The 142,191-nt window shown below is 52.2% G+C and overlaps 2 protein-coding genes and 1 pseudogene across 3 annotated transcripts in view; 1 reads left to right on the top strand and 2 right to left on the bottom strand.

Moving 5' to 3' along the window:
* NCS1 (neuronal calcium sensor 1) overlaps positions 1-46,349 on the bottom strand; it is a 50,827-nt gene extending 4,478 nt beyond the window's left edge. The window contains exons 1-7 of one of the 2 annotated variants that reach the window (XM_045082598.1): positions 46,136-46,345; positions 21,663-21,687; positions 10,868-11,006; positions 9,615-9,693; positions 8,346-8,434; positions 7,929-8,006; positions 5,669-5,786 (exon numbers count right to left, since the gene is read on the bottom strand). In XM_045082598.1, coding sequence (XP_044938533.1) covers positions 5,688-5,786; positions 7,929-8,006; positions 8,346-8,434; positions 9,615-9,693; positions 10,868-11,006; positions 21,663-21,687; positions 46,136-46,199 — 573 coding nt within the window. In that variant the 5' untranslated portion in view covers positions 46,200-46,345 and the 3' untranslated portion in view covers positions 5,669-5,687. Of the gene's footprint in view, positions 1-5,668; positions 5,787-7,928; positions 8,007-8,345; positions 8,435-9,614; positions 9,694-10,867; positions 11,007-21,662; positions 21,688-46,135 lie in introns of both variants that reach the window. The other variant, XM_045082597.1, reaches the window with a different exon arrangement.
* An 18,076-nt stretch (positions 46,350-64,425) lies between these two features.
* Positions 64,426-141,885, bottom strand: GPR107 (G protein-coupled receptor 107). The gene is made up of 18 exons (XM_013058637.2): positions 141,531-141,885; positions 117,292-117,414; positions 116,921-116,971; positions 116,620-116,699; positions 115,243-115,397; positions 113,579-113,616; positions 111,960-112,016; positions 107,321-107,431; positions 106,866-106,999; positions 102,268-102,343; positions 100,856-100,929; positions 100,331-100,448; positions 98,074-98,204; positions 95,472-95,515; positions 79,213-79,262; positions 78,023-78,106; positions 77,074-77,192; positions 64,426-69,861 (listed from the first exon to the last, which is right to left on the bottom strand). Exons 1-18 carry the CDS (start codon positions 141,669-141,671, stop codon positions 69,765-69,767), a joined length of 1,683 nt encoding a protein of 560 aa, XP_012914091.1. The 5' UTR covers positions 141,672-141,885; the 3' UTR covers positions 64,426-69,764.
* Positions 85,450-92,321, top strand: LOC106006252 (annotated as a pseudogene).
* Positions 141,886-142,191: the final 306 nt, after the last annotated feature.

Here is a 142,191-nt window from a genome sequence, read left to right as displayed (position 1 = left end):
ATACAGGTGTTTTGAAACTAGACAGAGGGGATGGTTGCATGTCATCGTGAATGTACGAAATGCCACTGAATGGTTCATTTGAAAATGGTTCATTGGAACCCACACTTCCCCTCTGAGATGGGGCGTCCTGCTGGCTCCATCACTAGAGTATATGACTCTTGATCTCAGGGTTCTGCGTTCAAGCCTCACATTTGGTGTGGAGCCTCCTTAAAATAAATTAATATTTTAAAATGGTTAAATGGTTCATTTTAAGTTAGGTGAATTTCGCCTTGATCTATTTTTGAAAAAAGGCACGGAGGGCCATCCTGTCTGTCAGCGTCTCCGCCATCCACAGATCCTTTCCGTCACCTGCTCCACTTAAATCGCACGTCTCTGCTCTCTTGACTGCACGGGCGTAGGTGTCTGATCCAAAAGGGGCCACTTCCCAGATCTGTGTGACATGACCTGAAAGCATCATCTGGGTCAGTCGGAAACTAGGGGGCGGGGCCGTGGGGGAACAGCAAGGCCCCATGGGACCAGAATCAGGGGCCACCGTGGTAGAGGAAGGAGTCGTCACTCAGGGAAAAGCCTGCGTCCTCTCAACCTTCCCTTCCCGTGCCAACCCTGGGGCACTTGGCTGAGTGTCCAATCACAAGCTTTGCCTTCTGTGGCAATCTGCGAACCCTTGTGATCTGCAGTGTTGTGTTAAAACTGCAAACGTGGTGAGACTCATGAAATGCATTTAAATCCATGAATTCATGATTGTATATTAAAAAAAAAAAAGTCACCGGTCACCTCAAAATGACGTTGGGAAACCGACTCCTTTTGAACACTGAAAAGGAGGAAGAATCGAGTATCTATCCTGCCTTTCCAGATAAAAAGTAGGCTTTGGAGTAACCAGATAGTTGATGAGGGGAAGGTTTCCTGCATAGAAGCAACGAAGCCACCGACAACGGACAGGCTGCTTTAGGACGTCAGCTACAGAATGAATGAATGAAGTGGTCCTCACCAGTGCCTGCTGGTGTCACCAGACCTCACGAGCTACCTGGTGGACATACACAGCCCCACTTGGGAGGTGTTCTCAACAAACAACAACCAGACTGAGGGCCAGACAAGCCTGCAGATCCAGGAAGTACAGGGAACCGAAGAACATGTGAGAACCACCATGGGGGCACCATCCGTAAACCCCAGACGGACAACTCTACAGAAAATGTTTCTCAACATGTTCAGCAAGCCAAAGAATGAAGGGGAAACACAGACTAAAATAAATTTGAGAGACCTATCGACCAATTGCTACGGATGGCATTTACTCAGATTCTGATTCCAATAAACAAAACCCGTGAGGTAACAGGAAATGGGAATGCCAGCTACAGGCCGGGGTGCGGGGGTAGTAAGGCATTAGTATTGATTTTTCTACTATTATGGATTTTGGAAAGGATCGATATCTTTCAGGAATACATTTTGAAATTTTTACGTATGAAATGACAGAATGTCTTGAATTTGCTTCAGAGTAACTGCAAAATGCATAGGGAGGGTATGGACCGTACAAGACTGGTGGCAAATAGGTGATTCTTTTTTTTTTTTTTTTTAAGATTTTATTTATTTATTTGACAGAGAGAAATCACAAGTAGATGGAGAGGCAGGCAGAGAGAGAGAGAGAGGGAAGCAGGCTCCCTGCCGAGCAGAGAGCCCAATGCGGGACTCGATCCCAGGACCCCGAGATCATGACCTGAGCCGAAGGCAGCGGCTTAACCACTGAGCCACCCAGGCGCCCCAAATAGGTGATTCTGAAGGAGGGTGGTCAGGAATGAGATTACACCATTCGCTCCACCACTGCTTGGGAATATGAAGTTTTTTTAAAAATCCACTTCAAGATTTCAAGTGTCCCGCAGCACAGGACTCTATAAATTATGGCCCAGCTATACAACAGAATACTATGCAACTATTAAAAACAATTGTCTCAAACCACCTTTTTACTGATATAGAAAACAGGATCACCGTTTTGGGGTGTCTCCGAGAATTATGTAACAGTAACTTATCTAACAATTAGGATACATTAGGAATCTGAGAAGGCAAATCCATTACCAAAATGATGGAACACATGTTGGATATAATTACGACACAGTAGGTTCTAGGACAAGCCTGAGAAAAGAAAGAGGGCTATTTTGGGGACGAGCTATAGAAAGGCTGTCTGAAAAGCTTGTCATGGAAATAAAGTCACATCTCCTTGTCCACCATGTTGCTGTTGACACTCAGATGGATGTCTCCATACATGGTGTTAAGGAAAGCCCATGCAGACACAGCGTGACATGAACTTTGTGCCAAGTTGGGTAAAAGGCACTACAGATTTCTTTTCTTGGAGCACCTGGGTGGCTCAGTTGGTTAAGCATCTGACTTCTGACTTTGGCTCAGGTCATGATCACAGCAGGGTCATGAGATCGAGCCCTGCATCAGGGTCCACACTGGGCTGGAGCCTGCCTGAGATTCTCTCTCTCTCCCTTTCCCTCTGCTCCTTCCCCCAACTCCTGTGTGCTCTCTCTCTCTCTTAAAAAAAAAAAAAAAATATTTTCTAAGTGTTGAGTCTCCAAAAGAAAACATAAATGTTTCCTATAAGTTGTTCATAAAAAAAAGAAAAAAAAACAGCCAACAACATATGGTTATGAATTCATTGTGGCTGAGGAATACAAACACATATGTGTTCATAAAAAACCGTAAGGCAGAAACAATTAGGGTGATTGAAAAACAATCGTGTACCATAAAGAAATTAGTGACACTGTGTGAGTTTTTCTGGGGGGTGGATATATCAAGAACCTATGTTTGTACCACTTTTTCCATGGCCTGCGGGAGACAAAGCAGCATGTCACAGGACAGCTGCCAAGGAGGCCATTGGTGGTAATACACAAAAGAAGCTTCTGGGAAATGAGACAATGGATCATACACACCGTGGGGCTCAGAGCCACATACCGAGTGCTTCTAAGATCAGAGAAACAACTAGGATGATTCCTTTAGAAATTGGTTTGATTACATATCCCCAAGTGACCCAGTTACTGAGTATTAAGTTTTTGTGAGTGTTCCATTCCTTTTGAATCACTCTAGACCCAAAATGCTCACAGTGGTTATATCTGGGTTATACATGAAGGTTTTTAAAAATAAACTTTTTGTGTTCTATTTCAACATGTTGTCTAAGGTCTCTTCAATGGAAAAGGATTTCTTGTGTAAATTCATCAACAGCAGCAGCTGCCTCATAGAAGCCTCAGAACAGCAGAAGCCCCTGAAATAAAGCATCAGCAAATCAAACCTGATGATACGTAAAAAGGCTAACACATCATAGTGGAAGTGGAGTTTATTCTAAGAATGCAAGGGAGGCTCAGCATTCAGAAACCAATCAGTGCTATTCATTAGGTTAACACCCAAAAAGGGAGAAGAGGCATATGAACATTTTGATAGTTGCAGAAATTTTCTTCTATAAAACTCAACACTCTCCATGGTTATTTAAAAAAAAAAAAAGAAAGAAAACTCCTAGGAGGAGTCCCTGGCTGGCTCAGTTGGAAGAGCATGGGACTCTTGATCTCAGGGTTGTGAGTTCAAGCCCCACGCGGGGTGTAGTAATTGCTTAAAACAAATGAACATAAATAAAAACAACTCCTGGTGAACTAGAAAAGGAAACTTTCTAAATCTGATAAAACCTATCAACAGAAGACCTATACCAGACATTCTAATGATAGTTATTGGACTAACTGTAACTTAACTAATCTAACTAATAGTGAATTATTGAAAGCTATCCTGCAAGACCAGGAGTAAGACAAGAATGCTCACCATCCCTACTCCTAGGTGACACTGCACTGGAAGGCCCAGCCAGTGCAAGGAAGCAGGACAAAGAAAAAGATGGCAGAAGGACAAGAGAGGAAGAAATAAGGCATAGACAGTCCCAAAGAATTGAAGGTAGGTTCTTAGATTTGATAAGTGATGTTAGCAGGACCATTAGATCTATCATTAATAAACAAAAACCAAATGAATTTCTAGAAACCAGAAATAAACGGGAAATACAATTTTAAAAAAAACATTGACTATCTAGTGATAAATCTATCATAAGATGTGAAAGACCTTCTAGCTGAAATCAATAAAATGTCCTAGAGGAAAAATATTTAAGACCTAAATGAATGGATATACCATGTTCATGGATTGGAACACTCCACACAACAAAGATGCCAATTCTCCCCCAAACTGAACTGTTGATTCAACTCAATCCCAATCTGTGTGCATATGTGTGTATAGAGATGGATACATTGATCCTAAAAATCTATATAGAAATGCACATAGCTTAATGTATCCCAGGCACTCCTGAAAAAAAAACCAATGAGGGGTCACTTCCAAGATCAGATTATGAAAAGATGGATGCCTGCAATTCGGGTTCTCACTCTCCTTCCCTCCTGGGAAGCTCACCCTGTTGGAAGCCAGCAGCCCCATGCAGAAGTCCCCACAGTGACCAAGGCTGCCGATCCAAATGAGTGAGCTTGGAAGTGGGTGTCCCCCACCAAGACTTCAGATGACACTGCAGCCCTGGCCAGCAGCTGAGGCTGATCTAGGTTACTTGAGGCTGAGGAGTTTCCCAGAAGTTGAGTCTCTTGGTGCTAAACCTGGGACAGTCCCGGGGAAACGGGGATGGCTGGTCACCTGGCTGACAGCTCGACTATGTCCTCATGACTGACCTCAAGCCAAAGGCCCCCAGCTAAGCTGTGCCCAAATTCCTAATGTCCGATCTTTTCAGTGCCTATTTTGAGGTAACCTAGCATTCAGCAACAGATAACTAAGATGGTACTTCCTAAAAGGGTTTGGTCCCCGACGTCCATGCTCACCAGAGAAAGGCAAGCTAAAATTACAAGCCATCATGACACACACCCCAAAATGTGTGAAATGTCAAAGACAGGGAATATCCAGCATTGGCTGGGCTGCGGAGGAACTGGAACTCTGAGACGGTGCTAGCAGGGTCCAAAACGGGGGCCACACGGGAACACTCGAGTGGCCTCTAGTGGAGCCAATGCACACATAACCTATGTCCCACAATCCTCCTCAGATGCACACTGAGGGAACACCTTGTCCACCCAGCAGAAGGCCCATTCAAGAATGACCTTGTGGGGGTAGTCAACGCCCCCATTCCTCGCCCACAGCACGGAGGACAGAACAGAGAGAAAGCAGACAAAAGAGGTAGGGGAGAATCAAGAAGACAAAGGGAGACAGTCCTCTTGTGGCCACAGAGGCCTCTCCAGCCGCTACAACTCAGCACGTCCAGCAAACTTGACTGGATGAAACAGAAACCATATCTGAGCTACAGAGCAAGAGACCCGGCGGGGCTCACTCAGGGCTTCCACGGGCCACACACGGAGGGTGCACACGGCCCTCACTCCTCACCCTGCCGCCTCCCAACAACTGTGCTTTTCAAAGCGCTTCCGATCCAGGGACATTTCTACTTAAGCAAACTCTCGGGCCGAATTGGGGCATATAAAAATGACAAAGACAGAGGGGCTGTAGCTGATTGGAACTCCAGCTCCAGGCCACCTCCTACCAGCTCAGCTCCGACTGGACAGGCCCCAAGGACCCCCAGGAGACCCAGTGAATCCCAAGTGTCCTGTGGCTGGCTTCCCACCCACCTTCACCCCTAACTCCAAGCCCCAGTTCCCCCTCCACTCACCCCGGCTCTGGGCCCCGGACTATACCAGCCCATCATAGAGGGACAGTGCCTGCACGATGGAAGGGTCCGCCTTCGATCCTTCCTGAAACTCCTGCAGGGTCAGCTTCCCGTCGGCATTCTGCGAGCAGAGAGAGGGGGCTGAAGGTGAGGGACAACCAGCCTCCTAGGATAGGGACCTCAGGTCTGGACCCTGGAGCCCTGCTCCCCAAGTCCATCCCAGGACTGGCCCTGAGAGAGCTTCCAAAGTTAGGTCAGGAGGGAGGCAGTGTGGCTCACTTGGTAGGAGGAGTCAGGTATCAGAGAGACCCGGGCACTTCCTGGCAAGGTGACCTTGGGCACGTGACCCGGGGCCCCTAACGCCATACTTATCATTATCATTGCAATGAGTTCCCATAAATGGCAGTCAATCCCCAAGGGCTGAGAGTCCACTGCGTTTCTCTGGGGTTACTCCTGCAAGGGCGTTTAAACCACTCCCAGAGCAGCCCACACCAGATGCCAGGAGACCCAACAGAGCTCACAAAAAAGGACTTGAGTGGGTCCCTCGGGCTAACAGTGATTTGGACCAGAATCCCTGTCTTGGAGCATCTCTCAAGGAAACCCAGGAGAACCCGAAGAGACGGCTCACTGTGGGCCCTGAGCTGCACATCTCATGCATGGTCTCAGAGGCTCCTCGCGGCCGCCCTAAGAAGAGGCACGGCTCTTATTCCCATTTTGCTGGTAAGGAAACTGAGGCTCTGTCACCACCCCAGGATCCTATGGCTAGTCACTGGGGAAGGTAGAATTTACACCAGTCTGGGTGGGTGGTGGGCTCGGTTTCCCTACATAAAGGAGGTATGAGTCAGGGAGATTTAAGGAGCTTGTGGTCTTGCCATTAAACAGCATCGAACCATCCTGTACAATGTCAATATCCTTCACTCCACACGCTGTGGACGCATCTTTTGATCATCGCCAAGAGATCTGCACAGTCTGAACCTAGAGGTCTTCGCTGCCTCTCTGACATGTGCTGATCTCGGGCTCCAAGCTTTCCGGTCAGGCACCTGGACTCTGCCCACTGTCAGGGGAGCCTGGGTGGCTCTGTCGGTTAAGCATCTGCCTTTGGCTCAGGTCCTGATCCCAGGGTTCTGGGATTGAGCCCTCCATCGGGCTCCCTGCTTATTGGGGATGCCTTCTTCTCCCTCTCCCACTCCCCCTGCTTGTGCTCTCTCTGTCAAATAAATAAAATCTTTAAAAAAATAATAATAAATAAGCCCTCTGTCACTGCAATTTGTGTTCTTTGATTTAAAGCAAGCAATACTGGGTTGCCCTACTCTCACCATATCAAATTTCTAATAAAAACAAAGTTATTTCACTTGTTAAGAAGAGTTTGATATAAACAAGAATTTCTTAACCAGGGGGTCTGTGGCTAGAATGCAGCAGGTCTGTAAACTTAGATGGGAAAAAAAATGAGGTCTTTCTTTCTTTTTCTTTTTTTTTTTTTTTTTTTAGATTTTTATTTATTTGACAGAGAAAGAGAGAGCACAAGCAGGCAGAGCTGCCGGCAGAAGGGGAAGGAAAAGCAGACTCCCCACTGAGCAGGGAGCCCCATGCAGGACTCCATCCCAGGACCCTGGGATAATGACCTAAGCCAAAGGCAGACGCTTAACCAACTGAGCCACCCAGGCACCCCAAAATGAGGTCTTTCGAGTCACTAACTCGTAACTGAAATATAGCTTTTCCATCCACGATGCTAGTAGGTGACAATGCCCGAGAGAACCAGCCGCACCTGGGACCTGTGTCAACGGTGGGGGGTCACGGGCCATGTCACAGCGCATCACAGACACCTCGGGCATCACGAATGCCTGCCATCGCTTTGAAACTGGGGGGTGATAACACCCACCGTTACACCTTCTTAAATTTCATAAAGAAGCTTACAGAATGCTGTATCACAGAGTCTTTTAAAAGATATTTTGAAGGCTGTATTCCAAAATCATTGACTTCCTTTTTGATCCAATGGACATGACTGGATGCGCTGAAAACTGTTATTTGAGACGCCCAGAGACTTCTCCAGTACGCCCAAGGGGTCCAGGTCAAGAAGTAAAAACGGTTAAGAATCCTGGCTGCGGAAAGAAGTGCTGGCTTAACTTTCTTAAAACTCTGGCCTGCATGGACCGGCTCTGCATCTCCGAGGGTCTGCACGGCCCCCCCACCGCGGCCCAGGGCCTCCACCCCCGCCCCCACGCCTTACCTCCCCGGTCAAGGACCAGCCTCACCCGCAGCTCACCTTGTCCATCATGGCGAAGATCCGGTCCACCCTCTTCTCGGGGGTGTTCTCCTCCTCGGGGAGCTCCACGGTGTTCCCCTGCCAGAGAGAGACACGCTGGGCGCTGCGCTCCTGGCCATGCGGCTTTGGGGTCCCGGCCAAAACTATGCCCCCAGATCTGGGCGGGCTCCCCGTGTGGGCTGCTCTCCCCCGCCTCCACCCCTGCCCTCTCTGCCTCCTGCCCTGGAAAGCTCTGCCCCTCCCCCCTCAGCCCCACAGACACCCCAGCCGCCCGCCACCGCCACCGCCACCGCCACCGCACAGATGCGCAGCGACCCCTCTGCTGCGGGAGCGGACTCCCTCTAAGGGCCGACCAGGCCCTGTCCCTACACATGAGGCTCCTGCTGCCTCTCCTACCCCACAGGGCCCAGGCCTCACCACCATCTGGTAAATGGCGTCCACAATGTCCAGCATCTCGTTCCTGGTGATGTAGCCGTCGTTATCCAGATCGTAGAGCTTGAAGGCCCCTGCGATCGAGCAGCGGGGCGGAGTCACCCCCGCGGGGGGGCGGGGCCTGACAGGCTCTGTCCCGCCCCGGCCCCGCCCCCCAGCCCCCCATTCCCCCAGCATGCCGGGGAGCCCCACTACTCCTCCGCAAATAGGATTCACATCAGGACAAACAGGGACCGACAGACACACACACACACACACATCGACACAGGTACCATTTCAACTAGGGGTGTGTTTTTGTTCTTTTGTTAAAGGAACTAAAAGTAAAAAGAAGGGGGCTCTGGGCCTGCAGAGCTGGTCTCCCCACCAAGTGTCAGCCTCCTCCCCACCGAACCCACTCCCCTCCCGCAGTCACGGAGCTCCCTGCTAGGGGGTCAACTTAGAAAACAAAATAATATGCCCGGAATGGGGGTGAGGTGGGGGTAGATTTTACAAGAATAAAACCCTCCTTTATTCCTAAAAAAAAGAAGAAGAAGGAGAAAGAGGAAAGAGAAACCACTGTTTTCTTGTTGCCGGCGCCATGCAGCGTGAAGGCCCAAGAGAGCAGTGGATTCGGGCTCAGCTCTTTCCACCCTGGCTCCAGACTCCCTTTTGCCCCTGCCCGCTCTGCCCTGAGGCCTCGCACACGCTGTTCCCCTGTTCCACACACCTTCTCCCCTCCTCCCACCCACGCCAGCTGTCCCCCCGCCAGGCTCAGCTCCTGACCCCTCACAGCCCCGCGGGCTCCTGTCTGCTCACCCTCCCTTTCCTGCCTCCGTGGAGGTTTTATGGGATTTTTCAAAATCATGTCCCCAGGCTAGACTGACAACCACAGGAGCGGTCGCCTGCCTGTGTGCTTCTCTGGTGGCTCCCTGGCCTCCTTGCCAGCATTGACCGTGGCCGTGGCTGTGGCTGTGGCCGTGGATCTCTGCTGAGTGAGTGAGTAAGTGCATGAATGAGACCGGTCATCAAAACAGCGCCAGCGCCGGAACCGGGTCTTTTAACACAAAGGCTACACTACCTGCGGTCCTCGTGTACGCCTGTTGACAGCCCCATCTGTCCACCCTGCCTCGGTAAGCTGTGTTCCTCCTCCATGGTCACCCCCAGGGAAGCTCCTCTGACCCATAAAGGCAGGACATCTGTGCCATCTCTCAGCCCTGGACCAACAGCCAGGGCCCAGCCAGGGGCTGCCTAGCGGAACCCAGGGACAGGACTTACACCGAAGCTTCTCGTCCAGGGTTCCCCTTGAGGTCACCGACAGTGCCTGGATGAACTCGGAGAACTCAATCCGCCCATCCTGATGGGAGAGAGGGGCAGGGTGGCCCCGGTCAGTACTGGATCTCTGGTCAGGCCGGGCCCTGGGTGTGTGATGGGCGACGGGCAGGCACCAGATACCCACAACCGAAGGACAGACACCCAGGCAGAGAGGACAGGAGACAGGGGACAGGGACGGGGTGGGGGCTAGGATCACAGATGAATCAGGCCAGGCAGAAGGAACAGAAGAAAGAGTGAGGCCAAAGCCAGAGCCCAACTCCACATCTGATGGGAGAAAGAGCCGGAAGGTGCCGCCAATACACACACCCCCTCTCCGGGCAAGGGCCGCCTGGAGATCCCCTTTCCCCTTGGCCCAGAGCCCCAGGCTCCCAGACTTTGGAGGAGGGCAAGGCTCTAGATTGTTTAATCCCACCTGTTCGTTTTGCAAATAGGGAAACTGAGGCTGGGGGAGGGCAGAGCTCTTCCCAGGGCCAGGCAGTGTGACTGTCAGCCTGAGGGCACCTGGGGAGAAAGCCGGGGTGTGACAATCCAAGTCCGAGGGCCCAACAGGACAGAATGCGAAAACAAGTTACAGTAAATCCACCGTGAACACAAGGAAGCCTGGAAAAATACAGGCGTGGGACACGGTGCTGAGGACTGTGGGGGCCTGACAGTGGATCCGCCAAGATGAGACTCGAAAACACGATGCTCTGCGAAAGCAGCCGGGTGTGAATGACCGCCCCCCACCCTCAGTTCTGTCTGCTGCTCAGAGCCTCAGTTTCCCCATCTGCAAAACGGGGGTGTTCAAAGCACATACCCCGCAGGGAGCTGGTTGTAAATAGTCCACCTAGAAAGCTTTGCACACAGTCCAGGCTCGGTAGATGTCAGTGCGGATGATTCTAAATCTGGTTATTATCCCTGTAGGCATTTGCATTCTGTGCTTGTAAGAAAAAGGTCAAGGTATACATATGTGTGTGCGCGTGTACGTCTCCGTGGAGCAGGTGTTAAGTGTGTGCGTTGCATTTATGTGGGCACGAGTGTGCACACGCAGGCGTGTGTGCCTGTGTGTGCAAGTGCACACTGCGCGTGTGTGCGCGTGTGTGTGCCTTCTCCAGCAGGGAACGCTGGCAGAAAAGCGTGGGTGTGGAGGTGCGGCGGGCGCCTGCCGGAGGGAGGGGGCTCTGTACCGGGCGCGGGCCCGTCCATGCCCAGCTCACCTTGTTTTCATCAAACACGTTGAAAACAAACGTGGCAAACTTGGTAGGATCTCCAAATGGGAAGAACTGCTTGTAGATTTTCTGGAAGCCTGCAGCGTCCAGCTGCCCGCTGGGGCAGTCCTTGATGAAGCCTTTGTACCTAGAGGTAGCAGACCAGGCCAGAGAGGGGAAAGGAGACGCTGACATCACCCTCCTGCCAGCAGGAGGCTGTGAGCCCCGTGGGGGGTGTTGGGCTGCACTTCCTCTGCCTCTGGCCAGCTGGGTGACCTGGGACAGGTGACTGCATCTCTCAGAGCCTCAACCGTGCAAGGGGGATAAGAAGTACCATGAGAATGAACCCCCCTGCCTGTCCCCCAACCACGCGGCGGGGCTAAAACAAAACTCACCCGAACCAGCTCCCCAAAGGAGCGCTCTTACACCAACCACTCCCGCCTCCCCCACCTTCTCCACTGAGCCTCTCCTGACACCACAGAGTAGGCAGAGCCACCATATGGGGCCGGCAGCTGGCTCCTCCCACACGCCTGCGCCCCACAATATGCACACCCCCTCCCCCACCTTTGTTCCCAGGGATCTGCAGCTGAAGGACACGGGGAGCAGGGCAGCGAGCGCACAGGGTGCTCTGGTTTGTTCCAGCATCCTGCAGCCACAGAGCCCACGGACAGCGGCCTGGCTTTGTACTCCAAATCCCAGCTTTGCTCCTTGCTGGCTGTGCAACCCTGGGCAAGTGCCTTCCCGTCTCTGAGCCTCCATCCCCTCCTCCATAAACGGGGCCAGCTCCCACAGCTATCTTGTTGGGATCAGATGAGATGATCATGTAACATACTTATCCCAGGGCTGGGCATAAGAGATCAGCAGCAGCATGATCTTTAGTGTTATGAACTCAGAGGAGTTGTTGTAAAACAATTCATGAGTCGGCTCCTGTGTGTAGCTTAGCAACCCAGCTGGAGGAGGAGATTTCCCAGCATAAAGGGAAGGGAGCGAGCCACCAGCCATTATCTGCTCCCAGCCCTTCGCTCTCTGCGCCCTTCCCAGCAAACGCATTCTCCCGGGCCGCCCACGCAGCCGGTGAGCAGGGCTGCAGTTAAGCCCATTTAACAGATGGGAAAGCTGAGGCTCAGGAGAGGGACTTGCTCATCCTTGCAATCCAGACTGGAGCTGGGTGGAAGGCAGACACCGAAGAAACCAGATGCTCACAGACACCGGGTCGCTGAAATTCACCTGCCGCATTGTTCCAAGACCCTCCTGTCCAGGGAGGGGATTCCGGGCACCCGCTGTCCTCCTGCCCCCGGGGAACAATCTAACGGGCCTGGGGGGACACTTCACATGTAAGGACCTAAAGGGACACCTAGGAAACTCAGGGATCTACAGCCTCAGAACTGAGATCAGATGTGAACAAGAAAATAAGAGGGACTCCTGGTGGCTCCGTCAGTTAAGTGTCTGCCTTAGGTTCAGGTCATGAGCTTGAGTCTTGCATCGGGCTCCCTGGTCAGCACAGCGCCTGCTTCTCTCTCTCCCTCTGCTGCCTCTCCCTGCTTGTAAGCACACTGTCTCTGTCAAATAAATAAATAAAATCTTAAAAAGAAAAAAAAAGAAAAGATTCTTGCTAATGTATCAGCTGCTCCTCAGGCATGAGTGTTGTTGGGGTGCAGGGGAGGCTGGAAGATGGAATGTGGTGGGGGGCTTCATGCCTGGGGTGGGCTGAAGTGGGCGCCCATAGGCGGCCCTCCCATGGCGGCCCCAACCTCACCCTCCGCCTGGACCTTTGGCAACAGTCCCCAAGCCCTGGGTGCTGAGCTCAGTCTTCACAGCTGTTCCTCATGAGTCGCCTCTGCCCTGCGAAGTGGGCTCGCAGATGAGGCAAGAGGTCGGGCACCCTTCCCACCACCGGAACCAGGAAGGGACCCAGCCCGTGCAGTTCCCTCCCCTAAATTCTCCTTCCCAGCGGGGTGCTCTTGGTCCAAGCTTCATAGCCAGGCAGGACACACACACACACAGCCAGGGAGGAGCATTTCAAGGACAAGATCTGGTCCATGAGCCCAGGCTCCCTGGCCAAGACAGGTCCCTGGGCAGGAGGAGGGGAAGTGTCTGGTGCCAGGACTTGGGGGTCATGTGGGGGCCGGCTCCAACATCCCCAGATCCCTCTGGATGCCTGAGCTTCTCATTTCCCCCTGAGCTTCTCATTTCCCCCACAATGGGTATATGTTACTTAAATGATCCGCAGAGACTGTTAAAAACAATAAAGAGAAGACAAAAGCCTCCCTGGAGGGTCCCTGCGGGTGGCTCCTCAGGGGGCGGGCTCTTGGACTAGAAGGCGGTTAGCTCAGCGGCAGGAGCCCTCAGCAGGGAGAGCAGCTGCCTGAGCCCGCAGCGGAGGTCCTGCGGGGGTAACCCGGGACAGGCAGGGGCGCAGGAGGCCAGCCTCAGTGGGGAGCCTTCGGGGAGCCTGTCCAGTTCCCCCTGCAGAGGCCGTCATGGTGGGGCCCCAGGAAGCCCACCTGCAGGGGAGATGCCAATTAGAGGCTGCCCAATGGCCCGGCCTCCTCTTGCCGGGCACCTCCCCCTTCCACACTCAACCCCCAGGGCCTCGAAGGTTCCTCTGCTCCCTCAGCCCCCAGAGACCCCAGCACACCATGTCCTGTTTGTCTCCAGGTTGTGTCCCCGTCTGACTGTAATCTCCCTGACGCAGCAGTGCCCTGTGCCCAGGACAGGTGCTCGTGTACGATGGGGGTTCAGTAAATGTCTGTCCAAAGAGATGGATGGATGGACGGATGGATGGATGGACGGATGGGCATACAAACTGCCAGGCAAGGACAGAGGGAGGGCGAGCCCAGGCATCTGGTACCTCCCTGAGCCCCGAGGACCCTGGCCAGAACCGGAGAGCTTCCTTCAGATGGCTAAATAACCACGGATGTCCCCCTACCCTCTGCGACAGGGAACTGGGGGTCTCAGAGAGGGCGAGAGAGCGGCTCAAGGTTGCACAGATCATTAGCCGCAGGACCAGGGCTCAGACCCAGGTCTCCTGCCTGCCACCCACGCCTCCTCCAGCCGGTGGAAACACAAAGCACGTGCCCCCCAACCACTGTGCCACCCCGTCGTTCATCATTAGAAGGCGGGGGCACCCTGCCTCGCCGGAGCAGAGATGGGGGAGCTGTCCCAGACACCCTGGTTACCCCGACTCCTGATTCACCCTGTGAGTTGTCACAGCTCTGGGCAGGACTTCACAAAAGGGTCCAGTCCTGAGGCGCCGCCTACCCTCCAGCGGTGGGACACCCCACCCCGGCACATGCCCCCTCCCCACTGCCTGCAGGGCACCGGGGGTGGAGGGGGAGGGGCTGCTGCCTCGTGATGAAGTGCATGTCCAGGACTTCTGTCCCCAGGACGACTGAGCGCCGTGACCCCATCCCCCTCCCATGGCCAGGCCTCAGGTTCCAACAAGCCCAGGTCCCTTCCGCTCTCCTTTAGACACACAGCGGACGGGAAAGCTGTGCCAAGCCTGGCCCCATCCTGTCTCACTGGGAGAGGGACCTCGAGGGACCCCTTCCCTGCAATGCCCCTCAGTTTCCCTGCTGCTAAAATAAGTGACCCAGACCGGCTCTGGAGGCAGGGTTTCCCCACCACAGCACCTCTGACATTTGGGGTTGGAAGATTCTCGGGGGGGGGGGGTGTGGGCTGTCCTGTGGCCCTAGCCTCCATCTGCTAGCTATCCGTAGTACCTGCCTCCAAGTTGGGACAAAGGTGTCTCCAGACAGAGGCCAAATATCCCCCGGGTTCCTCTGGGAACCCCATGAGCTAGAGGGGGTCTGGCACCTGAGTCTTCTGTGCTCCTGAGTGACAGCTACTACCGGGGCCTACCGAGAGCCAGAAAAATGGCTACGTGCCTTCTAAGCCTAATTTCACCCCATGATCCCAATGAGCCCAGGAGGCAAGGACAATTATGCCCATTTTACAGATGGGGAAACTGAGGCTGGGGAAGGTTACGTCTTGCCCCGGCTCAGGGCCATCACTCAGCACCCCTTCTGTTCAGCCCTCACCTCCCCCCCTACCCTTCTGCCTCCCACCCACCTTTTCCTTCTCAGCTTCTATGTTTCCCTTAGAGACACGCCCCCTGGCCACTGCAGACAGTGTCACGCTCTGGGACCAACAGTCCCCGCAAGTCAAGTGTCATATGCGGTGGAAAGGAAGCAGGGAAGATCTTTTTATTTTGTTTATTATTACTAGCTCCATGCACTGAACATGCCCAAATTCCAAAATTTGTAAAAGAAGTTTACAATTTTTTTTTAGTTTACAATTTAGTTTACAATTTTCTTTATAAAAGAAGTTTTAATTTTTTTTAGAGTTTAAAGAACTGAAAAGGAAGGGCTCGGGCTTCCCTATTAGACGTGGCTCAATCCCAGGACCACCCTGGACCTGTGTGTGACCCTGGGCAGGTGACTTCCTCTTCCTGAGCCTCAGTTTACCGATCCATGATGTGGGAACCAACACAGCACCTACCCCCAGGCCCTGGGTGAGCTTCGGCAAATGGCAAGTGTGGTAGATGGCAAAGGACATCCTGGACATCTGCCGGACGTCAAGCTCCAGCCCCAACCTCTCCCACAGAGCAGAGCCCCAGATGTCACGGACACGGACCCCCCCCCCAGCCTGGCCACCCTGTCCTGCCAGGTGCCCCAAGGAGCAGGCTCCAGTGTACCAAGACCCCTGATGCCCTGTGCAGAGGCCACTCCCATAACAGCCTTAATGGTTAGGATAGTAAATTTCAGGTGATGTGTATTTCACCACATTAAAAAAAAGTAACTAAAATCATTACAGAATATTCTAGATCAGGTATAAAAATAACAAATACAGACACAGTTTGGTTTAAGACAGCATGCGATATAGAAAATCCTACATAATAAGAGTTGTTTATATCCACATAGATCCTTGAACCTCGAACACAATTGACCATCATCTGCTAAAAAATGAGCTACCTTTAAAAAGGGTGCTGGGGCGCCTGGGTGGCTCAGTGGGTTAAAGCCTCTGCCTTCGGCTCGGGTCATGATCCCAGGGTCCTGGGATCGAGCCCCACATTGGGCTCTCTGCTCGGCGGGGAGCCTGCTTCCTCCTCTCTTTCTCTCTCTCTTTCTCGCTCTCTCTCTCTGCCTACTTGTGATCTGTCACATAAATAAATAAATAAATCTTTTAAAAATAAATAAATAAATAAAAAGGGTGCTGCCAAAAAAAAAAAAAAAAAAAGCTACTGCAGAAAACGAAACCTTTGAAAAACCAAACCAAACTACAATCATGACGCTCCCTAGATTTGCCTTCTCTTTTGTAAACCGTCCTTAGTTACTAGGACTCATGGAAGCTAATTTTTTATATTAAGTCATCTTTTTATTGAGGCAAGAAGATGACATTTTGTTCAATCAGTTATCTTGGTACCTGTCGCCAGCCTTGAAATCTTGTGCGAGAATAAGGGTCTTAGCTCCCTGGGGGCCAGAGGCGCTGTCCGGCCACCTAAGCACAGGCATTTGATGGGGTTGGCTATGTTGGGGGGCCGGCAGTTCGAGACAGGGTGGGGATAAGAACAAAGTCGCAGACCTGACCAGTGCTCTCTTACACGTCTTTGAAAGGCAAAGGGCTAAAGAAACCTGTCGTTTCATAAAGCAGCAAAGGCTGAATGCCACTTCTGGAAGGGGCTTCCCCACCATGCCAGCCTGGGCTGTGCCTGTGTCCCCCTCCCCCAGGGGACTCCAGGCACCTGTCTCCACCTGCCCTCAGCCCCCCTGCACTGGCCTGGCACATAGCAGGTGCTCAGTAAAGACTTTCTGAGCGGACAACTGAATGGAGAGTGAATGAACGAATCCTCGCTGTGATACGGGGGTCCGACTCCATCTCTGCTTCCCATTCTCGGAGGACCCCGAGCAAGGCCCAAAGGCCCCAGCCTGCTAGGACTTTCTGGGATTCCGTGGTCTCAGTTCCCAGGGAACCCCGCCGCATGGGAGCCAGCCCGAGGCCAGGCCCGGAGCATGCCCCTCTCCCGCCAGGCCCAGGGTAAAACAGCCTTCTGCAGCGGGAAGGGTGAGGGATAGACGGATACACGGGAGCGCTTTGCCCCCACCCGCCACGCGCCACCCGCCGCCAGCGCGGGCCCAGCTGCCTCCGAGGTGCACCTGACGGATTCTTGTCCCATTCTCTCTCAAACAACCCCCTCCTGTGCTGCTCCCCTCGCCGCGCAGATCCTGGAGGAGGATCCCACGCACACCCATGAGGAAGAAGCCTCTTCCTTCCTGCCTTCCCTGCCTCCTCCAGCCCCCATGGTCTTCTGTCTGCTTTCTCTCTGTCCTCCGAGCGATGGCAATTTCACAATCATCCGCAAGGGCCTGGGACCTGCCGCAGCTTCTTAGCCCGCACTGCGGGTCCTCACCTTCCACGGCAACAAGCCGGGCTCAGCATGTGGACCCCGACACTGGCCTGACCTCTCAGCCTCCAGCCCCCTCCCTGCAAATACAGAGAACCACACAGCAGTGCGGGGCAGGGAGCCCCTGAGATGACCCCGAGGGGGCCGCCAGCAGGAGCCTGGTGTAGACTGAGCCCTGATGAGGCTGGCCTGGGCACCCACGGCTGCAGGCTGGCCTGTGCTCCGGACAACCTGGGGCCTGGGCTCTCCCGAAGACCTGCGCCCGACCAGCACCAAGGCCCAAGTGCAACTCCAGGCTCTGCTTCTGCTCCCTGGGCGGTCTATGACCAATCATAGAATCATGTAAGAGCCCTGGGCCTTGGGCTTAGCCGGAGGAACAAGGGGCTCTTAATCTTGAGGTTATGAGTCTGAGCTCCATGCTGGGTGCAGAGATGACTTAAAAATAAAATCTTAAAAAAAAAAAAAAAAGAAAAAAAGGAGGGTGCCAGGGTGGCTCAGTGGGTTAAAGCCTCTGCCTTCAGCTCGGGTCATGATCTCAGGGTCCTGGGATCGAGTCCCGCATCGGGTTCTCTGCTCGGTGGGGAGCCTGCTTCCTCCTCTCTCTCTACCTGCCTCTCTGCCTACTTGTGATCTCTGTCTGTCAAATAAATAAATAAAATCTTTAAAAAAAAAAAAAAAAAAGGGAAAAAGCCCTGGGCCTTGGTTCCCCGCTGCATTGTGGCTATTGAAAATCTACACAAAATAAGGGGATCCTAGAGCATGCTGGAGAAACAGAGACTGGGTGGTCAGGGCATGCCTGTCCGAAGAGAGGACCCTGGGCTGGCGATGCCAAGACCTGGGTGCAGAGGGAACAGCAAGGATGAGGGGTTCAGAGGTAGAAATGAGCATGGTGTGGGGGAGGGTCAGCAAGTGTGTGTTGGGGAGGTGCCCAGTGAGGCCATGGGAGAAGGGGAGGTGAGTGATCCTGGGAAGCCCACGCTTTCCCGGGAAGGCTGGCGTCAGCACTGCCCCCAGCTGTTGGGTGCCCCAAGAGCTGTCTGAGATGTGAAGGGGCTGCCTGGGGGCTGTGGTGGCAAAGTGTCCTCTGAGAACGGCCCAGGGCACTTGGGACACAGGAGCTCATCTTACCTGCTTCCTGTGCAAAAGACAGAGGGGACGGTGGGCCACCTACAGTGCCAGTGAACCAGTGACATTCGGGCCAGTTGAGGAAGAACAGAAGGGCTCATTTTGTTTGCCAGCAGCAATGGCTCTGGCCGCCCAGAGCCCTGGAGGAAACTGATCGAGTGCTATAATCTGTGATCCATTACCAATGTCTGCTGTGGGCACCAGCGGAGAGGGTGGAGGTATGAGTGTCCCTGTTTAACTATCCCCAGGCTAGCTTTGCCCTATGGGATTCTAGAACACCACAGTGAGGTGGGTCAGGGACTGACCCAGGAAGGCCAGTGGAAAGCACTGAGTCGGCTGTCTCCTAGGCTTGAAGGCACCACCAAAATGAACCAAAGGACATGTACTTGAGGCCCACAGAACTTTCTGGCAAAGAAAGATCAGTTCTTGTCTTTATAAGCTCTTCAGAGAGAGTCACCCTATGGCAAGGGCTGCATGTCACAAGGCCCAGGGCCCCGGCTCTGTTACGGCAGCCTCCACGACGGCTCTCCAGGGGCCAGCCTCTACGGCCTCCCTGCTGTTCCTTGAACACACCAAGTCTATTCCCCGTGCACCTGCCGATTGCTCTTCCCTGTGCCTGGAACTCCCCTCCACGGCCAAGTCCTTGTCCAGGTTGTAGCTGAAATAGCAGCTTGGCAAAGGAACCTAAGTCATTCCACCTGTCTGGGCCTCAGTTTCCCCATTGTCATAATGAGAAGGGGACTTGGAGAACTGCTCCATGGCTCGTACTGATGACGATACTGATATCATTATTATTAGCACCGCCGGCAGAGAGAATGTAACTAGGCTGTGCTCCAGACGGTTTATGTGAATTAGATCATTTGTTCTTTACAATATTCCTATAAAGGTTAACTCTCCAGATGGGAAAACCAAGGTACCGACATGTCCAATAACTTGCTCCAGATTGCTCACGCAGGTCCTGGGGTGTGGGTCCCCAAGCCCGGCGCCCTGGTTCCGAAGCCCGTCTGGCCGCTGTGCTCTGCCTTCCCCTGGTGGAAGCACACGTGTGAGCAAGGCAGGGCCCATCTAGGAAATGCCGCCATGTTGGGTCACTTCTCTGGGCGACAGCAGGGAGGAACTGAATGAGGCCACGTCTGAGAGCTCGCGAAGCACACGGCAGCACTGGGAAAGCATCCGCCAGCTCTCCAGGACAGATCGCAGCCCCGTCGGACCCCAGGGCAACTCCGGGGAGTCAACAGCAACGTACGTGAAGCACGGGACGTGCTTCCTGGGAGCGGAGCACCTGCCGTGGCCGGGCTCTGGGGGCACAGGGGCAAACAGTACAGGGCCTGCCCTCAGGGCCAGGAAAGGAGGCAGGGAGGCTCACAGATGAGTAACAGTTGCCAGTTGAGTCTGCAGCTGTGGTGGGTCCCCTAAGCTAACCTGAGGGCCCAGGCGGTCTCAGGAATGAAGCCCTGAGGGTAGGGAGATAGGAGCCAAGCAAAGAGGCGGAGGGGTGTCCCCAGGAGTGGGGGAGGCCAGGCCAAGGTTGGGAAGGCCCAGGGGGCAAAGTGAGTTCAGGAACAGCCAGCAATTCAGGCAGGTCAGGGGGCAGAAGGAGATGGTGGGGAGACTGGCAGGGTCAGACCACCCCCGTCCTCATCCCCATATAACCATGCCAAAGGAAGGTTTTAAGCAGAAGCCAGACACTGTCAGGTTTTTGTTCAACAATGACTCCTCTGGCTGTCAGGTGGGAAGGAGGGGGATTATGTACAGACGGGGAATCCCGGAAGGCTTCCTGGAGGAGGTGACTGGAGGAGGTGACGTGCAGGTTGAGCTTCGGGAAAGACGATTATCAGTTGGCCTAGGAAGGTCAGAAAGAAGGGTGGGTAGTTCCAGAGGGGAGATATGAGCAGACAAAGGCCCAGGAAGGAAGGGCGGGGAGTTCTGGAAGGCAGAGCCATGGGGATAAAGACCTAGAAGTAGGAACGTTTCTGGAACGCTCACCTGGGGAAGCGGAGAACTGAAAAGGAGGTCAGAGGCAGATCAGACCCACATGTTGGTCCTCGGATGTAGGGGCGGAAAAGGCGGCGGCTGCTGCTCCCTCCACATGCGCTCCTCCCCTGCTCCCGCCCCACCAACTCCTCAGGAGGAACCAGCTCACCATCTGGGTTCTGGCCACTGGGCTAGATGTCCAGCACGGGGTCAGCAGAGCTGGGCAGGGCGGCCATAGCTCTTGCCCTCCACAGCCTGGACTCAGGGACAGGGAGTTGTACGAAGTGGCCCCTAGGGCAGCCTGGCCCTGCACACCCCACCCCCGGAGCTGCCCCAGAGTCTCCGGGCATGGATCCATGCAGGCCTGCCACGCCCTGGCTGTGATGGGGGCCCTCTCTCGGCCTCAGTTCCCCATCCGAACGGCACACAGAAGACCACCCACCGTGGCTGTCATCTTTTGGGCACGGTGCTATGACCCTCACAGGGAATGTCTTCCCAGTACATCATCATTCCCATCACACGCATGGGGAAACTGAGGCTCAGAGAATCACTTGAGGTCTGGTCAGGATTCTAGATCCATTTCTCACCCACCCAACTTGCCTGGAAGTTCTCCAGGCTTGTCTCCTCCCCTCCGCAACCCCCCACCTCAAGTCTCCCTTTATGTGAGCCTCCCCTGCCAGCTCCACATTCTGCGACATTCCGCAGGGGACCAGGGGACAATCAGCATGCCGCTCCCTCTCCCCCAGCCCAGGCAGGCATCACTCCTCCATCCCAGCCCACGTCAACCGCTCACTGCTATACTTTCCCTCTACTCCATGACATACAGCCTCAGAAGCCTTCTTAACCCGGCCCTCTGGGCAGCCACTACAGACTGATGAGAGCCGGCATCCAAAAGAAAACCTGTTTGCCATCTTGGCCCAGTCTCACCAACCACTTTATAGAAAAGGTGACTGAACCCCAGAAATGGGAAGAGACTTCTCAAGGCCACTGGTGACTTAGTGACAAAGCCAGGCCTGGGACCCAGTCTCCAGACACGTTTCTGGTCCCAACCCCTCTCTTTGGTGAGCAGGGCCTGGTGGTCCCCAACACCCACCTCCACCCCAGTTCAACTGGCCCTACACCAGCCCTCTGGGGACAAAAGAATCTAAGCGAAGCCTGCCCGGTCTGGCTGGTACAGCAGCCACGCTCAGAAGTCCCTCCACATGGCCCTGTTCTGGGCAGCTGCACTGCTGTCCCCTCAGCCCAAAGCCGACAGCTGCCCAGGCCTCCCCGCCAATAGTTTGGGGGAAACGAGCTACTCACCACTGCTGGACTTCCTTCTCGGTAACTGCAAGAGAAAACAGAAGCAGACTTTTAGCTCTAGGGAGGTGCCTTAGGAGACGGGCAGACCCGGGGCACCTCCCTCCTGTCCTCCCCAGCCCGCCCCTGTGGCCTACCCACCCATGTCCCCCAGATGATCTGTCCCAGTCAGGAGCTGCGTGTCCAGCCACTCTGGCAGGGGACAGCACTGGCCTATCCTTCCTGAGGCCAACTGGGCTTCTAAAAGGACTGACAAGAACAGCCTCTTCCATGCGGGGTTGGCTCTCCCTGCCGTCCTGGGGGCTGGGGGGGGGGGCGCGCAGGAAAGAGCCTCACATCCAGGTCAGTGTTTGAGATACGCTGCCCCCCAAGTCTCAGCCCGGGGACAGCACCGTTGGAGAAGGCACCCGGGGGCCTGCCTGCATGTGGTGGGCCAGGGCAGGAAGGCTGAGCAGCCCCCCGGGACCTGGCTGCGCCCAGCCCCCTCCCCTCCTCGGCCTGGCCCTCCGGCCCCCCACAGCGGTCAGTTCCAGCTTTTTTACAGGCAAGACGAGAACAGAGCCGTGAACCAAAACCTGGGACAAGCCACATAATGTGGTCAAACATCCAGCCAAGTCCAAATAGTCATTCCTTATTGAACCGTGAAACGAATAAACAAATCCCCTTCTTTTTTTTCTGAAAAGTACTAAATTGGCTCAGGTTGGAACCAAACCAGGGTTCTCTCTAGGATCACAGAATGAGAACAGGTCACCACCTCCTAGGCCACACTTATTCTCTGCGGGGGTGACCCTGGGAAAGTGCCTCAGTTTCCCCATTTGTAAAGCAGGAGTCCTAGGACCCGCCACAGGAGCTGTGCTAGGAATTCGATCAGAACAGGTGCGAAGCGGGTGTGAACGCTCCTGAGCCCCTGGCCCGCCAACGGGCTCCGCGCAGGCTTGCGGAAGGAAGGAATGCAGGTACAGATGAACGGACGGACGGGAAGGTGGGTGTTGGGTGGGGGTGAGCTGCACAACGGAATGGCAACCTCTTCCCAGAGAAGTGGGAAGGGAGGCCCCACGGGCTATCCCTGAATTGCTGTGCCTGATGACTCGAGGAGGCTGCTTTTCTTTTTTTTTTTTTTTTTTTTTTTTTAAAGATTTTATTTATTTATTTGACAGACAGAGATTACAAGTAGGCAGAGAGGCAGGCAGAGAGAGAGGAGGAAGCAGGCTCACCGCTGAGCAGAGAGCCCGATGTGGGGCTCGATCCCAGGACCCTGGATCATGACCTGAACTGAAGGCAGAGGCTTAACCCACTGAGCCACCCAGGCGCCCCGAGGCTGCTTTTCAAATACCCACTCAAAGGAAGCCAGTCCCGACTGCCAGATACCAAGTGCCCACTGGCTCTGTGCCAGAGTGGGCCTCTGTGCTTTGGCTCAGCCACCCTGACAACAGCTTCGAGGGAAGACAGCCTTCCTCCACCCTGGCTCCAAATGGGGAAACTGAGGCACAAAGGGGGCCAGGACACGAAGTGAGAGGGTGAGGGTCTGCACTCCATGTGTGGCTTGGCCACCTGATCCACAGCCTGGAACCCGGTGGGCTGTGGATCAGGACCTGGGGGACCAACTGGAGGCCCCCCGCCAGGTTCCTCCTTGCACAGCCCAGATCTCAGGGGGAGGAAGAGGCTAGTTCTCGAGAGGGCAGCTGATAAACAGAGGGCACGGCTACGGTGGGAGGCGCTGGTTACTTGGATCAGCCAGACCTGCTGTAAAGAATGCAATTTTCCCAGAGAGTTCTGGCAGAGGGTAGAAGGTGGGAAGGGGGTCAGGCGTGGAGGTGGAGAGGGAAGGTGACCTTGGTCTAACCCAGGCTGAGCTGCCCTGGGCTCGCCACCCACACCTGGCAGTGAAGGGCTACAGGAGCACAGGTGATGCTCAAAGCCAGGACCTGGAGAAACACAGGACCCCCATCACGGCACGGGCAGGAGCTTCCGGGCGCAGCTTCCTGGCTGTGGCGCCAGACTAGGCTGGCTGGATTCAAACCCAGCCCCACAGCTTACTAGCTTGTGTCCTCAGGCAAAGTACTTCCCCTCTCTGAGCCTCAGTTCCCTCATCTGTGAAATGGGCTCGTGTGAAAACGACAATGCCTTGATGCTCTTCTGCATGAGAATCCACAGGTAGGGGCGCCTCGTGGCTCAGTGGTTGAAGAGTCTGCCTTATGCTCGGGTCATGATCCCAGGGTCCTGGGATCGAGCCCCATGTCGGGCGCCCTGCACAACAGGGAGTCTGCTTTTCCCTCTCCCTCTGCCCCTCCCCGCCTGCTCTGGCACTCTCTCAAACAAATAAATAAATAAAATCTTAAAAAAAAAAAAAAAAGAGTCCCGCAGGTTGGTGGCAGTCCCATTTCCCAATAGATTGAGGTTCAGACAAGTCCACTTGCTTGCAGCAACCCAAGATCACCTTGCCAGGAAATGTCAGGGCCAGGACCGCTTTTGGAACCCGGGATGGACACCCAACTGGGTGCCTCTTAATGACCTTGGGTGACCTTGGCATCACGTGACAGAAACAGCACGAGCTGGGTGGTAAGAGTTTGGACGACAGATCCACTGCTGACCTCTGGCCTCGTGGAGTCAGAGAAGGCTCCCCTGGAATTCCCCAGCTCAGAAATTTCCCCCAAGTCCCCAGGACGGAACAGCTGCATGGGGGGAGGGGACACAGTTGACTGCCCCTCCCCCACTAGAATGGTCCCCTGCACCAATCAGCAGGCAACCAAGTGGGGGGGGGGCGGCGGCGAAGGGAGCTGGGGTGGGGGGCGATGGGCCTACTGATGCTTTAAGGAGCTAATTAACCTTTAGGAAACAGATGAAGCCATCAGGGGTCTCCTGGCACCATGCCAGGGCCAGCAGGTCAACACTGCCTCCCTGCCTGGAGCCACAGAGGGTCCTGGGTGGGGCGGCAATCAGGCAGCCCTCTGGGGACCCAGCCACCTACATGAAGCTCCTCCACCAGGGTCAGGAGCCTGGAGGTGACCAGTGTGACTGTCAAGGAGGCAGCCGAGCCAGAGACCTGAGGAAGGGACCCAAGGCCACGGCCAGAAGGAGGTCATTGCCCAGGTCTGTCCAATGCCAGGACCTGCATCCTTACCATTCTCTCTGGGTTTCCAGGAACTCAGCCATCCCCACGCTACCTTCTCGATTCTCCCCTCACCACCTGTCCAATGGTTCACTCAGGACATTTCTTTATATCAGCTCATTTATTTCACTGACTTGCCTGATCTAGATTCAGTCTAAGCACCAACAGCCATAAAATCACCAATGATACGTGCTGCTCGTATCTTCTCTAACACACGACCATGAAGACGACTGTCCTTGATCTCCAATAGTGAAACATCCCAACATCGCGTGTCCCCGTCCCCCCCAACCAATCTGATACCGTGAGAGGACGGGACATCCACAGAGTCCTCCTGCCAGAAATATTCAACCTGAGTCTAATCACGGGGACATAACCAGACAAATCCAGAAGGCAGGACATTCTACAAGGCAACTGGCCAGGACACTTGAGTCAGTCAGTGGCATGAAAGGTAAAGCGAGGCAGGGGATCATTCTGGAAAAAGGGAAAAGGCCATCAAGCGCAACCCACAAAGCCTGGATTGGGTCCTCCATCTGGCATTAAAGACCAGCCGCGGAACACATGACTCGGACCTCGGAGGAAGCTGCGCCACAGGCCACAATTGGATGTCCCGATGACTCCGCTGATTTTCTTAGGGGTGGGAACGGCACAGAGGTGGTGTGGAAGAATGCCCCTTTTCATTGGAGATGTGCCCAGCAGTATTTAGGGGTGAGGGTCAGGATGCTGGCAGCTTCGTGCGGGAGGTTCAGAAATGCACACACACACACACACATTTAGAAAGAGAAGCAGCCAACCCCAGCAAAACACTGGCCGTGGGCGAATCTGGATGAAGGACATACAGGTGCTCCCACACTGTCATCTCAACGTTGCTCCTACTTTCAAAATAGAAGGTTGCAGGGACAAGTTTGTCCTCATCAGCCCACAAACCTGGGTGTGCCCCCACCCCACCCCCAGCGCCAGAAGGGCCGGGGGGTCCTGCAGCTCTGACCACCACCAGCACAGGGAGGGAGGGAGGGGTTGGGGGTGTCACGGGGTCCCTCTGCTCCACACTCCCCCTGGATACCAGAGTGACATTCCCATGCTCAGGCTTCCCAGCTCCTCCCCGGGGCGTCCATCCAAGTGTGAAATTAAACAGGCGTCCACCCACACCGCACTTGAACGAGGCGGGTCCAAGCTCAAGGCTCAGGGCTCAGGACAACAAAAGGCTGTCCTCAGGGCTACCGCAGGCCAGCACTGCCCCCTCCAAGCCCCTCGCTAGCCATCCCCCGCCTCCTGACCTCTGCACCTGCAGATCCTCTGCCCAGGACATACGTCCTCACCTTCTCCTGGGTAATTCCTATGCTCCTTTCCGATCCCCACTGGGATGTCCCTTTTCTGCAGAGCCCTCCTCCCCCACCACAACCCCCCACTGAAGCCCCCCCACCATGTGTGGGAATCACTGTTTCCTGCCTGGTCTGTCTTCCCATCAGCTCACAGCAGGGAGGGGGACCAGGTGCTGCCCGCCCGGGGCCAGCTCAGCAAGGGGCAAGGGGGTGAAACGGACTGGTCTGAGGAAGGGGCTCTGGGGCCAGCCCAGCCAGCACCCCAGGCCAGGGCTCTGGTTGTGGGGCCCTAAGCAATGACTCCACACCTCAGAGCCTCGGTTTACACATCTGAAAAGGAGACAGATGACAGCGTCTGCCTTAGAGGGAGGAGGGCATGGAAAGTGCGTGTCACGATGTCTGGCATCCAGCAGGCGCTCAACAGTGGCACTTTTTCTCCTCTTCTCAATTGGATGCTAAGTACCCAGAGGCCAAGGCACTTCTCCTGGCATGCCCCAGCATCACCTGGGCACCCGGCCCCGTGCCCTGCATACAGGGGGCAGAAAATAAACGCTCCTCCCTCGTCACCAAGCCACTTGGCTGCACTGGTGACACATCCTGCTGGGTTTCTCACACATGTTTACTTTCACAACTGCCATCGGCTTTGGCCAACGTTAAAAACGAGCTGTCATCCTCCAGCCCCCTTCTGCCTACAGGCCAGGGGCACCCAGGCTCATTAGGAAACCAGTATTTAAAACTGCATGGCTGAGGCGGAGGGAGGCTCTGGGTCCACATCCTGTCTCAGCCTTGTGTAGGCTGTGTGACTCTGAATAAGTTACTTAACCTCTCTGAGCCTGATTCCTCATTGAAGGATGGGGTATAAACTCCTACCAGACAGAGCCATGGTGAGGGCTTCTTGAGAGGGAGCTAGAAAATTCTGGTCTTAGAGCAGGCACAGAGCCAGGAGGAAAGGGGCCGGGCATCCCCCCCGCCCCCCCCCCACGAACCTCCCTGAGAGGCGGCGGGGGGGGGGGGGGGGGACCTGCCGGTGGCTGGGTGCGGGGAGGGGCCCGGCCCGGTGTGGCCGGCTCCCCAGCTGTGCAACCAGGCCTTTCCCCCCCCCCCCCCCCCCCCGTGGTGGGGGTGCCTGCCGAGCCCCTGCCCTTGCCCCTCCCACAGGAACAGCAGGAAGAGCAGGATCGTGCTCCTGGGCCTCCTCCCTCCTGCACAGTTCTCGTCTGCCAGGAACGAACGCGAGAGAGAGCCGGTCCCTGGAGCCCAGGATAAATGTTGAGTCTGATTCTGATTTCCCTAAAGCAAAATACCTCTCTCCTGATTGCAGCTCAGCTCAAACACGGCAGGAACAGAAAGCGGGGAGGCTGGCTGCCCCCACAGAGGCGCTGGCGGCTGCGGGAGGGATGGCGGGCCCGCCCTGCTCCTTCCCGCCTCTCCAGCCACTGTCCTGTGGCCAGTCCAGGCCCCGTCTCCGTCTCTAGGGACAGAGGCTGTGTCGAGGGCCTGTGTCACCCATGCCTCCCACCGCCCCACTGCAGCAAGAACACCTCTGGTTCGACGAACACAAAGAGAGAAGAGAAAGTGGGGCCCTTTGGGCCTACCCCCAGCCACCCCTTGTCACTAACCGCCGGGACAAAGAAGTGCTCAGAAGCGCAGAGAGAGCTTCTAGAGCTCAGCACCCCTCAAACAGCGCCTCGTCGGGCCCCGGGCCTCTCCTGTGCTCAACCTCCAAATACTGGGGTCACCTGAGCCCCTTTGTCACACGGCAGTCGGGGATGGGGGCAGCACAGTCACCCCACCCACCTCACCCCAAGCTCCCCGCCGGCTGGCTCCCTCTAGCTCAATCCCTGCCCACACTCCTCACGGTGGTCCAGGGGCCCCTCATGCTCCACGAGGCCCAAAGGGATTCCCCACCTCAGACTGAACCTCCCCTTCCTGGGGACACCCCTCTTCCTGCTCTACGAGGCAGAAAACCCAGGAACAGCCCCCTATTCCAGAGCCAGCCGGTGTCCCTCACCTGATCCCCCTCACCCGAGCACTGGCCAAGCACTGGCCGGCCTCTCACCACCCCCACCGGCAGCTGCCCTCATCCCTAATTCAGCATGTCCCTCCCCGGGGCACAGCTCAGAGAAGGGAGGGAAGCCGCAGCCGGGCCCCACAGCAGCCTGCCCCTCCCTCCATCCTGGGACAGGCCCACCCCACCCCCACTTCCAAGAGGGGCAGGCAGTTCCCTATAGGGAAGGCAGCGTAGCAGGATAGGCTTCTGGGCCCTGGATTCCGGGGGTCTGCTATGCCCCTGCCGCATGACCTGTCCCTTTTCCTGTCTAGGAAAGAGGACATGGACCCTCCCCTGCCCCCCCTGCACACAGCAGATGTTACCTACAGTGCTAAGGGCTGGGTGAGCAGACACCCACTCTTCCCCAGCCTCCAAGGGCCACACGCGTCCCAAACCGCAGACCATTACCCAACAGACCCGTGTATGGGAGGCTGAAATATGCTGGTTCCCATGGGGACTGGGGCCTAAGGGGGCCACCTTGGCCATAAAGCTCTCCACAGACTCTGGAGAGCTCCAGCTCCCAGCTCCCACACCCCAGGAAGTGACCTGCAGGCAGCCAGTGGATGGCCATGGACCAACACCCCGACTGCAGGCCCTGTGGCCCAAGGAGCAGCAGGCCACGGACACCCACCAGGGACAGCGTGGAAATAGGAGGGTGGGCACGGGCCCTGGGCCAGAGAACCAGGGCCAGGTGTTGTACTAAGGTGCTAGGAGCCCTTGACCTCGGGTGGAAGGGGGTGGTGGGGGGTGGCAGGCTCCTCGGAGAGGAGGAGCCCTTGGGGATGGTTGCCTCAGAGATCAGATACAACCAGAGAACAGACGCAGGAGCTGACTCTCGCTCTGGGCCTCCTCTAGGGTGGGGAGAGAGACAGGCCCCCCCCCGCCCCTCTCCTGTCTTCCATAAATGCCCAGTTGGAGGGAGCCAGCCTGAGCTCATCAGAAAGGCAGCTGGCTTCCCGCCCGGAATTCCAGGGTGCTCCAGGCTGAGCGGGGTGCTGCGGAAGCCCCTCTAGCTGACCCAGAAGCAGTGAGTTCCCCAGGGCCCTTGACCTCCACCCTCCCCCACGCCCCCAGCCCTGTCCTCTGGGCCCCTCCCCGCCCTCCCCACCGGTGGTTGACCCAGCCTCCTCTCCGTGCTTTCTCCACCCTCGCCAGCTGGACCCACAGCAGTCCGCAGGGACACACCGGGCAGGGCCTCGACTGCTGTGCTCATGCCGTACCTTCTGTGCGGGCTCACCTGCGGGGACTCGCGGGCATCAGGCTGCCATCTGCAGACAAGCCTGAACCAGATCTGCGAGTCGCTGCGAGTCTAGCCCTGTGCAGAGCCCTCTGCGCACAGCATTTTGTAAAGCCTCCCAGAGCCCCAGGGGTCATGGCTCCGGCCAGAGCTAGGCCAGCTGCCCACCCCTCACCCCTCTGCTCCAGGGACGGACCCGGGCTAACCGGCCTGCAGCCCTCGAAGCAGGCCTCTCTCCCACCTCAGGCTTTTGTGGGGACAGGCCCACCGGCTACCTAGCTCTGCTGTGTGACCTCAGGTTATATATGCCCCTCTCTGAGCCTTGAGCTCCCCTGCCTCTCATGGAGCTGCTGTTGGAGCCAACCAGGGGATGCAGGCCAAGATCGCTGAGCTCAGTATGTGACGAGTGACACGGAGACTCAGACTATCACCATGACAGCCACAGTATTAGGATAAGATGTCAGGGGTCTCACTGCCCCTGCAGCAGCTGCAGAGAGCTGGAGAAGACCCAGCCTGCTGGGGGGAGAAGGGGCGATGATGGGAAATGTCCTGGGGCAAAGGCAGGAGCCAAGCCGTCAAGGGGACCAAGCCGTGAGAGCTGCTCAGGGCTGCGCAGATCCCAAGTAAAATGCCCCTGCTCCTTCTTGACCCCTCAAGACCCTCCCAAGCCCTAGAATGGCACCAGCGCTGTTGGCTGTGCTCTTGGGTTGCTTCAAACCCTGTGTTGACAGCTGGGGGGGGGAGGGTCCCCGCCACCCACTCCCCCAGCTGTTGGAAGAAACTGAGCCTTCCCAGAGGGAAAGGCATTTGTCCAAGGTCACAGTCATTGGTGGAGGACTGGAGGTGGGCACCCAGCTCCTTCCAACGCTGACGCCCATCCTCAAGAAGGCTTTAGCCTGGAGATGGTTGTCCCCAGGGAGGGGGCCACCGCCGAGCCCCGCAGGCCATGGCAAGCCCTCGCTGAGCACCTACAGTGGGCCAGGCCCTGGGTGCCTGGGGTGTGAGGTCCCTGGTCCAGCAGGGAGCGGCGGCTCCTGCCCATCAAAGTGCCCCTTGCTGGTCCGCACCCCGAGAACCAGGCTCCAGGCTCCACCTTTCTTTCTCCTGGACGCTGAGACCTTCCCACATTTAGATCTGCCAGCAAAAGCATGACTGTGTCTTTCTGCTCGTGTCTCAGTTTTCTCATCTGACAAATGGGGTAAGAATCTTCACTCCCACTGGCTCATGGGGAGGAGAAAGGGCTTGGTCCCTGGAGCAGGGGCAGAGTCTCAGGAAGCCACGGGAAACGGGGTGTATTTCAAATCGTATGTTCCAGCTCAAATATTCCCCCGAGTTTTGCATTCTGCTCTGTCATTTATACGCATTTATTTTACCCTAAAAATAAAGTTATAAGATGCATTGACTTTAATTTCTAAATAGGTTAAATAACTTTCTCCCCTAAAATTCTCAAATGTGCAGAGAGATGTACTCTGTCTTGCAGCTTCCAGGGACGAAGAAGTCTCTGTTTACTTAGCATTGACTGTGTGCCCACCCACGCTAAGCACGCAGCATGCGTTAATCTCACTCAGAGCCCGAGCGACGCTGTGGGACAAGGACTTTGCATTCTTCCTGCTACAGATCAGGAGACGGAGGCTTCTAGAGGTGAAGCCACTTGCCCAAGGACCAACGTCAGTCTGCACAGAGGCTGGGACCAGAACCAGGGTCCATGCGAGTCCAGAACTTGCTGGCAAAGGACAGCACTTCTCATATCACACAAATGCATTCTGGCAGTTACCTTCCTGCCTGCCTCCCAAACGGCATCACCTGGAGCCCTCCAAGAGGCACCAAATCTTTGGCTTGCCTGACTCCCCGGCAAAGGGCCACTGGAGCTGGGAAGCAAAGATTCTCAGTATCTGCTCATCAATTAACAACTTGCTTTGGCCGAGCAACCCAGACCAAGGGACACTCCCAGGTTCCAACCCCAGCCCTCCCATGTTCCAGCTGTGGGACACTGGACAAGTCAGTTCACCTCTCTGAGGCCCAGTCTCCTCATCAGGAGATTGAGGATAAAATCAACCCGGGCTGCATACGCAGAGGAAAGCCTGGACAGCAGGAAGAGAGGTTCTGTTCCCATCTTTCTACCTGCCTGGATTCTCTAATTTGGTCTTTCCTCGGTGGCCGGGGCTCCATGGGGCAGGCTCTGTGTCTGCCTAGGTCACAACCATAAAACAACCTCCAGTATGCAGTAGGTGCTCAATGCGTATCTGTTCTTGGAGAATGCGTGTGTGTGTGTCCTGCTTGTTGGGGTGGGGAAGCAGACGCGCCTGCTTTTACTTTCTAGAACTCAAGGTTATGCCTCGTGGCTCATAAGTGGGCTTGTCCTGAGGCTGTACTCTTAGGCACTCCTTTTCTCTCTCTCTAAAAATAACTACTTAATTAATTAATTAATTAAAAGGGAAGGGAAGAGAGAAAAGAAGGACGGACGGATGGACGGACGGACACGGGGTATCTTGACCCCTTCATTCATCCAGTAATCGCCGAGCAGCCTATGGGCCAGGCCCCGAGCTGGGCTCAGGGGACACAGCACTGACCCAGACACAGGTCCTTGCGCTCCAAGTCTCCTATGAGGAGAGACGGACCCAAGCACACAACAGCCCCGCCGTCTAACCACGTGTGTGAAGTGAGATCCTGACCCAGTCAGGGGGTCGCGCTGCTCCCTGGGGAAAAGGGCACGGGGGACTGACACCGAAAGGATGGGCGGGCCTCAGCAGGTGAAGAGGAAGGGAGAGAGCTTTCCGGAGATGACCCACAGCGTGGTGAGCTCAGGGAACCACGGGAAGCCACAGCTCGCTGGGACAAAGGACTGGCCTGAAGAAGCAGGACATGGTCTAGGCAGATGAGGCACAGTGCGGGCCCCAAAAGGTTAGCAACTGCTACTATTACTAATAAAGGTGTCACAGCATCCAGAGACAAGATGAACAGAGCCACTAACTCGGGCACCTTGGATGGGGGAGGGGTGTGAGGAGCCCCATCCTGGGGCATGTGGCATCTGCCTACCCCAACATCCCCCCACTTCCCTGCCTCATCCCCAGACCCGGGAGCAGGTGGGGACATGCTGGGCTGGTCTCCATCCCAGCTCAGGCAGGAGCCAGCTCAGTCTCAGCCCTTAATAAGGTCACAAGTCCCAGAGCAAGGAAACTTCGGAACGCAAGTGGGGGAGGCGACCCGAGAGGCCCAGGGAAGGTGCAAGCCCCCCCCCCCAGACCGGGGAGCTGGAGGCAACACTGTTGGGGATACAGGGACCAAGCGGGGGCAGCACTGGGCATGGAAACTGGGCAGGCACGGGGTCAGCAGGACCCCGCCCCACCTCCACCGCCAGCACTCCTCCCTCCCCTTCCTGCCCAAGATGTGGCAAGGTCCCCACTGAGAGTGACCAGCCAGCGGCAGGCAGTGACGCCTGCACCTGAGGCCCACGAGGGTGGCCCTGCTCCCCACAGTGTCCCTAGGGGGATGCTGAGTGGGTTCTGGAGCCCGAGGCACCCTGGGTGGCCAGCAGCACTGCGGGCTCTGGCCCTTTAAGAACTGAGAACAGAGGGTGACTCCGATCTGGCCTCTGCATGGAAGTGATTTGTCCTGGTCCTTATCCTGGTCCTGGGCAGCAGGAGGACCCTAGCACTGGGGCTCCAAGCAGTAACGCGTCACAGAGAGGTACAGCCGCACACCATTCAGCCCTGCCGGAACCCATCGGAGGCCAGATGGAGGCTGTGACCCCTTGACGGGGCCTCCTCTGGTCAGGGTGGACACCCAACTCCCCTAGGGTCCGTGGGGCTTCACATGGCTCACCTGGTTCCCAAGACTGGCCCCCAGCAGGGCTCCCTCCCGTGGGCCCCCACCCTACTGAGGGACAGCCCCTTCCCGGGGCTAATTTACTGTTCCTCCTCCTTACCAGGTGTCTCCTCTCCATCGCAGCCAGTGCGCCTTCCCTGCGTCCTCAGTCCCTACGTCACCTACGTCCTAGATGCCTCCAGACCTGGAACATGCCGCTCCTTCTGCCTAAAACACTTCCAGCACCCCCCACAAATTACCCCCCCAAAACCTCTTTGTGCCTCCTCAGCTCCAGGTAGGGTCATCAGATTTAGCACATAAAGATACAGGATGCCTGGTTAAATCTGGATTTCAGATCAATAATGAATAACTGTTGATTATGGCTGGCAACCCTACCCTCAGGTTTCAACCGAAACATCACCTCTTCCGGAAAGCCCTCCCAGATGCACCTCGGACCCGGTAGCCTCCTGCAGCATTGTGGAATGCCCTGCCTTGATGCTTATCCTAGCCTCCTAGCCGTCGCCCCACCAAACTGCAAATGCCAGGAAGGCCAGAAATCCATCCATCCAGAAATCCTGGCACTCACAGGACCTGGCATGGGGCAGTGGATCCACAAAGACTCTCCGCATCTCTAAGTAAAGAGTGGCAAGGCCGCCCAGGGATACCCTTGGCCGAAGTCACCCGACACGGGCACCCGGGGCCTCCAGCCCTTCTCCCCCAGCCGGCTGGGCCTCCTTCTCACAACCACCCCCAGCTGCGCCGGGCCTGGGCCAAGGAAACACACATCAAGGTAAAAGGGACTAGCAGGTTCCTCTCCTTTATTTCGTGGGCTGCTATTAGTTTTAAATAAGATCATGCTCTGCTCAGGCCCAGTAAGGGCCTCATCACAGGCAGTCTGGAAATAATAATCACCCACCGGGACCGTGTGGGCTGCTGAGCCCGGGACGGGGGGCCGGACTCTGGGGGCCAGGGGGGTGAGGAGGGGAAGGTGGGCGGAAGCCCAGGCAGCAAGGGCTTTGAGCCCTGTCGAGCGCCTTGTCTGCCCAGCACACACACCGTATACTTTTGAACAGAAGGGAAGCATTCGCTTTTTCCCCCACAGTGCCAAAAATAGCCCATCTCCTGCCTTTGAACAGGAATCTCTTGGTTCCTACAAAGAGACAGGAGCAGCGGGGGGGGGGGGGGGGGGGGGGGGGGGGGCTGGAAGGAGGAGGGGCCATGCTGGTTGGCTGGACCCCTCCTCGTGTCCCCAGCCTCCGGGGAGGTGGGAAGGGCCCAGACCCTTCCTTGCCGGGGCCCAGCCTCCCTGTGCCTGGGTTCTCAGGACCACCCCCTAGACAGAGCAGGCCCCCCAGCCCGGGCCCAGGACGTAGGAGGGGGGACAGACAGGAACAGAAAGTGCAGACCGGAGACGGATAAGAAGCTCTGCTCTCTTGTTAGTTTCTTCCTTTCCGTAGCTGCTCGTTGGTTCCAACAGCTACGCGCCAGGCTCTGTTCTACGAGCCGGGGGAACAGCGGTGACCCCCACAATGAGACGAGTCTGTCTTCAGGGTGCTCACAGCTGAATGAGAAGGGGACAAGCTGAACGTGTCCTTGCCACCCGGTCTGGGGAGGCCACTGCCCAGTTCCTGGGCATCTCCCTCGGAGAAGCCACAGAGATGCTGGCAGAAGCGGGGGGCAGGGGGATCAGGTGAAGAGAGCCTCCGAGCTGCCCCTTGCCCAGCGCTCGGACTCTCATTCAACCCGGCAGCCAGCCTGCAGGAGGCCACCGGGGCTCCGAGGAGGGATGCAGGAGCTTGGGACCGGCCAGTCCCTCTGGCCAATATTTTCACACTCATTCCGGCCACAATCTGGGTAGGCCGGCAGGTAGGGAGATTACCGCTGTCTGCCCGTTGTACAGGTAAAGTAAGGAGGCTGGGGGAAGAACTTGGTCAAGTTCCCGGAGCTCAGGAGAGGAGCTGGGCTTCGCACCCAGGCCTGGCTGCTACCTGAGCAGGAGCGTCTGACACGGCTCCACAGACGAGCCCTCTCCACTCGCGTCACTGGCCCCTCTCCAGACTGGCCCCTCTCCAGTTCGACGACGGAAGACAGAGCAGAGACTGTCAGGGTGGGAAGCAGCCCCAGGGCTGGGAGGTGGAGACCGGGGGATCTGAACCCAGCTCCGCCTACCACCAAATCCAGGGCTTTCCTGGTTCCCACAGCAGCTTCTTATTTTTGGGGGGGGGGGGGGGGGAGAGGCCACCTTCTGTCCCCAAAAGGCCAGAGCAGTGGGGGAGCCAGGGGAGGCTGGGGAGAGAGAGAGAGGGAGAGAGAGGGAGCCCACTTCCTATCTAAAAACCCAAGCCTAAAATAAAAAAAAAGTGGAGTGCTATTTCTGCTTTGGGTTAAACATTCCTCAAAGCCACATTCCTCCCGCCCTCTTCCTTCTCCCCTGCCAGGGAATCTGGAGCACGGTGGCCTGGACGCCCCATCAGCTTCCTGGTGCCACCCTAGGAGACCAGGCGTGCCAGAGCCTGCAGCTGCCCTGCCCCCCTTCCCGGGCACCCCCAACACAGACTCACCAGTTGGGGAGCACTGCCCCCTGGGTGGCCCCATCAGGATACCCTCAAGCTAAGAAAAGGTGACACCCCATCACATAGACAGAGGGACATCAGAGAAACTGAGACCCTGAGGGGGCAGCTAAAAGCCATAGCAAGTGGGGCTGGAACCAGGACCCCAGACTCCAACCTGGAGATCCGTCCCCTCCCGGCCCACCCCATCTGATGGCAGGTCGGGAGCACAAGCACGTCCCACCCTGGTCAGCAGAGGACCAAAACAAGGCAACACACAGACAAACACTTTGGGAAACCCAGAGCCTTCTACAGAGGTGTTCGCAGTCCTGCCCTATTCGTGACTCCAGGTCGGGCACTGCAGAAAAAAAAAAAAACTTCCCACTACACATGTCCCAACCTTCAAGACTGCTACCAGGCCTCCGGGCCCTGAGGACCCCTCTGTTACTGGGTCCCTGAGCCTTGCACTGCACCTGTGGTCTCCTGCTTTGTCCAAGAGATGTTTCTCAAGGCACCCTGGCCATACCAGGCACTGGCAGGGCAGTAAGGCTGGGGGCGCTCCAGGCGTATACTGTTGGTCTCCAAGACCTTATCCTTGGGCTGCCTCCTGCTTCTCAGCTCCAGCCTGCGGGCTCCTCAGCAGCAGGGATGGTGCCAGCCCTGGACAGTGGGACACACCGCCTCTGAGCTCCCAGGCTGGGAGGACCCTGTGAGGTTAGCACAGCGCTGGCCACCCCACGAGCATCGGAGCCTCCCCGGAATGGGCAGAGGCTGAGAAAGCCTAAGAGGCCGAGGCAGGGCAGCCCCCCGTTGCCCCCTGGACTTCTCAAGACCATCGTCCTGCTGCCTTCCTGCAGGTCTCAGTTCTACCTACACCCAGAGGAAGCCAAGGCCGAGGCTGCCCCCAAATCCCTAGCAGGAGCCAAAACATCTAGAACCACTAGGGCCACCTGTAAAGCTATGAAGCTTGGAAGGATCCTACCCACTGTCCAACCTCACTTCCAGCCCAGGAATCTGGGACGCCCCGCCAGTATGTGATATCCAGCAGCTGCTTGAGTGCCTCCATTGATGGGGTGCTCACTACCTTACTCAGCAGCTCTAAGGTTATAAGGTTCACAGAGATTGTAGGAGGCAGGCACACAGAGGGAAGGGCAAGGTTTTGGCAGACAAAAGATTTGAGCCTGAGCCCCAACGTGGCCGCGGACTGTGTGGGAAGCCATGCGCACGTCTCTCAATCTGCTGGGGCCTCTTTTTCTTCACCTATAAAATGGGCACAGTCGTCGCTACTCCCAGGGTTGTGGCGAGACCAGAGGCTGGTGTATCTGTACTCAGTATTCACCGCCCAGTATACTCCCTTGGTAAGTGGGGGCTGTCACTTTTGTTCCTTCTCCCCAGCTCTCCCCCTGCCCCGGGACGGGACGGAAGGGCTCCCACAGAGGTCCGCGGTGAGGGGGGAAGGGTGGACAGCCGCAGCCCAGTCTCCTGGTCCCCGAGCAGGCAACTGCACCATCGTCTTCTGATTCAGGTCCCCGGGCCTGTCTCTGCCTCCTCCCCCCACAGCGCACCCCTCCTCCCGTCCCAGCGCCCCCCGCCCCCCAGGAGCATCTGCGTCTACAACCTGCGCAGAGCTGCCCGCACACCCAGCAGCGCGCGCGCGCACGCGCGGGCACAGACACGCCGGCTCGCCCACTCCCGACACACGCCGTGACCCCGTCACTCACGCCCGGAGCCCGCCCCCGCGAACCGGGGCTCGCACACGTGATCCGCGGCCCCCGCCCCACCACACACCCACACCAGGCACCCACGCTGGCTCACGATCGCCTGCACACCTCCGAGGCAGCTTCTCGGCACCCCCCACGCCCAAGGACCCCCGCTCGGCCCAGGATCAAACGCCAGCGGTGTCGCTCACCGGACGGGCGGCCTTGGGCCCACCCTGATCCCTCGTGAGCCTCAGTTTCTCCTCTGTAAGCGAGGACCACCCACGATTCCCGGCAGGAGCTGGCGATCGGCGCGTGGAACCCTGAGCCGGGTCTGGCTGACATGAACGTGCAGCGGGGCGGGCCTCTGATCCACGGTGTTGATTGCGGATTCGCCTTCATGACGGATGAGCCACCAAATCCCCGTCTCAGTGATCCCTAACCTCACCCACAACAGCCCCAATTTGCAGATGAGGAAACCGAGGCAGAGGAAACTAAGAACTGTACCTGCAGGTGAGACAGCTCATGATCCCAAGGCAGCGGACACCAAAGCCGGCTCGCTCAGTCCCTGGAGCCCCAGTGTGGCCGCCCCCCAGACTTCTCACCAGCTGGCCATCAGAATGTCATACAGAAAGGGAAACTGAGTCGCAGGGGCACTGGGGACTCCACCGACACTGTCCAGGCTGTGAGGGTTCTGGGAATGAAGCCCACATCCCTCTGATGGCTTTGTCCTCATCCCCGATCTCAAGTGGAACCAACAGCAGCTTGATGACCTGTACCTGATCGCCATTTGCCATCGCCGCAGCATCCGATCGCTTCGGGACCTCACTCCAGAGCACCTGCCGCTGCTCAGGAATATCCTCCGGGAGGGCCAGGAGGCCATCCTGCAGCGCTACCAGGTGAAGGGGGACCAGCTCCGCGTGTACCTGCATTACCTGCCTTCCTACTACCATCTGCACGTGCACTTCACGGCCCTGGGCTTCGAGGCCCCCGGCACAGGCGTGGAGCGGGCTCATCTGTTAGCGAATGTGATCGAGAACCTGGAGTGTGATCCGGACTACTACCAGCGGCGCCCCCTCACCTTCGCCCTCAGGGCTGATGACCCACTGCTCGGGCTCTTGCAGGAGGCCCAGACAAGCTGAGTCCAACCCCGGGGCTGCCCGGCAAAGAGCACAGATGTGTGGGATTGGGGACGGGGGTGGGAGGGACCTGGGGAAGGGCTCGGGACTTTTAGCACCAAGTGAATTTTTTTAAAAAAATGTATTTTGTACTGGCTTATTCCTAGGATGTGAATAAATTATTAGTCTCCTTTGGCCCTCCCAGGCCACCTCCAAACAGGGACCTAAATTCCACCACTCAGTGAGCCAGGAGCCCAGTGCAGAAGGATCCTGCCACGGACACCTGTGCCAAATACAGAGGCCACCATGGGGTGGGGAGGTGGCCAAGGACCCCTGTCCCCTGACACCAAGAGCTAAGCAGCCTCTTTCTTATGGGAGTCTTTACTGAGCACTTACTACTCGCCTGTCTGCCTGTTGGGAAAAGCACTGTGGTCCATCCCCACCTCGCACACAGGACACCCAGGACTCAGAGGCGTAAGGGGCTGGGCAGAGTCGCAGCCCGAAGACAGCAAGCTATCCCACAAGCTCTCAACACTCTGCAGTCCTGCCCTCGGCTGGGAATCTGACCCCAATTTCAAGTTACCTGGAAACTTGGCACATTAATTTATGACGTTCTCTGCCCTGGTAAACAGACCACACCCCGGACATGCGGAGTGTTACATCCAGTAAGAAGGATGCTCTTTTTAATTGATACTGGTTTTTTCCTTGCCTGAGAGGAAGAGATATTTAGGACAAGATGAACCAAATCAGAAAACAGCAAGACACCCTTGTCTCAACCCCAACAACCAACTATCATGGCACAGTGGGGGACACCCCAACATTTAGAGGCAGTACTCCTGGGTTTCTGCCTGCTATCTGCCTTATAACCTTGGGAGGAACACTTCGTCTCTCTAGTACTTGGTTCTTCCATTTGTAAAATAAAGGCACCTCCTCTAGCTCAAAGGTCCTAGGATCCTATTTAATAGTAATCAAAGGAATGAACACTGAAAGAGTAGGGTCGCCTCGGTGGCTCAGTGGGTTAAAGCCTCTGCCTTTGGCTTAGGTCATGATCCCAGAGTTCTGGGATCGAGCCCTGCATCAGGGACTCTGCTCAGCAGGGAGCCTGCTTCCTTTCCTCTCTTTCTGCCTGCCTCTCTGACTAATTGTGATCTCTATCTGTCAAATAAATAAAATCTTTTGAAAAAAAGGAAACAAAGAGTGAGCTACTCTTTTCTTCCCCACAAAATCAGCAGTGATCAAGAAAAGCAGTAAGACTCAGTGCTGGCAAGATTGCAGGGAAACAGGCACCCTCTCATCCACATTTGCTAAGAACGGAAATGGGAACATACTTTTTGGAAAGCGATTTAACAAATTTTCTATCAAAAGCCTTTTAAGACATCCCCAGGCTTTAACTCTGCAGTTTCATTTTGGGGAATTTTTTTTTTTTTTTAACAGAAGCACAGCGAGAGAGGGAACACAATCAGGGGGAGTGGGAGACAGAGAAGCAGGCTTCCTGCTGAGCAGGGAGCCCAATGCGGGGCTGGATCCCAGGACCCTGGGATTAGGACCTGAGCCAAAGGCAGACACTTAATGACTGAACCACCCCGGTGCCCCTTAGGGAATGTATCTTCAAGAAGAGCTACATGCAAAAATTTATTGCAAAGATGTTCCTACAAAGATTGAGTAGAAAAATGTTTGTCACAGCACTATTGATATTGGCAAAAAGAAGGAGGAGGAGTAGGAGGAGAAGGAAGAGGGAAGGAAGGAAGGAACCTAACTGTCCAATGACAGGGGATCAAATAAAACACTGCATTCATGTGATGCACCATTAAAAAAATCACGCTTTTTATTTTTTTAATCATGCTTTAAACTTTTTTTTTCTTTCTTTCTTTCTTTCTTTCTTTCTTTCTTTCTTTCTTTTTTTTTTTTAAGTAGAATCCATGCCTGACATGGAGCCCAACCGAGGGCTCTAACGCACGACCCTGGGATCAAGACCTGAGCTGAGATCGAGAGTCGGACGCTTAACCGACTGAGCCCCCCAGGCACCCCTTAAAAGTCACGTTTTGAAAGAATAGTTCAGGATGTGAGCAAACATTCACAATTGTCAGGTTTAAAAAAGAAAGTAAGAAGTATAAAATCCCAAATGTATAAGGTAATGAAGCCTACATAATGAGTTCCCCAGGATCTTCTTGCTAAACATACGCAGAATCTGTGGTCCTGCCCACGGACACCCAGTTCCTCACCCTGACCTCCCCCGGCCCTCCTGAGCACCCTCTCCTCCGATCCATTCTTGGACTGCAGATAAGAACACTCTCCACACCCACATCTAACTTTCTCCTTCCACGGCCCCCCGCCCAACTCAGAAAATGGGCAGATCCCTTCCATGGCCTTCAGGGCCCTGGGTGCAGAGCGCTGTGAGCCGGGCCCAGCTCCAGCTGCACTGCCCCACGCCCCACGATCTGCCCAGAGGGGCGGAGGTCTGGCCTTGGGAGGAGAGGGAGCTGGGTGGCCAGAAAATGGGCTTTCCCCTCATACGGCCAGCATCTCCGGGGTGAGGCAGTATAATGCTGGAGACGGAAGGAGACAGAACAGGTGTGAGGAGAAGGCAATGCTCTGTGACTCCCCCCAAGTTCCTGCCCCACCTCTGGCCTCTCTGCGTCTCTTGGCACAAAAGGGCAGGCTGCAGACCCACTCAGCTCTCCCCGCTCTAGGAGACAGAGGATCCTAGGAGCAAAGCCACCAGAAGTCTAAAGGGTCGCCCTCCATCCAGAACCAGGAACCGTACTAAACCCTTCACATACTCCCAAAGCCAACTCTGGGGGTCTGGGCTGCCCGTCTTCCACAGGAGGGAAGTAAAGATCTGTGACAAGGGCTTTGCCCAAGGAAAGAGCCAGAACGCCAGCCCATCTGGCCCCGGAAGCCGACTATCCTCCCTGAGATCCTGCTGCCAAACCACCCCTCTTCCCTTTCTGGCCCAGAGTTGGGACCTTCAAGCATCCTCCCACTTGGACCCCCAGAGTCACCTGGGAAGCTGCTGTCGATGAATGAGCCGGTGCTCAGAGAGGGTAAGTGACTTGCCCAAGGTCACAGAGCCTGACTGAGGACCCAGCCCCCTTCTCCAGGATACTGAGTTCTTTCCTAAGAGCAGACGTGGATGTTTCCTGCCCAGATGCACCCACCCCTCCCACCGCCCACAGCGTAACGCCCTAACCTCAGTTCCTCTTGCTGCTTTCTCTTACCTCCAGTGGAGAGAGGGAGCGGGCCTCCCTGGTCTCACCCCCTTGTGCCCAGGATACATAGAATTACAGAAACCGCCTTCCTCCCTCTGGGCCTTCCCTCTCCTGGGTGGCTTATTCCTTGCCTGGCTGTGGGGCCCTTCACAGCCTGACTCATTTGTCCCCAGATGGGTACCAGCTACAGCTTCCCCCCGCGGCCATGTCTTGCCCCCTTTGGCTAAGCAGCCCCGCGGGGAGGGGAGTGATCATCGGAGAATATTCCTTCTCTTACAGGAAGGGACCCTCATGTGACCAGCCCAAGCCAGAGAGTCACAAGAGCCCAACGGGCGACACTCAGCATCTCTTAACCCCAGACTCCTGAAGGCAAACGGGGGTCCCCTTCTCAGCTCTGCGAGGGCAGAAGCATTAGGGGCCGGCTGCCTGGACCTCCCCTCTGGCTGTGTCTCCCCTCCACAAGCTGCTGCATGCCGGGCACCCTCCTGGGCATCAGGAATAAGGCTGCAGAGATTCAAGGTTGGCAAGCAAGGTCAAGGCAGAGCCTGGGCTGACCAAGAGCGACAAGAAGCAGGCGACCTCCTCCGAGTCCTGGACGGAGGAGGTCCCTGAAGAGTGCCAGGAGCCCCAGGGGGAGAGGCTAAGGAAGGGAGGTAGGGTGGTGGTATCTGCTTGTTGGGGCTGCCTGGCTGGAGCCCAGAGGCCTGAAAACCAACGCAGCTCAGACCGCAGCAGACGGCTTAAGCTTGGTTTCTGGGACCATCTGGCTGGTTTCCCTCTGGAGGCAAGAGTTACATGCCTCCCCTTCCCTTTTCAGGGTCTGCGCCCAACCCCGAGTGAGCCTTTGATGACTGGCGGGTGAGGGCAGACCAGGTAAAACAAGAACCTGCTAGGATTCAGGCACACCAAGTTTCCCACTTTTCTCTGCCTCCTGTGGGCCAGGCATAAAGTCCGGGGCTGTGGGAAGATTCCTGTGCAGAGAGACGAGCTTTGATGGCAAGATGTGTTTACAATCAATTCAAGATGAAGCTGAGTCGTGTCGTCAAAGTGACACGAGTGACAACTGTTCACATGCACCCTTACGTCCTTGACAAGTGTTTGTCGCGCCTCAAGGAGGACCCTTTGCGAAAGGCTACATATTGGGCTATAAGGAAATTGCCCTGGGAGCCAAGTACCGCGAGCATACCCATTTCGCAGATGACGAAACCGAGGGTCACCTCGGGGAGGGGCTGGCCTGTCCCACAGCCTGGGCACACAGGGTTGAGAACAGCTTCACCAACAAGCTGGAAGACACCGGACCAGGCGTCTGAGAAACTGCACTGCCGGCCACAGGGACTCCTGTTCTCCGAGTAATGGCTGGACAGGGCCGCCCCCCCCTCCCCCGCAGTCTCGAAGCCCCTGCTGCTCCTGGATGTGAGCTGTGCCAGGAAGGGTGAGGATGGTATGATGGGACACGACGATTTACAAAATCTTATCTGCAGAGGAGGAAAAAACATCTCCTCTGCAGTGTTCAGCCTGAAAGACGGGAGGTTTTCGCTAGGCTTCGACCAGATGTGTCTGAGACCTTCTCCTGCGCCCCCACGCACGCACGCACAGACGCAAACACACACCACCGGGACAGTCTTTCCCACGGAGCTGGAGAGGGGCGGCAGCCAGCAATGACCCAGGTGAACATCTGGACTCCCCTCTGGGCGCTGCCGCCAGCTGTGCTCTCCCGAGGTGGCCTAGCACCCCAGGAAACCAGTGTGGGTCTTTGGATGGGGCTCCTGGGAACCAGGATCTGCGCGACAAACACCTGCCAAGGACGCAAGGCCCTGGACTCAGCCCAGACCTGAGGCCTGAGGCCTGAGAAATCTGAGCGCAAAGCCAGCCATGCACTTGAAACTTAACAAGCTCTCCCGGAGACGCCGACGGCCCCTGCTGAGTGCGCCTCTCTTCACACAGAACCCCCAGAACACAGAGCAGATGGCCCCAGGCCCCATCAGAAGGAAGCCCATCCGGGGGCCTTAGGACAAGCTGGAGGCATTCTCTACTTTTCCTGCCGGGAGTCTTTCCATCAGCAAATATTTGTGGACCTACTAAGTACCAACAGAGCCAAGCAGCAGCAAGGGAGACAGACGGGAAGCCGATGAATCCCCCTGCCGCCTCCCCCAGCCCATACCTAATAAGGTTCTATGGAGGAAAGTACTCAGCTAACTCTCTGATCAAAACTGTTCCAGGTCTCCAAAGGCCTTTAAAAATAGCCCAGGCTGGCTCAGCACCGCCAGACCCCTTCCTACCAAAGCCCTGTTGACTCACCTTCTCCCAAGGCTGACAGATGTGCCGGGGGCGGGGGGGGGGGGGGCAAAAATGACCGCCCCCCACCCCTTCCCATTTAGAATCAGAGAGGGACCCACAGAAGAAAAGCCTCTCCTAACTTCTCCACCTGAGTTCCGAGCTCTTTCAGGGGCATAACTTTGGAGACAGACCAGAGTTTGAGTCCCAACACTTGCCTGGTGACTGGCTGTGGATCTCGGGCACACGACTTCACCTCTGAGTGTTAGTTTCCTTATCTGCAAATGCAGTTGGTAGCAGTGCCCACCATGTGTAAGGTGAGTCTATGAGCTGATGATGCAGAGCTTGGCAAGGGACATGCTCAGGAAGCGGGCAACCTGGCTTCATGCGTGGGGACACCCTGTGCAACCCAAGCCCACCCCTCCTGTCAAAGCCCGTGGTGCCCTCTGCCTCCCTGGGCCCAGGAGCCTGGGAAGTCCCTCCTGCAGCCAGCCTGCGAACGGACAGCCACGGCCCACATCTGGACAGAGCCCGAGGGAACACCCAGCTAATCTCACAGAACGGCAGCCAAACGGGGCCACCTCCTGCCTCCCCCACCTTGTCCTCCTCCCCCACCTCCCAGGAAAGAGGGTAAGAGCAGGAAGGACAGAGTCCCAGTCCTTGGAGCTTCTGCGCTTGAGGGAGCAGCTACAGGGATGTGAGCTCCTCGCTGGAGAATGCCACTGGAGAAGGACCAGTACCTCCTAGCAGATTAGCGCCCACTCAGGAAAGCCCCCTTTGTTCTAAGCACATGGGGGCGAGGGGCAGGGTGCCGAAGCGTGGGCTTGGCCAGACCTGCAAACGTGCCCAGAAGACCGATGGGGGGGGAGGGGGGACAGAGGTTGTGCAATGCACCACCAGAAGCTGCCTCCCAGGCTTCCATCCACGCAGGAGGCTGGCAGTCCATCTCCTTCCTGGGGGAAGAGTGCAGAGGGGCTGGGCCCCTGTGGCTGCCAGGTATGGGGCCTGAACTCCAACCCACACCCAGGGCGGGTGCCCCCCGTCCAAGTCAGACACTCAGGGAGGAGCCCTTCCAAACCATGCAGCTGTCCTCCTCCCGGTCCCCCCGCAAAATAAGAGCATGTGGTCAGGAGCTGGTGCTGTGAACTCCTGGCAAGCTGGGGTGTCCCCCTAAGAAGGTGCAGGGAAGGGAGAAGTCCTTCATAGAGAAACCAGAGATGCTAGGGTACAGGACAGTTGTGAAGTTGGGCCAAGTGGAAAGACACACTTGGCCAGCTCTGGAGAAGTCCTAAATGCCCAGACCCTCCTCTTAGGGGGTCCCCCCGATGGTGATCTGTTGAGATGGCCCAGATTACCCCCCACTCCCCCCCACCCCACCCCCATCAACGCATTTTCCAGTGTGGCAGATAGAGCTCGAAAAGGGGAGGTGAGATCAGAGCCACGGGAGAATCCGCCCTGTAAATCTGCAGCCCACAGGGCGCCCAGGACCCCGCGCCGCCGCCGCCTCGAGCTCTCTGGCAAATCTCGCCCCCCTCCCACCCCAACGCACACAATCCGGGCCAGGGAGGGGGCGACAGGCCAACCTCGCAGCAGCAGCAGCAGCGGCAACAGCAGCGGCATCGTGATGCATGAATCACCCACCCCGCTGCGCTCGTGCCAGTCTGCTCCGCACAGCCCCAGCCACCGCGCCACCCGGAGCCCCCTCCCCGACCACCGCCCCTCGCCCCGGCACACCCCGGCTCTTTCGGACAGCTCTGCAGAGAAGGGGCCCGCGGGGGTGGGGGTAGGGGGCTGGGGCCGGTCCTCCCGGCCCGGGGGTGGCCCCGCGCCCGCCGACAGGCGGCACCCGTCCCGGGCGTGGGGGTGGGGAGGGGTGCCCTAGAACAATAGGGCCAGGTGTGGGGCCGGGGGCGCGGCCGGGGGGCCGCGGAGGGGCCGGCGCGGAGGCTGGGCGGGGACTGGCCGAGGGAGGGGTGCGGCGGGCGCGCCCCGAGGAGGGATGCGGGGTCCGGGGAGTGGGGGTGGGGGGGCCCGGGCGTGGGGGAGGGGCGCGAGGGGGCGGAGGCAGCGCCGCGGAGCGCGGGGCTGGGGTCCCGGCGCGCGCACTCACAGTAGGTCTTCCTGGTCAGCTCCTCCACAACTTCGGGCTTCAACTTGCTGTTGGATTTCCCCATCCTCGGCGGCCACGGCCCCCCGCCCCCGGCCGGACCCCGTCGGGGCGCCCAGCGGGAGCGGCTCGGCAGGCGCGGGGCCGGGGCGGGCGGCGGGCGGGGCGCGCGGAGGGCCGGCGGGCCGGAGCCGAGCCGGAGCCGGAGCCGGGCCGGGGCCGCGCCTTTGTCTCCGCCGGGCCCGCGCGGCCCGGGCGCGGGGCTCCGGCGCGCGGCGCTGCGCGGCTGGCGGCGCCTCGGCCCCCCTGGGCGCGGCGCGGGGCCGGGGGCGCGGGGCGGCCGCTCGCAGGCCGGGGCCGTCCGGCCGCCGCCCTCTCCGGGCGCCGCGGCGCGGAGCTGCGCTGGGCTGGGCGCCGACGCGGCCGCGGGGTGGCCGCGGTCGTCCCTGGTTACTGGGCTCCGCGGCACATGCTCGCTGCTGCGCTCCCTCTCGCCGCCGCCCCTGCGCTCCCCGCCTCCCGCCTCCCGCCTCCCGCTCGCACCGGCGCGCCAGGGGTGGACCCGGAGCCGCCACTCAGCGCCCGGCGCCACCTCCCGCCCCGCACCCGCCCGGCCGGGCCTGCGCCCCGCCGCACGGCAGCCCCGCGGGCACCGAGCCGGCCGGCGGAGGGGCGCCCCCGGCCTCGCCCGGGCCCGCGGCGGGAGGGGGCGGTCACCCTCCCCCACCCCCGCCCGGCCCCCCGCGGCTCCGCGGGGCGGGGGAGGGCCCGGAAGATCTGACGTGAATGGGGCCAAGTCTCTGCGCGGCGAGACTCATTCATTCGACGCGGATTTGTGGGGCGCCGGGGACCCGCGGGTGAATGGGACAGGCGCGGCCCCGGGGCGAGGGTGTAGGGGGATCACTGCGCGGCAGGATGTCACATGTCTGCTGGGGGATACCTACCGCGGCGTGGGGGGAAGGTGACCTCCAAGCCCGGGGAGGGAGGGGGGGTGGTTGGAACCATGTTCCGGGCCACGAAAACCTGCAGGAGCAGAGGCCCGAACCCGAGGGAGAACTCCTCTCAGAGCACAGGGCCGCAGGCGCGGGCTGGGTATGATCTAAAACCCAAGAGAAGGGCCAGGGCCAGTGGGGACCGGCCTGCCCCTGTCCCCAAGGAGCTGGGCCTCTGGGCTTTAAGTACAGGGGTGACCGGGGTAGATCGGTTTTCTCTGCTTCTCTGGTCTCCATGCGGGAGCCGGGGTGTCCCTTCCTGTGGAGGGGCCCTCGGGGCCGGGGTCCACCTGGATGAACAGAGGCAAGAGAGCGTCCGCATGGCCTCCCCCGGCCGTCAGCATCTACAATGTCCTTATGCTGGGACCTCTCTTGTCCCGAAAAGCTTTAGCTTTTTCTCCTTCGCAGCCACCACAGACTAAAGGTCTGTTTTGTTGTTTGTGTTTATTTTTCGTGTGTCCCCTCCCCTGGAGGGTGAATCCCCTGAGGGCGGCGTTCTTGTCTTACTTGTAGTTGTATCTCTAACACCTAGAAGGCACCTGACTTGCAATGGTCACTCAGCAAACCTCACTGATGAGAAGGAGGGGGCTGGGGCCTCGGGGTGGACAGAGCCCAGGAGGAAGAGGCAAGAATGGGGTGGTGGGCAGGGTTTCTTTTTCTCCCCACGTTAGCACAGTCTTCAGACTTCAAAGGGCCTGGGGTACCCAGAGGAACCAGGAGGGCCTCTCAAATTCCAGATACCGCCCTCCTGCCTCCAAACATGGCCCATTCCCGATTCCCCTCCCTACACCGCCCAGCCTGGGGGGAGCCCCAGGCCCTAGGAAGCCTTCGGATAAACATATCCGTGCCAGCCATTCGTCAGGGAATATAGTGGGGAATGATCTGGAGAAGGGTGAGCACTGCCCCGGCCCTGCCCCGGAGCCCAGCAGCCCTTATGTGGCCTTATAGGGGCACAGCAAGGTGGGGCTTGGAAAGCCAGGGAGAGGTTGGAGGTAAGTCAGACTCCACATCTGTTGGTGTTTAACTGGATCTCTTGGCTGCAGCTCCCAGCCCTGATTCTCGGCAGAAATGGACAGAATCAGGACCCACAGGAGGGTGCTGGTGACCTGGTCTGGCGACATAGGCGAGGACACGGAGAGAAGTGGTTAGACGCTGTTAGAATGGGTGTCCATCACTCGGGTGGGGAGTGGACGGGTGTGCATGCGGCAAGAGCAGGAGTCCAGCGCTGGTCGTCGGAAGTATGAAACCGTGTTGGACGAAGTGCCCAGGAAACGGGATTCGGACGCCTGGAGTTTAGGGTCACAGAGGCTGCAGGGATCCCCTGGGGAGTCCTCCTCGTAGAGACAGAATGGAAAACCACATGGCAGGATAAGGTCACTAAGGAGGGGGAGGGTAGACAGGGAGAGCATGAACCACTGAACCCTCAGGAGCAGCTCCCCGACGGTTATAAACCAGAGTGTATAAAGTACTTGGATGAATTACATACACCTGCGAAGAGCAGCGGAAGGTTCTCCCTGCAGGGCTTCCATCCTCTGTTACCAGTGTCGGTGGGATTACAAGTCCCTTTACTTTCCGGCTTCATTTGCCTTTTTCCTTGCATTAAAAAGAATGGGATGTGACTCACATAACATGAAATCTACCGTCCCAGATGTGCAGTTCCGTGGTTTCAGGATATTGGCTAGGTTGTGCCACCGTCATCACTACCGATTCCACAAATTCACCTGTATTTTATATAGACTGTTTTCTGCCACGAACCCGTTGCTTTTGAATACGACAACCATTCAATCAAGTCATCTCGCTCACCTGCGGTAGCCCAGGGGAGGTGCCTTCCTGAATCACCTGCCCGAGCGTAGCGATGACCCAGATGCCCAGGCCCCATCCAGAAGGGGCAGATCTGAATGAGGTGGGGGCATTGCCTGGGAATCGGCATCTTAGCCCAGCCTCTGGTCCTTCCCCTGCCTTTCAGCGGAGAGTCCCTTGTCTTATTTCATAAGCTCGCCTGGGAGAGTGACCCCAGAAGCTTGCTCAGTAGTTCTTCCAGAAAGCCTTTAGGGAACAAAAAGGATGGACCTGTGGTAGGCAGAGTCTGGGTTAAATACTCCCTATGCCCCTGCATCTTGGGCGTCAGTACCTCCCCCGCTAGATCAGCAGCTCTGGCCCAGTCTCAGAATTCCAGTTCTTCTCTGCGCATATCCAGTGTGCTACGGGGTGTGGTCATTCGGGTGTCCCTTAAACTCATCAGGCTGGAAACATCATTTATCACGCCCCCCAAGAATCTTCTCTCCTTGGGCAAATGGCTTCTCCTATACTCTGGCTCCAGCCAAAAATCTGAAACATCTCAGAGGCCCCTGCTCTCCCCAGAGACCCCACCCTGTCCATCCATCAGCCTGAGCAGGTGAATCCAGCCACCGCCCTCTCCCAAAGCCATTTTCTCTCCTGACTCCCCTCCAGCTCCCTCTCATGGGGCTTCCTCCTCCAGGACTGGTCTCTCTTCCCCTCCCACGATAGTGTCCTCCTACACCTGCCAGAGCCCTCCTACACCTGCCGTGCCCCGTGCAGGGACCCCTCCCACACCAAGGCCACTGAACACGTGCAGTGTGGCCAGGCCAAAGTAGGTGCTGAAGTTTTCCCAAAACAAAAGAACGAAAAAATACCTTGTTGATATTTTTAAAAGTTGAATGCCATATTGAACTGGTAATGTTTGGGATAGAAAGTTTCCATATCTTAACTTTTAAGTGTCTACTAGAAACTTGAAAATTGCACCTGCGGCTCACGTGGTCTTTCTGTGGGGCAGCACATCAACATCACCTCCTCGGAACTTCCTTGGCTCGCTCAGGTGAGCTCAGGTCCCCCTGGGGTGCAGCTTCTCATAGGCACCTGGTCCATGGTTTGTGACACTTTATATGATAAGGAGGCGTATCTAGGGAAGTCCCTTCCTTTCCAGGGGCCTGGGAGGAATCAGGGGACAAATGAAGGATGCCCAGGGCAGAGTCAGCTGCTGGGGGCAGAGCGTGCTGAAATTTGGCCCAGCGGAGGGGAGCACAAGGGAAGAGGAGGGATCCCACTGAGCCCCCATCAGGGAGTGTGACACACACACACACACACCCAGTCCTGGTCAGTCCTGTCCCTCATGCACCAGATGGCTTTTGGTAGATCACATCTCATAAACGAATCTGATCTTCTCATGGGGGGAGGGCAGATTTGCAAGGATCAAAAATGCTTTCCATGAGCACAGGACAAAGTGAGTATCTTTAACCTATTAAGAACTTTCTAAGTCAATAAGAAAAAGATTAGCTCTCTCTCTTTTTTTTTTTAAGATTTTATTTATTTATTTATTTGAGAGAGAGGGATGGAGAATGAATGAGGGAGGAGGAGAGGGAGAAGGAAAAGCCGACTCCCCGCTGAGTAGGGAGCCCCATCTGAGAGCTTATTTGGGAGCTCATTTTCGAGACTTGATCCAGGGACTCCGGGATCATGACCTGAGCCCCAAGGCGACGCTTAACCAACGGAGCCATCAGGTGCCCCAAAGATGAGTTCTCAATAGAAGGTTGGGGAAGGAACCCAAGCAAGCGACACAAGAGTAAATGCAAGTGACCAGTCCCCAGGAAAGCTGTCCCTTACAAGCCATCAAAGAAGACAAATTGGCAAAAAGAAAAAAAGGGAATAATCCTACCCAGTGTTGGCATAGGAGCAAGGAAATGGTCATCCGGACACTGCCAAGCAGGGTGCAAGTGGGTACATCCTTTCTAAAGAACACTTTGGCAATAAATACCCGTATTCCCGACTCAGCAGTTCCACTTCTAGGAAATTATCCTAAGCCAACGGTTAGAGATCTATACAAATGTTAAGCCTCAAAGATGTTACTGCAGCAACATTTAAAATAATGACAATAAAAAACAGAAGTGGTCTGTATATCCCAAACGAGCGATTTGCCTGTTGTACTGTGGGATCCTGTAAGACATTAAATTATAACGTAGCTGGAAACCTATTCACAAGGTATAGATCTGTTTGCAGCGCAAAACACACAGAAAAGTTTCAACAAACCCTATAAGAGGATCCCAACTGGGGGGCGGGGAAGAACCTATGCACATAACTGGGTATTTTCATTGAGTCATTTTTTTATCACATCTTTCTCCAAATTATTTTTTTAAGATTTTATTTGTTTATTTGAGAGAGAGTGGAAGTGAGAGAGATCACAGGGCGGGGTGGGGAAGCAGGCTCCCTCCTGAGCAGAGAGGCCGATGCGGGGCTCGATTCCAGGACCCTGAGATCATGACCCAAACCAAAGGCAGAAGATTAAATGACTGAGCCACCCAGGCGCCTATATTTTTCCCCAAACTAAAAAAAGATTGCCAAATGTACATAAGTCTGTGCCTCCTGAAGAAAAACCAGTTTCTGATTTATACATCCATGGGAAGAAGCATTCCCCTCTACGACGCTTGTTGGGAGTAGGCCATACTGTGAGCCACTCTGTCCACAAAGTCGAGTTGTATATGAGCATCGTAAAAGCTCTGAGAAGTCCTGCAGTGAAGGAATCTATTTTATTTAAGTAAGCATTTTCCACTCTTACTTGGCTGGTACCATTTTTTTTTTCTTCACTCCCATTAGCATTTAAAGAACTGGAATCCTATAGAATGAAGAAGCTTGAGGAACCCCCTGTTTTATCAGTCCGACCCCCCCTGGGAGAAGTGATGGGGAGAGCATTCCCTCAAGGTAAGTGGGACAACACTGAACCCTGATGAGGGTTAAGCAGATGCAAGGGCCGGCCTGGGCAGCATGTCTCCCTGTGTTCTCTCAGAGAGAATCCTCTGGTCGTTCCCACTCATCTTGCCCGTCTGCGTGACTACTCTCTCAGGGCAAATGGTGTGTGGAGAGGACCAGGAGCTGGTCGTCCACTCATGTCAGAGCTGCCCACCATGGCATGTCCTCCCTGGGCCCTCTGGCCAGCCCTGTGTTTTGGGAACCCGTGGACGTGGCCAGTCACTTCCTCCCTGCCGAGGGAAGCCCACGGGACGCTGGTTAACACAGCCCCAAAGTCACCTGCATTTACTGGTTGCGTTTTCAAATCTGGTAAATGAGTGCGTAAAGATGCCACCTCCCCACAAGGTCGTTATAAGAATCAAGTGAGGTGGGCACCTGGGTGGCTCAGTGGGTTAAGCCTCTGCCTTCAGCTCAGGTCATGATCTCAGGGCCCTGGGATCAAGCCCCGCATCGAGCTCTTAGCTCATCAGGGAGCCTGCTTCCTCCCCCCCCCCCCCCCCCCCGCTCACTCTTCCTGCCTCTCTGCCTGCTTGTGATCTGTCAAATAAATTAATAAAATCTTAAAAAAAAAAAAAAGAATCAAGCGAGGTGATCATGTAGAATACTTCATGCCACTCGGTATAGATTGGCTACTGTTATTGATGAATAATAACATTGTATTTTAATAATAGTAAAGTTGTTATTGACAAAGGAAAAGGCAATCATTTAATGAAGCCATCTGTGGGAAGGGCCCTAAACCGACAGTCTGAGTGCCGGTCCTCCCTGTGGGATCCGGGGTCAGGCACGGAGTCTTTCTGAGTCTCAAATTCCTCATTTCTAAGTGGGAACCACAGTGTCCTGAGGGGCACCTGCTGCCTTGTGGGGCCATCTGTGGGCTTGAAGCAGGTTCCTTGGGTCACAGGAGCATGGAACAGCTGAGCGAGCACCTTTGTGAATGAGAAACAGGTGCAAAGCCCAGCTGGCTTCTCTCCTTGGTTCTCTCTGGTGCCCTGGAACTGAGAAGGGGTTCCCTTCCCTCCTGGGGTGCCTGGCCATCCTGCCACGGACAGGCAGACTGTTGGGGTCCACTCAGCTTTGCCGGCGAGCTTGGGGACAGGTGCCTTCTCTGAACCTCACCTTCCAAGCATTGAAGCCTTCAGGGAGGGTCTCGAGTGAGGCCCTTCCCACACGCCTCCCGATGTCCCAGCATGGAGCCATATATGAGAAGGACAGGAGACAAGCCTTAGGGCCCCTGAGAGACGCCCCTGGAAGGGAACCTCCCGGCTTTGGGGTTTCCTGCAACAGGGACCAAAGCTGCTCATGGCAGCAGAGCTGTCAATGTGTGTAGGTACAGGAGTGCTCAGGGCCCTGGGGAGCAGCCGGAGAGGTTGAGGAGCAGAACCAGGACCCACGAATCTCCAGGATATGGGATCTGCAGGCAACGCCGAGGAAACGGGGGGTCCAGGCGGCCGGCAGCTCCCGCCACGTCCTCCCACTCTGTAGCTCCGTGTTCAGAATTCAGTCCTGCGAGAGATGTGGGCGGTGTTGGGGTCTTGGGACCACACTGGACGTGCGGTGGGAAACTCCTCCAGTGGGAGAAGGGCAGTCTCCCCCCACCAAGGTAAACTGAGCACTTTTCCTAAAAGAATGGGGAGTGAATGTTGGGGTCGGGGGCAGATCCAGTAAATGCCCAGACAGCTGGTCTGCAGACAGCTTCCCGGAGGCCTCCTGCCCTCCAGCACCTGCCTGCCAGCCTGACCGGTGAGTCACAAACCCCCAATTCTGGGAGAGAGGATCTGATCGGCCCAGGTGAGTCAGGTCCAATCAGCCCCGGCCAACCAGGGTCAGGTCACATAGTTTATGGCTCCAGAGGCCTGCCCTCAGGAAAGGGGAGCTGGACTGACCCCCTAAATATCACCGGCCACAGAATTCGAGAATCTTCAAAGCTGGGAGCCACAACTTTGAAGACCACTCAGCCCAGTGTGCCCATTTTACAGATGGGAGAGCGGAGGATGCTGTGTCCTGTGGCTTCTGCCAGGTGGGGGTAGAGCTCCCAAGAGCCAGCGGGCTCCCCCAGGGTCCAGCTCATGCACACGCTCAGAGCAGGGGTGGGGCGGAGGAGCAGCTTTTCTGGAGGTTCCAGGCCAGGAGTCCCTGAATGCCCTCGTGCCAGGGAGCTACCCACCACCTGGCCTGTCCCTGGCTCATCAGCGAGATGCCTGTTGGTTTCTGAGCCCCTGATGGCCTCTGCGATCCGGCCCAGCTCTCCCAGGGCCCTGGGTCCCCTACGTCAGTGATCTCTGAGCCACGCATGGGCCCAAGGAAGGTCGAACCACATGCATCTCGTTGCTACTGCCTGCCCAGAGCCCAGCCTGGAGAGGAAGCTCAGACCACACTGGTGAGTGGCGGGGCTGTGCCTCCTCATCCCCTCTTCTCCTCCTTGGCCATGACCTTAAGTCCATCCATCTCCTTGAGGTCAACCACATACAGAATCCAATAATGCTCCCAGTCCTGTCCTGTCCTGGGTTCCAGGCCCACTCACTTCTGGCGCAGACCTGGACCGTTGTTCTCACCTTCTAAACCTCAGTTTCCCTACCTGTACACCGAGGGGCTACAAGGTGCCTTCCATCTGGGGTGCTGTGTGCTTCGACAGTTCTGAGTTGGGGTCTAGTCTTGAAGGGGCAGAACTGACCAGGATAGAAGCAGGACATCTTCCTTCACTTGCAGTCCTTCTTGCAAGGACTTGGTAACAGGCAGGTCCCAGGGTAACAACTGCAGCCCCCCGCCCTTCACCGTGCCCTTGCAGGGTGCCTAGCAACGCACCAAGTGCTTCCCATGCATGGGCCCCTGAGCCTTTGCAGGATCCTGCGAATTAAGCAGCAAGGCCCAGAGAGGTTGAGCCACTGAGCCTGGGCACACAGCTGCGGACGAGCCGTAGGGATTCAAGTGAGGTCTGCCTGACTCCCCAGCCTGGGGGCTCACTCTGTGGCACACAGACATCCTGGCACCCGGGTATGAAGAGATGTGTGCTCAGCAGAGACCTGCTTGGTTGCACAGTCCACCGACACTGGCAGGACACAGGGCCACAGGATTCAGGGATACCAAGTACTCACTGTTGTGTGAGTGAGCTCCCCATAACCCCTACCTCCAAACGGCTCTGGGGGAGCTTGGGGTGGGCACTGGTCCTGCTCACCTCCCGATGTTTTGCAGACAGAGACCGACAGCCCCCTTCCTGGGGTCCAGCAAACAGTGGACAGCCATCATTTGTGGTGGATCTTTAAAGCCTTTGTTTTCAGTGGCCTTGGGGTGTCATTATCATACGGCCATGCTGAGCACCCCACTTCCCCAGCCCAGGAAAATCCATGCCAGCGCAGGACTCCTTCCCCCCACCTCCCCAAGACCAGCGCACTGCTGGAGCTCAGACTGAGGCTTCATGTGGTTTCTGGGCATGTTGTAAATTAGGATGTAGGGAAAGTTCCACTGGTAGGTGGGGACACAGGGCTGAGTTTGGAGGGGAAGTTCCAGAAGCGTCTTTCCTGGGCTCGGCCCCCATCTCCCTGGGGCTTCCTGCCCCAGCCCCTCCTGCTTCTTGCAGTTCTCATTGAAGCTTCCTGGCTTGAAGGAAACCCGTCAATGCTGAGCTGACTGCAGGCCCCCCCCCCGGCCCCCCGGGCGAGCCTCCGTGGAGAGCAGGTGCAACTTGGGGTCCTTCTACATGGGCTGATGGCTTGGCTGTAGCCAAGCCGCAAACACCCCCTTTCTTGGTTGTCTCCACCTTGTCTCTGAAGACAGGGTTTGACCCTGAGCCTGGAAGGCTGTGGGAGCCAGCACGGGCCATGGGGGCGGGGGGGGATGGGCAACCCTGCCGGAACGAGGCCCCTTACTGCCCGAGTGGCCCTGGATTCTCCCGTTTTGCTGCTCATCCACGTTTCCCAGCAAGCCCCTCTGGAGAAGTAAATAGAGCCTTGTTAATAATTCTGTCCGAATGACCCTGGCTCCGGAGCCAGATGATCCGAGTTAAGAGTAGTTCTCAGGGGCCTGGAGAGACTCATTATGTGGAGGTAAAACATGGTTGAAAATCAATGAGGCCACCCACAGATGCGTTTTATGAGGGCCTTGACAGTGAAAAGGCCAGAGCCGCAGCCACAGGCCCACAGGTAAAGGCGGGGGGGGGGGGGGGGACAGGGAAGAAGTGTGCCTGAAATCCAGATGGGATAAATGAAGTTTTTCTCAAAAACAGCAAAATCAGCTTTTCCCAGGCTCAGCCCTGGCAGCTTTGCTGCTTCAAGTCCAACCCTGAGCAGTGTGGAAAGGACTCAGCCCAGGAGGCAGCACACCTAGGCTTGTGCCCTGGGGCCTCACCCTGGATGGCTTGTCAGGGCCCTTCTTGTGCTCAGTGTGGGTCTGGGGTCAGGGTCCCCCCCGCAAACCCCCTCCCGCCAGACTACTGAAATCGCACCTGGCTGCACGCCTGTCTTCCGGGCACTGGAGATGAATGAATGTCATTAGCAGATTCTCAGGAAAGACACCGTATAAATCATCCTTCCTCTCCACGACAGCCCTTCCACTTACTTCGCTAGTTACCTCCTTCTCATTTTTCAGAATTCTGCCCCCACATTTTGCAGGCAGTCCTCTGGGACCATCCAGGGAGACTGCGAAGGGCCCTCAGGGCTCCCTGCGCCTCGTGTATTCCTCTCATCAAGCGCTTTGTAGTAACAGAAAACATGACCTAAACTGGCTGAAGCAACTCATGTAACACGGAGACCAGCAGCGTCTGCTTTCAGGCAAGGCTTGATCCAGGGTTCAGGATTTCCTCTCTCTTTTTCTGGCTCTGTTTCCTCAGTGTTGGGGCCTATTCTGAGCAACGCTCTCCAGCTTGGTTACCGGAAGCAGCTTAGGGCTTCCAGGTGTTCACTTCTTGGCTGAAAGTGACCCAAGTCCTCCCACCCCGCCAACTGAGACTCCAAGGTGGCATCTCTTTGGACCAGATGGCCTAAAGTGGGTCATTTGTCTGTTCTCAAGCCAATCAATGTACAGGGGGCAGGGCTATGGGCCCCTGGGTGGATCATTTGGTTGAGCATCTGACTCTTGATTTGGGCTCAGGTCATGGCCTCAGGGTCATGAGATCAGCCCCACATTGGGCTCTGCGCTCAGCATGGAATCTTGCTTATAATTCTCTCCCTCTCCCTCTGCCCTTCCTCCACCCACCCCCACCCCTACTCTCTCTCTAAAAAATAATAAAAATAAACCAATCAGGGCTCAAGTCTGGAGCCAGGAATGTGGGGTCACTTTCACCCAAACCAGAATCCCGATAAATCAGAGGTTGGATCTGGGATAGAGAAGGGGGGATGAAAGCCAGAGAGGCCGCCGAGACATGTCCCCCACATCACTCCTTTGTGCTGTGGTTATCAGTGTGCCCATCACAGAGCCATCTGACCATGTTACTTCCCTGTTAAAGCTTCCAGTGCCTTCCTCCTATCTTCAGGGGCAAGTCCAAGCTCTTGCAGAGGGCGTCCTGACGTAGCCATGCCTGCTTCTCTCGTCTCTTCTCTTGGCTTCCCACTTCCCACTCATGGTTCCAGCTCTGCTGGATTTGTCCAGCTATGCCAGGCTCTCTCTCATCACTGGCCTTAGCACATGCTGTTCCCCCCGCCTGAACCCCTGTCCACCACCCGCTTCATCAGGTTAATTCATCCTGCGCAGGACGGTACTTCCTCCCTGCAGCTCTTCTTGACCTAGCCAGGGTCGGGGCTCCAGGCTCTGTGTTGCCAGATGTGTCTCAGCTTGGATCACTGTATTTTTTTTAACAGTTTTGTGTGATACATTTCACATACAATTCACCCATTTAAAGTGCACATTTAATGGTTTTCAGTATTTATGTAGAGTTGTACAACTCCCACCACAAAGGCATTTTCACCACTTCGAGAAAGACACCTTGTGCTCACCCAGCACCCACCAACCTACTTTCTGCCTCTACAGACTTTTCTACTGTAGACATATTATGTAAATGGCGGCCTTTCGCAGCTGGCTTGTTTTTGCTGACATCTGCTGTAAAATGGTGTCAAGGTCCATCCCTGTTGTAGCAGGTGTCAGCCCTTCATCCCTTGTTACGTCCTTTGTTTGGGTAGATCACTTTTGCATTCATCAGTGATGGATATCTGGGTGCTTTCTACTATCTGGCTCTCAGGCATGATGCTGCTAGGGACATTCGTAGACAAGTGTTTGTGTGGACATCTGTTTGCATTTCCTGACTGTGTACCTAGGAATGGAATTGCTGGGTCACATGATGACTATGCTTCATCTTTGGAGAAACTGCCAGATTTTTCCAAAGCATCATTTTGCATGCCCATCAGCGGTGTGTGAGGGCTCCAACTGCTCCACATCCTCACCAACCAGTTGTTATAACGTCTTTTTTTATAGCCATGCCAGTGGCAATGAATCAGTATTCTCACTAATTTTGACTTACATTTCCCTGATGAGTAATGAGGTTGAGTATCTTTTCTTGTGCTTGTTGGCTGCCTATTCAGATGCCAAGACCATCTGGTGGGGGAAAGAAGGGTCCTTTTCTTGCTTCCAAGGAACGTGGAAAAGTGAATCTCCACATGCAAAAGAATGAGGTTGGACCCTGTCTCACACTAAATACAAAAATTAACTGAAAATAAATCAAAGCTCTAACCTAGAAGCTGAAATTATAGAACTATTAGAAGAAAACATAGAGGAACAGCTTCATGGCAGTGGATTTGGCAGTGATTTCTTCTTCATGATGTCAAAAGCACAGGCAATGCAAGGAAAAATAAATAAATTAGTCTTCATCACAATTTAAAATTTTTGTGTATTAAAGAAACTATCAAGAATGAACATCAACGGGGCACCTGGGTGGGTTAAGCCTCTGCCTTCAGCTCAGGTCATGATCTCGGGGTCCGGGGATCGAGTCCCACATTGGGCTCTCTGCTCCGCGGGGAGCCTGCTTCCCCGCCCCCTTGCTTTCCTCTCTGCCTACTTGTGATCTGTCAAATAAATAAATAAAATCTTAAAAAAAAAAAAAAAAGAATGAACATCAACCCACTGAGTGGGAGAAAATATTTGCAAATCGTATCTCTGATAGGGGATTAATATCCACTATATATAAAGAACTTCTAAAGCTCAACCACAACAACAACAACAGTTCAAAAATGGGCAAAGCGGGGCGCCTGGGTGGCTCAGTGGGTTGAGCCGCTGCCTTCGGCCCAGGTCATGATCTCAGGGTCCTGGGATCGAGTCCCACATCGGGCTCTCTGCTCAGCGGGGGGGCCTGCTTCCCTTCCTCTCTCTCTGTGATCTCTTCCCTTCCTCTCTCCTACTGTGATCTCTCTGTCAAATAAATAAATAAAATCTTAAAAAAAAAAAAATGGGCAAAGCGAACCTCGAGGGCATCATGTTGAGTGAAATATACCAGTCACAAAAAGACAAATACTATAGGATTCTATTTATACAATGTACCTAGAGATGTCAAATTCACAGAGCCAGGGAGTAGAATGGTGGTTCCAGGGGTTGCGGGGGGTGGGGGAAAATGGTGAGTTGTTGATTAATGGGTACAAAGTATCAGTTTTGCAAGGTGAAAAGTTCTAAAGATTGGCTGTACAATGCAATTGTACTGAACTCCACACTTAAAAATTGTTAAGATTGTAAATTTTATGTTACATATATTTTGCCATAGTTAAAACCAAGCTAAAACTAAAAATGGGCCAAGTCTTTGAATATTTATTTCTCCAAAGAACACATATAGATGGCCAATAAGCATGCAAAAAGATGTTGAACATTACTGGTCATTAGGGAAATTCAAGTCAAGACCACAATAAGATACCAAATCACAGCCATTTGGATGGCTATGATAAAAAATAATAACAAGCAACCTTGTGGAGAAATTGGAGCCCTGCGCACTCACTGCTGGTGGGGATGTAAAATGGTACAGCCGCTGTGGAAAATGGTATCATGTTGCTCAAAAAACTAAACACAAAACTATCATATGACCCAGAAATTCTACTTCTGAAAGCAGAGACATGGACAGATACTTGTATGTTCATGTTCACAGCAGCATTATTCACACCAAAAAGTGGAGGCAATCTAAGTCTCCATCAGTGGATGGGTGAACAAACAAAATGCAGTCCATACATACGAGATAGCATTCAGCCTTAAAAATAAATGAAATTCTCACACACGTTACAACATGGATGAACCCTGAAAGTATGATGCTAAGTGAAATGCCTATTCAGATCTGTTGCCCATTTTTTAAAAATGGGATTATCTTTTTAGTGAGTTGTAGATCTTTACATATTCTAGAATTGAGACCCTTATCAGGTACATAATTTGCAAGCAACTGGGCTGTCTTTTCACTTTGTGGATGTGTCCTTGAAGCACATAAGCTTTAACTGTGATCAAGTCCAGTTTATTTGGGCGCCTGGGTGGCTCAATGGTTAAGCAACTGCCTTTGACTCAAGTCATGACCTTGGAGTCCTGGGATCAAGTCCCGCATGGGGTTCCCTGCTCATGGAGTCTGCTTCTCCATATGACCCTCTCCCCTCTCATGATCTCTCTCACTCTCTCTCCCACAAATAAATAAAACCTTAAAAAAGTGAATTAAAAAAAAAAACAACCCTCCAGTTTATTTATTTGCCTTCTTTGTTCTTTAGGCTTTGGTGTCATATCTAAAAAGCCTTGCCAAAATACAAGATGATGAAAACACACCCACTTCTTTCTAAGAGTTTTATAGTTTTAGGCGGATGATCCATTTTGAGCTAATTTGAGTATATGGTATGAGGTAGGGCTACACATTTACCTTTTGCATGTCCAGTTACCCCTGCACCACTGGTTGAATAAAGATGGTTCTTTCCCCACTGTGTTGTTTTGGCACCCTTGCCAAGTATCAATTGACCATGAATGTGAGGGTCTATTCTTGGACTTCACTTCTATTTCATTGATTTATATACAGCTATACTTCCATCAGTATTCCATCACACATTCTCTTGATTACTACAGCTTTGTGTAAGTTTTGAAATTGGTCACCCAGGCACCCCTCAATTTCAAACTTACTCTTGGTTTCAGCTCAGGGCATGATCTCAGGATTGTGAGATCAAGCCCCATGTGGGGCTCCGTGCTCAGCACAGTCTGCAGAAGATTATCTCTTCCTCTCCCTCTGCCTCTTCCCCTCTCTCTCCCTTTAAAAAAAAAAAATGATGATTTTGGCTATTCTGGAGCCTTTGCCTTTGCAAATGAATTTCAGAATCAGCTTGTGAATTTTTGCAAAGAAGTCAGGCTTTATTTTGGTAGGAACTGCACTGAATTTATAGGTTAATTTGGGAGTATTATGGTTTTAATATTGTCTTCTGATCCATGAATATAGGATAGCTTTCCATGTATTTGGATCTCCTTTAATTTCTTTCAATGTTTCAGCTTTCAAAGTCCAAGTTTTGCACTTCTTTTTACTTCATTTGAAGATTTTATTTATTTGAGAGAGAGCATGGTGGGGAGGGCAGAGGGAGAGGGGGAAGCAGATTCCCCACTGGGCAGGGAATCCAATGTGGGGTTCAATCCCAAGACCCTGAGATCATGACCTGAGCTAAAGGCAGACGCTTAACCAATGGAGCCACCCAGGTGCCCTAAGTTTTGCACTTCTGTTAAATGTATTCCTACGTATTTTCCTCTTTTTGATGCTACTGGAAATGGAACAGTTTTCATTTCATTTTTGGATTGTTCGCTACAAGTGTACAGAAATGTGGCTAATCTCTCTACTCGGATCTTCCGTCCTCCCTGCTTGCTTCGGTGTCTCTATGCTACAACATGGTACGCAGACACTTTTAAAAGCTCCCTGGGCTAAGGCACAGCAAAATTCTGGGAGCAAGGCACAACTGGAGGCCAGGCCAGCTGGAAGGCAGTGGCTGGTGGTGTAATCCAGGCGAGAGTGAGGGCGGCCAGCTTGGGCAGTGGCAGTGGGGAGAGAGGTGGGTGCCCTGGGATCGTACAGGGGGTAGGGAAGCATCAAGGGGTAAGGCCCGGGTTTTTGGCCTGGATCACACTTCCAGGACTGGGGAGGAGGCGTGGTGAGCTCATTTTGAAAGCGTGGCTTTGACGTGCCTTTAAAACAGCCCAGGAAGCAGCTGGATAAGCCACCAGGGGCTCAGAACAGCTCCAGGCAGGAAATAACACTCTGGGCCCAGCAAGAAGGGGAAGGAGGCGGCTGCCAGGGTGGGACCTGGGACGCTGCGGAGGAGCCCATCACCAAGACCCGGGCCACACGGCTGGACGGAAGAGGGAGCTGGCAGGAGGTCTAACCGGCCAGTGTGCAAGGCCAGGAACTGATGCTGTGCAAGGCACAGTGGGCGCTGAGGGTCCGTCTGGGAGGGGAAGAGTGTCAAGTCCCACAGATAGTAACGGAGTCCCGGAGGTTGCAGGTGACTTTGGTGGCCAATGGCAAGCGGGCTGCAGTGAGATGGGGGACAGTGAGGTGAAGCACACCTGAGCGGTTTGGCCTAGGAGCGGGGGTGGGAGGCTGCTGCTGGTTAGGGGGATTGGGGTGGTTCGATTTTGAATGATTTTGAATGCAAAAGCCGAAGGAGCTGTTAAACTGGGGGGCTGCGCGGGAGAAAGTAGTGGCATGGCTCCCAGCCACCCACGCGTCCCCCCATGCACCCCCCGACACCAGGCTCCCCCCGGATCGCCCGCAAACACAAGCGTGCATGCGGAGAACTACTTTTACCCCTGAGTGACCGAGGCGCCTTAGGCTCAGTCCCTGCAGGTCTGCTCTAACGAGCAGCTCCCTCACTTCACCAAGGTTGGCATTCCCCTGCCAACTGGAGCTCGTCACCCCAGACCCTTAAACTCTGGTCCCCAGACAGCACAGCCAGCTTCCCTCCAGGTGGGCACCGGGCTGGGCACCGGGAGGCCCCACCAGGCTCCTGGGCCTGGAAGGCAGGGGGCAGCTCTAGACTGGGCTCCTGCCTCGCCTGCTCTGCGTCTCATCACAACAGGGAGAGCAGACGAGCGAGCTGCAGTCAGGAGCCCCGGCGCTGGCCTTCCCGACGCGAGCCCAGTCCTGAGCGCACGCCCCATGGCTGGCTTCAGGCCTAGAAGGCTTGCCTTCGGCAGAGCAAGCCCTCGCCTGGCTACGGAGGAGGAAGCCAGTGCTGATCTGAGGGAGCGGTCCGGCCGGCACCCTCAGCCTCTGCGAGCCTCAGTGCTCACTGCGGTGGCTCTAGCCGGAGCTTGTGAGAGGCTGCTCGGACCCTGCAGCTGCGGAGGCGTCTCCCGCAGGGGCTGGCGGCTCACACGGGTGGCTCTTAAGTGTGATCCAGGATAGGCCAAGGCCGCATCACCCGGAAGCCTGCGAGCAGTGCCACTTCCCAGGTCCCCGGGGGAGACTCTGGGCCCTCCAAGGGGCTGATGCTTGCTCAAGTGTGAGAAGCATGAGATCAGGGGGTCCTTCTCACACCTTCTCCTGGCTGCCCCAGCATCTCTCACTCTGAGAGCCCCGTCTGACTCCTGGGATCCCCCATTAGAAGGCCCATCCTACTCACGCTTCATTCCACAGACACTGTTGGTAACCCAAAGTGCCCAGAGAGTCAGGAATGGGAGCTGGGGGTAAAGCCTGGCCACTCCCTGGGAAATCTAGGCCAAATAACATGGCTTCTGAACCCCCATCCCTCACCCCCCCAACCCCTGAATGTCTAGACCATGACCAATGACGACTGACTCCTCACCACCCCATAGCAGTCCTGGGGAGGGGCATAACCTCTAGCCCCAATTTCTGTAGCTTTAAAGCCAGAGCACTGGATGGGTAAACCACAGAACAGTCCGCCTCGTGGAAGAAGCCAGACACGAGGGATGTAAGCTCCAGAAGACGCCGAGCTGCCGCTGCCGGGTGGGGACTGGAGCAGGCATGTGGCCTTTCTGGGAGGGGGTGGTTCTGGCTGAGGAGGGGCACAGGGGAACCTCATGCGGGTTGGAAATGCTTCCCCCCGATTATGGTGGCGGCCACAGAACTATGTACACATCTGTCCAAACTCATCCAACTGTGCATTTAGAGAGTGAACTTGACAGTATGGAAGTTACACCTCAGTTCAAAACATTCGTAGTAAAATAAGAGGTTTGGGATTGCATGACTTCTAAAAGGCTCTGAGTCTAAAGTCTTGGATTTCCGGGATTCTGATGTGATCGCGGCCTGCTTGAGAAGCAGCGTCAGAGGGCAGAGCTCAGGATTCTGGGGCAGCGAGGGCGTCGCCCCCAGGCCACACTGTCCCCTCCCCTCCGGCTGCCGCAGCAGGCACGCAGGTCCTCCCCAGGAAGCCACCTGTCTGCCCCATGGAGGCAGGGCAGCGGGAAACGACAGGGGATTTCCAGTCTGTTCCAGGACCGAGCCCCTGGGGGTGCAGCCGAACGTCTCTAGTAGGAGTCACTGTTGTCAGTGCGCGCAGGTGGGAGGCAGTTAACTAATTTAATGAACAAGAATCACAAAGGGAAAAATGACGAGCAGGAGGAAGAGAGACAGCAGCCCGCAGTCGTGACTCCCTACAGGATTACAAACATCCATTTCCGTCAGAGAATCTTTATTTTACATGTCTGCATCACAGCGAGAGAATCGAGCCCATACCTCACCCTGATTGGAAGCCCCACCCGGTACGTGTTTACATAAATACTCTTCAGTGATCATTAGTGTTAAAAAAAAGAAATACTGAAAACTCCTGCATCCCAGTCTAACGTGTAAAGCAAATGATATTTACAGACATTTTCTCCCCCAAATGAAACTTATTTCTGGATTAAATGTGTCTGACTTCTTTTGAGGTCACATGACCAGGCAAATCCAATTTATGGTGGGAAAAGCTGCTTAAGGTGCCAAGAACTGCCCGCCCCCCCGCCACAGTTTGGCCGGGATTTGGGGATCCTTTTGTAGTAAATATCTGAAATGCTAAGAAGGCTGTCCTGCTGCCCCCCACCCCCATCTGATTTGGCTGTCCACTGCACAACCTCAAAGATGGCCCTAAAATGAGCTATCTTGAAGTGAGTGAGCTTTTCTGCCTCACTTCAACCTTTCATTTGTCCTTCCCCAACGGCCTGCCTGCAGACTTCCTGCCCCCGGAACTCCAACAGTCCCTGTGCCACACGACCAGATCCCGGCTCCCACACCGCCTCGGCCCTCTCTCGGTCGGGCTGCCTTCCTCACACAGGGGCTCGGGGGATGCGCACGTCCCACGCCCTAACAGAGAGACACCGAGAAACATTTTCCAAGAACAAGCCATCCACGGGGGTACAGGGTAGAGCACAGCCCCTGGAGAGAGCCGGAGTGTTCAGTTCACCTCACCACACCGCAGGTGGGACAAGTATTAGCATCCACTCAGGTGGGCCCCCAGCACCCGGGAGGAAGAAACCTGGAGTCAAGAGCGATCTTTTGGAACATACGGCGTGTTCCAGATACGCGCCTTCTTGGCATACCAAGAAGTACCAAGTCAAAGCCTAAATTCTTTAGTAGGGAAGCTTCTCATTTACTGACTGAATCCTGAACGGGAGAGACAGGTAGCAGCCACGGGCACTGGAAACCGAGCACATTCTCAATCTGTTAGAAGGCCAGGGGGGGTCAGACGAAAGCAAAGGGGGCGACTGTGGAGTGTGGGGCCAGGAGGGGGCTGGGATGCGCTTCCCTTGAAATCCAGCAGCGGGGCAGCACGAACAGTCCCGCGGTCCCACGGAGTGCAGGGAGCAGTGCTAACCCCTTCATCAGACCCTCAAATGTTCTGAGAGCCTTCCTGGGGAGAAGACGCCTCCGGCCGTGGGAGGTGGCCCGGATGCCGCCTGCAAGTCAAAACGGGGATCTTTCACACTCTTCTGGGTCCGTAAGGACTGGCTCCTGGTAACAGTCTCTTAAGTATTACACCAGAACACACTGGTGTGCAAGGGCCCAAAGCGCAACGCACAGCATCAGTACGTACACGCTCAAGAAAACTCTCCTTGGCTTAGAAAGTACATCTGTCACACGGCTACCGGGAGAAAATGCTGCAGTGCACCAAAGCCTTCAGCCCCTAGTCCCAGACGGAGCCCATGTGCCATCGATAGCGGTGGGCTGAGGAGGAGCAGGAGGAGAAAGGGGAGGAGGAGGGGGAGGAGGAGCGCTTGGGGGGGGCAGGTAGTGGAACAAGAGGGAGCAGCCATCCCGAGGAGCTCACAACGCAGGAGCAGGAAGCGCGCCAGGACAGGCACTCGGAGCACAAAGAGGCAGTGCTGCGGGGCTGCCCAGATGTGTCCGGGAGAAACCACACCTGGACATTTTACTAAGTGATTTCTTGGAAGAAAATGGAACTGACTCAGGCTATGATCGGGGTAGCCATCTTTCACACTGGAGTTAGCAGCTCCTGACGGGAGAACGGGCCACCAGTCCACCAGAGCTGGAGTCAGCAGGTTCGAACACGCGGCTACTGAAATTTTAAAGCATCAAGAAACCTAAGAAACAGGCTGATGGCGTCTTTGGCCACTGTTAGAAGCCAGGATGAAGAGATCAATGATTGTTCCTGCTGTCTAAGTAGTAATTTTCTAGCAAAACATACACACTTTATTACGGGACAACAGACCCTTTCCTTCCTCAAAGCTGGCAGCTGGCCGCCCAGGTGGTCCAGAGCAGCTCTCTCAAAGGAAGCAGGGCAATCCTGCAGAGGCAGAAACGGGGAGCAGGAGCACAAGGCGAAGCTGTAAATACTGCCCATCGCTCTCAGACACACACCCGAGCCTTCCTGCCCGGGGCCCCCAAACACTGGTTCAGCTGTAGGAGCTCTGCCTCCCGCTGCACCATGTGGGCTGCTGGAAGGACCGGGACGACCAGCTGGCTTTGGACCCCCGCAGTCACCTCTGCTTGGGACGAGAGCTGAGGGCGGGTCACAGCGCCCAGATGACGGACACCGGGAAGACGTTTTTACAGAACAGGAAGGAGAGCTCTAACAACCTGCACAAATATGGGAAAACCAGTTTTCCCAAACTGGGGCTGGGATTTTGATTTTTCTTATCACTGGGCCTCACTTCGAACCTCTTGCCAGTTACAATACAGGACTCGGGCAGACTGGTTAGCATTTACTCCTAAATCACGACCTTATCTGGCCTGCACCCTCCCGTTCAGGAGGGTCGCGACCATCCTGCGGCCCCTCAGCCGCTGTGCGCCTGAGCCCTGAGGCGCACGTGTGGCCCCGGGAGCTCTGGGGCTCCCGGCCTCGCATGGCTGCTGAGGCTCGAGGCTCTGGCAGAGGAAGGTGCGAGCCACGGCCGGCTTGGGGAGGGCAGTCAGGTCAGAGGTGCCCCAACGCGATCTCCCCCAGGGCTCCTTCGCTCCCTGGCTTCCAGCGAGTGAGTCAAGGACAGCCCACAGGGACCCTTTGCGGAGGAGGAGGGAGGTTTCATCACACTTCTGGGTCTTACCAAGAAGTCTAGGGACCAGTCAAGAATACCTGCTCGCAGGACGGATGGCAAAGGTGTCCCTCTGAGGGGAGCACCGAGGGGGGTTTGATCACAGTATGAGACACATTTTGGAAGTACTGGGACTGTGTTTACACCAGGAAAACAGTCTTAACATTCCCGACCTCCCTGAAACCTTCTCCGATCATGTAGCCCCCATCTAAGAAAACAGAAAGACAAAGAAGCAGTCCCTTAAATAAATACTTAGAGCAAATTTCCTTGCTCCTCAAACTGGGGAGACACATGATCCCTGCCCTCAAATCTGCGGCAAGGCGAGCAGCATCAGCCTCGGAAGACAGAAGATTCCAGCTCACACCCCATGCCCAGGCAGGACGGAGCCTTTGTGCAGGAAGGGCCGCGCGGAGCACTGAGGGCTAAGGACAGTGCATGAAGAGGACATTCTCCTGCTCCCTTCGTCCGGGACAGAGAGGACACCGGGAGAACGGGCCACCAGTCCACCAGAGCTGGAGTCAGCAGGTTCGAACACGCGGCTACTGAAATTTTAAAGCATCAAGAAACCTAAGAAACAGGCTGATGGCGTCTTTGGCCACTGTTAGAAGCCAGGATGAAGAGATCAATGATTGTTCCTGCTGTCTAAGTAGTAATTTTCTAGCAAAACATACACACTTTATTACGGGACAACAGACCCTTTCCTTCCTCAAAGCTGGCAGCTGGCCGCCCAGGTGGTCCAGAGCAGCTCTTTCAAAGGAAGCAGGGCAATCCTGCAGAGGCAGAAACGGGGAGCAGGAGCACAAGGCGAAGCTGTAAATACTGCCCATCGCTCTCAGACACACACCCGAGCCTTCCTGCCCGGGGCCCCCAAACACTGGTTCAGCTGTAGGAGCTCTGCCTCCCGCTGCACCATGTGGGCTGCTGGAAGGACCGGGACGACCAGAGGGACAACTGAGGACAGACTCTTCAGGTGGTGAACCTGGGGAGCTGAGGGCCACCCCCTGAATTCTGCAGTTTCTGAAGGACGCTTCCAAGCCGGGGAGGGGAGAAAACCACCTCCAGAGACGGCTGTCCACCCCCAGCCCCAGGCCCAGGCAGGTGCAGGCTCCTGGCACCCTCGGAAACGTTTCCAACAAGGCCACGGTTCAGCCTCTGGGCTCAGGTCTGGGTCACCATCACTCTGGTGGGGGATTACCGCCCACCTCCACCCCGGGGCCATAGTGGACCTCCTGAGCTCGTCCCACCATCCAAAGGACTTCACTACCAGCTGTACCACTGTTCCCCTGAGGCGGCTGCCCGCGCTCCTCTCCAGGCTCGGAGAGTTTGGAAGGACGCTCTGCTGAGTCTCCGAGAAAGAGCTCGCCATCCCCAGTCCCAGAGAGAAAAGCTGTTCAACACACCTGCTCTCCTGGCAGGCACGCTCCGGGGAGATGGGGACGAGGTCTGTTTCATTCCTGTTAGAAAGCCTACCTGGTTTATAGGAAAAAGTTTTTAGTGATGATGATTTTTGCTTCTACTTAAATACCTGCTTAAACACTACCTTGTCTGCCCCCGGCTGCTCCTTTAAGGAAAACTCCTTCCCGTTTCTCCCCATATTTTGATTACACGAAACAGACACAGCCACACCGAGAGAAGGAAAAGAGGTGGTCCTGCTCTGGGCAGTCAGGGGAGCTAGATGTTTGAGGGAATCCTACTGGATAACGCTTTCTGAGCTTAAATGTACACTTCTGTCCACCTGTTAGACAACACCACATCCGCTTCCATCAAGAAAAGCACTTCCCACCACGGTTCCGGGGCTGTGACTCTGACGGGGATGCTCAGCCCCCAGATGACACAGCCCTTCTGGGAAGAAGACGGCCGGGCCTCTGGAGCTCCTGGTTCCTGGTCACTTTCAGAGTCTGGGGTCAAGGTCTGGGGCAACACTCTGGGCCAGGAACCCCGTGGCAGGCTCCATACACTAAACTGGGTTTTGACGCTGCCTTCTAAAATAACCTGATTTCATTCATTTTTGTGCCCCAAAGATGCCACGGTGAGCTCCGTCTCTCTTCTAAGTCCCTGCGTCCTGGCTCAGCCCCTGCTCTTCTCCTGTAGCCTCATTCCCGAGCCGGGACCGGCCCCGGCCTCGCGCCGCTGCCCACCAACACTCCTCTCCCTGCTGCCACACACTGGGGGGCACAACTGCGTCTTTCTGGAGAGTTCCCAATGAAGAAAAAGAAAGAAATAGAAACTACAAACAAAGTCTTCCTCTTGTCCTCCTCGGTCTACACGCCCTCCCCACCATTCCCACCTGAAGGAGAATTCTAGCTGCCCATAACCAGCCACAGATCCAGTTTCCATAAAAGAGAGTAAAAAATTAGGTTTCCGTGGCACTTTGTTCCCAGCCGCGTGCTCTGTGGTGTCACTGTCGGGAGGTGCTCCTGCTCACCACTAGGACGAGTAATAAATTAGAGGTTCTCTCGGACAGTCCCAGCCGCCAGGCATGTCCGTCACGCAGTGCCCTCCCAGTCGCCCTGGGGCTCCACCGAGCCGTTGGTCACCTTCTTGACTTTCTTCATGTTCTCCATCACCCCTGATGTCGTCACTCTGAATGAAGAGAAAAAACAGAACAATTGGGAAAATCTCGGTCTTTAAGTGAAAGGCCACTGTCACCACGACATGTAGCGGAGTGGCTACATGTCTTGGCTCTGGAATCACACAGACCCGGGTTCCGGTCCCGACCCCGCTTCTGGCTAGCTGCGTAACCCCGCCAAGCTGCCTGCTCTCCCCCTTCTAAGTATGAGAAATGGTTCCCGCTTCCCAGAACCGTCATCAGGGGAAAATGAGATTCTCCAGAGCATCTTCTCAACAACGCCAGCTGTTACTACTACAATCAACATTGATCCGGCCCTCGCTTTCCGTCGTGGCCTCCACCAGTTCTAATGCTGCCTGGCTACGTGACTGTGATTACGAGACCACCACCTGTGCCCTAACCTTCTGAAAAGAAAGCTCAGCAGGGGTAGTCATTCTGAGAGTCATGGGATAGAACCACAGGTTTGGAGGAACCTTCTGGCGCAAAGATTCTCTGACCCTCAGAAATAGACCCAGGCCCTGGACCAGGTCCAGGAGCATGTGGCTGGGCCTCCCCTCTAGGACCGGGGACAGGGACCTGGTGCCCGGCACTAAGGAGGTCCCACAGAACCCTATACTGAATGTGTAGATCAGAGAGGGCAGAAGGCCGGTTTCAGAGAATGTGCAGAGCCCAGCAGAGCGGCCCTTTCCAGACAGTGAGTCACAACATCTCTCGGGAAGGTGGAGTGCAGGAGAAGACAAACTCTTGCCTCACCAGCTGTGAGCTGGACAGGACCTACGAAGGCGCTGGGGCTCTGTCTGGGTTGCTTTGCAGCAGAAGATGCCAGGCAGAGAGACTGAGCTCCGCCCGGCAGGCAGGGCTCAGGGCAGTCGCAGGACGGGGAAACTGCTCTGGGTGGGTCTGTACTATAGACACATGACGTGGCACATTCGTCCAAAGCCACCGAACACACACTACCAAGAGTGAGCCCGGAGGTAAGTTACGGACTCTGGGCGCTCAGGACAGGTGAGTGTAGGTCCATCGACTGTGACAAATGTGCCTACCATCCTGGAGGGGGTGCTGATAACACAGGCGGCGACAGCGGTGGGGACAAGTGGCACCTGGGAAATCTCCGTCCCTCCTGTCCAGTTTGCTGTGAACCTAAAACTGTTCTAACAAACAATTAAAAACAAGTAACAAACACACCCACCAGCGTCTACCTAAGTACTCGAGAAAACGAGGCACCTATGTGCCCCATGAGGGACCTACAGGAATTTCTGAAACAGTAAAATAAATTCCATCACTCAACTCAGTAGATCTCTCCGAGGACTCTCCTCAACCCACCAGCTGCTGAATCCTTTCACCGATGAATGGTAATTCAGTGGCCCTACAAGGCACACACCTAGAGGCTATCCAGTTGGACCTAAAGGCAAATGAGTGATTTTATGGGGTAAGGAAAATATTTCCCCTTTATTTCTCCTTTCATTCCTGCCACCATGTTGCTGCTGTGACCAGGCCCCAAAGCCAGCCAGTCCTCCCCAGAGGTGGGACTTCTCCCAGACAGGAGTCCTCCAGACCTGGGGCTGGCTGTACTTCTGGCAAGTCAGGACAAGGTGGTCTGCCCAGACGAGGCTCTTAGGGGATCTGGGGGATCCTACAGATGCTACGAGTGTAAACACGGTCCCCGGACAAAAGAAAGCACCCCCTTCGCCATGTGACCCGGCACCACTGCCTGTCAGCTGGCGCGGCCAGGGCCTAAGCCCGCCAGGAAGGGTGCACCTCTCCCAGCCCGCAGGCACGCACCCAGATCTTGTCCTCTCGGGCTGTCGCTGGACTGGGATATGCAGGGGGAGCAGCTGTAGGCCCAAGAGAACCAGAAGCCTTTCTAGCTCCAGCACAGCTTCTCCAAGCATGTGAGATCAGAGAAGAAATGCACCCTCGAGTCTCCGAGAGTCACTTGCGGTGACAGCAGCTGCTGTCGGGCTGTGGCCCCTCCTGGACAGGACAAGGCTTCCGCGCAGCTGGGGCTGAGTACAGCCTGTTCGTCGGACCCGAGTGGGGCTCAGGCTGGGCCTGGGAGACACACCTGCTGCCTGTCTTCCCCCAACAAGACACTGCTTTCCAGCTGGTGGGCCGACTGAGAAAACAAGGCTCGCTCTGTCCTGCCGGCCTGGGGCTGGGACAGAAAGGGACAGGAATCAGGGCTCTTGGGGCGCCCGCAGCCCAGCAGAAGATGGTCTCCCAGAGCAACATTCGAAGCTGCTAGAAACAGACAGGAGAGCTCTGAGCAGGCCGGACGAGGGCTCGGGGCTGGGGGCAGCTATGAAGCCTGTGCGGAAGGAGGAGTAGCGGCCAGGCGGAGGGGAGGGAGGGCTGGGGAGCTTCTGAACAAAAGAAATGTAAAGGGAAAAAAGCATGCAAGGAACAAAAGAAAGCTCCCTGCGTGGTCAGGGAGTGTGAAGCAGCTGCTGGCAAAGGCAAGTGGCAGGAGGGTCAAGGGCAGGCCGGGCAGGGCCGTGGAGGGCCTTGTCTGCCTTGTCACGGCAGCAGGACTTGACCCTTGCGTTTAGGCTCGAGTGCTCAGTCCTGGCTCAGGCAGGATGCCCTGGGGACTTGAGAAAGGACAGAGGTACCTGAGCCTCGACATTGAGAATTCGGTCTCCAGGGGAGGGACTAGGGACTCTCCCTCGAAAACACTCCACAAGTGATTCTGGGAGCCAGGAGACCGGACAGGGCGGGAGGAAGACCGGGGGTGAGGACATCGGCTGTAGGAAGGCAGGGCACTGGGGCAAAGCGGGAGAGGAGACGCGACATTAGGTCCCCAAGAAATGGCCACTCACTCCACATGGCCTGAGAAGAGAGAGGTATTTAGGGCAACGGCCATGTGCTGCTGCTGGTGAGTGGTGGACGGCAGCGCCCGCAGGGAGCGCAGGGGACACAAGCTTGGGTGCCGGTGAGCAGGTGGCTAGAGGGACCTGAAGCTCAGAGGAAGCAAGTGGCTGGAGCTGGGGGCCGGCGGTATAGGCGGGGCGGTGTCAGAGGGGAGACGTCGGGGGCGACCTTGGGCTTGGGCGAGCCCTCCCCACGAGAAAAGGCAGAAGCCCCCACAGTCGGTGGAGCTGGGGAGCGTGTCAGCACAGAGGGAGGTCACGGGAGCAGGAGATGGCGAGGTGAACAGAAGCAGAGCGCGACGCGGGAAGGCAGTGATGCCAGGCGGGCCCCTGCATCCTGGGTCCCAGCAGGCCGCTGGCAAGGGGCAGTGACACATGGCGCCCAAGTGCCGCAGACATGGCCCGCCAGCTGCTGCCGACCCCTGTTCCGATGTCGCCGTGGTGAGAAAGGAGCCAGCAACAGCCTGGCAGGCGGGAACACGAGGGCCTCCGGCAACCTCAAAGCTCTGCGGGCACCTCCCTGCGTGTCTCTCTCTGGGGGAAAATGCTGAAGGGAGACAATGGCAGAAAAGCCACCGTGCGAGCAGCAGCTCTCAGAGACCCTACACCCAGGGCGGGAAGGGGCTCTCCGAGCTCTGGGTAGGCAGTGGGCGGCAGCGACCCTAGTCTAACACAAACTCTGGGGATGCAGCCACCCACCCTCACTCCCCGGTTGGGGATGGCGAGGCCAGAGAGGGCGGGCCTGTCCTTCTCGCTCTGCTCAGCCCTTCTCTGCCTGAAGAGCTCCTTCTCACCCTGGTGGCTGAGAGGCGCACCCCTGGCTGCACGGCAGGCCCCGTGGCTGGCTGCATCCGTCCCACTGTTCCCCAGGGGCCCGCAAGCTCCCTGGGGGCCGGGCTGCTGCATTGGCTGCTGCTCCAAACTACCTACGGGGCTGACCAGGCCGCTCACCGTGGGGCCCACACAGACCCAGTGACCAGCTCCAGGAAGGCCCCTCTGGCCACCAAGCCCAGAGCCCACTCCCGGCAGAGGCTGTCCTGCCTCCAGTGCCAGCTCAGGGAAGCACCTGTGACTGTGCTGACTTGAGGACGGCACCTACGGGAGAGTGTGTGCAGGACAGAGAGAAGGCACAGGGAAGTGTAACGGAGCTGGAGAGCGAACGGACCCAGTGCTGCCTCCTGCTTCCCTTCTCCATCTAAAAGGAGACCCTTCCTTCCCTGGCAGAACCCTGACGATCTATGCTTGCGACTGAACGGGCCTACTGCACACAGGCACCATAAGAAGGAGGGCTTCGGGCACCCAGTCCTCTTCCGCTGCACCATGCTGTGATCTGGGGCCTCAGTGGCCCCTGGAAGCATCTGTTTCTATAACCAAACCAAACGGTAAAGTATAACCCAGTTGACAAGTGTTTTCTGGACTTGAGATGTAGAGAGGCCTGGGGTGAGAAACAATTCGTCTCTAACTGCTGTCTCCCCTTCTGTTGGCCATCCACTCGAATGAAGGCAGCGTAGTAGAGAAAATGTTCCCGGCAACCATGAGGCCAGCGTTCTGGATTGGGTGGGCACCTGAGAGAGGCAACTTCCCGGCCCTGGAACCCACACCAAGTATTTTTTTCCAGTCTGACATCTCAAGATAGCAGAAAAGAATTCAGATCTCCAAGGACATGCCTAGCATAGGAGGCGACTAACCAGGTCTGATCACCGAAACTGCGCCCAATATTTACTTTTTAATTTGCTGACTTTTTTGTGATAAATTCTCGTACCAAAATGGGTAAGCCTTTGCAAGCTTTAGCCCAAGGAGAGTCATTACAGAAAGAAAAACAGAAAATGACGGGAAGTTGGGTACTTCAGACCACACCTTCACTCTGCGGGCCCCGCGGGACAAGCCAGGTGGGGCTGGGGGGTGGCAGATGCACGGACCGCGGGGCAGGCCGGGGCCAGAGGAAGGGGGGAGCGCTCTACCCACAGGAGGAGCCCGGCCCATCCTGGGCTCACCTGGCAAGACTCCCAAATGCACCGACTTCAGAGAAAGGGAGTGAAAACATGTAGAAGAGAAACTACCCAGAATCTCAATCAATAAAGGCCAGGGAGCGGCCCAGCTCAGCGTTCATGGGCCACTGATGGGTCAGATTCATTAGGGAGAGGATTTGTTTTGGGGCGTGTGAGGCCGAAGGAATATTCCTTTCCACAAAGAGCCAGGATATGTGTTCTGTGGCAAGGATCAGATGGAGCTCCTTTCGCCAGGAAACACCCTCCACCGGGGACGACAGAGAGCTCCTGTTTTTTCAGAAAGCACAAATAATGGCTCTGCTTGCCGCTGGCTTGAGTTATTTCTGGAAGATTTAAGAGGTGCCATCCAGGAAGAGCACCTCCAAAGAGAGAGGGGGGACAGCCTGGGGCGCAGTGGCGTCCCTGAGGAGCTGCCATCAGCCCTCGCGCTCACCCACAGGTCAGCGTGGACGGCAGGCTGAGGGCTGGAGTCCCCACCTCAGCCTGTTCTGCTCAGACACAGCTTGTTAATCCACAGGACTTTCAGTCAGAGAGAAGCTCCAGAACAATTTCCCTGCTGACTTAAAGGCACATAGCCTCAGTTGGCTCCCCAACTTCTTTTTTTCTTTTTAAAGATTTTATTTATTTATTTGACAGAGAGATAGAGCACAGGTAGGCAGAGCAGCAGGCAGAGGGAGAGGGAGAAGCAGGCTCTCTGCTGAGCAGCGAGCCCAAAGCGAGGCTTGATCCCAGGACCCCAGAATCATGACCTGAGCAGAAGGCAGATGCTTAATGCAGTGAGCCACCCACGTGTCCCCCAACTTCTTTCTCACAAGCTAAGCAGGACTAGTGCTCCGTGGAAACAGCACCCCCCACTAAACAAAGCCTTCACCTGTGGTTTGACTCTCGCTGGGATATACTCAGCTTTTCCGTGACTGAAGAGCAGCTCCCTCGCTATCCCGGGACGGCTGACACTGAGCCACAGAAAACACGGTGTCACCACAGCACTTCTCCCTTCCAACAGCAGCGTAAGCGGAGGCAAACACCGGATAACCCTACATTCCAATCTCTCCCCCAGCTAGCCAGAACGAAGGACACACTCCTTCAGTCTCGGCGGCACTCGTGGTCTGTCTGACCACTTCTCCCGCTTCCCTGCCCTGATCCGAGCACACAAAGACCCTCCCTAAAACAGTTACCACGTATCGCCAGCAAGAAATAAAAAACCAAAACAAAATTTTTAAAAATTCTGCCATGAGACAAAAATACCTGCACACTGCCTCTGCGCTTCTGGTACCACGGCCGATGGAAAGGACACGGAACGAACGCCTCCACTGCTGGAGCACATCAATGACCCAGCCAGTCGGCTTCCAGCTGTGACCCCAGGGAAGCCCTGCCAGGGGCGGGGGATGGACAAACACAGCCATCCCGCTGCTGCCTACCCCGCTGCCTCTCACTTGAGCCCGTCCAACCAAGTTACTGGCTCGCTCGGATTCTGCTGCTTCTAGAAAGGCACATCTGGTGGCTCTACTGCTTTCCCCTCTGGTATTTGTTCTTCTGTACCGAGAGCTGCCTTCCGTTGACTGTTCCTGTAGTGGGGCTGAGCACAGAGAGCTGTCCTATGCTGCCCGACAGCCCAGCGGGGGCCAGAGGCTCAGCCTTTGAACTGGGACAAGTCAAAGGGCCGCCTGCCCAGCCCGGAGCAGCACACTTGAAACTCCGCCTTAACAAACACAACACCTGACCTGGCCCACCATAGTCCATCAGTAAACAAGCCAACAGTTTCCATCTCTATTTCTTTCCTAGATAATGAGTGCCCTTTCCTGGAAAACAGGACCCTAAAGTCACTTGCCCTATGACTCAGAAAAAGCCGGCTTGAACACTCGCACAGAGGTCAATTCGCTGTGCCTGCTGTGAAAACCATTCCGTTATCTGGTGCAGGGGAGCCTGCAGACAAGCAGGAGACCCAGAGTCGACTCAGATGATCACGTTTTTAGACACCAGCTCCCGGAGGCTGGGGCCAACAGGAAGCGGGGCTGCCCATCCCCGGGAGGGCTGAACGGGCCAAGCGGATGCCCAAGTTCTCACCACCGGCTCACTGGAAGCATGTGCCAATGATGCTGGGGGATGCTTAATCGGAGGGCCGGTTCCACTTCCCCTGCAAAGACGGAGCGATCTTGGCAGACACTGTACTTCAAACTGAGTAAGACAGCCTGCGGCTCAAGTGTCCATTTCCTTCTGCTAAATATAGAGGTAACACCTCGGGAGCAACGGAACGCAGGGAGAAGGCGCTCAGACTCCCAACTCCCACCGTGCTGTCTGGCGGGGTCCGGGGGCCGAAGGAGGAGGGACACAAGGGGAGACTGCTTACACGGATTCCATTTCCAGGTCATCCTCCTGAGAAAGCTGTAGGTAGGGGTTATCTGAAGCCGGACGGAATTTACAGCCCGTTAGAACAAAGAATACCAGCGTGGCCATTTCGTCCAGGAGCTGCGAATTAAAACCCACCCCGAAAAAGGGATTATTAGCAAGGCTGTTCTTCTGAAAGCAGTGGAACTAAAACCGGTGCAGTACCCGCCCCCCAACCAAAGGTCAGGGCAGAGCTGGGGTAGGGTCTCCTCACGAGGTGGGTCAGAGGCTCAGCTAGGAGCATTCTGCCCGGAAATGATGGTTAAGACCCCAGGCTTTAATCAGTCTTCACCAGAATCTTTTAAGAGCTCCTTTTAGCTCCACATTTCCCGTAGTGCCCTCAGCACCAAGCGGGCGCCTCAAGGAAAAGTCTCATTGCTGTGCCCTCCGCCCAGAACTGGTGCAGCACGGAGTGCCGACTACACGTCCTGACGAGAACAAGAAAGGGAACAGGCTCTAGATAATTCGGTGGCTTCCCCTAGGAGTCAATGAGCTCGAGTCTTCGGCAAAGACACTGTATTACTGAAATACTCGTGGGTAAAGAAGGGCATTCTGGATTCTGAGCTTTCCTGAGCCCCGGAACTGAAGGAAAACCACGTCTCCTTGCGTTTTAATTATCCAGGGCGAGGCTCACACTCTCTGCCTGAGGCTTTTTTCTTCCAAGTCTTGTAAAATTGAAAACTAAAATCAATAATGCAATTACTTCCAGATTTTTCATGTAATCCAGCAGCTTTCCTGGGCAAACAGATCATCTTAGTTGTGGGCCAGAGGTGACAGGAGTGGCCACTGCCTGATCCCTCCTGAGCGACCTCACGTTAAGTTACACCCGAACCCTCCCCTTCAGCCGCCCCCCCACCCCCTCCCCCGCACCCTGCGCCGTTCCCACACGTTCCCACACACGAGCCCCGCACCTGGTAGAGCCATTTCCACTGGAACGGAACGGCGAGCTTGAGGAGGAATGCGATGATCCTGGTGAAGTATATGTAACACACGATCTACGGGGCAGGGATAAAGAAGAAATGAAATCAACATGGAAAGGACAGCATCGCTTCTTTCCAACATCTTGCTGTCACAAAGGAACAACAAAAGAGAAGACAGAATTCCCTGAGGAAAATCATTTGACACTTAAGGTGCTAATTAATAAACATGGCAGAGACAGCTTCTCTGGCCACCCCACTCAAAAGGACTTGGCCCTCACCTCTCACCTCTAGGGGACCACCCACCCGACGTGGGGAGGACAAGGCATCCGGTGTGGCTGCTCTGAACTCTCATGCCTTCTTCGCCTTTTCCACCACATACACGACCCACTGACTTCAATCCCCAAAGGGCAGGAGTTTTTCTTCCCAGGCCCTGAGGCATGTTTCCGAGTAGTGATAGCAAAACACAGCCCTCAGGGCCCACACCCGCAGGGCGTACCTGAGTACTGAGTATCAGAGTAACACCGAGTATTCTAGTAAGGGAAGATGTGGCAAGGATTCCCCTGGACGGCCCCTGGGGCCTGGACTGCTCCCTGGGACCCTGCCCAGGGAAGGACCTGTCCAACCCACAGACGGAAGAGGACTCAGAAACTTTCTTTTAGGAATCAGGAAGCGAACTCTTGAAGAGCTTTTGTCTTTGTTTTAATAATCTTTGTCTTAATAATTTACAGCAGGTCCTGTCTTTTGGTGTCTGCTCATAGGGACTTTTTTCTCATTTTTGCAAATGACTAAAACAAGCAAGCCAAGGGGCTGCTCTGTCTGGCCTGTGCTTGGAAGGGCACCCAGAGAAACAAGCCCCGAACCTTTAACGGGAATCACCTGGGGGAGGGGGAGGGACGAAGGGGTAGAAGATCAGGGTCCCTTTATTGTAAGAAAACATCAAGACTGTATTACTTTTCCGAGTATTTAAAGCCAAATTTAAATCTAACATTTAAGAAGGCGTGACTCAGCGGTTTAATTTCTCCGATCAAAAGACACAATTTGGTTTGATAAAACGAAATCTGCACGGCCCTGGTAGCACATCTCGTGCTTCTGCCAGTTCTTTGGAAGTTCATTTGTTCTACTCCTTGAACTGATCTTATTTACAGATTCAAGGTTTTTTTTTTTTTTTTTTTTTTACTCACCAAGACGTAATAGTGTCTGAAAAGTTTCAGCTTTGCTAAGTTAATAGCAGCTAGGGAAAAGAAAGAACAGAACGACAGGCACATTAACGTCTTTTCTCATTTTTAAAAGCAAGTGACATTCAAGTGCCCTCTGTTAGGAGGCCAAGTCTAATGCAGATGAGTACTGCCCAGGGGCACATCTATATTTCTGGAAAAGCATCAGCTTGGAAGGATCACCACCACCCTCCCCCAAGCAGGAAGAATCCAGGAGTTATGGGAGCCAGTGCAGCTCCCCATTCTGGGCTCAGGAGCTTTCAACTTGCCATGCTGGGGGGTATACTGACGCCACAGAAATCGGCAGACACTAAAAATCAAGCCACCCCTGCCCCCAAAAGCCAATGGTAAACATTTCAGCTCTGTCCCAGCGGCTGACAGAGCTGCGCTCCCCACTAGGACCAATCTCAGGTGGGGTCCTGGGCATCCCACTAGCTGAGGGTCTAAATTCAATTAACCCACAAGTACATCTTGCAAATTTCCCTTGTAACAAGCCCTTTAAATACAACCCTGCTGGCTGTGTCCTACCTTTGGATCGCTCAAGGTCAGGGAGCCAGGACAGCTAACTTCCTGCCACCGCCTATGGCCATGAAATATTGATGACCACAGAGGGTAGCCTGGCTCCCTCCCCGATTAGCAAGCTTTTCATTCATCATAAACCTTCCTGCAGGAGGCAAATTAATTTGGCTTAATAGCATTCAATTACTGGTTCCGTTTAAGAACGGCGCCGGCGCCGTGGGTGGAGAAGGTTCCTCTTCCTTCCCCTTCCCCCGGCTCACGATTAGTGGGGGGGCAGTCAAACTTAGGGTTCCAAAAGAAATTCCTGGAATCCTAAATTAATCTTCAATGTGATGATCAGCTAAGAGTACGTGCAAGAACCTTCTGGGAGAAACTGAACGCCTCCATTGAGGAGAGGATGAGAAAATCTTCAGAGCAAATCTAACTCTCCAAGTTGAGCGGCTGTAACACCCAGGTGTGGAGCTGGGTTGGACACATGCACGCAACGTTAGAGGAAGCCCTATGAAGCTTTCTTAACTGGCAGTCTTGTTATTTTTAAATAACATTAGATCTCTCTGGTTCACATCCAGCTTGCCATTCATTCTGGCCCTGACCAGGCTCTGGGATGCAGCCGACCCAAGATGGGGCAGCTGTGGCCTTTGCCCCAAGCGGCTGCCGTCCCTCAGGGAAAGGGAGATGCTACACGCCCAGTGCAAGGGGCACAGGATACCCAGTGAGTGATGGGAGCGCGCAACGCAAGCAGGTGCTCCTGCCGGTTCGGGGGGAGGGGGGGAGAGTGGGGGTAGGAGAATTTCCACTGAGGACCAAGGGTTAATTAAACCTGAGAATTCTGTGTCAAGCTAAGCTACCACGGATTAAATGCTTCACACATTTGCATGAACCAGTATCCTTTTGTGTGTCTTTCCGCGTGGGCATCTGCTGCTCCGGTGGTCAAGGAAATGCACCCCTCCCCCGGCCCTGAAGCGAAAGAGTTCTTGAACACGAACACTCAGTTCTCTTCTTTGTGAACAACCAAGGAAGAACATTAACACTCACACCGTTAGGTAATAAAAAAAATGCTTGAAAAGTCTCTTCTGAATTTCGTTTGCTGAAATCCTTGCCACATCCTGCCCTGGCTTCACCAAGCACCATCAGCCAGCCAGAGAGAAGTGTGATGGATGTTAAGGTCCCAGGCAGGCTGGGCTGCTCTGCCCGCCCAGAAAGGGGCTCCCGACCTAGACCAGGGGCCCAGGGGTGAGAGAGGGGATTCCCAGAGGAGCTGGTGCCTCAGAGAGGCCTGGGAGGGCTCGGGAGGGAGGAAGAGCAGATAGGCCAGTGGACGGCACTTGGGAAGAGCAGATACAAGGGCTCAGGGCTGAGAGGCCCCCGCGCGGGGAAGAGGAAGCTGGCAGCTGGACCGTGGAGAGACCAGGGCATGGGCTGGACCACAGGGAGAGCCGAAAATAGAGCCGATGCAGAAGACCACCAACCATCCTCCTTGGCAGAGCCGAGGGCACCAGAGAGCCTCTGAAGGGTCTGAAGCCGGGGGTGCCTTGATCACATCGACATTCGAGAACAATTTCTCCACAGAAAGGATGGAAAGAGCCCAGAACGAGAGCCCAACTGCAGTGAAAAGCCTGGAACTCGCGGAGGTCCGTCCGGACGGTGGTGAGGCCCTTCTCGATTAGTGAAGACCCCGCCTCGGAGGCTGGCGGGGGAGACGGACGGACTAGGTAAGTCTGGCGGTCCCCTCCCTCCCTGCCAGGGCCAAGAATTCGGGGCTGACGGGGGAGGGAGGCACGGGGGTGAGGGCGCTGCAGGGTGAAGACCGTGGGGGAGGGGAAGGGTGTGGAAGGCGCCACATCTCACATCTCCCTGGAGCCAGGGGCCACCATGTCGCACCCTCCAGGCTGCTGTAAGACATCCTGAACTGAGTCAGGCCACAGAGCGCCTCAAATATGAGCCTGTGTGCCCACGCCCCCGCGCCGATGCCGCACCACCGCAGGACGCGGGCGAGGACAAACAGACCTGGGGACCATCGGTGCTGCCTCTAGGACAGGCAGCCCCAGTAAGTGAAGCTCAGTGTCATCTGCAAAACCCAGCAGTCCCGACAGAGGTCACTTCCAGTCACACATGAGACATACCGCTGGCCGAGCTCCGGGGGCCAGGCCCCCACCTGCGTGATCCAGTCCCAGCCAGGGCCGCGAAGGCGGGGAGGGAGCCCACGTACTGAGCTTGGAAACAAGCAGGCAGCAGCACAGGACCTGCACATTTGAACACCTTGGGTTCAAGTTCCAACTCTGCTGCTTCCCGGCTGTGTGACCTCAGAAAAGCCACTTAACCTCTCTGAGCCTCAGTTTCTTCATCTGTCCAACAAGGATAACAGCGCCTACCGTAAGGGTTGTTGGCAGAGGTGAGGAGACAGTGCGTGGAAAGCAAACGGCCCCCAGTAAGCACGCGGCCCATGTCTACTGCTTCCGCACGAGGGTTATATAGCATCGACCCAACACCAACTGGGCCGCAGACTCCTGCAGCGGCTGCCACACCCGCCGGGAACCCAGGCTCCAGTGAGCGCGACCCGACGGAGCGGGGACGCGGGGGCTGCCATCTGCACACGATGCGGTCAGCCTGGAGCAGCGGGGATCCAGCCCCGGAGGGGAGGCCTCACCAGCGTTACGCGAGGAGCAGCCAGCAAGGCAGCACGTCGCAGCGCGGGATCCCAGGCCTCCTCCTGCTTTTTTTTTCCAAAAGAGCTGTCCCTGGAGTGGCGGACGCTGCCCAGCTTGCTGCTCGCTGGCTCGAGGCAGGCCGGCCTCCCACGGGAACAGAGGCTCCTCGAGTCTGGGCTGGCTATTTCTGACCCCATCACCACAAACAGCAAATATGGTCAAAGAGTGAGTCTGGTGGGAGGAAAATGCCTCGAACGGGAGCCCAAAGCCCCACATTCCAGTCACTGCACTGTCATGGCTGCGTGTGCCTGGGCCTGGCCCGTCCCTCCCAGGCATGGGTCTGCTCGTGGTCAGGATGTTTTCATGGCACTGGTTTTTCCGGGGTGAGCACCAGAATCACCCTGAGAGCTTCTCCTAGAACACATGCCCGGCTGCCACTGTTACAGAACTGGACTTAGCCAGAAGGACTTTGAAGAAGCTCCCAGGGAACGAGGAAGGAGGGGGCGGGGGGCAGGGAGGTTGTCAACGCACCTGCTCTAGGAGCTCCTGCGAGGCCCACCTCCTGCTATGGGCTCCTCCACTCTCCCCGCAGGAAATGGCCAGGACTCTGGATTTTGGCAACTATTTTTTTTTTTAAAGATTTTATTTATTTATTTGACAGAGAGAAATCACAAGTAGATGGAGAGGCAGGCAGAGAGAGAGAGAGGAGGAAGCAGGCCCCCCGCCGAGCAGAGAGCCCAATGCGGGACTCGATCCCAGGACCCTGAGATCATGACCTGAGCCGAAGGCAGCGGCTTAACCCACTGAGCCACCCAGGCGCCCCATTGGCAACTATTTTTTACTGATGAGAACAGAACAAGTGCCCACAGAGGCAGGAAGTGCCCAGCTGTTTCAAATAATTACCAAGGCAGGGGCGCCTGGGTGGCTCAGTCAGTTAAGCGTCTGCCTTCGGTTCAGGTCATGATCCCAGGGTCCTGGGATCAAGTCCCACATCGGGCTCCTGCTCGGCGGGGAGCCTGCTTCTCCCTCTGCCCATTCTGCCTGCCACTCCCTCTACTGTGCTCTCTGCCCCCCCCCCAACTCCATAAACAAATAATTTAAATCTTTAAAAACACACAAACAATTACCAAGGCAGCCATCTCTGTGACCAGTAAGTATCAAGAGCAAAGGTACCCCAGCTAGAGGAGATGCTGTCCCTTCCCTAGACTTTTACCTTTCCTCTGTACCCCCAGGAGGAACGAGGGGGCTGGCAAGAAGACAGATGGCCCCTTCCTCCCCAGTGGACTCGCCTGGACGGTCCTGAACCACGACACTGGTTGTTAGCATCGGCGGAGTGAGGGACCGTGTGCCAGGCGCCTCTCATGCTTCATCTGGGGTAAAAACCACACATCAGCCCCCGTGAAGGAACAACCGCTGTGACCACTGCCTCACAGAGGAAGAACTAAGGCCTGGAGAAGTTTAGCAGAATAGCCAATGTCACACAGCTTTTAAGGAGAAAAGCAAGTACTCAACACCCAAGTCCACAGCTCTCTAAAGACCACGTTCTCAATGCCTACACTCTGCACTAAGAGAAAGATAATTCACAGCTTTGTAATCCCCTGCCAGCCCATGGCTCAAAATGCCGGGCAGTGCCCAGGAGCTGCCAGCAATCCATCTTGAGGAGTTAATACTGGGTGATTTACGAGGCACACAGAAGCAAAGGCCCGTGACAGTCTCTTCAAGGGTGAAACATTTCCAAAACAATCCTTCTCTGGGTATAAAGAAAGCCCCGAAGCTTAAAACCATGCCCATCTACCCCAAATCCCTTTCTCCTGCTTCCTCCCTGCCATGCTTCAAAGGGAATTTTGAGTCAAACACAAAAATTACAGAAATAAGGATGCTAGCAAGGCCTGGCTGGCATCAGCATTGCTCTGACTCACTGTCAAGCTCAGCGGTTCTACAGTCTGCTTAAGCTCCAAGTTCAAGCTCCCCCTGCTGATGGCGGGGTTGGGGCGGTGGGGAGGTGGCACAGTAGCTGCCCCCACTTTTGTGGGCAAGCACGGGCCTGGAAGCCAGGCCACACGCTGACCTGAGACCACGCTGGCCTGAAACTATCCATTTTGGGGAGATACCAGCTCAGCAGGTGCCCTCTGGCCTCCACTAAGAGGAGATCCCACCAACCCATCTCATGAAGACCGTATGAGGAGCAAGCATGGGGCTGTGTAAGACAAGAACTCTGGGGGGCTCAGTGGGTTAAGCCCCTGCCTTCGGCTCAGGTTGTGGTCACAGGGTTCTGGGATCGAGCCCCGAGTCGGGCTCTCCACTCCGCAAGGAGCCTGCTTCTTCAGTTCTCTCTGCCCTTGATCTGCCTTTGTGATCTCTCTCTCTCTGTCAAATAAATAAGTAAAATTAAAAAAAAAAAAAAAAGACAAGAACTCTGTAGAGAAGGAAACTCTGATTTTCAAATGGTTGAAGGTCCCGTGAAAAGTGGTTCAAAATAAATTTCCAGGGGTTCCTGGGTGGCTCAGTCAGTGAAACATCTGCCTTTGGCTCAGGCATGATCCTGGAGTCCTGGGATGGAGCCTGGCACTGGGCTCCCTGCTCGGTGGGGAATCTGCTTGTTCCTCTGCCCCTTCCCCTGCTCGTGAACTTGCATTTTCTCTAGCTTTCCCAATAAACAAATAAGACTCTGCCTTTGGCTCAGGTCATGATCTCACGATTGAGTCCTATATGGGGCTCTCTGCTCAGCGGGGAGCCTGCTTTCCCACCCCGCCCCTGCCTCTCTGCCTACTTGTGCTATCTGCCAAATAAATAAATAAAATCTTTAATAGACAAATAAAATCTTTTAAAATATATGTATTTTAAATATTTTTTAAATTTTAAATATTTAAATATTTTAAATATAAAAAATATATTTCCAATATACATTTAAAACAATTATCCAAAGTTAGAATTAATTTTAAAAGAATGGGGAGGGGAGGGACTTATGGAGAAAAATGAACCTCTGACTAGCTCAGAGTGATGGAGGGAGGGAAAAGCAATGAAATGGTCCAGGATCATGGAACATGACAGAGGTAAAGGGAAGGAGAAAACAGAGCAGAGTTTATGGGCCTGTTTGTTTGTTTGTTTTTAAGATTTTATTTAGTTGACAGAGAGAGATCATAAGTAGGCCGAGAGGCAGGCAGAGAGAGAGGGAGAAGCAGGCTCCCTGCTGAGCAGAGAGCCCGACGCAGGGGTTGATCCCAGGACCCTGAGATCATGACCGAGCTGAAGGCAGAGCCTTAACCCACTGAGCCCCCCAGGCACCCCCGGAGCAGGGTTTGTTAAGGTTGTCAAGAATAAGGCTTCCTTCAAGAGATACCAAGTGAAATTAAGAAGACAACGAGAGGGTAAAACTGATTATTATGCCAGGAAATGCTTGGTAAAAGATAAAAGTAAGTAAAAAACACCTCAATACAGGCGACGGTTCGTGTAACCGACAGAGGTGTCATGTGTCAGCTTGCTTATGCCTGCAGAGGATACGACGGTTTGGGCACAGCTTACGCTGATGAACTCCCAAAGTACGGTGGGAAGGTTGGCCTGACAAATTACGCCGCAGCGCACTGTGCCGGCCCGCTGCTGGCCCACAGGCTCCTCAACAGGTCTGGCATGGACAAGATCTAGGAAGGCCAAGTGGAAGTGACTGGAGATGAATACAACGGGGAAAGAAGCGTTGATGGTCTACCTGGTCCCGTCACCCGCTATCTGGATGCAGGGCTTGCCAGAACTACTGCCGGAAATTAAGTTTTGGGGCCCTCCAGGGAGCAATGGATGGAGGCCTGCCTATCCAAGAAGAAGTGGATCTGTCCCAAAATGGCTCTTGCCCAAGAGGAAGATCGGGTAGCTCGGAAGAAGGCAAGTTTCCTTCCAGCTCAGGAGTGGGCTGCTGAGAGCTAATAACCAAACCACAATTCTCTATGAAGATTATTTCAGATAAAGATAGTAATAACCTTATTCATCAAGTAGCAAAAAATAAAAAGGTAAAAAAATAATAAAACAATAATTGAGGAATGGTAAAAATTCACCAAATTGAACAGGTAAGGACTATGCACCTTATTGTAAGCAAAAGTTACTGTAAAGGAACAAGAAGGGGTGCCTGGGTGGCTCAGTGGGTTAAAGCCTCTACCTTCGGCTCAGGTCATGATCCCAGGGGTCCTGGGATCAAGCCCCACATCGGGCTCTTTGCTCAACAGGGAGCCTGCTTCCTCCTATCTCTCTGCCTGCCTCTCTGCCTACTTGTGATCTATGTCTGTCAAATAAATAAATAAAATCTTAAAAAAAAAAAATAAAGGAAGAAGAAAAAGAAAGAAGTAAAAATGGCCCAAGAGACTGGCTGACAGCCACAGGGAAGACTGTAAGATCTCTGCCATCACATCTGGTGAGTTTCTGTTCTTGTCGCCCTTCTCCTCTCCTCCAAAGGCCCTTTGCAGGTGGGAGGTGGGGTCCTAAGGACCCAGGCCGACCTGACTCTGCTCCCGTCCCCGCCAGCCCGCGGCTCGCATGGCTCTGGAAGCCTCCCTAGTCTGACATCACGGCTGGGGCTGGGCTGAGCCAAGGAGCACGCCGCTCCCTGCCTGTCCATGGCACAGACTCGCAGTTGGCAATGAGCCGGGTGAGGAAGCAAGTCAGATGTCCCACTGCATCCTGACACAGGCTGGCCAACAGCAGACAACACCTTCTCCATAAGAGAACCACATCTCCCCAAATACTGTGGTAGGTAATCAACCGAGAAGCATTGGTTTCAACCGTGACTCAGGACTTGCAGAAACCAAATCCAAGCCAAGGCCCCTGGGCAGAACCCTGTCCCAGACCAGGAAGGGCACACCCACTCACATCGCAAACCAAGCCTGCTGGGTGGCCAGGGGCCCCCCAAGACAGCAAGGGGCCCAATGTTTTGAAGGCCTAATAAAAAAAAATGGCAATGTGTGCATGATGTGGCTGCTTCTCAGGCTGGGGATATACACAGTGGCCTCTCTGCTTTTGGTTATGGACTATACTAATTCAGGCTGTAACAATGGTTGATTATTTTGAAACGTGGAGCAGAAGCTATGATTTTATTAACGGCATTAAAGGAAGTTTGGGTGATCTGCTAGGGGAAAGTAATGAAAACAGGGTTTTGGTGATTAAAAGAAATGATAAATCACTGCAGTAAGTCAGTCTAATCGAATACTCTTTCTTTCACCTTACTTCTTCGTAACAGCCTATTTGGCTATAGTTTTACCCTTTGTGGGGTCATGGACTCCTTTGAGATTTGCGAAAAGCCATGAACCCTCTGCCCAGGTAAATGCACCCTCTGCCCCGGTAAATGCTACATGCACAAAATCTCACCCAGTTTCTAGCGCCTACACACCCCTTCCCCTAATGCACTCGTGGATGGAAAACGTGGGACCTAGAGAGCTGGCGACAACCGAACATGAGGCGGCCTTGAGTGTAGGACAGAATGCCATACGGCCCCCACCCCGATGGCAGGGGAACTTTTTTTTTTTTTTTAAGATTTTATTTATTTGACAGATAGAGAATCACAAGTAGGCAGAGAAACAGAGAGAGAAGGGGAAGCAGGCTCCCTGCGGAGCAGAGAGCCCGATATTGGGCTCGATCCCAGGACCCTGAGATCACGACCTGAGCCGAAGGCAAAGGCTTATTAACCCACTGAGCCACCCAGACACCCTGACAGGGGAGCCCTCTGAACTACTACTGCATCACACCGGCAGGAGAGAAAGCCTTCTTGGTCCGCCAGCACGCCACCTTTCTGGAGCAGAGCGATGTTTATGATGCTCTCATGGTAACGGCTTCAGACTTCAGGCTTGGGAGAGGATCATAAACATATGCTCCAGCTCCACACCCAGGGACAAAAGGAAGGATGAAAATTGTTTGACCAGATAAAGGGCATCTCATTTTTTTCTGCCTCTTCTATCCTGTTATCCTGAAACCCTGCTCCAGAGTGGGCAATCCCAAGGCTATCTTCAAGGGCAGGGCAGAAAACAGCACAGAACAACTCTGGAGGAACTCATCCCCGCCCAGGTGGCACCCAGTCCTAGAGCCCTCCCCTCGTGCTGGGGAAGGGAAATCACAGCAAAACGTGTGGCTGGGAGGCTCCTCCTTCTCTGCACCTCCTTCTGCACCCTAGGGCTTTTGACCTAGGGCTTCCTGGTCTGGCCTAGTAATAATAATCCTCGCTGCCTGGCCCCGGGCACCTTAGTTTCTCCTGGGAAAATGTAAACAAAGATTGGAGAAACCTGAGATTACAGCCAGGAACTGAGTCAAAGGAGTCAGGGAAGACAGTGCTTATAAACGTCAGCCCCGGTGCAAATGTAAAACCCGGAGCGCTCCTGGTCAACGGACAGCAAGTCATGTTAACGGCCATCTTGTTAGTGAAAGAAAGGCACAGGGTCCTATTAGCATAATTAGGTACAATATCAGAGCAGATAATGGTGCAAAAGCTATTGCCCTCAATAAAATGACAACACAGTCCTGGACACAAAAATGGAGTTCCATAAACGCTTACAAGCGGTACGTTGTTAGATCTATGCAAGCCTTACAGTTTTCAAAGCGCTCAGTAAGGGGTGAGCAGTCAGTGGTCAGTATCACTCTGTTACAGATACGAATCTCTTTAATGTCTAACAACAGCCAGGATTTGGCGAACTTTTTCTCTAGAAGCTCAGAGAGCACCCTTGTGGGCCTGATGATCTCCGCCCCAAGGACTCAACTTTGCCACTGAAGCGCAAAAACTCCCACAGACAGCGCACACACAATGGGCAAGATGCATTCCAGGAAAACATCATTTACAGGAATGGGGGGCGGGGGGGAGGGGTGGGCACCCTCCGCCCGTTGAACGTCTGCCTTCAGGGGTCCTGGGATCGAGCCCCACGTCAGGGTCCCTGCTCAGAGGAGAGGCTACTTCTCCCTTTCCCTCTGCCACCCGCCCCCTTCTCCTACTTGTGCATGCGCTCTCTCTAACAAATAACTAAAATCTTTTAAGAAAACTATTTATAAAAACAGGCCAGGGTAATTTTCTTCTTTTCTCATCAATGGGTTTTTCATTAGGTCTGTTTACATGAATGCCCCCAAATAAAACATACTTTTTTGGCACGAGATACCCAGAACTAATGAACTCTAAATATTTAGTCACAAGAATCCGGCTAAATAAGTCTGAAATAAACTCTCTAGGCACGGGGGAAAAAAACAAAACAGGCAGGCTTTTCGGTCATGGCGGTCATGACCACGAGAGATTCAAGAAGCCTCATCCCTATCACATGGTTCTCAAACTTTTGGTCTCAGGATTCCTTTCCACTTTTTAAAAATTCCTGAGGACCTCAAAGAACTTTGTTTATGTGGGTAAAATCTACCAATATTTATCATATTAGAAAAATTAAACAAATTTCAAAAGTATTTAATAATCAATTTTTTAAAAAAGATTTTATTTATTTATTCGACAGGTAGAGATCACAAGTAGGCAGAGAGGCAGGCAGAGAGAGAGAGAGAGGAGGAAGCAGGTTCCCCGCTGAGCAGAGAGCCCGATGCAGGGCTCGATCCCAGGACCCTGGGATCACGACCGGAGCCGAAGGCAGAGGCTTTAACCCACTGAGCCACCCAGGCGCCCCTTAATAATCAATTTAAAAGTAACAAATCCATTACTAGTATAAACATTTTTTAATTAAAAATAACTCATTCAAGGGTGCCTAGGTGGCTCAGTGGATTGGGCCTCTGCCTTTGGCTTGGGTCATGATCTCAGGGTCCTGGGATCGAGTCCTGCATCCGGCTCTCTGCTCAGCAGGGAGCCTGCTCCCCCAATCCCGCCTGCCTCTCTGCCTACTGTGACCTCTCTCTGTCAAATAAATAAATAAAATCTTAAAAAAAAAAAACTCATTTAAAAAAAACTTGAGATGCTTGGTATTGTTTTGTTTTTGTAAATCTCTTTGATGTCTGGCTTAAGAGAACACAGCTGGATTCTCATATCTGCGTATGTAGTCAATGTGCCATGAAAGAGTCTTTTGGTTGCACTATGTGAAGAAAATACGGCCTTATACAGACAGGGGCCTGTATAAGTTCTCTTTTCAGAGAACTGTGAACAGTCTTCTTTGACATTAAAACTTGACAAGTGGTAGCTTTTTTTTTTTTTAAGATTTCGTTTATTTGACAGAGAGAGGCACAGCGAGAGAGGGAACACAAGCAGGGGGAGTGGGACAGGGAGAAGCAGGCTTCTTCCCCCTGAGGAGAGAGCCCAATGCAGGGCTCAGTCCTGGGGTCCTGGGATCATAACCCAAGCTGAAGGCAAATGCTTAACGACGGAGCCACCCAGGTGCCCCGACAAGTGGTAGCTTCTTAAAGATTAGTGAGGTGCGGAATCTGAAACTTTATCAGTGAGCGCCCATGACCCGTCATTTGTTGTGAGTTCGAGCCCCGCGCTGGGTGTAGAGATTACTTACAAATAAAATCTTGAGGCGCCTGGGTGGCTTAGTCAGTTGAGCATCCGACTCTATTTCGGCTCAGGTAATGAACTTGGGGTCATGAGATGGAGGCCCTAGTAGGGCTCCCTGCTCAGTGGGGAGTCTGCTTGTCCCTGCCCTCTGCCCTGGCCCTCTCATGTGTACCTGCGCTCTCTCTCAAATAAATAAATACATCTTTTTAAAAGAAGAAAATCTTAAAGAAAAAATCCACTGGTCCATCTTGCACTTTGAATGGATCTTTTATTCATGCACGACTGTGTCACATGCACTGGCCAGGTTCGACCAAGTCACAAAGGTCTCTGAAATATTGACATTTTTTATTATAAAATACTTTTTAAAGTCACATTTGTTAATATTACCCCTTCTCACATATGTCTGTTAAGAACAGGGAAGCTATCAAGCCTTCAGTGGTGGATATAAGTCTTCCTAAATTAACATTTGTGCTTTCAAGTGAAAATGAGATCGCCAGCAACAAATACTTCTCATTTCCCTGAATTGTTTACTTCATTCATTTTTAAGATGTCTGACAAAAGCTCATGTCTGAGTAGCCATACCAAAGTTTATTCTTTCAAACAAAAATGATTTCCCAAGAGAAAAGCAGCTGGTTCAGCTTGCAACTCCAACAACTGTACATGTGCATTCCCATAAGACAACTATTACACTCCGGTGCCTGACAGAAGTGCTTCACGTATACTTCCCATTTCATGACACTTGAAATGTTAAAAGACATATGTTTAAGGGTTGAGATTTAATAACAGTAGTTTTTACTATTTCATCGACGTCACTCTTAAGGGAAAGGAGCCTCTTTCACCCCTGGCAAGCAGGGAGTAAGGGCCACTGATACGGTTCGGTGCTACTGCCTTGAATCATGCTCAGGCCGCCGCTGTCTGACCCACTACTGCTCCTGTACCATCAGAGCCAACGTCAACAGCAAAAAACGATGACCGTGGCCGGCGACGAAAACAGCGTCACCCCGAGGACCCTCGTGGGAACTGCTACCCTGACAAGTACTTCCCACGGCCGCAGCTACTTGCAGAACGTGGCAGCCACTCCCAGTGAGGCCAGGCCTCCACAAACCGTGCCACTAGAGCCTGTCACCGTTTGTTTAAATGCCTCTGAAGCTCACATAAAAGCCAGAGTCCTCAGAACACTTCCTCTGAGTCTTCCTCAGAAACACGACAGGGAAAAAAAGACAAGCAGCGCCAGGAACTGTTAACCCAATGTAGGACGTCTATCCCCCGGCCAGTCCTTGGAGGTAATGACGGTGGAGTTAAGGAGGAAACAGGTCCACCCTCAAGGGCAGTGACAGTCAATGTCGGCGGGCAAAACCCGGTGCAACCCGAGCTTGGGTGTCTGTGCAGTACTCGGGAAGCTTCCGTTCAGAGAACGCAGCGAGACAGTGACTTTCAACGACAGAGGAGCTCAGAGAAGCAACAGCGTGTGACAGAAGAGACAAAGACGCAGCTGAAGGACACTGGGCGGCTTCCCTCAGGTTCAGTCAAAAGGACTCCAGAGACGAAGAGGTAAACATCCAAACAAGCTCTCTGAAAGCCACCCTGTCACCCCAAATGCAGGGACAGCCACTGCAAACAGCACTTCCTCCACGGCAATCAGTGAGCCTGGACTGCACTTACAGGGAGAGTCTCAAGTCCAAGTCACTGTCAAGGTCATGCATTGAGTCAAGGGCACAAAGAGCCTAAGATCAGGAACCATCAGCTGTCAACCAGCAAAATGCTTGCGAATCTAGTGGCAGGCATCACTGCCCATGGCCTTCACTTTGCCAGCTGCCTCTGGGGCGGGCTAGATCGCAGAAGGGTGCGCTGAGGAGCACGGGCTGGGGGTATGAGGTCAAGCACACCGGGGAGCCTGCGGCGGGGTGCTTAGCAGTGTGCTGGCTCCAGCTCCTGCCTCACTTCTGTCCCCATCCGCTCTGCCATCACACCCCAGGGCGGCTTGCGCTGAGGGGCAGGGGATGCTATTCCTGAGAGTTCTCTGCAGGGGGGACGTGACCGCCCCACCTCTGGAAGAGTTACTGGCATAACCATTTTTCAAAGTCCTGAATGAAATACACATTTGCAGATCAGCTAATAAGCAGCCATGGCCTAAATCAATTCGGTGAAAGCATATTGATCAAGACACCCGCACCCTAACTACTATGTCCTCCTTTTTCAATTTAATTTAATTAATTTATTTGACAGACTGAGACCCAGGGCGCAAGAGGGAACACAAGCAGGGGGAGTAGGGGAGGGAGGCTTCCCGTTGAGCAGGGAGCCCAATGCGGGGCTTGATCCCAGGAGCTTGGGATCATGACCTGAGCCGAAGGCAGACACACAACAACTGAGACACCCAGGCGCCCCGACCCCCTTTCAAAGGGTTTGTGATATTTGCTGATGTGAAATGGGGGGCTTTCTTAACAGTATGTCAACCAGCAAACGGTGAGCAAGAGCCCTGGTCTGCTCCTGTGACTTCCTGTTTTGACACTGCTCTCGCTGAAGAAGTCGCATGCTGTCACCTGGTGGAAAAAGCGAGAAACTGCCTTGTGTGCCCCAGACGACGACAACAGCATTCAGGTTTCTTTTCACTACAGATGCATGGGGACAATTCCGATCCCATCTTGGTTCAGCCGGCTAAGCATCAACCACTAGCCATCAGCCACTTGCGGAATGAATGGTCACAGAGACGATTCATTACCGTGGTCGTCCCCAAGCCCTGCAAAGCTGGCTGCAGAAAGCAGAGAGGCCGTCACAGGGATCAGGATGATGGAGAAGAGGGAAATGGAGCTGGTGAGGAAGGTCAGAGGATCCGCAAAGGGGAAGGGTGAGGCCAGAAGAAAACTAACCATAAAACTCACCAACTGGAGGACATGCTCTTGGAATTTTTAAGCATTTTCAGCCCAGCAGTAAGAGAAATGAATCCACAAACACCGAAGTGTATAAAGATGAGAAAGTAAAATGTCTCACCTCAAGATATTAAAACATTTTTTAAACTTTAAATTTTGAGTAATGTCTATATCCAACACGGGGCTCGAACCCACAACCCTGAGATCAAAAGCCATATGCTCCAATGACTGAGCCCGCGGACCAAGCCAGCTGGCTGCCCCTTATACGTTAAAACTAAGAGAACGACCTATTCATTGACAAATATAATAATAAAGGCTCCTTTTTATGTGACAAGTACAGAAAAAGAAGAAAGAAAACAAGAATATCTTCCAGACAGTTATTCTCAGAAGGTGAGTTTTTATTTTTTATTTTGGATTTTTCGGTTTGTGCTGCGGTGCTTTATTAGGATTCTAATTTGTGTTTTATCTTTTGTGATTTCCCCTTACCCTATTCCAAGAAGGCAGGAGAGCTCTCTGAGCTCTGAACCAGGCTAAAAGCAAATCCTTTACATGAAGTTCAAGCTGAAACTCACTGACAAGAATCTGTCCCAGAAGAAAAGAACCCAGTGCTTTTGAAGAAAAAGAGGGAAAAACAACAAAGAGCTATTTCCCAGGACAGGAAAGAAAATGGGCTGGCACATTCTGAGTGGGGCATGCAGCAACTCGGGAGGGGTGGGCCCGGGGAGGCAGAAACCCCCGGTGCCAGGCCACCCAGAGCCAGAGTGCTACGAGGGCCGGATGGCAGGAGTCTCCAAAGCAAGGACTGTGGACCGAAACCACAAGAGTAGCAGACACCCCCAAGTGCGGTGCTCTACCCCGGGATCCTGCCAGACACTGGCGTGAAGCCTTGAACTCGAGTGTAGTTCAACTTACAGAAAATCATGCAGTATTAATTACATAGCAAGTGTGAAATAAGGCAGGTACCTATTACCTGATTTCCAATTTTTCTAAAATGAATCCTATTACTTTTATAATGATTAAAGAAAGGGTCAGCAACAAAACTGCATCAACAACAAATGAATTATGAGCCTTGAAGCACATTGCTGTCAGCACCCGGACGCACCGGCGGCTCCGAGCACTGAGAAAGCACTGCTTCTCAGTCCCTAGTGGTCCAAAGCCCCCTTTTATGCCATCGTGCACTATTCAAATCAGCTCAGAAATGCACAAAACATCTTCTCCGTGGCTTTTCTTAGGAGGGATGGTTAGAAAACCAAAGAGATACAGAAGGGTTATCAAGGCACCGGCATGTAAAGACCAGAGCGTTTAGAAGGTTCTCTCTGGCGTTGGTCTCATCTTAAATGAATCCCGACACATCTATTTTGAAAGCGTGTTAAATCAGCAGGAAGGGATGCTTTACACATAGCCATCTCCAATCCATTATGCCTCCTGTTCTCACAGTGAAGTGCTATCTGGTCCTTCCCAGACAAGACTTTCTCCTCCTGACTCAGTCTGGAGGTGAAAATCACGCTCACTAGTGGAAACGGAATGAATCATCTGATCAAGCAGCAATCACCCCCCAGCCTCCCTCCACAGCGGACCTTGCAAAGTTTACTCCCTCCTGTCGAGCAAACGACCCTGGCTGCTCTCACCAAGTCCCTGGGGCTCCTCAGCCTGCCTCCCAGGAGACAGCAGCCCTTCGCCTCCACCTCCCAGCAGTACCCAGCCATGCGGCTTTGGGGAAGGACTAGCAGCACCAAAGAGCACAAGGGAACTTGCCTTTTCCATCTGTCGCTGATGCTTCTTGTAAATGCCTGATTGACCTAAAAATAAATGTTTGGAGAACAAAGGTTAGCTGGCAGATCTGCATTCTTCTGTTTCCAGCACTAGTAACTCAAGGCCTTGAATTTCCCAGTTTTCAACAGAAAGGGCTGGCCCAGATGGCTTGAGCACTCTCCCTAAACATCATCTCTGCTAAGGGACACCTTGCCTTGTCTGGGGCTCAAGCCTGCGAGTTAAGGATGCCCTCTAATGGCCAAAAAAGGTCTGGCAGGGGCCTGGGTGTGAGGGGACGACAAAGCAAAACACAGTAATTTCAACCGTCTTGAATCTCCCCCTCCACCTAAAATCTTTCATTCCCACAACTACACCATCCCTCAACATTGCTGTGGACAGCACCTGCTATCTGGAGAACGTGCCCCCCTCCGCCCCCACCAAGGCTAGAGGCTGATTTCTAAAGTCTAGGTCTAGGAGCTCGGGAGCACTTGGTTTCCGGCAAACTCCCTACTTCACTGACTGGAGATGCAGAACTCTGCCCCCAGGGAGTCTGTCTTCCTGCTGCGAAGTGTCACACATTCGCCTACGACTGCGAGGGGCCAGAGTTCTAGGGAGAGCACAGAGGCTGCGAGGGAGAGACTGTCCCAAAATGACGGCAACAGCCGGGGCCGATCCAGCCCAGGGCGAGGGTGGGTCTTACATGGGGGCTGAAGTCCTCACAGGCCACTCACTCTCTACCTGACCATGACTACAAGCCTTTTCTCCTAAGAACAGCCGCCCCGCCCCCCCGCCACTGGGTCATCTTCCCACCCAGGAGAAGTGGATGGCGCAGGGTAGGAGAGTCAGCTGGCACAAAGCTCGCACCAAAGCTCGCCCCAAACCCAACCCAGCAGAGTCTGAGGGCTTCAAAAGAACCTTCGATACTATTCCTTCAGTCCCCTCTAGGACCTAGTTTTACATCTTACAGCAACTTCCAGAACCTTCACTTTCAAGAACTTTGCCACACAGCACTTGCTCGTTGGTGCTGAAATGAACAAGGGGCAGGAAATGGCCACTCGCAGCCCTGAGGCTCACCCGAATCTTCCCCAAATCCCCAAGTCCTTCTCTCTGACAGGAGTACTAGATGGGAGAACTAGATGGGAGAGAAGGGATCAGACTCTGTTCGAGAACAGTCAGGCGCTCTCTCTGAAGACAGCGCTGGTCATCCTGTTCCAGATGCCTGAGCTGTAGGACGCGGGGCGTCGGGAGCGCTCAGGAAGCCTCGCTCATGCTTCGTGGTCTCTGCCGGAAACCAGCTGCTGCACAGCTACGTGCGCCCGTGTGATGTGTGACAGAATAAGGGTCCAGAGTTAGTCTGATCGGCTGGAATAAGGATGACACTCCACTGGCACCACGTTCTAAATAATCAGAATAACTGGAAGAAGATAAATCCCAGGATCCGGGAAAATAAGAATTTACTTCATGAGGCCACTGCAGCATGGACCACATCATTTCTAATAGAAAGCAGGTAAATATATTTTTAAAAACTTTACTCTGGGGCGCCTGGGTGGCTCAGTGGGTTATGCCGCTGCCTTCGGCTCGGGTCATGATCTCAGGGTCCTGGGATCGAGTCCCGCATCGGGCTCTTTGCTCAGCAGGGAGCCTGCTTCCTCCTCTCTCTCTCTGCCTGCCTCTCTGCCTACTTGTGGTCTCTCTCTGTCAAATAAATAAATAAAATCTTTAAAAAAAAAAAAACAAAAAACTTTACTCTGGGGGCACCTGGGTGGTTCAGTTAGTTATGCGTCTGCCTTCGGCTCAGGTCATGATCCCACGGCCCTGGGTTCGAACCCCATATCCGGCTCCTTGCTCAGCCCGAAGCCTGCTTCCCCCTCTCCCTCTGCCTGCTGCTCCCCCTGCCTGTGCTCTCATTCTGTCAAATAAATAAAACCTAAAAAAATAAAAATAAAATAAAAACTTTATTCGAAAAGAAGTAACTGCTCTCAAGCAGCCACGAACTAGTTCACTGTAGCACTGTTGCTAGAACCTTCTCCCTCTACTGCTTCCTACAGAACCAGTAATTCCCTTCACCTGGCATCAGATTTAACAAGGACGTTTTCTCTCATCAACCACGGACGGGGTGCTAATGCCTCTTTACAGAACTGGAGCACAGCGTGTGCACCTCCGGCCTGCCATTCTGGGGATAGCTATGTGGTGATGCGCTGGGCCTCTCGCTAGTTCAGGTTCATGCACTCCCGCACTCTGCGTCTAACCCGGCAAGAAAAGGCTGTTTATGGGATTTCAATTCCCTTCCCTCTAAATCATGCTGCTAGGTTATGCTGCTGTTGAGCTCTCCTTTCCAGACCCTTCTCTATTGTCTCATTTGTGTTCAAAGCCAAGGCGCCAGATCCGCTCCGTTGGAACACACTGCGGAACTGAATGCAGACGCCAACCCCAGGCTCCTGCTGGAGACGGACCCACGTCCGCTGGGGAGCCAGGAAGCTGCATGTGTCCGGCAGATGCCCTGGGTGACTCGGACCAGACTGGGAAAGGCTGAGTCAGCAGCCTGGTCTTGTTCGGCACACAAGCCCCGAGGCACACCGTGGCCCCCCTCCCTGCGGGGACTCACCACACCACTGGGAAGAGGATCGCTCCACAGCACAGCAGGTCTACCAGAAACAGAGAATCCTTCCACAAGCCATACTCCGTAGTCCCCTCCTCAGTGGACTCTATGATGATGTAGGCCACGTTCGCCAGAACCTACAGGACACGAGAAGTGGCTGAAGCCCTAAAGCAAGGGCAGATCCCCACAACAGCAGTCCCGGGGGAAGGTGGCCCCTTGGGCCTGCAGGTCCCCAACCACGGTCACAGCATTCTCTCCAGTGCCACGTGCTTTTCAGAGTACTGTGCTCTCCCCTCAGGCAGTGTCTCTGTGTCCTCCTCCTGACCTGTGACTGCCCTGAGCAACAGTTAGGTGGCAGTGAGGCCGTGTGATTTCCAAGGTCGGTCATACAAAGGACACCACCTCTGGACGGCCGGCTCACTGGGGACACATGCCTTTGGAGCCCTGAACCCTCTTGTAAAAGTCTGGCTACCCCGAGCCAGCCACGGTGGAGAGACCAGGCCGGGAAAGAGATTTGGCTGAGGAGCCCCAGCTTTTCCCGGCCCCGGGGACAGAGGTAAGCGAAGACTTCAAGGAAGCCCCAGCCACTGTCGGACCGCAGGAGGCCCCCATGTTGGACCTGCCCAGCGCAGCCTTTCCACAACTTCTGACCCACATAGAATGAGACAATATGTGGTTATTGTTGCTCTCTGTCACTGCATTTGGGGTGATCTGTGACACAGCACAGATCACCAGGACACTCTGCTTTGCTTTTTGGGCTCCGAGGCCTGAGCAGAGCCACTCAGGTGCTGAATGGCAGGCACCGCCCCCCCCAGTCAGCCACGATACCCAGATGCCTCAGGCCCTGCCCCTCGGAGCCAGCCCGAGCTGCCCGACGGTGTTCTCGCAGTGCCAGAAACGTTCTTCGAAGTCTGGGCGCACATCTGTACATCAATCACTTCTCGCTCAGAAGCGTGCACTGGCTCCCCACGACCACGAAGGAGTTTCCGTTTCCAGGCTGATAGTCAAGGCCTTCCCAGACTAGTCCCTGTGCTTTTCGATGCACGACTTCCTTGTATTTGATGGTTTCAATGTCCCATTTCCTCGGAGCTGCCTGCCATGGAACCTCACAGTCAGCCCCCTCGGGGTGTGCCGCGTCGCATCCCAGTCTGGGTGGGGAAGGAAGGTCTGCCTGGAGGGACAGTAGCTGCTCTGGGGGGACAGGGCGACCGGGAGCGGTGCAACACGGTGGGAGGAGGACGCAGGCCCTCCCTTCGGAGCTGGGAGGCGCTGGCAGGCTGCAGAACTCAGCGTGGCCGGCGCTGCGGCCGCAAGAGCCCGACCGTGGGGACTCGGACGGCTCCTCAGCATCGCTGCTCACACCGGCAGCACCATGTGTCCCCGCTACTGATTTTTTGCCTGCCACATTTTTCTCCTTAAACATCGAGGCAAGGCCGGTCTATACCAAGAAGGCTTCTAGATCGCTCACATTTGGGCCATTCCTGGGAAACCTACAGCCACCGGTCTGTACCACTCACTGGGTGTTAACACGAATCCCTCTGTCATTAACGGGAAGGTGGCTTTGCTGCGAACACTGCCAGACCGCCCATCACTGGAGCAGGCTAACTTGTGTGCCAGGGGACTGCGGCACACAATCCTCCTTCCTCCCCTTGCCACACCCACACTGGGCTCCCAAACGGGAGCAGACGAGGAGAACAACTTTATCAAACACACGCTCTTTGGCTGAACAGAGCAGTCGGGCATCCCTGCTGGGCCCTCTCTGTTTACTGAGTTCTTTACGCCCAATCTCTGCCTCTCCCAAGGTTCCTCTCCCGAGCAGCTCACAACCAGGCAAGGCTGGCCTTGGCCGAGGGTCCCAAACCAGGAAGGGTTTAATAATAGTTGCCCTGATGTCTACTTAATATCCCACCTTGTGAGAACTCACTGGTGTCATTCACAGTTTTACAATAACTTGTTAATTAAAACACTATACAGCTGAGCTCGGCTAGAGGGCAGCCAGAGGCACGAAGGCAAGCCGTTAGGGGTCCTGACTTTCCAGCAGATCTCTCCTCAATGTGGGCGTCCATAAGCCGTTCACCACACGAGTGACGGCAGACAGCTCTCAGGGCCTTGACCGAGGCCTAGGTGGGCCAGAATACAGAAAGGGAACCCAGCAGTATGAGCCGGGGTTTCTGGGCGAGCCGCCTCCCTCTGGATAGAACCAGAGCTGAGTCCTGTGAAGTGTCAGGACACAACCAGGACGCGCAGGATCAGGGTCCCTTACCTGGAGCGGGATGACGATCATGAAGATCTTTTTGTCTTTATCGGAAAGGATGTGCTTAATGAAAGCCCAGCCCGTGCCGATGAGCGCGATGGTGATGAACAGGAGTGCCCCTTTCAAGCTGCAAAAGAAAAAGTTTCAGACACAGTGGCCTCTTCAGACTCTCTGCAGGTTCCACTGCTCAGCTCCTTCATGACTTCACGGGCTTCTTGGGGGAAGACAAGGGGCCAAATTTAGGAAACGCCTCTTAAGTGAAGCAGCACACAAACGGGTTCGCCACGCCCCCGACCTCCAAGCAGCTAACCCGCCCCATGGACGCAGCCCCCTCCCGAGCCAGCGGGCCTGAGTTCTCAGGTCTGGACAGCCACCCATGTGCCACACAGCTCCGGTGTGGCAGGAATCCGGACAGGCTGCCACGGGCGGGCAGCAACTATTCATGTGAGGCGGGTTCCTCCCCACCGTGGCCTCCCCAACTTCTGCACGTCGCCTTGTGGGATGAGCACTTCTCGGGTCGCTCTGTGTACTTACAGGTGAGTGATGTAGTACACGACAGCCCAACCCTCGATGGGAAAGCCCTGGGACGAGATGTAGTGGTAGTCGATCTGCAACAGAACGATCGCATTTCAGAGAGGCCCATCTCCCACACGCCTTCACGCACAGGGAAGCAGAGCACGTGCCACCACAGCACCTCACCATGTGGTTGGGGGGGTCTCCCCTTACCCCAGCCGCTAATACCTCACTTGTCAATTCACAATCCAGCACGTGAAGGCACTACCAAGGTCAGGCAGCACGAGAAACCTGCCACAAGTTTCGACACCACCAGCACACAGGCCAGGTCCCTCTCTTGAGGCAGGAGATTCACGCGGGCAGAGAGCTGCCTGTTATTTTCTTTAAAATCCCCAAGGACCAGGATGCCTGGGGGGCTCAGCCAGTGAAGCATCTGCCTTCAGCTCAGGTCATGATCCCAGGATCCTGGGATCGAATCCCACATGGGGCTCCCACCAGAAAAAAGAAAAAAAAAAGTCCAGGTGGAGTCACGCAGTTTCCCCTGTGCTGTTGTTTTGTCTTTTTGAAAAATATCTGTGCACTTCGAGCTACTTAAAGCCACCAGCATATTTTAATTGAAGAGGCCAGTCTCAGTAGTGCACTCGCGATGCTTCCTGCCACGACTCACAAACGCCAGCACTGATGTCTTTGTGGACCTTTCATCCTGTCACGAACAGCTATCTAGACACTGAAGTGACTCAAGGGCCTTGTCATTCATTACCAACCAAGTTCCAGAAAGATTCTTTTCACTTAGATCCAAATGGGAAATTATCCAAGTAACTGTCATTTCCAGAGACTGTACCGCATACATCACTACGCCTCTGATGCCAACACTCTGAAGGGCAGGACAGCGCGTGTCTGGAGACTGTCACCCTCCCAAGTGCAGCTGGCGGGTGCCACTGGGCAGCTGTGACCTTCCTCCCGCGGGCAGGTGCACTTCACTCCGCAGCCAAACCAACTACTCCAAGTGCAAGCACAACTCACACGCCTCCAGGTGTAGAGCATCACTGTTCCCTCAAGTAAGTATGCTCACACCAAGCTTCATATCAAATGGGCACATGGGGAAGGAGAAAAATCAAGCCACAGAAACAATGTGGCAGGTGGCACTCTAATCTTGAGAAAAGACAAAACAAACAAAAAGGAACAAAAACAAGGAAGGGTCTAGGAAATCTCTGGCTATGTGCGTGTGTTGGAAGCGGTCTCCGGGCTCAGGTCACTGAGGGTGTCAGGATTTATCCCTGTGACGGCCCCTCCCACACCAAATGCCTCATGAGAGAAGGTCTACCCTCATCTTATATCCCAGTGACCTAGCTCCCCTTCCTTCCACTTCGTTTTTTCTGACTGTAGAGACACCGTACCTCATTTCGTAAATGACCCGAAACGTGAACACATACCGCGTGGAACACCAAGGAAAGAGACTTCGTGAAAGGAAGGGCCGCCATCAACCAGTGAATTTTAAATACGTCATTCCTATAAAAATGGAGAGAAAAGAATTAAAGGAATATCCCAGGTGCGCCTGGGTGGCTCAGTCAGTTAAGCATCTGCCTTGGCGCAGGTCATGATCTCAGGGTCCTGGGATTGAGCCCCGCATCAGCCTCTCTACTCAGCATGGAGTCTGGTTCTCTCTTACTCTCCCTCCATGCTCCTCCCCTCTCTCTCAAATAAATGAATAAAATCTTAAAAAAAAAAACCCAAAACCAATATTCCATTCCCCCACCCTCCAAAGGATGGCTAAAGCTCCGGGCATCAGATGCATTTATAAGGAGGCACTAAATATTATCTAAGCAAACCACACCCATGAAGCCCTTTGGAGACCTCATTTCTGCCAACAGAAACAGCCCCGACAAAGCCCCAGAGTCCCCTCTCGTGCAGTCTGTGTTGTCACTGGAGTAGTGTTAGGCACTGAAGCCAGACAGGACGAGTTCCAGCTCCTGATAAGATGGGAACCCGTGCAGCTTGCCAGCTTTGTGCCCAGAAACCACCCTGGAAAGGCCCCAGAGTCAAGCATGAGGCGGCGGGATCTACAAAACTGGCAAGAAGCCCCTGGGGAAACAGAAGGTGCCCAAACTTGGCTGTGGGGGCGAGCGGTGGCCCAGAGTGGGACAGGAGGAGCCAGGCGGCATGCAGGACCAAGGCCCGCCAGACACACCAGGCCAGCAGGGGAAAGTGTCGGCTCGCACCGCCGTGCCTACACAGACACCCGTCCACCTTTGGGCTGCCTCCTCACCCTGGGACTAATGTCCTAGGACACCAGACCATTTGGGAGACAAATGTAAAACTCTTCAAGTACATCAAACTTGTCTTAGAGCCACAGAGGAAACTCACACTCTGAGACATCAAGACGTTCTGCAAAGCCACAGCAGGCAAACATGTGGAACGGGCATAGCATCGGACAAGTGAGCCAACAAAACAGAAAGCTTGACATAGAACAGAGAGCTTGACACACGGAGGCCTGACACAGGAGCGATACGGAGCAGCAAATAAGGAGGAACGGGGAGGACTATTTAGAAACCGGCGCAGGGAAATCAGCTCAGAACTGCGTGCGTACATACACACACAGCTGGCTCCCCACTCCACAGTTCCATAGCGGAGCACTCCAGAAGGATTCCAGTGCTAAACAGAATACACACCTTTTGTGACCTTGGAGTAGGGAAAGGCTTCTTCCAAGACCCACGGCCCAAAAGATTATAATTAGAGAGCTCTAACTCCATTAATATTAAAGACTTTCATTCAACAATGAATACCCCAGACAAGTTTAACAGACTGGGAGAAGAAACTGGCAATGTCTAAGACGGACAAAGGACTGATATCCAAAATATCCAAGAAACTCCTGTGAAGCAATAAGAAAATGACAGAAAACCCAACAGAAAAATATGCAAAGCCTAACAACGGTCACAAGAAGGGGAGCCCATGGGGCACCTGGGTGGCTCAGTGGGTTAAGCCTCTGCCTTCGGCTCAGGTCATGATCTCGGGGTCCTGGGATCAATCCCCTCATCAGGCTCTCTGCTCAGCAGGGAGCCTGCTTCTCTCTCTCTCTCTGCCTGCCTCTCTACTTGTGATCTCTGTCTGTAAAATAAATAAATAAAATCTTAAAAAAAGAAGGGTAACCCAAAGGGTCAGCAAGTCCCTAGAAAGATATTTCACATCATTGGTATTTAGGAAAATGAAAAATAAAATGAAGTACCAGTTTATACCCATCAGATTGGCCAAAAATAAGATGTCAGTGTTGGTACACAGGGAGACAAGAGCCCTGCTGCCCCATGGGCAGAAGTATAAACTAGCAGAGGTGACCCGGCAGCATTCAATGAAATTAAGTAAGAATTTACCCCATACCCAGGGCACCTTCTTCTGGGAGTGTACCCCCGAGAGAGCCATAATGGGACAAGGCCAGGGTAGGGGTGGGAGGTCATGGCCACACTGTGTGAGGGAGCGAGGGTATGGAGGCCGAGCCTCACTAAAGGGAGGGATAAGTAGAATGTGGGGATACACACTACGGAGTAGCTACAAGTTAATGAATTAGACGGACACACGGCAATGTAATTAGGTCTTAAGAAAGATACTACTGCATGAAAAATGAAAACAGTATCTGTAGATAGTATGGTTTATAGAAGTTAAAAACACAGGCACTATCAATAAACACGAGCTATTTATAAGAATACGCGCGTGCCCAACACCACCTATTACCTGCGTGTGAGCAGCTGCGAGAAGCACGAGCGAGGGGTCGGAAATGAAGGGGAAATGAAGAAGAGGGGCCCTGCGCGATGATAAGGCGGGCGTGTCACCAACTGACGCAACTCCCTTTCCGGGCTGGTTTCCTCCCTGGTACTTTCCTGTCTGGGGCCTACCTACTCGAAGGTCAACAAGGAAGTCAAGGCCAGAGGAGTCTGTCCCTCCCGAACCGCACTGAGAACCCTGGGTACCCAGAGTGCAGAAGCGCACACTGCCGAGCCCGGCGCTCGCTCCCGCGCCCCGGCACCCTCGGTGGCAGCCCTGGCTGAGACATCAGCCACAGGGCAGTGATGTGTCGGGGAACACACGCTCCACAGCCACAGCAGCTTGGCATGAATACAGGTTCTACACTGGCCACCTTAACCCTTCTAAGCCTCGCTAACCTCTCCTGAAAATGGGGCAGCTGGATGATGAGCAGAAACTACCGGCACCAGGGGCCTGATGGGGCAAGGAGCGGGCACCGAAAAGCGATCGGCCGTCTTCCCCTTCCCACACTTAGGGGCCCAGAGCAGCACCCAGAGAGCCGAGAGGAGCTGCTTAATGGGTGGCAAGTAGATGTGGGCGCCGCTCACAGCTGTGGCAGGTGTCGCCAGCCGTGTCTCTCTTTTCCCCTCTCAAGACCTCCAGAAGGCGAGGCAAAGATCTCGCAGCTCCTTCCAGCAGTAAGGGACTGTGAGCCTCTGAAATGCACGAAGCCTTGGAGTCACATCCTTTACGTGACTCAAATTTCCAACCCGACAGCACGGCCTGTAAGTCTTCTGGAAACACACAGGACGGGGCGAAAGGCTTACATTACACACCCTGGTTGTGTCTACCGCCCTTCAGCAAGAAGCTAACACGTGCTGCACAAAGTAGGTCAGCATCATTTAACCACGGAGTTAAAACTTCCCACAATTTTACGTAAGTGAACCAGTGATAGTGACTGTCATATCACTAAATACACGGAACGAAAATACCGCTGAACACCTGCCTGGTCAACTGTCTTTTATGTACCTCCGATCTGCATAGCACCCTGATCTGCAAAGGCCTCCAGAACACAGTATTTCAGGGACAATCACGTAACACACCTCAGGCTCCAAGACCCTTAGAGGAAAGTGGGGCAATGACCCTGTCGCAGTTCTGTGGCTCGGGGAGTGAAGGGAGTCACGCAGGTGGGAGGTGTCCATGTTTACACTTGAAATTGGGCCTTGGGCTCCCACTTCTTACTTTTCTAATAAAGGCAGAAGCAAAACTTTATTTAAAAACCTTTTTATAGCCTGAATTGGTAAGATTCTTTTTTTCTTATTAAAGGCTGCCTGATTGCCTAGTGCAACCATGACCGTACAGGGTTCTTCACAAGTAAACAAGTAGCTCTTCCCATCTGGTGAGCGGAACGAATATTATGCCAAGTAAGAACCAGCGCTGTCCCAGCCAGAGCTCCCCACTCCAGCTGGGCGCGTCCTCCACACGACAGTCAGGCCACCAGGGACTAGAGAGGTCTCAATTTCTGCCCAACACTCCACAGAAAGAACGATCTGGGTGCCTATTTTATGAATTTAAATTAATCCACATTATGATCCCATAGTCCCACACCATCATTTAACTTAGTTTATGGGCCTTATAACAAGTACTTCACACTATTCTCTAACTGAAAATTAGTATTTTATTATGTTTCCTGGTTGGAAGGAGACAGATTTGAACACTCAGGACCCCGTGCCCCGCCACCGCACACGCAGGTGCTCCCTTTAAGAACTGAGTATAGGCAAGTAAAGCCTTCAGGTTTCAGAAGGAAGGCCAAGAGCCAGGCAGGTGGGCTTGGAGTGAGTTCCCTCCCTCTGGAAGCCAACACTTCTCCCCTGTCAGGCTCTGAGCAGACACAGCACTGAGCAGCAATGCCCTGCTCTCGGCAGGCAGCAGGCCACTGTCGCTAACCTCTTCTCCTGAACAAACAGCCCCCGAATGGGATCAATGAGCTCACTGAGTCCTAGACCCTAACACCGTCACCATGGAAACACTTACTTATACGTTTTGTTTTGTCTGTCTATTATTAAAATATTTGGATCTGCGTTTTAAACAAAGCAAGGGGAAGTAAACAAACACCAGGGCGTGCAAAGGCTCCCGACACGGCAAGGCTCGCACAGTCTCCCTGTTACAGGGAAGACGCCTGTGGAAGAGGACAAGGTTGCCAGGGCCAATCCCTCTGAGGCTAAGAAGCCAACAGAAGGTGAATTATGCACCTCTGAACACACTCTATGCCGGAGGGCTCGAGGAAGTCACAACTCACCTTCGTTTTCGAAGGATGTGAATCCAGATGGTCCCAGAAAGGAAAAAGAAAAAGGCCATAGATATGTATAATTTAGGGAGGGGGATCTCTCCTGCGGAGAGGTAGCTGTCAGGGTTCTTCTCTGTGATCTCAATCTGAAACAGACACGAAATTAATGTTTACTTTTCAGGAACAGATCATCCCATAGTCTGCAATTTGTCACCAAAGCTGCTTCACTTGGCTAAGGAAGCACCAGCAGGTAACAACCACATTCCTAACGCACAGGTTCAAGTGTAAAAACATCCCACGTTGCTTTGTATTTTTTTGTGAATCCTCTGCAGAGATGGGACTCTGGCCACATTGTTCTCCTACTCTGTTTAAGTGCTGTTAAAACCCACTCTTACAATGAAATTATGTGTCTCACATTTTACAGGGCTGACAAAATCCACATGGAACACCTTCCGTACAGTACTCACATCAAGACTGAAGGAAAACTTGTCGCCAGACCGCACTTCGTTCCCAGAGCATTTATGGAAATAAAGACTGTAGAGGCCTTCTTGGTCATTGGTGCTGATGTTAAAGAAAAACTGAAAGTGAAGAAGACAAAAATTGAAGAGTACCCAAGTCCTCAGCTAAATGCTTAAATCTTAGAGATTATGAATGTTATGGACAGAAAAAATACAGATTTCTTAATTTCTTATCGGATTCTCCCAGAGCAGAAACAGATGTTTTTGGGGCACGTGGGTGGCTCAGTCAGTTATGCACCTGCCTCTGGCTCAGGTCAGGATCCTGGAGTCCTGGGATCAAGCCCTGTATTGGGTTCTCTGGTCAGCGGGGCGCCTGCTTCTCCTTCTCCCATGCCTCTCCCCTCCCCCTGCTCATGCTGGCTCACTCGCTGTCTCTATTAAATAAGTAAAATCTTAAAAAAAAAAAAAATCCAAAGTAAAATAAACAGATGTTTTCTCGTTCTGTGATTCCATCTCAATATTTTGTTATAATAATTTTCAAGGTAGCAGGAAAAGGCATCAGAACCGCTCAGGGAACACCTCCATACCCACCACTGAGGTTCTACAACCTCATTTTGACCCAGAATCCCCTACCCGCTGTGGCTCCTGCTGAGGACTGCAGAGATAACCTATGAAGCAGGTACGTTATTTCCAAGTCAACATACTCTTTTGCTCTTTAGGTAAAAAATACTCCTGGAAAAAAGGAGGCTCCTCTGCTACTTGAAAAGGTAAAGGACAAATATTCCCTCATTAAAACTGACTCCTCTGGGCGCCTGGGTGGCTCAGTGGTTAAGCCGCTGCCTTTGGCTCAGGTCATGATCTCAGGGTCCTGGGATGGAGTCCCGCATCGGCATCGGGCTCTCTGCTCAGCAGGGAGCCTGCTTCCTCCTCTCTCTCTCTCTGCCTGCCTCTCTGCCTACTTGTGATTTCTCTCTGTCAAATAAATAAATAAAATCTTTAAAACAAACAAACAAACAAACAAACAAAAACTGACTCCTCTGATTTCAGGCAAGAGAGAGGCTACGTTTTCTACATGGGCACATTTTCTCATTTCTCACATGTTTCATGGGTACAAATGAAGTTTAATGTAAGTCCAGACATTTTATATATAAGACCACAGAATAAGACTCCTTGGTCAACTCTATGGAGCATTTTGGTAGAAGCCTAAAATGTGCTGCTTACATACATGATAAACTGTAAAGAGAAGCCAGGAACTGATGGGAATGATGCTTTCTTAACAGCTGGGTAGGGATGTGAGGGTCACACAGGGTCTCTGGGGTGCTGTCACTATTCTATTTTTGGTCTCCATGATGGTTACAAAGTTATTATTTATAATCATTTGTACTTGACATAAATACTATGTGCTCCTCTGCAAGCATACTACAGCACCCAGTTAAAACGGACAGGGAAGGGGCGCCTGGGTGGCTCAGTCAGTCAAGCCTCTGCCTTCGGCTCAGGTCATGATACCAGGGTCCTGGGATGGAGCCCTCATCGGGCTCCCTGCTCAGCAGGGAGCCTGCTTCCTCTTCTCTCTCTCTCTGCCGCCTCTCTTCCTACTTGTGATCTCTGTCAAATCAATAAATAAAATCTTAAAAAAAAAAAGGGTACGGAAGAAAGGGACATTTGACAAGTAAACAGAAATAAAATACCAAGAATATTCAAGGTGAAATTATTACTTTGTTAAATTATGTCCTGAACTCAGCAATGTAGACCTAAGAGCATGTGTTTTAGTCCACACAGGGGGGAGCCAGAATACGCTTCTAAACATAGTAACTTTTAGTTCCAAAAATAAGAATCATATGAAGTTTCTAAGAAATAGCTATTTTTTAAAAGGTCTGTATAATCTTCATGGTTGATCAGAGTAGGTACCTGACCTTAAAAAAAAAAAAAAATCAAACAAAAGTCTATGTTTTAGAGTGGGAATAAGAGCTAACAGCCCCTTTCCTGCTTTAGGAAGATAAAATATCATCTCTGCTCTGTGGATAGAGCAGAAAAGCTCACAATGACTTCCTTGACCAAAATCAGGATACTGAGTAGCAGAACAGCAAGGTGTCACCTACAAACTTCATTACAAGGAGAAGGGAAGCCAGGGAAGAGGCAGACTGTCCGTACACTGCCTGTTTCCTGTGGCCTGAGAAGCCTGTGAACTGGTTATCTCAATGTCCTTAATCACGACACTCCCCCAACACAAAGCTTTAGTCACTGACAAGTATGTATATCCTATCATGCTTTCCTTGGTGATTTTTTTTTAAAGGCTACAAGAAATTTCCAAAAAAGTACCTTATTAAGAACTTTTTATAAAAAAAAAGATTTTATTTCTTTATTTGACAGACAGAGATCACAAGTAGGCAGAGAGTCAGGAAGAGAAGCAGGCTCCCTGCTGAGATGCGGAGCTCGAACCCAGGACCCTGGGATCATGACCTGAGCTGAAGGCAGAGGCTTTAACCCACTGAGCCACCCAGGCACCCCCAACTTCATTTTTTAAATTTTATTTATTTATTTGAGAGCAAGAGCACAAGCAAGGGGAGTGGCAGACAGAGGAAGAGGGAGAAGCAGACTCCCCGCCGGGCAGGGGGAGCCAGATGTAGGACTCGATCCCAGGACCCTAGATCATGACCTGAGCCAAAGGCAGTCACCCAACCAACTGGGCCACCTACACGCCCTTAATAAGCACTTCAAAGTGAGAGAAAGAAAAGAGAAAAAAGTACCTTTTGTATTTTCTTAAGGAGGCAGTAAAAAAGTGATTAAACACAAGGATGGGCCTTGGAGTCAGAGAAACCTGGGTCTGAATCCCCGTCTTGGGCAAGTTACTTAACCTCTCTGAGCCTCAGATCCCTGATCTATAAAAGGGAGTAATAACAGTGCCTCCTCCATAGAGCTGCTGGGAGGATGAACAGAGATAATGACCGTGTGTAAGCGCGCCACACCCACTCCAAGGGCCCCATTATTACTAATGGATGGACTATTATTACAGGCCAGGCCCAAGATTAGGGATTTCGTTTGCATGAGAAAGAAAACAAATTTAAAAAACCCTCTCCCTTATGGCCACCCTCTAAAGGGAGCCACAGAAAATAAGCATAATAAATGAGTACGTAGCAGTGTTGGAAAGAAGTATCAAGGGGAAACCAGCAGGAGGAGGGGAGGGAAAGAAGCTGCATTTAAAACAGGATGAACGGAGGCAGCTTTGCTGAGATTATGACATTTGAGCAAAGGCCTGAAAGAGGAAGATATTAATCACTGGCTTCTAAGGGACAAGCATTCCTGCCTGCGGGTACAGTCAGGGCAGAGCCTGAGGCCTGATCATTTCTAGGAGCAGCGAGGTGGCCTCTGTGGCTGGATCAGAAACAGGAGCCAAGGTCGAAGAGGAGACTGCAGCCAGCAGACTATATGGCCTTGCAGACCAGGAAGGGCTGGAGCTTTTGCTCTGAGGCAGGTGGGAAGCATCCACAAGCTCTCAATGAGCTATTAATTCCTATGGTCACTAAACTTAAAGACCGTGTAAAAACTGTTAGGCAAAATAATGTATGCTGAAAGAGATCAGAACAGGGGATGCAGGGATGGGGGACACTGAGGGGGTGAAAACATAGAGACTCGTGGTAGAGAGTGGGAGGCACAGATGCATGCATTTGTTGGAACTGATCGAACGACATATTTAAGACCTGTGCATTTCACTCTAAGCAAATTATACCTTAATTAATGAAAACTGGTTAGAAATGGGGCAGTGATTCTTACAAATTAACGTTAAATGGTTATTTGTACAGTGCTTCTAAAGCACTTTTATGTTAAAAAAAATACTTATAATAACCCAATGAGATAGGTGCCATCACTATTCACTCTTAGATGATTAAAGACAAGATCCAGGAGTTAAGAGAGCTAAGGTCATCAGCCAGTAAGTGGGTGCTGAGACCCTATCCAATGTCCTACCCCAACCACAGGCTGTGGCTGTGGTATGAAGAACGGGGCCAGGTGGGCAGGTCACCGAACGCCATTGACCCTTGGTGAACACATCTCTAAAATCCTACCAGCATCCTAAACAATCACGAGTGGTCCTTCTAGGTACAGAATTCTGTGCTTCTCCTGAGTGGCTCAGTGGGTTAAGACTCTGCCTTCGGCTCAGGTCATGGTCTCAGGGTCCTGGGATCAGCCCGGCATGGGGCTCTCTGCTCAGCGGGGAGCCTGCTTCCTCCACTCTCCCTGCCTGCCTCTCTGACTACTCGTGATCTCTATCAAATAAATAAGTAAGTAAATAAAAAAATAAATTAAAAAAAAAAAAGAAAGAAAGAAAAAGAATTCTGTGCTTCTAACACACTCCAAATGGGAGGCAGCATGGGATTAAAGAGCAGCAGGGTGGGGACAGCCAGGCAGATGCGGGCCTTGTCACTCACACTGGACATTCACAAAGTCACTCATTCTCAGAGACATGATCAGCTAAGTAGTGGGTAACAATACCTACCTTGTGGATTTGCTATGGAGAGGGCTACTACTACATTTGAGTGACTGATCTGTAGAATAACTAAATTATTATTCCTAAATTCAAAATTCCTTTGCAAATTCACCCTTTACACTACAGAGATAAATCCGATGAAGATTACTCAAAGAGAAGACATACCTGAAAAGAAACTGCCCCATCACTATTGTGAACAGAAAAGGATTTTTCTCCCGTTGCCTGAAAAAAAAGCCACAACAACCTGTTTTAGAATGATACTGGCAGAAAATGTACTAATAAAAAAAATTAAAACAAACAAAAGCACATCCTTCTTAAATCTTCAATTTGCTGACCTTCAGAAGCTCTCAGGAAATAAAACTCACCGTCCTTTCGAGATGTCTGCGATCCCCTTTCACGGAGAAAGAATCTTCCTCACCCACTTCCTTTTCTCAGTGATCTCTTCTGCCCCCCACTAGCCCCCTATTCCCTCCCCCCCACCCTGATCCCCCTGGAGCGTGTCTCCATTCTTATAGCTTCAGGAGGACTACGGATGCCAACCAAGGTCATATCCCGACACTTCACCTGGACACCATTCCCAATTTCAAATGATGAGCATATTACTGTCACTGGTACAGTGGACTAACTCCAGAAATGAGGAGGAAAGACCTACACCCAACAACATGGATGAACTCAAAAGAATTCCGCTGAGTCAAAGAAGACAAAGAGAGCAGTGCCGAATAGGGCCCTTCCATCAAGTTCTAATCACTCATCTACAGAGGCAGATCAGTGGTTGAGGACGGGAGGAAGGAGGGGCAAGAGAACCTTGTGGGGTGATAAATATGTTCACCATTTTGTGGTGGTGGCGGCTTCTCTGGGGTACACTCAAGTCAAAACTTAGCAAACTGTCACTTTAAATATGTGTAAGTTACTGGATGTCAATTACACTTCAAAACAGCTGTGAAAACAGAATACTGCCATCTGGATGCCCCCTTACTGAAAAATCAAGATATCCCAACCCAAAATGTTCCCAATTTTTTCCTTCTGCTACTTCTACCATCTATTCTTCTACTAAAACAAAAACAAACAAACAAAAAACCTACTTCCTTCCTCCTCCACCCCAACACAGGCCCCGTTCTTTATCCACATTCCAAGACTCCAAGTCCCCCTGGCCCTAAATCTGTACCGTCACAACCGTGTTCTTCCTGGTCCTCCTAATTTCACTGCCTCTCTCTCTGAGGCTGCTTTGCCCATGACTTTCAGAACATCTGCCCCAAACACCACCTGCATCACAGTCCTTCCTGATCAAGAACTCCTGACGACTTCCTATTTTCTGTGCCATCAATGAATACCCTCTGGTGCCTGGGCTTTTATTATCTAAGATCCCTCTCTCTGCTCCCAAAGACACACCTTTTACTTCCCATAGGCCAGAACCAAGGATCTGTCATGCTCGTTCCCATTTCCAGTCTTTGCTTATGACATTCCTTCCTCTTTCCCCAAACAAATCCGCCAAACTCTAAGCCCTGACTCCTCCCCTTCCTGAGGGCTCCCCCTCACTGTCTGATCCTCTACTGTGCAAGTGCTGTACTACTCAGAACTCAATGTTACTTAGAAATTCTTCCAACCTGGTAACATTTTCTCTCCAAACAGGCAGCAACCCCCAGCGGATTAGGCATGTGTATGTGTGTACCTTTATGTCATGGTATATAAACATACCCCCACTCCCCCTCACATCCCCACACACATACACACATATGTACATATACATCCAGGAAAGCTGAAAACAGGGGGTGGTCAGTTCTTACCTTTGAATCTACTGTGCTTCTTTTAGATTTTCCACTGTCTAGAAGCAGAAACATTTAGAAGATATTACTGCATGATTCAGCTTGTATCTGATTACAGTGTCATTTTCTGAGGCTCTAGCTTGTCTAATGTCAAATACTTCGAGCTAACGGAAGGTGAGGCCATGTGCTATCTTGTACACTGACAACTCCTCAGATTCCAAAATAATTCTTGAGCCGCAGAAGCAGCAAACGAGTGTGTTACATGATCAGTGCTCTCTAATAAAGGATAACATTTAGTCCCAACAGGGAAATCATCTCTGAATAATCCCGTGTCTGTTATTGTCAGAGCGGCTGCATGGAGTGATCTTCCTCATTCTCTGAGTTATCCTGCTTGAGAACAGATCATTGTTTTAAAATACATAGATAACATTTATTTACATACATGGAAAAATTAATAGTGAATTACATTAGTACAATTCATACTTTTTTTCCCTCACAGCAAGGTGTGCTAAGACCGCCAATGGCTCCTTTCACGGAATAGAGAAGGCTTCTGTGCCTTATTCTCACTTGAGACAGCCTTCATAGGGAAGACAGGATTTCAAACTCCCTGCGGGAAAGAACTTTAGAATAAAAAAGAAGGAAGAGAGCACTTTGCGTGCAGTGCCTGCATATGAGGGCTAGAAAGGAATAGTGTGCAGACACAAAGCTACACCATCACACAGATGTAACATTTCTGCATGTCTTTTAATCTGGGTTAGAGTTTTGATAGGCTGAGAAAAAAATGTATAAATAATACAATAAACAGTGAGTTCTCTTTGAAGAACTAAACTATCAGACAAAGGTGACAGTTAATAAAAGAGGCAATAAATGTAAACTAGCCAATCACCGTCTGGAGATACAGTGCAGCCTCAGTAGTGAGAAGGAAAGCAAAACCAAGAATATCCTTCTCGCCTTTTACTTTGGGATCAACACAAACACACACCAAAACCCCAGTCCAGGCTAGGACATGGTGATGTGGGCACTAGTCCTACAGACTTCCCCAAAGGAGCATCCATTCACACAGTGCACTGGAAAGGAACGGAACACAGGCACCACTATTCTCCAAAGCATTCATATCCTTAGAACCAAACATTTCAATTCTGGGAATCCATCCTAAAGAACAAAGTTCTAGATAGGATCAAAGTTCTACAAATGAAGAATTCCCAATGCAGCTGTATTTATAATAGCAGACAGTGGAAATGTCTTCTTAAGGGGGAAGCTTGAGCAAAATTACAGTCTCCACGTAACAGAAGGACTGGTAACAATGAGCTGTCTGCAAGTTGAATGAACAGGGATGCTTGGGAAAATTACAAACATGACTAGGAGCTTCTCTTGCTTGCTCTGCTTTCTCTCTCTTAAATAAATTAATTTAAAAAATCTAAACAGAAAAAAAAAAAAATCAAACATTCCAGACCGAGAGCCCAGAAGGGATACAGATTACTCAAGTTCTTGTGCCGCAAGGACGAAGGAACGACTTTTCTTTTCCCCACCTTCCCCCCAGTTTCCACCTTTTTAACGGTTACGTAATTTTGTATGACCCCCAAATAACATCAATGCTGTGTCTGTGTGTGTTTTCACTTGGGGACAAAAAAGAATCTACAGAGCAGGGCAGGGAAGAAGATGCTGTTCTCTGCCTGACAGCTGACCTTGTTTTGGCTGAATCTGGTTGCCCGCTGAAACAGGGTTAGCCCCGGGCTCCTGGCTCTGGGGCTCCTGGCTCTGGCCGAGGACCTTCTCATCCTTGCTGAAGACGATCTTTGGTAACTGTGTACCAGCTTCTGGGGGGGCTCTTACTCTCACCCTACATTCAAAGTAAGAGAAAAGAAAAGAAGTTCAAGGTAATGTGATGGTCATCTGAGTATCTGAGTGCCATGTGTTACACACGGTCTCAGTATCCAAACCCATCATCTCAGTCCTTGTGAATCCCTGATGTAGATTCTAGGAGCTCCTCTGTGCACCTGCTAAAATGCGGACTCAGGAAGGTTAAGAACTTGCTGAAGAGTGGTGAGGCTGGAAGCAGCCAGGCGAGGACCCAGCATTCTCACTCTGAAGCTTACGTCCCTAGCCACCACATGGTTCTGATGGACATATTTTCCCCCTAAGCATCTATATGGTGTTCAACAAGGGGAACGGAACAAGGGGCAAAAAACCCAGTAAGGGGGCACCTGGGTGGCTCAGTGGCTTAAAGCCTCTGCCTTCGGCTCAGGTCATGATCCCAGGGTCCTGGGATGGAGCCCTCATCGGGCTCTCTGCTCAGCGGGGAGCCTGCTTCCCTCCCCCGCCTCTGGCTGCCTCTCTGCCTACTTGTGATCTCTGCCTGTCAAATAAATAAATAAAACTTAAAAAAAACAACAACACAAAAAAAAACAACCCAGTAAGATGTTAAAGTGAACTTGAGGGGAGCATGGGAGAGGCAGCGGGCACAAGCAGTGGCCTGCCGGGATGCACTTCTTCTCTTCTCTCTTCCTAAAGATCCCATCCTGCCAGGAAAGGGAAGGGGAGGCCCCACGCCTGAATGGACACGTGAGCTGAGCTAGCACGGCCGAGCTGGAGCGGAGCACTTCTAGTCCTGCCTCATGGAGGAGGGGCCTCCCCCTCTCCCTGCATGTCAGCTGGCTGTAAATAATGAATTTACTCTGTTGAACATGCCATGCTATTTCAAGCTGCCCTGACTTTGCCTTCAATGCTCTTCCCTTATTTACCTGGTGAAGTCCACTCACTTGAAGGCTCTTTGGGCCAAGAGTTGCCTGAAGCCTTGCCCCTAGGGCCTCTGCAATTCACCAGTGTCTCTGCCCCACCATCTCGCTCTATTGCCGGGATCATCTGTATTGGTGTTTGGCCTCCCTTGGCCATCTCCAGGCTCCTTGGGAGTGGTACCTCCGTCTCCCCCATCATGTTCTTAACCTCCAGCACTCAACACAGTATTTGGCACATGGCGGACACTCAGTAAATGATAGCTTAACTACCGAATTCCCTGTAACTTTACTTGAGGATGGAACTGAAGGAACATGAGAATTACTTACTCACTTCTGGAGATGTCTAGGATTAGAAGGGTGACAGAGACAGACTGCTTTTTTAAAATACAGTAATTCACATCTTCATCCTGAGGAAGGAAGACCCCTCTTATTCACTCACACTAGAACAAGGCAAATAAATGATCCAACCTCCAACCCAAACAACACAACCGTGCCCACAGCTCGGATATGCCGGGTAGTCCAAGCAGCCACCGCCGTAAGAAAAGAGCAGGGACAGAAGCAGGGAGCTCTCACCCAGTGTCCTGGGCTCACATGAAGGGAGGGATGAGGTCCCATGTGTAGTGCTCACCAGATAAGAAGAAAATCCGTCATTCTTTGTGCGGTCCAGGCTGAATCCAATCTAAGGGGGGCAAAAAGAGTAGAGGTAAATACCGACGCAATACTCTGGCATCCATACCTTTCTTACTCGAAGAGCTAAACAAGTGATTCTTTGGCCTAGGCTTCTCATGGTTTTCTTAGCGTTCATTTTATAAAAGGGGTTGCTAATTACTCAAATTATTTAAGAATTACAACTTACATGTTCAAAGTAAAACTATTTGATGCCTGTTCACAAGTTTAATTTTCTCTATGTTCCGAGACTTCATATTTAAGTGTGCGGTGAAGCTCCCATCTGAGCAACAGAGAAGTGTAAAGCCCTTGACCTCCTGGGAAGGCACTTACGGTTGTGTCCTTGTCTGTGGCTCCCGCAGGGTCATTTACAGAAAGGCTGCTGACATTAACCACCATGTACCCGTCCTTGAAGAATCCAAAGGTGTTCAGGTGAACCTTATGCCTCACATCGTCCTGAAAAGATTTAGAGTGGTAGAATTAGTTAATAGGGAGAAGTTAACCTGATTATTTAAACTATTTATTTGCTGGAAAAGTATGGTATCTAGCTAACTAGTCACTGTTTCATATACTTGGCAATATATATGGTATAACACCTTATCTTGCTCCATAAGCTGAAAAAGACTCATAAGATAAGATTCATAAGATAGCAACCGTTTTTGCAGAAGGAGGCGCATAATAGATTGAGTTCACGCCCATGCATACGTAAGGGTCCCAGGACTGACCTGGTGATCAAGTGGAATGGGAATTGCAGGGAAAGAGGAACAAGGTGTTCGTCATGCTCACAAGCTTCCTGCTGGCAAAGGCCTGGAATCCAGCAGGCACTCAAAATACGTGGGTGGGGGCTGGGGTGGAGAGAAGCGGCCAAAGCTGCCCCCGGAATATACTCCTTTTTATAAACCTTCTTATGAGACTTATGAACCCGGCTCCTCCCACTGCAGGATAAGGGCGACTGACATTACTCTTCTGATCTATAATACAATTTTTTTTTACATTTGCATCTAAACATGATGTTTCATGTGACAGGTCTTCAGGAAACAAAGCCTTATGCAAAAGGAATCCAGAAACTAGCCAGCTGGAGACAGATCTCTGGGACACAGGATAATCCTGAGATTTACTGAAACTGAGCACGTGGGCAAATGCCTACTACAGAGGCTTGAAACGGCCTCAAAATTGTGATTCCAATCTCAACTAAGCCAACAAATTTCAAGGCCGAGACAACCGTATTAGTGAATACTTCTCAAGTTGAGGCTCCACCGAGACATGTCCTGCTGTGTAAAATCATGAGTTTTATTTTTTTTTTTTTTTAAGATTTTTTTTTTTAATTCATTTTAGAGAGGGAGAGAAGGAATGAGTGGGGGAAGGGGGAGAGGGAGGAGCAGGATCCCCGCTGAGCAGGAAACCTGACACGGGGCTGGATCCCAGGACCACGGGATCAAAACGCGAGCTAAAGGCAGCCGATTACCCAACTGAGCCACCCTGGGGACCAAGTCACGAGTCTTATATAGAAATCATTTGCCTAAATGAGGGCACCTTCGGTAAATCCGCAATAAGCTAACAGTTGTGAAGTAGCTCCTGAATGCCAGGTGCCAAGCTAAGCACTTTTCTAAAACCGGCAAAGTCATTTTTGCTACTATTTGTATCTTGCTCATAACTGTTAAATTCTACCCTCTGAGGGCACCTGGATGGCTCAGTAGGTTAAGCGTCTGCCTTCTGCTCAGGTCATGATCCTGGGGTCCTGGGGTCGAGCCCCGCATCGGGCTCCCTGCTCGATGGGGAGCCTGCTTCTCCCTCTCTCTCTGCCGCTATCCCGGCTTGTGCTTGCACGCTCTCTGTCAAATAAATAAAATCTTAAAAAAAAAAAAATTCTACCCTTTGTTTCTTTTGATTGTAACCATCTGACAACACACTGAAATGCTCTGGGGACTCCAGCTCTGCTCTTCAGCTGTCTCTGCGGACATTCCCAGCAGGCTCAGGCTGGGTCTTAGTGTGAGCGGGGATTTTCTCTTTCTAGACTTGGGTCTCCAAGTCTGATTGCAAACCCCAAAGCCCTCTGAGGAGAGGCTGTGGATCAGATCTTTGGCAGACAAATCGCAAACTGTAACCCCCTACATAGCTAAAACAGACATTTACAGCCATTAGGAGGGCTATGTTTCCCAGTCCACTCTTCGATTCAAGGAATATAGCTCTGAGAGTCCTGTAATGTTAAGGGCCAAGGAGAGGGACACGGTTCCAGCATTTCCCCCCACCCCTCAATCCCATCCAAGTCTTTGGCTCCTGTTCCCAGCCAACCGCTCATACTCCAAGGCTCTAGGGGCCAAACTTCCACAGTGTCTCGGGGCAGCCCTGGCTTGTGTTCTTTTACCCACTAAGATTGCAGCTCCCCATCCGCACACCCTCAACATTTTATTTATTTATTTATTTATTTATTTATTTTGCCCCTGGGAACTTCCCTTATTTTCCTAGGATTCAGGTATGCATTTAAAGCATGTTTGCCGGACTTCCATCTCCTGGTGTAGCCATGTGCGGTATACCAGAACTCCCAGGGAGAACAAGAAAAGCAGATCATAGAAGCCCTCCACTGGAAGGCAGGAGAGGGCTGCCAGACCACAAACCCCAGAAAAGCTAAAGCCCATGTCCTTTCTCAGGATTCTAAGAAATGATTTGAGTGACTATTTTCTCGCCTCTCCCAAAGCTGCTACAAGGTTACTACCATCCTAGATGCACAGGACAGAAATCAATTCAACTACATATGACGGATGCCTTAGCACACCATGGCTTCCTACGCTGGCAGAATGCCCAGATGAGAAGGGCAGGAGAGACAGAATGAATCAACAAATTCTCACCACGTGCCACAACATACATGAACCTCACAATATGATATGAAGTGAAACGAGCCACATCACCACAGGTACAATCGAGATGAATGTGGAGGACATCACCCATGGGGACAGAGGTCAGGACGAGGACGATTCTTGGGAGGGAAAGGTGTGCGGTCGCTTACGGGAAGGGGTCTTAAGGAGGTTCTGGAAGTGCTTCGTAACATTCTGTTTGTTGCTGGTTGTACAAGTGTGTTTACGCTGTGAAAATTCACTGAATCAGAGGCTAATAATGAGTATTATTTTTAGCATGGACATTGCATAAGGTTTAAATTTTACAAGTGTGCTTGTTCTAATTTAACCAGCATCTAAATGCTGTGCAGCCAAATGGAAGCCTGTTAAAAATTGCTTAACCCATTTAGTTTACCACCGTAGGTACTCTCTAGGCATGTGGGGGCAGAAATGCTTCAATCGCATGCTTAGAGGAGTTGTTTTGCCCATATAAACATTATACTCCTTTACTGTTTGTTCTCACTTTTATATTATCATGTTGCACGATAAAACAATGCCATTAAAAACACATCTTTGAAGAATATTTTAAACACTAACAACCGCAACACAAATGCCTCATCTCCACACCTGAGAAAGGGCTCTCCTGTGATAGCTCATCCTTGGGCAGCCCAGCGTAGTATGGAGTAGGAGCTCCACGACAGGGATGCAAGCACGAGTTCAGGGGTGACATGACAACCCAAAACAACGCAGACCGGAAGTGGTGAAGCTGGGACATCAACACCGATCTGCCGCAAAAGCCACTTTCACGCGACCGCCCCCCAACACGCACAAGTATCACGACGGAACAGGAGATGCGAGCTGAACGACCTGGAAATAAGGGACAAATTCCTAAAAACATACAACCTCCCGAGACTGGCTCACGAAGAAAGAGAAAACTGAACAAACTGGCAGTGAGTGAGGAGACTGAACAGGCGATCAGACAGGGGCGACGGCGACAGCAAAAGGAACAAGAAGCCTCTCAAACTCTTCCAAGAACACTGAAGAGGAGGGAACACGTCCAAAGCCATTTTACAAGGCCAGCATTATGCTGATACCAAAGTCATATAAGGACACTACGAGGAAAGAACATCATGGGCCAATACCACTAATAAGCCCAGATGAAACACTCCTCAACAAAACACCACCAAACTGAATTCACCCGCACGTGAAAGGGTCATATGCCATGATCAAAGGTCATACACCCCCGGGGATGCAAGGATGGGTGAATATATGCAAATCAATAAATGTGAAATACCACATTAACCAAATTGAAAGGAAAGAAATTCCTATGATCATGTCAGTAAGTTTAGAAAAAGCATTCAACAGGGGCGCCTGGGTGGCTCGGTGGGTTAGGCCGCTGCCTTCGGCTCAGGTCATGATCTCAGGGTCCTGGGATCGAGCCCCGCATCGGGCTCTCTGCTCAGCAGGGAGCCTGCTTCCCTCTCTCTCTGCCTGCCTCTCCATCTACTTGTGATTTCTCTCTGTCAAATAAATAAATAAAATCTTTAAAAAAAAAAAAAGGCATTCAACAAAATACAACATCCTTTCGTGATAAAGACTCTCAATGAATCAGGCACAGAAGAAATGTACCTCAGCAGATTTCAAGCCACATATGACAAGCCCACAGTTAACGCAGGTCACCCTTAACAGCGAAACACTGAAAGCTTTTCCTCTAAAATCAGGACAAGATAAGGTTCCCCACTCTCACCACCCCAGTACTGGAAGTCCTAGCCAGAGCAATTAGGCAAGAAAAAGAAGTAAGAGACATCCACATTGCAAAGAAGTAAAACCATCACTATTTACAGATGGCATGAGGAACTCAAACCACTCAACAGCAAAACAAAAAACAACCCCCCCTCAATAACCCTAAAGAACCTGATTTAAAAAAAAGGGCAAAGGATCACAATAGACATTTCTCAAAAGACATATAGATGGGCAACAGGGATATGAAAATGTGCTCAACAACCCATCAGGGACATGGAAATTAAAACCACAATGAGGGGTGCCTGGGTCGCTCAGTGGGTTGAGCCTCTGCCTTAGGGTCAGGTCATGATCCCAGGGTCCTGGGATAGAGCCCCTCATCGGGCTCGATCCCAGGGTCCTGGGATAGAGCCCCTCATCGGGCTCTCTGCTTGGCAGGGAGCCTGCTTCCTCCTCTCTCTCTCTGCCTGCCTCTCTGCCTACTTGTGATCTCTCTCTCTGTCAAATAAATACAATCTTAAAAAACAAAACAGGGCGCCTGGGTGGCTCAGTGGGTTAAGCCGCTGCCTTCGGCTCAGGTCATGATCTCAGGGTCCTGGGATCGAGTCCCGCATCGGGCTCTCTGCTCAGCAGGGAGCCTGCTTCCTCCTCTCTCTCTGCCTTCCTCTCTGCCTACTTGTGATCTCTCTCTGTCGAATAAATAAATAAAATCTTAAAAAAAAAAAAAAAAAAAAAAAAAAAAAAAAAAAAAAAAAAAAAACCACAATGAGAAATCACTGCGTAGGGGCGCCTGGGTGGCTCAGTGGATTAAAGCCTCTGCCTTCGGCTCAGGTCATGATCCCAGGGTCCTGGAACTGAGCCCCACATGGGGCTCTCTGCTCTGTAGGGAGCCTGTTTCTCCCTCTCTCTGCCTGCCTCTATGCCTACTTGTGATCTCTCTGTCAAATAAATAAATAAAATATTTAAAAAAAAGAAAACAAGTGCTGATGAGGTGTAGAGAAAAGAGGGTTCCTGCACACTGCTGGTGGAAATGGAAACCTTAACAGTCATTATGGAAAACAGTATAGAAGATCACTACAAAACTAAAAATAAGATGATCACATGATCCAGCAATCCCACTTCTGGGTATCTATCCGAAGGAAATAAAATCAGAATCTTGAAGAGCTACAGTTGCACTCCCAAGTCCTTGCTGCATTATTTACAATCGCAAAGCATGGAAACAACCTAAAGAGCTGTCAAGCGTAAAAGGATAAAGAAAACGTCCACACGTGTCCCCGCGCGCACTAGCGCACACACACACAGCACGGACTAATATTCGGCTTTAAAAAACAATGAAATCGGGGCACCTGGGTGGCTCAGGGGGTTAAGCCTTTGCCTTCGGCTCGGGTCATGATCTCGGGGTCCTGGGATCAAGCCCCGCATCGGGCTCTCTGCTCAGCGAGGAGCCTGCTTTCTCCTCTCTCTCTGTCTGCCTCTCTGCCTACTTGTGATCTGTCAAATAAGTAAATAAAATCTTTAAATAAATAAATAAAATAAAAAACAATGAAATCTTCTTATTTGCAACAGTGTAGATGAACTGTTGGACATCATGCTAAGGAGAATAAGCCAGATACAGAAAGACAAATGTTGCATGATGTCACTTACATGTGTAATTTAAAAACGTGAATTTATAGAAGCAGAGAGCAGAACGGTGGTTACAAAGGGTAGGGCAGGGGGCGTGAAGGGAAATGGAGAGATGTTAGTGAAAGCATACAAAGTGCCAGATAGGCAGGATGAATAATTCAGAGAGCTAATGCACAGCATGGGGACTAGAGTTAACAATATGGTACTACGCACTTGAAATCTGCTAAGTAAACCTCACTTGTTCTCACACACAAAACGGTAACTATGTGAGGCGATGGACACGGTAACCAGCTTGACTGTGGTGATTTGATATGCAATGTATACCAATGTATATACAGCTTAAATACATACAATTTTTATTTGTGAATTATGCCTCAAGAAACCAGGAAGAATATTAAATGCAAAGAGCAAAATCCAAGCGATCTAAAGTAAGAGCTAAATTTGTTAAAGAAAAAAAAAAAAAGCAAATGTATTTACACTTCTGATTTGAGAGAAATTCACCAAACTATGCAAAGATTAGGATGGTAGGCAACAATTTTTTCTTTATACTTTTCTCTATTTTTAAAATTCCCAATGATGGTCATGTATTAACTTGTAATTAAAAAAAAAAAAATTTTTTTTTTTTTCGGTATTACCATCTGCCAGTATTATCGGTGGGACCCTTACCTAACCTACCCCCAACTTTTTTTTTTTTTTTAAAGATTTTATTTATTTATTTGAGAGAGCAAGCGCATGCAGACAGAGTGGCAGGAAGAGACAGAGAGAGAAGCAGGCTCCCTGCTGAGCAAGGAGCCCGATGTGGGACTCGATCTCAGGACCCCGAGATCATGACCTGAGCTGAAGGCAGCGGCTTAACCCACTGAGCCACCCAGGTGTCCCTAACCTACCCCCATCTTCATCTGAATCTATCATATCACGCCATGTCAAATGACACTTACGGAAGGGACTCTGAAACTTACTTCGTACACAAATCATAGAAACGAACATTTTTAAACTACAAGGAACCAGGAAGGTCAAACATAATTGCTCATTCGATTGTATTTGACTCAATTCAGTGTAAATAAACCAGTATTTACAAAACACCACTTATGGCTGAAGCCCTAAAAGTGAAAAATACTCAGTTCCAGAAAATACCGCCACTAGTCAGTCCTGACCAAACAGGAATACAGAAACCTCTCCTTCTACCGTGGGAAAGCCAGAGATCTGGGCACTCTGGGACAAACGCCCCATCTATTCTGTACCTCCTGTGCCAAAGTGCTCCAGCCAGCATCTGGGAACAGGGTAGGAGTGTGAGAGACTCAGCACTCAATTTCTTCCTCCAGACACTCTCCCAGAAGGAGCAGCAAGGTCTGTTTCCTGAAGACAGGATGGCAAAGCAAAAGGAGACAGGCAAGGAGGGGGTGCCAATGCAGAGTTAAAAGGCCAAATCAGACACAAGCAATGAAGATTTAATTACATTTTCAAAACCACCTTGTTCTTTTTTTTGGTAAAGTAATCTCTACAACCTACATGGGACTTGAACTCACAACCCTGAGATCAAGACTTGCGTGTTCCACCAACTCAGCCAGCCAGGCCCCCCCCCCCCACTATTTCTATTAGCACAGACATCGCAGTGATATTTGTCTGTTTCCCCAAGGATTTCAGGTTGCAAACACTTGACCTTGGAGCGGACTGTGCTAAGAGCTTCATCTACCACCACTCGATTCGTATCACAACACTACAAGGCAGGTGTTGATATGCCCATTTTATAGAGGATACGGAGGCTCAGAGTGTGCTTAAAATCATATTGTTAGTAGGCAACAAAGCCAGTATTCTAACTCAGGTGTGTTTAAACCCCAAACATGTGGTTTTGGCCACCTCATACCTTTTACAACCAAATAGACAGTATATCTTTTGTTCATTTTTAAATTTTTTTATTGTAGAACATTTCAAACCATCAACTCATCATCCACTTTGACCCTCTCTACTCCTCCACACCCCGATCTCTTCCAAACGGGATCTCATTCTAAATCAACTCGAATCCCAGATGTTCTGTCATTTCATCTGTTACTATTTCAGTGTATATCTGATAAGAGCTTCTTAAAAAAACATAACCATAATCACATGGTATGTTCTTAACCACAATAAACTGCTTATCAAGTTAATTAAGCAAGATTGTTCATCCATGAGAAGTCAAGTTTACAGGAACATAAAATACAGGACTGATCCCAGATACATATTTATACAGTGGGTCGTAAAAACTTGTAGTTTTTCCTGGCTTTCCTAGTAGACTTAGATAATCTGAAATCAGTGAAAACACAATTACAATCTCAAAAGTACTAACCCAAACAAGGAAATAAGTTATCAGTTTGATGATGATGATGATGAAACAATCTGAATTAATATAATTAACTTATTACAGAGGACCCAATTACAGAAAATGTGGCACCAGCAGATCATTCTGAATTATTTCAGTTTATTCTGAAAAGTTTGTCTTTATTTTCAATACACTGTCTGTAAACTTAAAACTTCATTTTAAGATTATCAAAATTCTAGGGGCGCCTGGATGGCGCAGTGGGTTAAAGCCTCTGCCTTTGGCTCAGGTCATGATCCCAGGGTCCTGGGATCGGGCCACACATCGGGCTTTCTGCTCAGTGGTGAGCCTGCTTCCCCCTCTCTCTCTGCCTGCCTCTCTGCCTACTTGTGATCTCTGTCTGTCAAATAAATAAATAAAATCTTTAAAAAAATCTTTTTTTAAAAAGGCAAAAAAATTTTATCAAAATTAAACCAGAAAGTTTATCAAAAAAAAAATATATATATATATATTTTAAAGATTTTATTTATTTAGCAGAGAGAGAGAGGGGGAGAGAGCAAGCACAGGCAGACAGAATGGCAGGCAGAGGCAGAGGGAGAAGCAGGCTCCCTGCTGAGCAAGGAGCCCGATGTGGGACTCGATCCCAGGACGCTGGGATCATGACCTGAGCCGAAGGCAGCTGCTTAACCAACTGAGCCACCCAGGCGTCCCATATCCAAAAAATATTTTTTAAATGTGCAGTTTCAGGTCATAATTATAGACGTGCTTTTTTTTCTCTTCTTCCTATTTTCTGTTTGCAAGCCACTTTATTTTTACCACCACAAATACGTTCTTAGCATCTAAGCGTATACACACACGCAGAAGTAAACTCTTCACAAAATAAGTTTTTCTAAAATATCTGACTTATAGAGAAAATCTGAAATTAAAAGGTAATAAACATGCTGAGATCTTGAACCTCACTAACAATCAACTTAAAATGAGAGGTCATCTTTCTCCTATCAGGTTAGTAGAAGTTATTAAGACTTACAGTGTGGGGTGTCGTGAAGTATGTGGGTAAGTGAACGCTGAACATTCTTATACGCTACTCGTGGAAGTGTGAACTGATGGAACCTTGTAGTTACAGGCTGTTTGGTACCTTCTATTTAAAATCATCCCATGCCTAGGAATCTACACCACAGAAATAGGAGAGCTGACACACCAAGATATATCTACAAGGATATTCAGAGCAGCTCTGGTTAGAACTAAAAGCAAGATCAATTATGAGTCCTCCTTACAACGAAATATTATTGTAGTGGTCTAAAAAAAGGATGTAGGCCCAGGTATACCAACATTTAAAAAATGTCTGCAAGAGAGGGGTGCCTGCGGCGCCTGGGTGGCTTAGTGGTTTAAGGGTCTGCCTTCAGCTCAGGTCATGATCATAGGGTCCTGCGACCCACCAAGCCCTGCTTTGGGCTCCCCGATCAGCCCAGAGCCTGCTTCTCCCTTTCCCTCTGCCCCTCCCACCACCAGCTCCTGCTTGCTCTCCCCCACTGGCGTGCTCATGCTAATAAATAAATACAATCCTTAAAATAAATAAGTAAATAAATAAATAGAGAGCGGGGCCTGGCTGGCTCAGTTGGTAAAGCAGAGAACACTTTATCTCAGGGTGGTGAATTTAAGCCCCATATTGTGCAGGGAGCCTACTCAAAAAAAAAAAAAAAAAAAAAAAAAAAAAAAGAGCTAAGATAATAAATGAAAAAGACAAGGACATTCATTCAACAAGTATTTACTGAGTACCTACAGGCACTGCTCTAGCTTTTTTTGAACGCAGCACTGAGCAGATGGAAAAAAAAGCCCGCCCTGTTGAGCTTATACTCTAGCGCAGAGAGCGGGTGAGAACACGCAGTAAAGACCGTGGTCTATCCGCCTGTGAGGAGTTCTGCAGACAAACAGTGCAGGGGAGGGAGAGGAGGAGCGGGATGGTGGGCCTCTGGGCCACTTAGAGGCAGGTGGTCCTGGAAAGCTTCACAGGGGGGGCACCTCCAGGCAGAGACAGGAGGGCAGTGTGAGCATGGCGGGGCGAACGGTGTTCCAGGCCACTGCACCGGCCCGGAGCTCGGCAGACGGAGGATGACGACAGAAGGCCAGTGTGGCTGCTCTTTGGCTTAAAAGTCACTGAAGACCTCTGCACAAAACCTGATCTTAGATTTTATACAATGTGATTACTCCAAAAAAAAAGACAAGAAAAAAGAAAGAAACCTCTAAGTGGGGAATGCGCCTATGAAGATCATTGATGTTCTGCGGAAAAATGACACAGAACCTAACCGAGGGGACCGGAGTGGAAAGGGCTCTTCAACATGCTTGTGGCTTTCTTGTATTAGTCAAGCTTCCGGATGAGCAAAAAGTAAAAAAAGTCACCTGTCCCATAAATACTACGCCGCCGTTTCAAGATGATTTATGAAAGGCGACTGTAGGGGCACCGTGGGTGGCTTAGTCGGTTAAGACCCTGCCTTCAGGTCTGGGTCCTGGGAGTGAGCCCTGTGTCCAGCTCCCTGCTCAGAGGGGAGTCTGCTTTTCCCTCTCCCTCTGCTCTCTCCCCCCAAATTGTGCTCTCTCTTTCTCTGAAATAAATAAACAAACAAACAAACAAATAAATAAATAAAATCTTAAAAAAAAAAAAAAAGATCCGCACATCAGGCTTCCTGTTCAACAGTGAATCTGCTTCTCTCTCTCTCTCTTCCTCTGCTCATTCTCTCAAATAAATGAAATCTTTTTTTAAAAATCTTAAAAAAGCAAACAAACAAGATTGGTTGGGTATTACTGAGCACTCACAAGCCCACTATCCAGATTCAGAGAATTCCTATTTTTACGAACATGCCAACAATACCTTCTCCACTAGTAAGTGCTCACTGGGGAAAAACTGGGACAGAGAGAGGCTTTCCTCCCCTCACCTAACACACACCTGCTGAACCCCCCCCCCACCGTGCCGGGCACTGTGCACCAAAGGACAGCCAGACCAGCCATCTCTCGGCCTCACGAGGCCTGCCGTCCTCCCAGCTACACAAAAGCAAAAGTACCAACAAATACGATTCACCCACTCTCTGGACTTATGAAATGTCTGCATTTTAGCTGCTTTGGATCCACAGGAAGGGAGGGTGGGAAGGAGGGAAGGAATGAAACCTCGGTGCAGAGAAGCACCTTCGTTCCTCTGTCTAACCCTAATCTCCCAAACCCCTCCCCATGCTCATGAACTGGCTGGGTGTGTTCTCACTTTTCCTTTTAAAATACTTTTGCTAATATAGTGAGTGCTGTGATGTGTGTAAGCCTGACAATTCAAAGACCTGTACCCCAGGGGCAAATAACACATATATGTTAATAAGAATAATTAATTAAAAAAAGAACAAAAAAACAAAAAAATAAGTAAAATGCTTTTAATAAACCAATCCATATCCATAAATACCACATAGTATCATTCTGTGTTTTAAAAATTTGGATATACTGTGTCATAACGTATAAGTATTTCTACAACTTGCATTTCCGGACACTGTGCTTTTTGAGGACATTTCTGTGTTGATACACTTAACACGCTCTAGTTCCTCATTTTACCTGCTTACAGTCCATCACACGTACATCACAATACAGGCAGTTCCAATCTACAATGGCTCGACTTAACAATATTTTGGCCTTACAATGGTACAAAAGTGATAAGCATTTAGTAGAAACCACACTTCAAATTTTGAACTCGGCTCTCTTCCCAGGCTGGAGGTGTGTGCGATCCTGCTGGGCAGTGGCAGCGAGCTGCTGCTCAGTCAACCCTGCGATCACAATGGAAACCAACCCCTACACTACAACCACTCTGTCACTTTCAGTACAGTATCCAATATACTACACAAGATATTCCGCACTTTATTATAAACGGGCCGCGTGTAAGGTGATTTTGCCCAGATGCAGGTGACTGTTAAGCACTCTAAGAGTTTAAAGCAGGCCAGGCTAAGCTCTGATGTTCGGTAGGTTAGGTGTATTAAATGCATTTTCAACTTCTGACATTTTCTTTTTTTTTTTTTTTTAAAGATTTTTATTTATTTGACAGAGAGAGAGAAATCACAAGTAGGCAGAGAGGCAGGCAGAGAGAGAGAGGGGAGGAAGCAGGCTCCCTGCGGAGCAGAGAGCCTGACATGGGGCTCGATCCCAGGACCCTGGGATCATGACCTGAGCCGAAGGCAGAGGCTTTAACCCACTGAGCCACCAGGCGCCCCAACTTCTGACATTTTCAACTTACAGTGGGTTTATCAGGACTCAACGGTGAGTCAAGGAAGATCTGTACATTCACTTCCCCATCCGTGTACATTCAGGTAATTTCCAATCTTTAGCCATCACAACGCTGTTACGAACATCACTGTACACATTTTCTTACAGATATTTGTGTGGGGATTGAGACTATATACATCTACATGTGAAAATTCTGGGACACGGAGTGCGCATACGTTCAGCTTACTAGAAATCACCAAACAATCTCCAAAGTATAGGAGTTTCCTTATATCTTCACTGAAATCTGCTGTTTCAGGTTCGCCCAGTCTCGGGAGAAACCCGTGCTGATGCTGGTCTAGCTGCTGCTACTTCATGAGTCTGAGCACCTTATCTGTTTAGTAGGCATTTGGGCTTTTCTTTAGCAAAATGCCTTTTTAGAGCCTCTACCACTTTCCTTTTGGATTTTTAATGTTCTTTATACATTCTGTCTCCTAAGCTTTGACTTTTATGTTACAGGTGTCTTCCCCAGTCTTTCACCTTTAATTGTGTAGTATCTTTTGCCCTTTTTTCCCCCCCAATTTTGAAGGACAAAACCTATCAATCTTTATTCCTGATAGTATTTTTATTGTTATTTTTTAAATTTTATTTATTTATTTGACAGAAATTGCAAGTAGGCAGAGAGGCAGGCGGAGTGGGGTGGGGGTGGGAAGCAGGCTCCCTGCTGAGCAGAGAGCCCGATGGAGGGCTCCATCCCAGGACCCTGAGACCATGACCTGAGCTGAAGGCAGAGGCTTTAACCCACTGAGCCAACCAGATACCCCAGTATTTTTATTTTTTTTTAAAGATTTTATTTATTTATTTGATAGACAGAGATCACAATTAGGTAGAGAGGCAGGTAGAGAGAGGAGGAAGCAGGCTCCCTGCTAAGCAGAGAGGCAGATGTGGGGCTCGATCCCAGGACTGGGGGATCATGACCCAAGCCGAAGGTAGAGGCTTTAACCCACTTAGCCACGGAAGCACCCCATTTCCTGATAGTATTTTTAAAATCTTTCTTTCTTTTTTAGAAACATCCTTCTCTATTCAAGGTCATAAAATAGTAATGATACATTATTCTAAAAGTTTAAGGGTTGCTTTCACATTTTGGTTTTTAATCTACCAGGAATATATATATATATATATATTTTTTTTTTTTAAGATTTTATTTATTTATTTGACAGAGATCACAAGTAGGCAGAGAGGCAGGCAGAGAGAGAGGAGGAAGCAGGCTCCCCGCCGAGCGGAGAGCCCGATGTGGGACTCGATCCCAGGACCCTGGGATCATGACCTAAGCCGAAGGCAGAGGCTTTAACCCACTGAGCCACCCAGGCGCCCCTACCAGGAATATATTTTTGTGTAAGGTAGTTCTCTAGTTCATTTTTTTTCTCCCCATATGGAAAGCCACCGGTCCTAAGACTATTTCAGAGCCATCTGTCCTAACTTCCACTGCTCTGTGGCGTCACCTCTATTACGCATCAAGATCTCATTAAAAGGTAATGCTTCCTACTCTGTCGGATTGATCTGATTCTCGCTACAGTATCATATGGCTTTATGCTCTGAAACCAAGTAAGGCAAGACCTCTCTTCTGTTTAGATGTGTGTTGGCTATTTCAGTTCTCCAAAAGGAGAACCAGGGGGCTTCTCGGGTGCTAGGGACATCCTATTTCTTGACCTGTGTTCAGTTAAAAGAAAATTCACCAAGCAGCACACTTATGGACTGAGAAACTGAATGACAGGCAGTGAGATGAGAGAGGAGGCCAGCTCACAGAGAGACAGGCTGCCCTGCTGAGACTGTGCGCTCCCTCCTAAGGGGAAGAGGGTGCCCCTAATGGGCAGAAAAGGGCAGTGACATAACTGGATTTGGTGTTTAGACAGGTCACTCCAGCTACAGAACAAATAAAAAAGTGGACTAATGCTGGGCCACCATCTAGAAGGAGACCACACTGGCCCACAAGGTAGAAGGATGGCCTGGACCTCACATTCACGGAATTCAGTGAGGACAAGTCATGGAAAGATTTTAGGCTTGAGAAAATGAGTAGCTGGTGGTCCCAGTTACCAACGAAAGATCATCTGGCGCAAGGGTAGACAGGTCTGGGGTGGCGGAGTGGAAGGACAAGTGGGTTTCCAACATGCAGAGACGCTTACAAGACAAATGGACGTAAATGGGGAGATGGGGCGCACGGATGGCTCAGTCGTTAAGCATCTGCCTTCGGCTCAGGTCATGATTGCAGGGTCCTGGGATCGAGCCCTGCATCAGGCTCCCTGCTTGGTGGGAAACCTGCTTTTCCTCTCCCACTCCCCCTGCTTCTGTTCCCTCTCTCACTGTCTCTCTCTCTCTCTCTCTCTGTGTCAAATAAATAAATAAAATCTTAAAAAAAAAAAAAAAAAAAGAAGTGGGGAGATGGATTTAGCTATCCAGAGCTTCAGGAGAAAGATCTGACCTGAACATGAAATAGGAAAAAACACTCATAATCCCTAAAGACAATTACTATTTTGGTGTATATTCTTCTTTTCTCCTCATCTTAATAATAGTTGTTTTGCACAGAAAATCCTCTTCTTCTAAAAATGAGAATATAGGGATGCCTGGGTGGCTCAGATGGTTAAGTGTCTGCCTTCAGCTGAGATCATGAACCCAAAGTCCTAGGATTGAGTCCCACTTCGGGCTCCTTGCTCAATGGGGAGCCTGCTTCTCCCTCTGCCTGCTGCTCCCCATGCTTGTCCTGCTCACTCTCACTCTCTCTGACAAATAAATAAATAAAATCCTTTTAAAAAATTAAAAAAATAAAAATAAATTAAAATGAGAATACAAAAAATGCTTCTGCCTTAACTTTGCCAACAATTTCACATTAAATTGCTTTCAAATATAAACAAGTGGAGGAAAGAGACTTCAATCTAATTGTTCTCATCAACTGAACTTAAGAGAACAAATACAGCAACACTTCATTGAGCCAGCCGAAGGTCATCTACCTGGCCGCTTCATTTTAAACAGATCACCACCTGGCAGTCCACAGATGGCATGGCCTATAAATGTGTCAGATTTGGCCAACATGTTAGTTTGTTTTTTAATCTCAAGTAGTTGCTAGCTAGTATCACCTAAACGCAGGAATTTCTATCATTTCTTGAGGGAACAAAAAGAGAACCACAAGATTCAGCATGTCTCGGCCACATTCCAATGCAGCAAAAGCAGAGAAGCAGCAGCCGTCTGCAGAAGCACGCGCTCTGCAGGTCACACTCCCTGGGGTCTCCTGGCGCTGGCACACATGGCTTCTACTTAGCTCTGACAGCATCCATGCCTGTGACCTCTGATGAAAACCAATATCAGATCTCAAAGGTACGCAAAAATGTCTTTTAGCAAAAGGCACGCGTGATCAGTCTCCCTACAGCAGAGAGAAACAAGGACACTACCATCGACCATTCGCTGCCTGCCCACTGCCGATGAGAGGAGCCGCTTCCCCACGGAGCTTAATATGCAAACTCTTGGCTCATTGTTTTCAGACAGCAACTCCCAAAAGGAATGAGGTCAAATTGACTCAATAAAGCAAAATTCTGACAGCTAACCTAACTGAAAAAAATACAAAACACAGAAGTCTGGGGTCCTGGCCATCTGGGCCCTCCTGAGTGACAGTCACTGAGGGCTGCTTGCCTGGCACGAGTGGGGAGATGGAAGGAGCCCCGATCCTGGGCTCAAATTCTGTCACCTCCACTTACAAAACCTGAGTTCTGTTTCCCTAACTCATAAAGCAGGGACGAAGACATTTATGTCAACAGGCTGCTACAAGGAGTCAGAGAATAAAAATATCCAACATCAGCACAGTCTCTAGGGTATATAGGATACTTTAATACCAAGTACCTAGGACCATCACTTGAAACAGATTCTGTAGGACACCTCGTTTCCAAGTGAGCCTAGAACATGTGAGTGGACCAGTGGTCTCAACCTTCCCCTGCACACAGCAGTCTCACATACTACAATTCTGGCAGCACACATAAGAGGGACGAAAGATTTAAAACAACACTGGAAGTACCAACAGCATCTGGCTCAGTGTCCTGTGTGCCCAGCTCTCTTCCTGTCTCACTCCGTGCTGCCTTGGCTGAGCTGTCGGCTGCCTTGACCAAGCTCTCTTCCATGCTCCCAAGGCCCAGGTATTGGGTCTGACCTCCCACAGCTGCGAGAGCATTCTGTATCCTTTCCTTTCCTCAGAAAGAGAGAAGAGAGAATCTTAAGCAGGTTCCATTGCCCAGCACTCAGCACGACACAGGGCTTAATCTCACAACCCTGAGATCATGACCTGAGCCCAAATCAAGAGCTGGATGCTTAAAACAACTTAGCCACCCAGGCACCCCTATTTCCCCTTCTAGACCAACCTGAGCAATACTCTGGGCAGACAAGGCTAACCACATGACTTTACATAATGACCACAGTTTTGGAGGCTGCCCAGGAAGGGTCTGAGGTTTACTAGGATAGACCAGCAAACAATCCATGGCCCTGGGATGAGGCACAGCACGGATTAGGAAGATCCTCTCTCAATTTCCCAAAACTTTTCAGATACTTTTGGGGGTGAGAGGGTGCCTCACAAAGCAGTTTGTGCAACAGGGCTACGGCCACTGATTTAAGGAAGATCCGCGGGGCGCCTGGGTGGCTCAGTGGGTTAAGCCACTGCCTTCGGCTCCTCTCTCTCTCTGCCTGCCTCTCTGCCTGCTTGTGATTTCTCTCTGTCATATAAATAAATAAAATCTTAAAAAAATAAATAAATAAATAGTACTTTTAAAAAAAAAAAGGAAGATCCGCCATGTGAGGCTGGTGGGATCAGGGGGCCGTGGGGTCTGCGTATTCCTGCAGAGAGGGATCTGATCTATCCGATTATGATCATCGCAGCATCACACCGCTACAGATGTCTCTAAAGGCTCTAAGGAAAAACTTTCTCTGTGTCCTCTGAGCTTCTGGTGGCTGCGGACAACCCATGGATCTGCTATGCGTGCAGATGCCTCACCCCGGTCTCTGCTTCTGCCTTCACATGGCCTTCTTCCTTCCTGGGTGCGTCTCTTCTTGTAAGGACACCAGTCATTTTGCAAGGAGGGCCCATCCCAATCCAGTATGACCTAATCTTCACTACTAACTTCTGCAAACAGCCTATTTCCAAATACGGCACATTCTGAGGTTCTGGGTAGATAATACTTTTGGAGGTACACTAGTCAATGCAGTAGATATCGATACAGAAATATCCATCTTCCTAATCATTCACACTGAAGTATTTAAATCTTAATTACCCGGTCCACATATGTCTTATCCTTCAACTAAAAAGGTGAAGGAAAAGAAAACCCACTAGCTGGTCCAGACAAGATTTTTTGACTCCAAGTGTTTTTCTACTAGTTAAAAAAGTAGCAAACTGCATATGAGGAAGACGAAAAAAGAAGAAACAAAATGTCTAACAGCAGCAGGGCAAGGGGCAGGGGCAATAAAAGTCGGGGGAAAAAAGACGAAACGATCAGCAGACTTTTCCAGGGCTACTATATGAAAAACTCTAGCAATCAGATATTTGATTCCTCTGCACTAGTATTTTCAGAAGAAAGCAAACTAGCACGTATGCCACCAAAGAGTCGTCACTTTTATAAGGGCCTGTTAGGTGCTCATACAGACATGCTGAAGACCGGATGCTTGATACACAGTTGTACTTAGAAGAAATCAGGGGTGCCTGGGTGGCTTGGTCAGTTAGGCATCTGCCTTCCGCTCAGGTGATGATCCCAGAACCTTGGGATTGAGCCCTGGAGCGGGCTCCCTGCTCAGTGGGGAGTTTGCTTCTCCCTCTGCCCCTCCCCCTGCTTGTGTGCACACGTACACTCTCTCTCTCGCTCACTCACTTTATCTTTCTCTCTCAAATAAATAAATAAAATCTGTAAAAAGAGAGAGAGAGAGATGAAACCCTGAAAGGTCCATGTAAGGAACCATTTGAAGCAAACACTGAGGTTAGGAGTCTTTTGAGCTCAAATGGCAGGTACTGGTGTTAAAATAACCTTCAAAGTGCTATAGACTATGCCACTTGGGTGCATAAAAGAAGGTAGGAAAAGGTATGAAAAATGACGAAGACCCAGATCAACCCATATGTTCTCATTATCCATGCCCAAACGAAAAGGAAACCTGCTGTGTTTTGGCCACCAATTACCTAGAGCAGCATGTGCTCAAGCCAAACAACAATGCTTCACTCCATTGGTTTAATAAGAGGAAAAGGAGTAATTCAGCTATGCTAATGGGTAATTACACAGGAGCTGCCCCTCACGTCCCACAAAATAAAGCAGTTCGATAATTATATCCCCAAACTTAATCCTTCCACCATGAATGTGAGTAGGAGGGTGGGAACGTATGTTTGCAATCTGAGGACAGATAGCCATCCTGCTCCTTTGCTCCCTTCCCAACCATGAAGCCACATTCACAGTATTATCTGGTCGTCCTCCTACAGCCTGGTAGGTGGTGGAAGAAGCATCTCCCTTCATAACCTCTGCCAGCCACCTAGATGCCACCCCCTCCTTCACCGCTACGTCTGTCCATCATTTGCCTTCTAAATAGCTAGTGGTCAGGGCACTCAGCTTGCTCAGTTGGTAGAGCTCTGAATCTGAATCTCAGGGTTGTGAGTTTGAGTTCATGTTGGGGGTAGAAATTACTTAAGAATAAAATCTTAAAAAACTTATCCTTAAAATTAAGAATAAAATCTTAAATTTAAAATAAATCTTATAAAAGAAAAAAAAAAAAAAAGCTAGTTGCCTGTACCCTCTTCTCCCTCCTCTGCACAATGCCCTACTTTAGGTCCTAATCTTGTACCTAAACCCCGTCTATCACTGGCTTATCACTTGCTTCCAGTCCTACCCTCCTGATCAACGGTCCACAGAAACCTATCTAAAATGTCAACTCAGTGCTGTGAAATGTGTAAACCTGGCGATTCACACACCTGTACCCCTGGGGATAAAAATGCACTATATGTTTATTTAAAAAATAATTAATTTTTAAAAAATGTCAACCTAGGGGCGCCTGGGTGGCTTAGCTGGTTAAACATCTGACTCTTGATTTCAGCTCAGGTCATGATCTTGGGGTCGTGAGACTGAACCCCACACTGGGCTCTGTACTGGGCATGAAGCCTGCTTGGGATTCTCTCTCTCCCTCTCCCCCTGCCCTGCCCCTGCTCACACACACACTCTCTCAAAACAATACAAAATAAGGGCGCCTGGGTGGCTCGGTGGGTTAAAGCCTCTGCTTCTGGCTCAGGTCATGATCCCAGGATCCTGGGATCGAGGCCCACATCAGGCTCTCTGCTCGGCAGGGAGCCTGCTTCTCGGTCTCTCTCTGCCTACCTCTCTGCCTACTTATGATCTTTGTCTGTGAAATAAAGAAATAAAAAATCTTTTAAAACAAAAACAAATATATATATATATAATAGGAAAAAAAAGAAAATGTAAACACAATCACTCCCAACCTAAAAAAACTTCAGTGGCTCCCTGAATGCTACAGACAGGATTCAAATGCCTTCACATACCATAATGGCCTACCTCTGTGCTTCACTCCTTATCGACCAACACCACGACAGTGGACTATTTCTTGCCGCCACACTCATGAGACTGCCCACTCTGACTGGACTATCTCTTTCCATATGCTTCTCTCAGCTAATTCCTCTTCCTAGCATGTAAAGTCTTGAGATTCAACTCAGATGCTACCTCTTACAGAAAATCTTCCCTGTCTTACACTCTTAGAAAATGTTCGGGATTTTGCCTTCCCCCACCTGACCCCCACCTACTTCAGGGCATGACTGTTAAAAACACAATGCTGTAACAAAGCTACTTGTTTCTGGGGCACAAAGCACATATCTGACAAAAACACAGTATCTAGAATATATAAAGAACTGTCAAAACTCAACAATAAAAAAACCCAATTAGAAAACAGGCCAAAGAGGGGCGCCTGGTTGGCTCAGTTGTTACAGCACGTTGACTCTTTTTTTTTTAAAGATTTTATTTATTTATTTGACAGAGAGAAATCACAAGTAGATGGAGAGGCAGGCAAAGAGAGAGAGAGGGAAGCAGGCTCTGCTGAGCAGGGAGCCCGATGCGGGACTCGATCCCAGGACTCTGAGATCATGACCTGAGCCGAAGGCAGCGGCTTAACCCACTGAGCCACCCAGGCACCCAGCACGTTGACTCTTGATCTCAGGGCGGTGAGTTCAAGCTCCACGTTGGGCAGAGAGTTTACTGAGAAAACAAACAACAACAAAACCCAGAACACAACTACTTGTTTCTGTGCCTGTCTCATTTTTGCATTTCTAGTGCCCCCCACATAGTAAGCATTTAATAAATGCGGAATGAATGGATTACTATTTGGTTGGTTCTACTACTCAGTGCTATGTTTTACTACTCATGTTATGTTTTACATAAACGTACCTAAGCCTTGTAACTACCCTGTGAGAGAATAAGCATCATTCCTACTTTACAGATGAGTAGCAAGTCGGAGTAGCAAATGAACACCAATCTCTCGTGCCTTCTCTTCCACACACAGTCCAACCCCACCCCACTCCTACACCCTGGCACATTCTTAGTCACGCTCCAGGTCTCCGCTTTAATGTCCCTTCTCCACGGAACTGTGCCATTATACCAAAAACCAAGGCAGGTTTCTCCTCACACAAAGCAAAATCCACACATCTCAGCACGACCTCCAGGCTCATGTGTACCTCCTCTGCCTGCCGCTCCCCATGCTTGTGCTCTCTGACAAATAAAATCTTAAAAAAAAAAAAAAAGAAGGAAGTCTATACTAGACTCAGAATATAGAGGGCCACATCTTGTTTGCTTTGCTGGTCTGAAACCCCCACTCTTGGATGGCCCGTGGGATCATGACTAACACAAGCAGTCTATGCTTCCTAAGCACAGGAGTGCCTAAGGAGTAACACTTGTTTGCACTTGATACTTTTCCTTTGTTTCCTGTGCCATATTTGAGAAATATAACAAGATCTACTACATGACAGACATATAACTTAATCAAGACGGTCCTATATTTTGACACCAGACAGCATAATTACAGATCAAATGCCTAACTGCTACGGTCTGAATGTATGTGTTGCCCCCAAATCCATGTGCTGAAATCCTAGTCCCCAAAGATAATGGTATTCGGAGGTAGGGGTTTTGGGGAGGAACTCATGTCATGAGGGCTGAGCCTTCATGAAAGGAATTAGTGTTCTGTAAGAGAAACCCCACAGAGATCCCTCACCCCTTTCACTGTAAAGGTACAGCAAGCAGACAGCATCTATAAGCCAGGAAAAGGGCCCTCAACAAAGCAAGAATCCCATATTGGAATCCCCAGCCTCCAGAAGTCTAAAAAATAAATTTATGTTGTTTATAAGCTACCCAATCTGCGGTATTGTTACAGCAGCCTGGAAAGACTAAAGACTAATAAACACAAAAGTGTAAGCCCTGGACATGAACATGACAGAAGATAGACAATCAGACACTATGTCTTCCAGTGCAAGAACACAGCACTAACTACAAAGCGGTCTTGCCAAAAGAATCAATCCCGAACATGATCAAGCCTCTAGTCCAATTAACAGTTAAAAGATAGAACACATTAAACTAGAAAACACATGTCCATGCAAAGACACACATGTGAATGTCTGTAGCAGTATTCACGATGGCCAACAAACGGGAAAAAAAAACCGCAAATATTATCATGCGGTGAATCAAGAAGAAAAAAATGCGGTCTCTCCACATAATGGAATAGTATTCAGTCACAAAAAAGGAATGGGTTACCAATACCTGGTACACATGGATGAACCTCAAAAGACCCAAAAGACCCCATATTGTGTGATTCCATGTATATGAAATATCCAGAAAGGGCAAATCTATAGAGTCAGAAAGGAGATTAGAGGTTGCCTGGAGCTGGGCGTGGGAATGGGAATGAACCACAAACCAGCCCAAGGGATCTTTTGGTGGGGATGAAAACGTTCTGCTGCTGGACTGTGGTGACAGTTGCTCAACTCAACAAATTTACTGAACTGTACACTTAAAATGGGTGAATTTCATGAAATGTAAACTGTATGTCAATAAGGTATTTTATGAAACGGAGCCTAGAGAAAGAGAAGGAATCTAGGGCACCTGGGTGGCTCAGTCAGCTAAATGTCTGACTCTTGATCTCAGGGCCGTGAGTTCAAGCTCTGTGTGAAGACAATCTAATGCTGCTGTTTTGAGGGGCTCCCTTCAGGTGACTTCTGTTTCCTTGGGGAAGAAGTCAGAATATTTAACAGCAAAGAAATCACTACAGTATTACTATGGAAGGACCACCATTATACTTATGAAATATGTACACAGATGAAAAACATTAAGAAATTTAGCACAACAGGAAGAAAGCAAGTACCAGAATTACACCAATTCAGTGTGTTTCTACCACTGAGGTCAATATATGTTTTTATCTCTACCAACACTGTCAGTATTTACCCAATGATTCTGACCACCTGACATTTTAATTCTAGAAATATAGAAAGAGCACTGGATTAGGAGCCAAGAGACATGGCCCACTGTGTCCTATTACTAGCTTTGTCTCTAATTTATAACCTATATGAATTCAGTTACTCTACATAATTTAAGGATCCTAACCTATAAAGTGAAAGGATTCTGAAAATCAGTTCTTAAGTTGGAGTCATAAGCCTTGCCACAGGGTAAATTTCAGTAGAATTAAAAAGTCCCAGAAATTCCCCAAGAATGTTTTGTCTACATTTCTACCTGCACTTCTCTGGGGAGAGGTTCTATATTTCAACAGATTCTCAAAAGGAGTCAAGGCTCACCTATCTCCCTGCACTTAAGAACCATTTTAATCAGGGTAATTTTTACTTACAAACAACAAAAGCTGAGAACCAAAAGTTGGTGCATGGGTCTGGCCAGGCCTTTTAATCTGCATTCTATATTCTTTAAATTCTACCTTCACAAAATACAATGCTCCATGGTTTGTTAAAGTGATGTGTTTTAGTAAGACGGACCTCCTATAATCCTACAACTTCTTAGAAAATTGTACATTTTGAAAAACACGTACAAGGCTTTGGGTCATAACGACTTACTTTTCTACTCCCCAAATATATTAACCTGCTGAACCACCTGGAGGCACGTTTTAGCCTTAGATGGCTGTTAGCTGTGAGTTACAAAGTAAGATCCAAAGGATCATTCTAGGCCTATCATAAATCTCTTCCCTAGGCAGACAACGACATGAGTGAGGGAGAAGAGGGCAGGCTCTCTCATCAGAAACACATTTTTAATGTTGGTTTTAAATTCTCGGTCGTGTATTTCCAGCAAGATTTGAAATTCCTCCTGGAGATTCCCGCTTTCATCAGTCCAGACGGCGCCCTAAGCCGCACCGGGAAACTGAGGCTAAGGCTGCGCCTACCTTCAAGGGGCGCAAGAGGATGAAAAGTGGACACCGCCGACAAGCGAAGTCGGGGATAAAAGTTAGAGGGGCAAAGGGAGGGGGAAGAGCTGGTCGCTCTCAGCTAGGAACCTAGGGAAGCCAGCAGGGACTGCAAGCGCGGCTTCCGCAATCTCGGGGATTAACGCCGCAGTTCAGCCCCTTCCCCTCTGAGGCTCAGCTCGAATCTTCCTGCCCCTTCCAGACGGCCCGAGGACCCCCGTCATTCCCACAGTTCCCAGAAGACCCCTCTCAGAGAGAGGCCGCGTCGGGGGCAAAAAGGGGTGAGGGCGATCGCTCAGAGACCCCCTCCACCGTGGGCCAAAGTTGCCCCCAGCCCAGGAGAGAGGCCTCGGCCTCCGCCCCTCGCCCGGCCCTGGCCGCCCCTGGCCGGCCCTGGCCGGCCTCACCTTGAGCGCCAGGTGGTGGACGCGGCCCAGGCCGGGCTGAGCCAGCAGCTGCAGCAGCCCCAGCAGTGGGAGCAGCCGGACGCCGGCGACCAGCGGAGGACAGCGGGAGCCCGAGGGGCCGACCGGCGCCGGGACGGCCATGTTGTTCCAGCATCACCAGCCGCTTCCTCTCCCGCCCACTTCCGGGGGCAAAGGGCGGCGACTCCCGGAAGGGCCTGGAAGAGGAGGTCGGCGACGGGCAGTGCGGTGCCTCAGGGGCTGTTTCCTGGGGCGTGAGGCCGGGGAAGTGGCCGAGGGGCCGAAAGTGGCTACCTTGGGGCCATTCAGTTTGGCCTCCGCTGTGAGGACTTTCGGTTTAGCCGGAAGGGGTGGAGCCCTTCCCGCGGCGGCGGCGGTGGTGGTGGTGGTGATGGGGGGGATGTTTGAGAAATTTGTGGCGGTTGCCGTGGCAACAGGGGCCGAGCCGGACGCTCCTCCCCCTCTCCGCTCGCGGGGCCTCTGGTCAGCCCCGCAGAGTTTTGCAAGCGACCTTGGGCCTGCGAGGCCGCGCCCGCAGGGGGATCCGCGTTCTCTGCGGGTGGGAAGTCTGACGCCGTGGCCGTGGCCGCAGCACCGTGCGCGGCCGATGAGCGGACCGGCTTCGGGAGCGGCGCTGAGTTCG

This window comes from Mustela putorius, unplaced genomic scaffold (assembly GCF_011764305.1).
Source record: "Mustela putorius furo isolate JIRA1106 unplaced genomic scaffold, ASM1176430v1.1 tig00000596_pilon_pilon_pilon, whole genome shotgun sequence".
In the NCBI taxonomy this organism is placed as follows: domain Eukaryota; kingdom Metazoa; phylum Chordata; class Mammalia; order Carnivora; family Mustelidae; genus Mustela; species Mustela putorius.
The sequence above is the reverse complement of the archived record's forward strand: the minus strand, read 5'-3'. Positions and strand labels throughout refer to the sequence as shown.

Coding starts and splice junctions, on each gene's coding strand:
- GPR107 (XM_013058637.2), bottom strand. CDS start 141,671: ATGGCCGTCCCGGCGCCGGTCGGCCCCTCGGGCTCCCGCTGTCCTCCG. Junction 116,700..116,920: donor ACGGATTTTCTTCTTATCTG/GTGAGCACTACA, acceptor TTCCTTCCTCAG/GATGAAGATGTGAATTACTG. Junction 107,000..107,320: donor AGTTTTCCTTCAGTCTTGAT/GTGAGTACTGTA, acceptor TGTCTGTTTCAG/ATTGAGATCACAGAGAAGAA.